Source organism: Jatropha curcas, chromosome 1 (genome assembly GCF_041381405.1).
Source record: "Jatropha curcas cultivar XTBG-Jc1 chromosome 1, XTBG_Jcur_1.0, whole genome shotgun sequence".
NCBI lineage: Eukaryota > Viridiplantae > Streptophyta > Magnoliopsida > Malpighiales > Euphorbiaceae > Jatropha > Jatropha curcas.
In genome coordinates this window covers 31248340-31387053 of record NC_143151.1, presented here as the reverse complement: position 1 = coordinate 31387053, position 138714 = coordinate 31248340, and the positions used below count along the sequence as shown (strand labels likewise).

The window sequence follows — 138714 nt, the reverse complement described above, 5'->3', positions numbered from 1 at the left end:
TAAAATGAAACTGTTCAATTCAATATTAGCAGACAACGCAACCTGGCAGGCAGTGCGTAGGTTTGTACTTAAAATATTATCCACCTCAACATTTGGAGCAGTCTGGGTCAAACTTTGTTTGCTAAACCACAGGTTTATAACGTGCAAAATTGTTTTCTAATTACAATTTGCATAACCCACGGCTGGCTGGCAGGCTCCTCTCTTCGCCTAGTTCCAAGAAGAAAAAACAGAGGTGATTTTACATATATATATATATATATATATATATTTATCAACAAATTCAATTTATTTTATTAATATGTCAAGAAAAACTTAATTTATTCAGGCAATTAATCCAAGCCAATAGGCTTTTCAATATACCCAAACCTAGTCTGAAAAAATTAAGTAAAAAAATCAAGAAAAAAAATAAACAATAATAGATTCAAAAACATAAATTATAGTGTTTCTTCTTGAGATAAAAAAAAAAAAAAAACAACTAGATTAACATCCGAATGGAAAAACACAAAAGCTATAAACTTAAATCCATACCACAAAAGGATTCACAACATCAACACCCTTTTTAACTAAATAATCTGCAAATTGATTGCATTATCTGTTTATACGCATTGACCAAAGAAGATATTAAAGTATCAAGCTTATTAAATTGATTATATATTTGCTTAAATTGTTTAAATTGATCTAAAGTTTTTAAAAAATTAAAAGATCAAATTTAGTTTATGATATTAAGTTATGTTTGGTATGATGTAATCAACCATGTAATGGAATGAGGATTACATTATATGATTGATTATATTGTTTGGTTAGACTTTTTTTTTTTTGCACAATGTAATGTAATTGAGATTACATGTGTAATCTTCATTACTTAATTTGATATAATATTCATTACATCAAAATAAACATATATTACCCATTACATTAAGCAGATATAATACCAATTATATTAAGTTATGCAATAAAAATTTTACCATTTAAGGCTATTTAACATCACCATATCACCACCACAACCACCAACACCTCAACTACTCTATCACCACCACAGCGTCATCACTACCACCACTGCTTAACCACCACTCCACCACCGCCACCACCATTGTGCCACAACTACCACTCCACCACCACCTCAACCACCATCACCACCTCAACTATCACCACCACCACCATTGTGCCATTACCACCACCGCTCCACCACCCTCACCACCATCTCAACCACCACCACCACCACCACATTACCGCTCCACCACCTCAACCACCATTGCTCCTCCACCTTAACCACCACTGCTACTCCACCACCATCACAACCACCATCATCACCACCTCACCATAGCTCCACCATCATCACTGCTCCATCGCCTCTGTCTAAACTACCACTACTACCTTAACCACCAATCACACCACTATCACCACTCCACCACCACCACAACTGCTCCATCACCTCAACTAGCACCACTACTCCATCACATCACCATCACCTTAACTACCACCATCACCACGACCTCAACTACCACCACCATCACCACTGCTCCACCATTTCCACCTCAATCACCACCAGCACTTTACCGCTATCATCACCACCACAACCATCATTTTGCGTTGCTGTCAGCACCACCAAAATCACTCTACCACGGCCGCCACAACCACTACTCCACCGCCACAACCACTACTCCACCACCACAATCACCACTATACCATCACCACCATATAATAAAAATTATATTTTGGTACTTAATATGCAACACAGAATAAAAATTATATTTTATTATTTTAATCTATTATAGAAATGGGAAGAATAGAATGAAAAATCACTAAAAAGATCAAAATATCCATAATTTTATATTGTAATTTAATTTATTTGATGAAAATATATGAAAAAAAAAAGTTAATTTCTAATGAGTTAATTAACTTTTATTTCGTTATCTTACATTAGGGTTAGCATTTGGTTCGGCCAATTCAGTTAATTCGATTAATTAGGTTAATTCGGTTAATTTGGTTCGATGAATAAATATTTGGTTAAAAGTTCAATTAAAGAAAATTAAAATTTCGGTGATCGATTAAAAATTAATTTAACATAATTAATCAAACTAATCAACTCTCAAGACTATATCGTTTTGATTAAGTAGATAATAAAATTAAAAATTATAAATACTTCAGTTTTTATTTTGATTAAGTAGTAATTAATAACTTCGGTTAATTTTTATTTCAGTTACAGTTGATTAATCATAAATTTCAGTTAAATTCAATAAGTTAATTAAGTTTTTATTTTTTTAACTTCGGTTAGGTTAAAAATCAAAATTAATTCGTCCAAAATGGTTTGGATAAGTTCGGTTAAAAAATTTATTCGGTTAAATTTCAGTTAAGTAAAAAAAATTTGATTAATTTATTTCGTTTAACAATTTGACTCAAATTGGATGAATGATCATCCTTAAATTAAAATGTTTTTTGGCTTTACTTCTTTTAATTTTTTAGTTCAAATAAATTTATAAATCTAAATTATCTTTAATAGTTTAATATATTGAATGGTTTTTAGTTCGGATATTTCTTTTGTCTTTTGTATTAATAATGATCTGGTGGTGGTGGGAGTGGTGTTTGAGGTGGTGGTGGAGTGGTGGTTGTGGTGTGATTGGTTGTGATGATGGTGGTGATAGTGGTGGAGTGGTGATGGTGGTGTAATTGGTGGTGGTGAAGAAGTGGCGGCGGCGGTGGTGTGCTTGGTGGTAGTAGTGTTTTAATTATATTACATTATATTATATATTTATAAACAAATATAAAAATGAAATGGTGATTACATTCCATAAATTTTATCAATTATATTACCAAACATAGTAATGAAATCTTAATTACGTTCCACTACATCTTTGATTACACTCCATTACATTACATCCAACCAAACATAGTATTAAAATTAAAATCACTCAAATCAAACCGAACTAATATGTATGATTGGTTTTGGTTTTTTTTATGTGCATTTTAGATAGTCAAATTTTTAGTAAGTTATACATTATATACTAATTTGTAGAGATGGAAATTTTCATGTCCCTTGCAACTAATTCTCGTATGTCTAAAACTAGGGATGAGCATTCATTTAACCAAACTAAATCAACTCGATTTTAGTTTATCCGAATATGTTTTTATGATATCCAAATCAAAACCAAATGGTATAACAACTGATCCAAACTGAATTAAATTGGTTTGGATTCGGTTATTTCAAACCAAATTAGTTATTTTGGCTTTAAAATAAATTTGGTTAGTTATATATGGTAATCAAACCAAAAATCAAACATCAAACAGTTTGATATACCTAAATCGTTCAATAATCAAATTTCCAAAAATAACTATCCAAATATGATCGAATTGAATTAGTTTGATTTGTCTCTTGATTAGAAAACCAAGAAATTCTCATCCCTATTCAAAACTAACCGTCCGTTTGGAACAAATGAATCATGGTTGTAGAATTCATTTATAAATGAATTTCAAATATAATTCATTTACAAATAAATTTGTCATGCATGTTACAATTTAAAATGAGAAATTCATATTTAGATTTTGAGGTTTAAGGAATTCATGAATAAGATTTGGTACAGGTATTAAAAAAAACACCCTACTCAATTATTAGCAGGAGGAGAATTTAGAGTCAACTGCATTGCTTAATACTGTAAATATGACATCAAATAGTAAATTCCACTTTTTTAGTAAAACTTCTGAAAATTAATAGAAATGCCAAAATCAGAAAAAAAAAAAAAATTGGATTCTCTTAACAACAAATCATTTTAATCCATGGATGCGCATAACAAAAAGAGAACAGAACTTAGATCCTAAAAGCAAGATCTCCAGTTCTCCATACAACATAAGAGAACTTGTAACTTGAAGGAAGATTTGGAAAGCTCATACCTTTCTGGTGTCTTTAGACATGGAATGGTCAAATCTGATTGTAATAACAGAAATAAAAAGGCTACTTTAAAATATGATATTAAATTAATTATTGAAACAATTTTCTCTAATTCAAAATTTTAATAGAATTCATTTATTGTAAACGGCTTTAAAACTCTCACTTAATCTATATTTAGATTTTGAGGTTTGCCTAAAAAATGAAAAAAAGAAAAAATTGTTAAAGTGCCCCATTGGTAGTTCTAAAAGGACTCCTATTTAGAGCACAAATGGATGCAAGTTGCCCACCATGAACATGGACCACGAATCATATATATATATACATGTTTTTTTATTTAACGGTTGCTAATGGTAGGTATTTTTGAGGTGGAGTCATGTTAATGCCAATTTGTATTTTGTAGGTCCATTCAATAAAGGAGTTTTGTGATATGAAATGTGTCAACTCAATTTACTTCCAAGATTTCCAATTATCGGCTGTAGTAAGTTTGGTAACAATCAATCCAATCATCTTCCCATTTTGCGAATTAGGTTACAAATTTCAAATTACTAAAAAATTGAATGGTAACATTTTTTTAGGAAAACAATGGGTTATCTGGATGTAGTTAAAATGTAAATAGATGTAAAATAGAAAACGAAAATATTTTGAAATTTTCAAAATTTCTGATTTGATTGGGGTGAAAATATTAAGAAGAGTGTAAAATAAATTTATTATCTATTTTTCTAACCTAATTTTCACTCCATTCTGAAAGAAAAATGATTACTGTCATTTTACACATTTATTTAACTTTTTCCATCTTTCCAAACATAATATAAGTATTTGAGTTGGATTCTTTTATTTGCCAAGATTATCGAACAATAATTTACAAGGGTTAAAAAGATGATAGAAAAATGATTTGACATACGAAGATAAAAAATTAATCCGTAACATTAAAAGTTCAAAATTTGAAATCATTGCTGTTGGGAGTAAAAGAAAATGAGTTCCTGACCATTGCTAGAGGTTTGGTACCGATTGTATGTGTTGCAATGTATGTATGTATCACATGATCACCCTCCACATGAAGACTGGTAGAACTAAAAAAATAATAATAATAATAATGAAGAAGATTTAATTTGAAAACATTAAAACCGCATAAGTTGCTAAGGAACGGTCCAAAACAAATCAAATGAAGGGGATGGGCCGGAGATGCCAAAAAAAGAATCACAACAACATGGACTTTTCAGATGAAATGGGGCCCATAATGGCAGGTGATGATTTCCTATCCACGTGGCAAAAAGGTAACGGCTTATAAATATCTCTCCATCAAATTTCAAAAGCATCTCCAGAATTGAAAGGAAAAAGAAAAGTACACGACAACCAATACATGTAATCGCCATGTAAGCCAACCGGACCAACGGATTCTTGTTTTGACACGTCACGTCTCATCCGGTTAATGGTTCTACAGCTCTACAGTTGTGCACGTACACTCTTCTTCTTCTCTAATATGCCTCACCCACCAATCACCATGGCCCAGCACTAAGAACTCAAATTTTTTTCCCAAAAAAAAAAAAATGAGAAAAAGAAAAAGAAAAACCTTCTACGTTGAAATTATTTAATATTGTCAATTTATTCATATTTATTTTTATAATTTATATCCTTTTTTATTTAAGCAGTTTTAAGTATTTACCGTAACAGCATGCAGAACATGCTAAACATTCCAATCATACTGTATCAACTACGTGAGATTTGTTTTTAAATTATTATGAATTATCTGTATTTTGATCTCAAATAATATTTTATTTCATAGAAGAGAAGAGCCACTAGTTTTTTACCAAGAAAAATTTAGAGAAATAAACAAAGGTTCCTTTTAAAAAAAAAAAAAACATTCCTTGTTTGGACAACAAACGGAGAAGAGAAAAGTTGGAGCTGAGTGTGGCGATTCGATTTGTAACGTTGATAGTCAAACTGTATAAATTTGACCTTGACCACCAAAATTTTTAATACGACTTCTTTTTTTATTTCCAAAAACACACCAAACATAAGATTAAGATTTAATAATTTATTTTAATCGAGTCAAAACTTTTGATAAGCTAAATTAATAATTTAATTTACAGATAATAACATATCAATGAAAAGACTCAACTTCAAATTCCACGAGTGACTGGGCCTTTTTGGTATAATGTAATTCATCAATTTAGGAAAATGAATCAGAAATGGTCTCAGTTATTTGGCCCAAACCAGAAGCCCAAGCCCACTAGTAGTAAATCGGACTTTGAAATTAATTTATGCACATACAAACTCTTATTTCACAATAATAATGACAAAGCAAAGGTTACCATATATCATCAAACACAAAAGTTAATAATTCTTATTCCATTGCATAAAATTATCATTTTGTCCTCATGGACCAAACCCAATTTCCTCATATTAATCGCAAATCGCAATTGTATTTTTGTTATTATAATTTAATCGACATTTTTAATGGGACCATACCTCTCAACTCTCTCATCAATCCATTCTCTCATATCCTTCAACACAAGATTAGCATTCTCATCTGGCTCTCCTTGTATTAATGAATGATACATTCCCTCGTACAATTTCAAGCTCTTATCCTCACTAGAAGCCTTCTCATACAACAATTGGGACGATGTAGGGCACGTGACCCCATCTGCCGTGCCATGGACAGTCAAAAACGGTGCCGTTACTTTAGAGAAATTATCTTGTACGTATTGGCACATCCTGGCAATTTCTCTCATGGTCCCCACTCTCGGCTTGCCTGTGTATCTTCTAGGGTTTGATGCTATGATCTTGAGCTTTTCTGGATCCTTGATCGCTTTCCCTACCATTTTATTGTCCGGCATAGCTGCCCACGTGTCCGCCAATCCAAAGAGCAACCCGTACATGAATAGATGCAATTTACTGGGTTTCATTGGTTCTGGGATTACAAAAAGTGGAGCCGAGAACATAAGGCCCGTCCACGTGTTGGACTCCGATTGGAAGTACATTAGCATTGTTGCGAGCCCACCCATTGACTCACCAAATAAGAAGGCGGGTAAATCCTTGTAGGGTTCGCTGTAGCGCATATGCTTGAAGAATGATAAGGACGTGGCAGCAATTTTCTCCAAGTCACCTGTACATGCGTACATATGTGAGTGATTATTTATTTGGTAAACCAAGATTTTCAAGCTTATAAAAAAGGTTAAATATGCTTTATAATAATGGTATTTTTTTATTATTCATAATATGTTTCAATAATAGACTGAAATAGCAGTTGAATAATCAGAATTAATGAAATCTCCTGAGAATTGGAATTCTGGACCAACCAAAATACAACGAATTTGTATAAAAATGGTACTATATTTTCGACACTAATAAAAATGGCAATTACTAATTAATAAAATATAGGATAAGAAATTAAATCGCTATTAAATTTTATATTAAATCAATTAAATTTTTTTTTATTGATGTCAAATGGTATCCAGCCCATAGGACCGATTAGGCACATCGGGTCTACGCAAATGCTGCTTCATATGAACCGGGCAAATCTTAATTAACTACTTGGACGCTCCAGAAATCGAATTCAGGACCACCCATCCGCTAACCCTTTAGGGGTAAATCACTCTTAAATTTTGATTAATGAATCATAATGAAATGTAATTAAATATAATCTGCGATGAAATATAATTGAATGGAGAGTTACTATATGAAATAATTAACCAACCAAATTGAATAATCACATCACATTGTCGTTAGCTTCCCTAATATTAGGTGCAGTAAAGATTCCAAAATAAAGATAGTATAACGGTACTGAGACATGAATACGAAGAAGGTTAGAAATTTCATGAGATGTACCCATATAACAACGAAGACCGTCCGATCTGCCATGCCCAAGAAGATCAGCGGCGAAGACAGCATAACCCCAGGTCGCGAAATTGATACAGATCTTTTGAAACAGCCAACCTGTATCAGATCCATAGCCGTGAGTCATGTATACCGAGGCTTTGACTTTCTGATCCAACGGTAAAAAACTCTGCGTGAAGAGTTTCCCGTTAGGCGTTTCAAAGTAGTGTTTCGAATTGGTTACTCCTTGTGATGTGTAGTACTCTTCCTCCGGCATGTAACCCCAGAAGTTCGGCGGCGTCTCGGGTGGCGGCGTTTCTACCTGCGTTTCCGACGGCATGGTTTTGGTTTGTTTCGCGTTTTCTGATACTAAAGAAGCGAGGTCTGATTGCGTTTCATTTGGGTGAGGGAAAAAGGATAGGGTGTAAGGAGGGAGTAGACTTTAAAAGGAGTAGTTGACGATACGAAAGTAGCGGTTTAGAGAAAGAAAAGTTGCGGTTTCTAGAGAGAGAAAATGGCGTTTCACCAACCCCGTTTTGGGTTTTTTTGGGGTGTACTGCTTGTTAGTGGGTGAGGTAGGTAGAGTGAGCTTTTGTGCTGGGTCCTGCCACTGAGGTAGGTAGGGTAAGGAAAGGAATCTTACGTATACGAAATTAACAGTTGGATTGGATCAGGCTTTATATATATTTATTTATTAGTATTTTATATAGTTTCTTTCTTCTGACTTTGACTGCATTATTAGCCAATGGATATGAATATATGAAGGTGCATTTGGTATACTGTGGATCTGGGCACATACAAAAGATTTTCATCCGTATGGTTCACATGATTTTTTTATTTTTACCTTTTAGAAATCAACTAAATATTCTTTAATTATATAAATTAATTAAATATATGGCTCACATCTATATGTGTTAATAAAATAATCTAATTAGTAAAATTTTCATTAAGAGAGAATTAAAATGCATTAATGGTCACTTAAATTTCAATATAAACTTGTTTTGCATAAATAAATTGATTTTATGTGACTTATATGTACATTTTTATATTTGATGTAAATAACATTTATATGAATTTTTAAAATTATTTTTATTAAATTTATTATAATATTTGCCTTAAAACTTACCAAATTCGTTAGAAATTTTAAATAATTTGAAATGACTAAATTACAATTTGGTTGGAACTATTGACTTCATACTTAATAGTTAATATATTAACGAAATTACATTATGAATAAAAATATTTATTATCATTTAAAAATATTTTCAAATAATTCATATTTTTCTTGGTTACAATATTGACAATTAGTTAAATAAATAAAATTTTAATTTTAAGACTATAAAAACATTCAATATTATGAAATTTTTTATATTTAAAGAATTTTATTATTAAATATAAAAAAATTACATCAAAATGATAAGTCATAGTTGTCATTAATGACAAATGGTGGATGCCGATGATGCTCATTGACCGATGATAATAGTTGTCAATAACTAGCAGCGGTGGTTACTAACGTGTATTTATAAAATTATAATTAATTGTTAATATTTATAAATTGTTTCTTTTTTTTAAATGGAAAATCATTAATGACTTAACTTTTAATTTTAATCATCAAAAGTTTTTTCTTGATTTTGATTTTCTTAAATATCTAAACCTTGAAAGTTCTAAAAATATTTCTTAATTAAAAGAATGTTATATTCAAAAACAGAAGTCGGAAAAGTTCCTATTATTCGTCGACTAGTGATATTATCATAAGCAAGGAGGAAGCCCAAACTAAATGGAAATGAGGACGAGAAGTTTATCCAATAAGCTGGTCTGACATCGGCCCAATATAACATCATGGGCCTAACAAGGAAGAAATCTATACAATTTCTAACATTATCATCAATTTCTGAACAGCTCTCTCTCTCTCTTTATTTCTTTTGAAAACCCTGCACTAGGCCCTTGCCAAGCCCCTTCAGCAATATACTAATATCATCCTTAAAAAAATTAAATTGAAACTTTTTTTTTTTTGAAAATAATTTAAATTCAAACTTAAAATACCCTTATTAGCTATTCTAATTTTATATTATTAGGATGTCTTATAGTTACAATAGAACATACAACGATTGCATAGATTTTGAAAATTTTATTGAATTTAATTTCAATTCTATCATTTAGTTGGAAAATAAAATTCATAAATTTAAATGATATTGTTTAGGTAAAATTAAGTTGTTTAAATTCCATCATTAGTAATAAAAAAATAAAATTGAGAAATCTCACATTTGATATGTAATGTCTTTCTCTTTTAAAAAAATGGTAGAATTGAAGTCGTAATAAAATTTATTATGGATATCTTTTTTTTTTTTTCATTTAACCAAAGAATTTACTAAATGCATCACATATTTAAATTCTACTCAATCAATGCAAATAATTTAAGACTGAAAATAAGGATTCGAATCTCGATCTATTATCGGTAATATATGCAGGTGTGATTTAAGAAAGTTACAAAAATAAAAAAAGTAAATTAGTATTATGATAATATTATTAAATTATTAATTGATAAGGATGGGTAGGTCCTCATATTTGACACAATGACATTAACATATATATAAATCTTGAGACTTTGAGGAGTTAAAAGACATAGATATCATAATTAATTAGCCTCCTTAAGACACTTATCCTCCATATCCAATGGATAGCAACATTTCTTTTCAAACATAAACTAATGTAAAGTTAGTGTCAAGACTTGTAAAAATCTAAAATCTAACCAAACAAGTGACACAAACCTTTCAACAACCTTTAATTTTTGTTGCTGAGGACAAAATTCTTTGCATCACTTCAAAGTTCAAATCCAACTCAACTACTTGTCAGCTTATAAATATATACAATTTGGTTACTTCAATCTGATTTCATAGGCCAGCTCTTGCATTTTGGATTTTCTACACTCAGATTTTCATACAAGCTAGGAAAATGACATAACTAGGAACATCAAGGTGAAATCTAGCTTGATAAGAGCATTTGCAGTGTGCATAAGCCTTGTAATTCAATTTTTGGAGGGGTAAAAAAGACAAGCTCTTGTGTTCAAGTGATATTTTTTTTTATACATTTTTTTAGTATTAGGGGTAAAGAAGTCATTTCTTGTAATGCGAACAGCTAAAATGATATATATACTTATTGCTAAAATATATTATTGGATTAATGGTATGTTCGGCAAAATTAGTTATTTTAATAGCATTTAGCTTTTAATTATTTAAGTAATTTTACATTACGTGTGTTATAAAATTTTATATTAATCTCTAAAAACTAGTTTGAATGGTTAGCATTTGTCAAATACTTTGGTGTATATCAAAGTGATATATGCTATCACAAATTGATTTGATTTTGAATGAGATATATGCTATCTACCACCATATGCCACATATGTTTTTTTTGGCATCATATGATATATTATTAAACTATGCAGCAACTTCTGTTGGACTCATCATTTTGAATATGGAAAATTTAAAATTTCAATTATAACGGCTAAATTAGATGAAACATGCTTGCAGATTCCAGATTTCTTCAAGTCAAAAAGGACAAAAATGACAAATTAATATAAAAAAAAAAATGATCTGTCTCCAATTTTTAGTTAAGCATGAAACAATAATCATTGTAATCAACAAGTAACATTACAATAATGGTGATTCTTTTTATTTGAATATAAATATAATTTATTTCCTTAAAATATTGCATATTAATATTCATATTCTCATGAATTAGGGAAAAATAAATAGTTTTAATTAATATTTAATGCTGCAAAATTACTCCCTTTTTCTGGAAGAATATTAATATTCTCATTGTTAGTTGAAATGGAAAATTCCAAAGAAGGTGATGACACTTACAGGTAATTTCTTGTAAGGTTATTCTCATGGTAGGGTTGGTGGCTGCAAAGTCTATACTTATTAAAGGGACCACTGAATTCCCATTTTTAATTTAACATATTTTATCAAAGAAATTTCTAAATTTTATATTTTTTTGGAGGGAGAATTTTTTTTTTTAAAAGCATAAAATATTTTTAAAATAATGGGAGAGTTTTGTGATTGTTATTAATTTATTATTATAAAGAGTTTAAACTTAAAATTAAAGGATTATGAATAATAATGGCCTCAACCTCAACTTTCTTGCACATGTCACATGGCAAAAAGCTTCAAATCAATCTCTCTCCAATCAACCATTAGCTAACTTGTAGGGCCACTTAACTTCAATATTATCAAACAAGAATATCCAAAAAAATAAAAAAATAGTTCTTTAATTCCTTAATTTGTGTACAACTCATTCACACAAAAAGTATAATTTCATATCTAATTACTCTTATATCCCCTGTTTAGTTCAAGAAATAACAAAAATTATGGTAAAAAATAAAATTGATATTCCATGTAGAGTGATTGTAATTTTATTTTAAAAATAAAATAACTATTTCCTGTTTATAAAAATAGAAAACACACAATGCAAACATATGGTTAGATTAAAATTACAAATGAGTATTTAGTTAAATTTTCAATTTTCAATAAAATAAATACATAGAAAATATGAGGAGCGAATTGTATTGAGACTTCCTATTTGTTTTGTCAAAAAAAAAAAAAGATAAAGGACAAATTTCTAAATCATTCTTATGATATTAGTTAATACTTTGAGAGAATTTTGGGAGAAATCTTGAGTTTGAATCCGCTCTATTACAAAAGTTATCATAAATTTAGTGAAATTTTATTTAAAGCAGGGCTACTATCTATCATGTAATTGATATATTTTTCAATTTATTAGACCTACATATTAAAAATATATATATTTAACGGCGCTTATTTTATTTCATTTAATAAATAATCAACCAAACAAGTATTCTTTCCTTAATTATTCTTTTCTTTTAAGCTTTAAAAACCATTAAAATAAAAAAGAATCACCTAAAACTAATCCAACTCACAATGAGTGGCAATTTGGTTTAAATATTTAAATTTTAAAACGACGAAATATCTTTGTTATTATTTTTTTAATCATGAAATTCAAAACACATTAATTCGATTGATCAGAATTCACATGCAAAGCAATATCTTTCTAGCGTTTGAGGTTCGAAATTAAAACTTCTAGTCATAAAATAAAGTATCTCTATAATTACATCTCATCCGCGGCCACTAAATATCTTTAGCTATTATGTCATGCAAAATGTTTAATGATCATACAATGCATGACACCGAAGTCAGCTGAAGCATTATCAAGAATCTATAATTTCCACTAGGATGATGCGCCAACAGCAGGTACAGATATGCTTAGACTATCACTATAAGGCAGCTTCACAGTCAACAAGAGAATTATACGTTTTAAGAATCAAATCATCCATTATTAGTTAACCAAAACTTCTTTAAAAAAGTAATTAATATGAAATCTGAAAGGGAAATGAAAAGAACCCTAAGCCACTCTTCCTCTCCAACTTGCTTCAGATGGACCATTTAGTTTAATGAATGGTACATATATTATTTTTCAACTGTTGAAATGGTATACAAGTAATTTTATATAGGTACTTTTTTTTTTTTTTTGTTAAAGATTTTATTTTTTATTTTTCTGACAACTTTAATCATTTATGTGTTCAATTTGATTACTTAAAATTTCTCTGCATTAATTGAAATTTGTGGACTTTGCTGATGGGTCCACACAACATAGACTCAGAGGGGAAAGAAGGAAGGGAGGGAGGGAATGGAAGGACAAGTTGGAAGTTTTGGGGGGAAAGTTTTCTTTGCTTTCCCACTTGCAAGTTGCAAATGGAGCTTGTTAAGAAAGTAATGGATTCTTCTTCCATATTCCAAGCGAAGGAATCTGTCATCTGTATAGCAAATGTCTATCTACTTGGAAAGTGACAAAACGATTGGGCCCCATTTTTGCTGCATCAGCACCTTACCAAATGAGAGAGAGAGAGAATACATCTGCTTTTGCAGTTTGGCCTTTATGTCACATTTTCATTTTCTTTGGTCTTCCTTTTGTCCCTTGCTTTGCTATCATACTAAAGCTTCATTTCTTTTGACTAATTTCTCATTTCAAGTAATTAAATATACTACTCAGACCAATTTGCCCTTGCAAAATCAGGGTTTCTTTTTTTTTTTTTTTGAGTTAATAAGGGGGAGTTAAGCCATTTAGTAATTTCAATGAAAGTGAATGCGTTTTTTCATTTTAAAATAATGAAATTGAAAATTTTCAATTTGAAGTGAATTTCTTTTTATATGTTAAAATGAAATTGAACTTAGTTAAATTCTGACTTATTTTTATTAAATAAAAAAAAAAGATAAATTCATTGTACATTAAACAATTAGTTAAATTCCAGAAATTCAAACCATGTATTAAACTATTAATATAATTGTATAGAGCACTATTGACTACTTCCATTACATTAATTTTTTTCCTTCGAAAAACGCATTTTAAATTGAAATAATCAAATAATTTGATTAATTAAATCCATTGGCATCTTCTGAGCCAAACTTTGTCATCTCCATAATAATAATAATAATAATAATAAACTACATATATACTTAGATTTTTCCTTGGAGACAAAAGTATTATTTGAAAAAAAAAATGTTGAAAATAATAAATTGGACGATAATCAAATTTATACCTAACTCATTGAAATTGGTATCTCCTACCTTGACCGGCAGGCAGGCACACCATGCAATGCATCTCTAGTACAAAAATCCTCCAAAAGTCAAAATGTTAATTTTGATATTTGACTACTCTCTCTTATGTAATTAATTCTTAATTGTTTTATTCTTCTCCTATTACATGTTATCATGTGCGAATTTCTTAATCACTGTTTCTTCTTTGAAACTTGAAACAGGTGATTTTTTTTTTTTTTTTTTTTTTAAAGAAAAGAGAGAAAGTATTTAAAAATTAATTTTCCAATAATACAACACAAAAGGTTCGAAATTTAAATGTTACTCAGCATATAAATAATCATTCATCCTAATTATTCTAAAAATTTAACATGTATTTTTGTTTATTTCCATAACTAAAATGATGTCGGGCTAACTTATATGTATTGAAATTAAATAGTTAACAACATGTAATTAGTATCATATATATATATATATACAAATCCTGCTTTATATAATTTAAATTAGTTGCCATGGAATTTAAATTAAATTATTTTTTAATACCTCAATTATGGATTAATTTCACTGGTGAAACTTCAATTAAGCCCTCCATACTTAATTGTATTTACACTTTAATTTCTAACTTAAAAATTCTCTAAAAATATCTCCAATGCAACGAATGTGTTTTAATAAATAGAAGTTGTGGATGATGATGTAACTGAATGTATATTTGTAGATGTTAAATTTTAAAAATGGTTCTTCAATGTACGAAGAAGAAATCAGTTTCAGCGCAAGAATAAGTTTAAGCGCAAATAATGGAAAATGCATAAAGGAATAAAAAAATAAGAAAAAAATGAATAATAGAAAAAAAAGAATAAAAAGTTGAATCACGTTGTTTAACAGACCCTCTGAAAATAGAGAGCGTGGTAGACAATATCTCTTTTGTTTTTAATATATTAGACTCACAATTTAAATAAATAATTAATAATATTGGAGAATATTTTTATTTTTAACTTTTAATTTTGGAGACATGTCAAATAAATTACCACAACGAAAGGTTACATGGGTAATGTTCTAATTTCAATTGTGCAATACTATGGATGCCTTCACCGTTTCAATTGATTCTGGCGCCAAAGAGACACGTAGGACTACATGTAGACTTTTTAATTCAATTAAATTAACTTAAAAAGAAACGTTTTATTGAATTTTTTGATTAAATACCTTTGTATTGAATAATTGATTATCTTTGGGTAATTAACAACATTTATTTGTTTTTATTCAATTAATTATTTTTTTTTTTTGTAAAAACTTTCATTTTTTATCAATTAATTAACTTTGAATAATTAAAAATTTTCTTTTGTTTTTATTCAATTAATTACCTTTTTTTACAAAATAAAATTTCCTTTATTTTTATCAATTAATTAAATTTGAATAATTAAAAACTTTCCATTATTTTGATTCAATCAATTACATTCTTTATTTAATAATTAAAAAATTTCCACATGGCTTTCCGGCATAGGAAAATTAATCAAAATAGGTAAAAGCATTTTTAGTGTTGCATAATTGAATTTGAAATATTTTTAATTTATAAATTGAAGTGCATTCACAATTAAATATTGGAGCCTAAGTTGATAAACCACAAATGAAATTAACCCTTTCCTTTCAATTACGTCGAAGCAAAAAAATGCTAAAAAGATTATTGTTATTAATCCAGAGAAGTATGCAATAATATTGCCAAAATCCTCAATTTTTTACAACAAACATAATAGTTCTCCTTTAAATTTTAAATTATCATAAATTTTTTGTGAAAAATATATCAAGGTAATTTATGAATTTAGTAAGAAGTAAAATATTAAAAGGGAAATCACAAGTAGTTACCGTTAGTCTTGATTTTCATATTTTAGATGTAATCAAAGATAAATTATCTACAGAAAGATTAAAGATTTGCAAATAAAAAAAAATATTTATATAAAATTTAAATTTTTATCAATGAAAAATATATAGAATAATAAATAATTATCTTATTGATTTTCTACATAAGTACGGTACCCTTATCTTACTTATCATCCCTATTTCCTAGCAAACAACCAACCCAAACCAAAGAGCAAGACTCTAGTCTCTACAAGCCTACTATCCAGAGGTGTCGTGAGCTACTCATATAGCCATCCTATTCCTACACTGCAGCAATAGGAAAATCACTCTTTTTTCTTTTTTGTTGAATAACATAAAAAGCTATTTTAACCTACTGACAAAGCTACCACACGCATCAGAAAATTGCGCATGCGGCATGCCCTATTAACCCTGCCACTCTTAACAAATCAAAAGGCGTTAAGCTTCTGACGACATTAACAAGTATCAGAATCTTAAGATACCACCAATACTATATGACGTATTGGATTTGGACTTAATTCTTGTGTCGTTTTCTATGGCTTTTTGGCTATTGGCATCAATCCATCTTCAATATTCACCCCCTTTTACCTATAAGATGTTTCAAAATTAACCCCTTTTACCAATAAGACATTGTATTAGTGGAAATAGATAAAATGTTGGCTAAATTTTTACATCTGTTGTTAGGAAATTTTACCTAAATATTAATTCCGAAAATAAAACCAAAAAAAAAAAAAATTAACCCCTTTCACTCTTTTTTTAGTTTATATCATAAGTGTTCTAATATATTAGTTTAAATTTAATTTTATTTGCATCGACATTCTCCTGTATATAAGAAAAACCTTCGATAATGATTTTTTCCATCCATAAAAATCCTAACAATGATTTTCTCTGTCCAGAAAAGTCAAAGATTTGACTTCTGTTTAACAGACCAAAATCATAGTAACCTCTTTATCTTTGCTAATTAACGTTAAGATTAATTTAAATAATTTTTTTAAGAAAAATAAATGGTTGTAAGGGTACAGCTCAGAGCTGCACCGTTAATGAATTCAAAGAATAAAAAGAAAAAAGAAAGAGAAAATTCAATCGTTACTGGTTCTGTACTGGTGGGAGGCAACGTGGAAGAAAGACAGGGTATAGACAGAGTGGGACCGGGTAGTGATGTCGACGTGACCCGGGTTCAGAGGAGCAATGGTTTTTAGATTTCTGGTCCCGACCACGATCTTCAAATTCTCCGCTTGCCATTCCGCTATAACGGTCACCTTCTCTTCATTAATTTTGTTCCTGCCGTCGCCCGCCGCCCCCACAACAATGACCTGAAATATTCAAATTCCATATTGCCATCCAATCCTATAAATAATTAAACAGCAATCTTAAGCAAAAAGATTAATGGCGTTTTCTCTAATTTGTACAGGCAATTTCATAACACTCGACTATGGAAATTTTTATCTTATCGGCCAGTATGGCAGTTTTTTGGCCGGTGATGGAAACAGCACCAACACAAAGTGAAAATATTAAAAATTTTGGCTCTATTTGGGTTGCAATGTCACAAACAAAGGAGGATTTTAAAAATATTGTACGGCTTATTAATTATGACTTGAAATTACTATTTACCCAAAAAAATGATTGAAATCTTTTTCAAAAAAAAAAAAAAAAAAATATATATATTGAAATAAAATTCTAAAACAAAAGATGGGAAATTCATTATTATTGTTGTCCATGATAATTGATTCTTGTTTTGTCTAGAATTATTTGATATTTTTTTTAAGAATATCTGTCAATTTTTTTAATCAAGTATTAAGGAGTATTAATTTGAAAAAAATAATTTTATTCAAGACATTAAATTTTATCTACATTATTCTAATTCTAATATATTAATACTGAAAGCTACTTTCAGTAAGAATTAAATGAAAAAAGTTATTGAATACATATTAAGGGTGGTTTGATTTAATTATTCATCACCAACCGATGTTAAAACATAGAATGATGATGTAATATAACTATTAATAATATATATATATATATATATATATATATATATATATATATATATATCATGTGATATATGATATGTGTATATGTATATATATAATTTGTAAAGTTGATATATTATTTTCTATTTTAATGTATTATATAAATAAAGAACGTTAACTAAATTTCAAAATAATATTGCACAAAATATTATTTTTTAAGTAAACATGAATAAAATGATAAAAGTATTAATTTGAAAAAAATATTTATAGTTATTTTTATGAGGTTAACGAAGTTTAAATATGACGTAAATACAAATTAACTACTCGCCGGGATGAAATGATCAATGATTTACAATAGATCAGCTGAATGAGTTGAAACAAAAAGCCTTTTTAATTAAATAAATTAAAGAATTATGAGATTATTTGTATTCTCAAAAGGAAAATGGCCTACAATTTAGAATAAATGAAAGAGGCAAACAAGTCTATCTTCATGGAACAAATAATTTTTTTAATTTAACCTTTATTTTAACTAGACATAATTTAATTATTTTTTAATAACTTAAAAAAGAAAACCAGAAAGCAGCGTACCAATTAATAAGATGAAAGGACTAAACTGAAAAAAAAAGGGTATTTCAGTCCCAGCACCAAAAAGCTGACAGATATGAACCAGACCGGAATCAAGTGCTGTCAGATAAAAAAAATACTGTACTATTTATTTATGAAATTAATCATGGTTTTCCAGCAGTTAATTTTTAATTTTTGAGTTAATATTTTAATTTATTAAAATAACGATACAAACAAGTAACGAAAAGAAAAAAAAAAAAAAAAACCGATACACCGTGAAGGGTATAGAGAGAGAAAGAGATAAGACGAGGAGAGAGAGATTAAAAGAGTAGAAAATAAAATATTCAAAAACAACACACAGATACACAATACATAAACACAATACATAAACACAGCACTAGAAGGTTAATTTTCAAAACAAGGAAGAAACCGAATCAACAAAGACCGAGAGCTCTCTCTTTCTTTTTAGGTGCCATTGAAACCCTATCAACAGAAGAAGACGCTTTTCATTCGGTCAGGAATCAATTAGTCCATTGAATCGAAATTTCTCTTCTGCCCCGCCTTCTCTCGCTCTCTCCATCGCCGGAGAGGTTGATCCCAACTTAGAATGGCAAACGAAACGCCGCCTGATCACAACCTTCAACATCTCCAATCTGCTAGGGTTTCAAGTCCAACATAACGTTAAGAGCGGAAAACGAATTCGTTTTTTTTTTTTTACTAGTCTGGAAATTAATTTCTTTTTGTAAATATTATTTGAATCGGACGGGGTGTTACAAGTAGAACAACGCCACATGGCGCCGGCTAAAGGATGTGTGTTAGTGTTGGATAAAGCCAGGAGGTGTATACGGACGGTGATCTTCATGGTAGCGATGGTTGCATCGCTGCTTGTTTCTTCTATGCCGGTGCTGGTGGCGATTGGAGATGTATTGGTGCCGTGCGTTTTGGTTTCGAGTTTTACTTGTTTGAGTTGCTATGGATTTAAGGAGCATTTGCACAGATACGCCCTTAAGAGTTCCTTGACGGATATTCCTCTCGTTTCCGTAGTCAGATCTCTTATCATCATCTGTACGTTTTTGTCTTCAGAACTTATTTTTCTTTTCTGTCATTGTAATGATTTTTTTCTTGAAATATATAGATTTAACGTTTGTTTTGCAGGAATCAAATTTGAATTTATATTTTATCCTTTCGAAAAATCTTTATTATTCTTTTGCTTGTTCATTTGATTTTTTTTAAATGTTCTAATTTAACTATTGATTTTGAGAATTGAGAGGAGGGGGAGTTTTAATTTGCTGTGTTTTAATAGTTACAGAAATGGAAATTTCTAACTTTTATCAATAATAAACAATGTTTTAACAATATTTTTTGTCCTTTTATGGACATCAAGTGTGATGACTGCATTTATTTTTCCTATTTTGCGCTTTTGATATTATTGGACTTTATTTTTGGTTTCTGAGAAATTGAGCAGATGCGTTTATTTTTTAGGTAATGTATAGTGGGAAAGAAGGTATTCTGGAGTTTAAGTTTTACTCCTCCTTAATACCTGGAAAGGGATTGGAACCTAGTCATCAGATGACATTGTCTTCTTGTAACATATTTCAAAAGCTGATAAATGCTCTTCTGAGTTATACAAAAGTCACAGTAGATTTTTGATTGATTATTTTTTCTAGCATATAGTAATCATAGTTGAGCAGATGAGCCTTTTGTGGATGTTGAGTTAAAGTTGATATGTCTGTTGTGGTAGTATTTATTATTTGCTGTCTAATTTCTGTGCATGTTTGTTTTCCAACGATTGCAGGTGTTTATTTGATGTGTGATGCTCCTGCTCTTTCACATGGCCCTTACCTTGGAACTGTGACACTCTGCTCTGTTGTTTCAGTTCTTCTTCTTTCAGTTAAGGCTTGTGTTTTCACCATGAATTCTCAAATTGAGGCTCAAGCTTCGTCTTCCCTTTCAAGACAAAAACTTCATTTGAAGAAGTCGTGGGGAATGCCTGTCTTGTTTCTGTCATCAGTGGTTTTTGCTCTTGGCCACACTGTGGTTGCTTATAGAACTAGCTGCAGAGCACGGAGAAAGCTTTTGTTTCACCGAGTTGACCCAGAAGCTGTAAGTTATTCTTTTGGTTGATGATAGCCTCTACTAAAATTCAATATATAAATATTTGCTTTTCTTGCAGCTAATTAAACTCAAATTGCAGGTGCTGTCTTGTAAAAATGTTTTCTCTGGTTACCAGAAGGTGCCACGATCTCCCACTCCTACTGCAGGAAGAACACCTAAAAGCGACAGTGAAATGAGGCGAAAGCCTTTTGGCATGGTTCATGATGAAGGGGAACTACCTATCAGATTGCTTGCTGATATTGACAGCTTATTCCTTACATGTCAAGGGCTTACAATCCACTACAAGCTATGCTTGCCTGGTTCACCCCCTCGTTCTTTATCTTCTGCAGCATTTTTTGAGCCTTCTCCTGGCTGTAGCTCACCAAAGATGACAGTTGGAAGGCTAAAACTTGAAAGGCAGCCATTCAACATGTTGAAAACACAGCATAATCTTCATAGAAGTTATAGCAATCAGTTTCATAGCTCTTCTCTGTATGCTCCACTATTGGATGTGTCTCCAACTTCTCCTGTTCTTTCTGAAGAAATTCCTGTTCTGACCCTAGATGCTGCTTGTGAGGAGAATGAAATGAGTACAGTGAACTGTGGATCTTCCGAGCAGGATATGGTGGAAAGTGGCCAGTTTGGTATTGTTTTAGTTCATGGCTTCGGTGGAGGAGTCTTCTCATGGAGGCATATGATGGGGGTTCTTGCCAGGCAAGTTGGTTGCATGGTTGCTGCTTTTGATAGGCCTGGTTGGGGATTAACATCTCGGCCTCGTCGGAAGGATTGGGAAGATAAAGAATTGCCGAATCCATATAAGCTTGAAACTCAGGTTATTTACCTATGCTATTCTGTAGTTCTATGCAAATAGTGCAATAGTGGGTAGGAGATCAAATGAAGATAAAGTTCTGTAAGCATTTTGGATAGACCCAACTGCCCAACTGTACTTTTGTCGATGTCATGCAATATCACACAGTATAGACAATAAACAAATGTATGAAGATACTATGCACTACTGAATTTGATTTCATTGCATTAGAAATATCCCTCTAGTTTGATTTTACTATTGCCATTCATAGTTTTTAAATTATTATTTGAATGTGGATGTAAATTATGGTATAGTTTTCTTCTAGTACTATCTCCTATTAGCTTGGGAGTGAGAAGACTTAGTTGTTGTTTTCTTTTAATAAGCAGTTTTGCATAGTTGCAATGAATTGATTTTGCAGAACTTCAATGGACACCCATCTGCTATTTTCATGACGTTATTTTGTCTTTTTCATTGTGAGAGTTAATTGTTTTATTTAAAGTTCGTTTCTGTTTTTACATTTTTCAGGTTGACCTGCTTCTTGCCTTCTGTTCTGAGATGGGATTTTCCTCAGTACTGCTTGTTGGTCATGATGATGGAGGCTTGCTTGCTCTGATGGCTGCACAAAGACTTCAAACATCAATCAATTCTTTCAATGTACGTAAGATTTCTTTGTTTTCAACAGACATTTTTCATTAATTGAAAATAAGTTGTGGTTTAGATTAAAAACGCAATATTAGAATTTGGGAAAAACTGCGATGCAAGTCCAACAACAGAGAATAGAATGCTTGTTTTTTCCACAACCTGGTCTGCACTGGGTTTTACGAGAGATGTGATAGAGATGAGTTCTGAAGGATCTTGGGGCTTGCATTACACTTACTGGAAAGATGGAGCTAATAAGGATCTTGGCAGCTTTTGTTTTATTTGTTATGACTTTGTTTGGCATTTACACTTGTTCATGCTATCTGTTTCTCTTCGACTTTCATATTCTTTTAATGCTTTGTCATGTTATCAGTTTTTGCTTGGTTGATTTTTTCATTCTGTAAATAAAAGTTTGGACAGGATATTTTTAAAAAAGAGAATGGAAAAAAAATCCTGCTTTAGCACTTATATTTATTTTTAGTTTGTCGATGAGCTTGATATTTTTATTATGTGGTCTTGTTATTATTATTTACTTTCAACTAATTTTACAAATTTAGACTATGACAGGAGAACATTGCAAACTGATTATTAAATAACGATAGACACCAGTTGTAATTTTGGGTATTTGGTTGAGATGTCTGTACTTTTCTCATTTCCCATATGATTGCGCATCATGCAGGTAACAATAAAATCGATAGTATTGCTAAATGTTAGTTTGTCAAGAGAAGTGGTTCCTGCCTTCGCTAGGATACTCCTTCGCACTTCACTCGGGAAGAAACACCTCGTTCGCCCTCTTCTTCGGACAGAAATTGTTCAAGTGGTGAACAGGCGTGCATGGTATGATGCAACCAAGCTTACACCAGAGACTTTAAGCCTGTACAAGGTATGCTTGTGTCTAAGTTAATTGAATACAGTTCTTTGCTTTTAAAATTCAATACGCTGCGACATCTTTGCATTTGTTTGGCTGACCCGGTGTGCTGTCAGGCCCCATTATATGTGGAAGGTTGGGATGAAGCACTCCATGAGATAGGTAAATTGTCGTGTGAGACTGTCCTTTCACCACAAATTTCTGCATCATTGCTGAAGGCAGTAGAAGACATGCCAGTTTTAGTCATCACAGGTGCTGAAGATGCCCTTGTCCCTCTTAAATCATCCCAAGCTATGGCTTCAAAACTTGTAAATTCTGTAAGTTTCTTTCTCCCCTTCTCTGTTTCATGGGTTCCTATGGTACTGAAGTATTTAGACAAGAGCGAATCCACGAAAAAGCTAAGTGCTAAAAAAAGCAACTTTATATTGTTTCTGATTATTGTTTCTTTATCTCACAGAAAGATTAAATCCCTAATCCATTTATTTTATTGGTATTTATGTTTCTTTGCTTTGTTGAATATTTAGAGGCCATTACAGAAATCCAAATAGCATGCAATTGAATCACATAAAATCAAATCTGATACCTAGAGTAGTGCTAATCAGATGAAATCAAAATGAAGAAGTTCGAAACTGGAAATATATCACTTAATTGATTGTTGTTTTTGTTTATTTCCATGCAGAGACTGGTCGCCATTTCTGGATGTGGGCATCTTCCACACGAAGAGTGCCCCAAGGCATTACTTGCAGCTATGTCCCCGTTCATAAGCAGACTATTGTTGCAAACAGATTTGGAGAACCAATAGGATACCCTTTCTTTTTTTAACTTATCGATTAGGCTTGTATCTTGTTTAGGTTTTTTGTTTTTTTTTTTTTTTTTTTTAAATCCCTTCCTCCCTCTCTTTCTTCTTCTTCTCTTTTTTTACCAAGCAATTTACCCTAGAGAGGGATTAATGTTTATGCCTTTTCTTTAGGGGGTATTTTTGGTGTTCTATTTTCAAGCCTTATCCAAGCCCTGATTCCCCAGGGTTTATAGCTTCCTCATTTTGTAATTTTTTAAAAAATATTTTCTCTTATAATTTTTCCTTGTGAAGATCCAAGCAATTGAAAGCATGTGGAAAGTTGCTGCTGTTCCTGTTGAACTGAACTAGTCTTACCTTCTGTGTAAATAGATCTCTTTTTCTTCCCTTTTTTTTTTACTTTTATTCTTTTTCAGGGTTGCGGGATTAGATTTATGCCATGGGTATTATAAATCACAACTAGGTTCAGGAATATAATAATGTATCGGGTTTATTCAATGAGCGTTCGTTGTCGTTTAAAAATAATTTCAAGACAACATTTCCCAAGAAAAAACACGTTCAAGAAAAGGGAGTGTGGCTTACATGCTCGACCTGAGGAAACAGTATTGGACAAGAAATTTTGCAGACATAAATTATGAGCAACTAGTCTAATCGAAAATCGAATCTGTCTGTACTCAGGTAGAACTGCATTTTTTACAGTACAGTGGGCCGTGGGAAATGGTCCCCCAATATTACCTAATTAATTGTTGAATATTTTGTTGTGCATTTCAATTTCAATCACAATACAGACAGTATCACAATTTCTTTTTCTTTTTTTTTTAATATTCCTGGAGGATCTGTTAAACGAAATGGATATTTATTATTTTTGGTGTTTGATTGTATGAGAAATTATGGCTTAGGTGAATAAAAGAAAAAAAAAAAAAAGATGAAAGATGATTCAAAATTAATACATTTCAAGGATATTTTGAAAATTTAAAATCTATTGAACATGAATATTAATATTATGAAAAAAGATTTTAAACGGATTTTGGGTTGGGTTGCTGTATCAAAATTTATAAGCAGATATTATAAAATTTTAAAGGAATTTGAGATGGGAAGTGAGTATCAAAATTTATAAACGGATATATTATATTATATTATTAAGAGATTTGAAATAGACGTGAGTATTGAAATTTATAAGATGTAGGTGAGTATTGAAATTTATAAACGGGTCTGAATGTGGATAGTAGCCAATCAAACTTCCATCTCTAATCGAGTAATTGTAATCAAATTTACTTGTATCTTCACGACTGACGAGTGATTGGTCAAACATTCTGCCACTGCACGTCTTGTACGAGCGGGTGAGACAGCGGTTTTCCTCAGCTCATCCATTCCATTTCCATACAGTGTAGGTTCACAAGAATTCGTCTCCTATCGTCCTCAACGAACCGCCGCGTCCCACGTCCTAGTCGCTTCCGCATTCGGATCGTTCTTTATTTGTTCTCTGCCAGAAGTTTGGGTTTCAGTAAGTGAGAAAATACTCGGCCTCACCCGCCTATGTTCATTTCATATGCACCACCTAATCATCCCTTTTCTATTTTCGTTATTGTTTTATCTTTTCTTTTCTAATAAAAAATATCAATAATAATTTGAATTTCTTTGCGCATATAGACTTAGTTCAAAATTCCCTTAAAAATAAATTTTAATATTTTTATTCATATTTTGTTACAATAATTTTCTTAAGAACTCAAATAAATATATAAATAAAGTTGATTAATTTTTCTTTTATAATAACTTAAACTACATCATTATGACAAAAACTTCACTATTTTTCCTTTTAAAAAACTCTTGTTAATGTTCTCGGAAAATTTTTTTAAAACATTGTTAACTATTTAAAATTTTTTCAACTAAGCCAAAAAAATAAGAATCCCCGTAATAGTCAATTTAATAATAAATGAATTCTAAATATAATTTATTTATACAATTGGCTCCCGGATTTCGTTCCGCAATTAGAAGAAGATCGCTTCGGAGGTCGCTATGGCGTGGCTGAGTGTAGAGCAATCCGCCCGCACAGCCTTTGATCAGTAGATTATTTAGAACTTCCGAAGATGGGAAAGGTCTTCCGAACTAATTTTTTATTTATTCGAAATAAAGGATAAAAATAATATGAAATTAAATTTCAAAAATAATTTTCTCAGCAATTCAAATAAATTCACAAATAAGTTCATCAATATTTATTTTCCTTTTATTGTTTATCATATATAATGTCATTAAATAGGTTGATTGGCCTACAGCTAATCCAGGTGTAGGACTCCCCCCTCCCAAAAAACAAAGCAAGTCTTCTTTTTCTGCAACGACACAGTCGCTATAATAAAGGGTTGCCATCTTTGGTATGAGAAGCACATGAGACTATTTTCCTTAAAAACAAAAAAGACAAAATAGTGTATTACACGCTCCCAAAACCGGCGCGTCAAAGAAAATACAAATAGAAAACCTGAAAGGCGCCCTTTGACACACTGCTCTGTTAAGAGTGCATCACAATAGTACGGTCCTTCAGTTGCCATTTTGAGTGAAGGTGAGCACCCTGCACCATCCACAGCGTATTTTAGCATCATCTTTGCATTTAAACATATACATACGCTTTGCTCTGTTCGATTATCGAGGGGGAAGCGCTGTGGTCGAGATTTTGGTGCTATAGCTTCTTTGCATTTTCTACTTGGTAAGGTAAGTCCCTCTGTTTGGAATCATCTCCATTGTTTGTTTCTCTTTGATTCTTCACTTTGGAACTTGCTTAGGTAAAAACGTGTTTGCTTTCTTCGTGGCGTTTGATTTTCTTCTACATAAACCTATCTCTCTGCTTTCCTTTCTTTTCTTTGCGACATTATGGGTTTATTTCTGTGTTTTAATATATTAGAATTTTCATTTGCATGCAAATGAATGATTTCCATCCATAGCTTTTTGGTTTAATTTCATTCGTAAACATTGAACTTTATTGTTTAATTTCAGTATGGTAACTGTATTTCAATTTGTATCAGCATAATCACTCAATTTTAATTTTGTTTCATTGTTCTTCCAATTTTTGTTGTTAAATTTTGTTGAAGGCTATGGCATTCTTGCTGTCACATTATGAAAATATTTTGTTTATTATTATTGTATTATGTTGCAGTCTTTTTTGGTTTTAGAAGTATGGCTTAGATAGGTTAAGTATGAGATAAGTTACGAAGGGGAAAAAGTATGGGCAAGTATGGGATTGACAGCAAACCATACCTGTGGTACTTCAATCTTTTTGTATTTAAGTGTGAAACTTGATCAATGAATTATGCTCACTGTGCAACTTCTATTTCATAATGTTTTTCATAATCCTTCTCCGTTGAAGTCTAAAATCTGCAGATTCTTTACTGCAGAATTTGTTTTGTAAAAGTTCTGCAGATAATGTTATTTTCTCCTTCACTTCTTTGCCCAAAACTCCATCAAAATTTTTGTGGAGGTTGAGCCAGTTTTTTTATGCGATGACTAAGTATGTCAATACTATAGCTTATAAATTTACATTACAAATATTTTACTAGGTTGTTTATCTTTGAAATATGGTTGAAATTGGATGATTTTTTTCAAACTAATTGAAGTTTAGGGACTATGTTAAAATTAGTAACGCAGAAATTAGACAGTTGCTTTCTAACCAAGCTTCAAATTTCTATCCTTATTATAAGTTTTAACTTAAATAAATGAAATTAAACATTATGTCTACATGTCTTGCTTCCTTATATTCAATTCGTGGGCTAAATATTTAAGAAAATGAATTATTGTATTTAGTGAAAATCTGAATCACCTATAGTTATGCCTTTCATATTGTATTATCGTTCTTTGACTTTCTAATCCTCATTTCATTTTTTTTTTTTTACCCTATAATTCAAAATTGACTTTGATGTGCAACTACATTGCATATACAAACATTTTGTGTGTGTATAATTGTAGCTTATTAAGGATACTTATATTTCTTTCCATCATTGGTTTAATAGGTCTACACCTGATAGCTGACTAAATATTCCTATTGGGAGACAAAGGCATTATGTTGCTTCATAAAGACCCAAATGGAGAAAAGGCTCATATTTTTAAGTGGGGTGTCAAAAGGGGAGTTGGTCGAACGAACAAAGATATCCACTTTTACGAGTCATTTACTTACCATGGTGTGGAATACTTTCTTTATGATTGTGTTCATTTTCAAGACATTGGCACTGTTGAGAGTTATATTGGCAAGCTTGTGAAAATATATGAGACTCCAACACATGAAAAGAAAGTAAAGGTGGTATGGTTCTTTCGTCCTGGTGAAATACGTAATTTTTTAGGAGATTATGAGCCAAGGTGGAATGAGATATTTTTAGCATCTGGCGAGGGTAAAGGTCTTTCCAACATTAACCATTTGGTAAATCATTTGCCAATCACATCTAGTTTGTACCTTCTTTTGTGTTCACTACCTGTACTTTTGCATGTGATGTCTAGTTATTCTATTTTGTGCTTTATCTACGTTATGATGTTACTGAGAAGCTATATGCAGTTGGCATTGTAATTAAGAAATTTTCCTATGGTAGACAAGTTTCTGGATTATATAGTTTTTGGCAATCGTGAATTAGTTTTGAGTTTTGAACAATATGCTAGTATTGTTTTGTTTTTTATAGTCAAGGCTTTTATTTGAGAGGGATTGGATGTTATTTTTGTGAATCATGCATGAGGGGGATGATAAGGTACGAAAGTCCCATAACTAATCTCTAATAAATAGAAAAATATGGAGTCCATGCACCCATGGGAAGATGCATGATCTAATATTTAGGTTTTGGGGGTAGCGTTGATACATATACTCACTTCTAATTGTTAGTGCTTGAGACAATCTTTTTATTTTTGAAAATGAGGCGCTAAAGAACATGACTTCTTGCTATTCATTGAGGTATGGTTTAAAATTTTGATGAGAAAAATCTTTCCTATTTGCATGGGAGAGCAACGCCTCATGTGTGTGAATGATTTTTTCTTATATGGTGTAAGACTTCTTTTATTGGGTATTTCCTGTTTGAGTGAGGAGTTATATTGGATTAGAGGAACTGTCTCTAATAATAAGAGCATTATAAATATGAGTTCTTTGGATTTTCTAATCTGAGTGAGAGGTTGAGGTCCAATAGGAAGGGCCTCTTGGCCATTCTGAAGTGGCTTGGGTTATCAAGAAAGAATCTAAGCTCTCAAAGTTTGATTTTCTACAAAGTAGGTTTGGATTTTTTTTTTTTTTTTTTTTTTTTTTTTTTTTTTTTTTTTTTTTTTTTTTTTTTTTTTTTCATCTTTGGCTTGCAGGAAAAAGTTATAGTTAGTTGGATTTCCTTTTTACCAAAAACCTATATAATTCTAAGTAATTTGCAAATAAAGCATTTGTTTAACATTTGCTCAAAATTGATGATAATTATTTTGCTTCTAGAGTATTAATCTCTATGTAATGGCTCTTCTTCTTTATTTTTATATTTAAATGTATACTGTAATAAGTTATTAGTCATATCTATCTTGAAGGGCCTAAAATTGGTTGTGTTTTTGGATGTTGCTCATTTCAGGAAGCCATTGTCGATAAATGCAATGTTATTTGTGCATCATCTGACAAGAGAAATCCTCAACCAACTGAGCAAGAGTTAAAATTGGCTGAGTACATTTTCTATTGTTCTTTTGATGTCAGAGAATGCAAAATACTGAAGAACTTTGCAGATCATATAGATGGAATCAAAGGTTAGTTATTAAAATTTTTAACAAATTATTATCAGGTAGTTGGAAAAAAATAAAGGATTTTATTTCCATCAATTTTTTGTTTCAAATTTTTCTGATTTGCAATTATGATCTTTTATCAAAATTTTATTACTTTTTGCATGGGTATGATTTAGGTTATTTTGGTGATGTTATAGCACTTTTTTAACTATCAACAATGAGACGTTCAAATAAACATATACTAGCTGGACCCTTTGTTGCAATGCAAGGTACTGTTATCACGAACATTTTATCAAATCAAACTTGCTTATCAGCTGCTTCTAAAATTTTTGAAGTCAAACATGTTTATTTAACTCAATAAACAAGCTTAGGTTAACTTTTACCAAGCTTGTTTTTAGGAGTTTTTTTGTTAAGTCTACTGATTTGCTTACACCCCAAGGTATAATTAATAAAATTTCAACAAATCTTGAATGAAATATGACCTATATGAATGCTATTAAAAATAGTAAGAGACTAAATTAGAACGGGGATTTTGGTAAGTTACTTGACTATGCATGCAACGTTTGAAAAATAATGAACTACTAGCCTTTATCAAATAAATGATGTGTATGTTTTGAGAATGACCCTTGGTACAATAACAAAGTTTGTCTTTTGTGAATGGAAGGTCACAAGTTTGGGTCGTGGAAACAACATTTAGTAAGAAAGTTGAGGGAAGTTTGAAAATGCTTGGTCTACCGCTCCGGAATGCTCGCAAGGCAAGAAGCATCATGCATTGGGAAACTCGTTTCTTCGTGACCTTTTTTCTTTTTACTTAATTTCTTATACTAACAAGAGGGTGAATTTGGTGTAAGGGTAAAGTTACTCCACTTTTGACCTAGAGGTCATGGGTTTGAGCCACGGAAATAGCCTTTTTACAAAAAAGCAGGGGAAGTCCTCCCCAGAGCCCACACACGTGGGATGCTTCGTGAGCTAGGTTGCCCTTCTTATACTAACAAGTTGATTTACACTCCAAGTGCTTACTCATCTCTATCTATTGATTAACTTGTAGTTACACACGCATGGCTATTCTGTATTCTCAAAACTGTGGCACTAGTATTTTAGTAAAGTTTGTGCTTTTCTTTTACCATAAACCAAATAAGAGTTTTTGGGGTTTGAAAGCTTAAGGCATTGCTCATATGTAACATGGTATTTTGTTTTTGCTCATTGTATGAGCTTTTTATTTTTAATTTTTTCTTTCATTACATTTTTTCGGTTTTGGTTAGGTTGTTGAGAAACAGAAAGTATCACCTGAGCCAAGAACCTTACAATTAGATTTGATATATAAGTTTTCATTTTTCAAGTAATGAATAATTAGAATTTCTTCATGTCGTCTTCCTGAAGCCCCTGTTTTTCATCATGGGAGGAGTGTAATTATGGATTGAGGAAAGAGGAAAACAATCTGAAAGAGAAAAAGATAAGTAAGAAAGTAGCAGAAACATTGTAATGTTGTGGTTAGGTAGCCAACTCTATGCTTTTTATGTAGGTAATAGATCTTTTTCATAATATTATTCATGATCAGAGGTAATCATTTCAATTTTTTTACAGCAGACGAGAAAATAAAATCCTTTTCTTATGCTCGATACTCTAGCTTTTCACCACAATCTCAGTGCAAGGCCTGGTTGCTTGTGACCCAGTACTGCAATGTCCTCCAGCTTTATTTGCGTGTGAGGAGGTGTGCTGGAAGTATTTATATGGGGAATGTCCCTTTATTTCTTAAATCACCACACCTTTATATTCAAGTTTTTGACTGAAAACTTTGTACAACTTCAAAGGGGCCCAAACCATTGCACTTAGACTATCTAATTCACTGAACTAATACCTTGAAGAATGATGTAATGTCTGGCATATCTATATATCACTTTCAAACAGTGAAATGGCAGGTTACACATTCTTGAACTTTTATATATACATTTTGTCAGGAGTTACACTGTCTTGCAAGATACAAAAGAAGCATATATTAATGATTTGATGATTTATTATTGGTTATTGATTGTGAGAAAAATTTAAAGATATTTATGTTCTACAGTGGAACATTTTTTCAACAAAACAAAAGATAAGGTCATCTCCCAGCCAACTCTCAAGCTAGTTGTGAAAGGGAATGGTCATGAAGTAAGAAAGGGTAAGAGCAGCAGCAGTTTCTCAGTGGTTAAAGTTCTTTTTGATAATCCTTTCATATGTAGCAGTTGCACTTTTAAACTCAAGTTATTAGGCAAAATTACCTTTATTCAATATCTGTACAGAATCCAAGGAGGTCACAGCTGTTTTAGGTGAGCAAGAAGACATTTCCTATGAGCATGCCATTTTGAGCCGCAAAAGTCCTAATGACAGTGGTGGAACTGGTCCTAGCAAAATCCCATGCAGCCAAGTTGATGATAAAGCTAAAAAAGTTAGATCTTACAGGGATTCCTTTACTTTTGATACATCAAATATCCAGCCTCATAAGAAGAGAAAGTTATCTCAGGGTGAAAGGGAAGGAACTGTTTCTAACAAAGTAGGCCCTCGAGTTGCACTAGATAGGGGTGCCAAAACTGTCGGCAAGGTTACTACAAGACCAGACTCTGTAAGTTTTAACCAGGGTCTCCGCTTTTATGGCAGTCATATTTTTCGGAAAATATTTTTGGGGGTGTTGTAGAGTAATTAATATTGCTTTTCTTAAAAGGATATGTTATATAATTTAAGTATTTCTGAACCTGTTATACTATGGATAGATGAAGATTATCCATAATGATATTTGAATGGAAAAAAAGACAAAAGAAGTTATTTGAACTATATTTCCACTTGAAGATATGTTAATTAACTGCTGAGAATCTTTTTGCCCCTGGATAGTTATAATGGTTCATCTTGACCTTGATAGTAAGTTCTATTCTCTGGTCTTCTTCAAAAGCAAAATAATATGTTAAGACATTTTCCTACTTAAAACTTGCAAATTTTTTACTTAACTCATTTACGATTTTTGTGATTAATCAATTTCGTTTTCTAACCTACATTTGCAGGATAAAAGACATTGGTTCAAGGAAACAGTAAGTATCTTTTATGTCCCCGTTGACTTCCTCTTGACATTTGACCATTCTCTTAAATGGAAAAAAAATGCTTTTTCCCGTTTGAAAAGCCATTCTGTGCTGGTTCTTTAAAGCTTCCAATGATCATAGACTAAAATAAATATAGCAAATGGAAGAAAAAAGGAGAAAGGGAAACTTCAGTATAGAGTATATGCAGTAATAAGACTAACAGAACAGTTGTCGGCAGATGGAAGTTTTTGAACCCACAAAATCAATTTTTTCTAAATTTTATTTTATTATATTATTTTATGAAGGAGATCTTTACGTAGTTCTTAATTAATTTGCATTGTACACAGTAAGAGTTATATTCAGGTCTTCTAAGAAATTACCTCTGTCAATTACTATCCTCTCATCTAATGCATGATTTTTGGTGGTCTGAACTTGCACATACTTTTGTAAGACTTTCATTTTTAGTATTACTTAAAGGACATTTATTTATTTGATTGGAGAAGTCAATACCTGTTGATAAACATTTGTACTATCTCTGAGACCTCATTTATGTGCAAAACCACGTCAGTCTCTTGCTCTGTAGGATTTATGAAAATTTTGCAAGTAAGACACCAATGCCTTGAGATTTTTGATTTATTCAAAAGTAGAACGTGATGTGTTTATTATGCCTGGGAATATTAATAGGATAAATTATAAGGGGAGGTGATAATCCAATGCCAAAACTTTTACTTTATTTGATTGATTGTATGAGAACTGGTGAAGTGGGTATCATTGGTACCTCTGATGTACGATAGTGCTTTATGATCTATCTAGCACCTCCTGACCTCAGTCGACAGACAACAATAGTGAGCCTGTAAAAGTTGACCAACTGGTCATATGGATTTGGTTTTTGCATCAAAATTTCCGGGATGTCATGTTACTGGTGTAACCGAGTAGGAGATTCTATTTCACAGCGAGGACAGCCCAGCTGCTCCTATAGCAATATTAACATTTTATTGAATATGGATTTGTGTGCAGAAGTTTTTAGGACTTGTGACTGGCGGGTTCTCTTTATGCAGAACTAGTCTGCCTAGCATTGTCAATTTGTCAAGTCTATATCATAAAAATGATAAGTTACAGCTCTCGTTCAAGCTTAAAATTTAATATGTGCAAATCTTGCCATATTTTATATATGTTATTATTATTATTACTACTATTGCTATTACTGTTACTACTACTATTGCTATTACTGTTACTTTCCTTATTTAGACCTGGGGAGACAAATTGCGGATGGCTGAAGAAGCAGGTACCTTGGTTTTGCTTGAAAATTTGGATAGATCCATCACATCATCAGAAATAGAGGTATGAATGATGGTTCGCAATGCCAACGACTCTTTCTTCATGGAAAGTTATCTGCAGAATTTGTTGTCTTCATCTTCAGTGTTGCCATTGTTTTTGGTTTAGTACTCTTGGTTTCAACTCATGCAACTACTTGAACATTTGATTTACAATTATCACCCCATGTTGTGAATAGTAATTTTGATGTGCATGTCATTGCACTCGAAATCATATTTACCTTTATGGCTAACGTTTTTTGGACATACTCGACATACCTGAATTTGGTGACAATGTAGATGCTGGGGAATGATATTTTCCCTCCTGTGATGTGGTCCTCATTCATATTTCTCTTCTGCTTCAGGATCTGCTTTTGCATGCACTTAACCAAAGGGTTCAGGCAAAGGTGATCCATCACAGTACTTTCTCTAGCCCACAGAATGGTAAATGCATTCATCTAATCAATTATTTGGTAGTTCATCTTAAATTTATAAGTTGTAAGCTAAATATGCAAAGGTAACAGATTCAGGACTGGTATTGTCATATGCCATAACAGGTAAATGTTTAGTTATATTTGAGTCAAAAGATGCAGCTGACTCCTCAGTATCCAAGCTGCAGAGGAGCTGCCTAATGATGGCTGGAGGGAGGTACTCTTTGTGTTGGTCTCTTTACATTCTATCTCATTTCCCCTCTTTGTTTATGATTCTTGAAGTTCTTCTTGGAAGCAACTTAATAACTCTGGATGATTCACACATTTAGTCAACAGGCCATTGATCCATAAAGTAGAACTTGAATATTCTGTAATAGATTAAAAACATATCTGACTGACAACAATTTTTTATTGGCCTGTCTTTGTTGATGAAGTTCAAGATCCTGTAGCATTTCAATTAGTTGGTCTAGAAATTATCCTCAAGGTTTCATTGTATTCTGTTAAATGCATGAAGCCTGAGTTCTTGAGAATTAATGAAGCAAACTTAAATTGATCCTCATCAATGACAACGAGGATATATGAAGAAAATAACAATCAACACTAGTACATTGAGCATGCATATTTGATTTCTATCCAGCAATACAATTTTTAGATTGGTAGTGTATCAAATTCAATATCATTATGATGTACTTGCGGCTTTCGCTTTATTTGTAGACCTCTTGTTTGTAGCACGTTTTCTCTGAGGGATCCTGCTAAACCTGCCACATTCATGGGCCATATCTGTCTTTCCAGAATCAAGCGAAGGCAATCCGAAGAGATGGTAATGAATATCACCAAGCAGTTTATATTTTCTTTCCTTGTACTGCAGGTAACATTTCATTATTAATAGACTACCTCCTCTTCTTTCTCTCTTTCATAAGAGAAAAGCAGTGTCAACATCACACTTTTCCCAGCCCAATACCGTGGAACATGTTATGGCAATGGACTGGCGCGTGCTACAGGAGAAGTCTGATAATTGGTGGAAGCAATTACACATGGTGCTTTACACTATCCTAACTTTCGATTTCCATTGTGCTTGCACTTGTCATATGTACACATATTGATGTGTGTCTCTGTGCACGTGCATGTGTGAATGAGAGTGAAAGAGAACCTTCTCTTGAATTCCTCAAGAGCATTTTGTTGGATGTGTACGTCATCGAGCTTACTATTTGGATATGCATCTTCCATTCCTATATCATATGCCAAATATCATGCAATGTGTTGAATGATTGTTACCATTTCTTCATTTGATATATGGCTGGTTGAAGTGGTGTCATAGAGCCTTAAATCATGATACATAAAAAAAAATACATGATTGATGAATGCGAGAGTCAACTTTATGTTGGTCTATATTTCATTTAGACATTTTTAAATTCTCCAATTTATACTCTCATTGACTAGTAGAATTTTTAATGTACAGATGGGATATTTATGAATTTCTCTTCAACCTGCAATTTGCATTCATGAAATGATTGGTTGGGAATCAAATTAAGTTGTTGGTCTGAATGTTCTACATTTTACAAAAATTGAGATAGTTGTACGAGAACTACAACTGCCCACCTTGTGCAACTTGATCTTGATGTATCACAAGTGAGCCTCTGTATATATTATCTGTGCAGACGATATGTACCCAGTGAAATTTTCAGCTTGACCTGCATTTGTGCAGAATGTTCGACCAAACTTGCCTTTGATTAACCTCAAAAACTAATTGTTCACTCTCTACTGCTAATTTCTACATGTGTTTATTGCTAATAATGTTGAACTTTACTTTTCTCTTCATTTGCTCTTCTGCAGAGGCAAGCGAAGGAAATAGAAGATGCGCGGAACCAGCTAAGAATGAATTATGATAACTAGCCAAGTTAAATTAGGGAGCATTGGTAAGCACATATATCAGGGGGTTGATAAATGAAAATCTGTGCTTTTGATGATTAGGACTTTGCTATGTTACTCATGCATCTGCTTCAACTTTGATGATGTTCCATTTCATCATAATAAACAACATTCTATTTTGCAGGGAAATTTTTGATGTTTTTGGAATTATGGAGGGCATACAAGGGTTTTTTTTTTTTTGGCTTCACTGATAGGACAAGCGGAAATTCCTAAATGGTAGGGTGTAGTTTAGAAAGGCACATTGATTCTGGTGATTGCTTCTTTCACCTCGATTTCCTGTCAGGTACTTCAACAATCTTGAAAACCTCTCTATGTATAGCATGTTAGAACGGACAAGGTGTTAATTCAACAATGCAATTTTATCCTGGTACTTGAAGACTTGCCAATTTTAGTTGTGGAATGGGGGTTGCGTTCATAAAACCACGATGAGACTGCCCCGAGGGGTTGCGTTCATAAAACCACGATGAGATGAGACTGCCCCGAGGGGTTGCGTTCATAAAACCACGATGAGACTGCCCCGAGACAAAATCTCGGCACCGTATTGTCCCTGAAACCTTGTTAACTTAACGAGCAAAAAGAGAGAGCTTTACCCCCGTTTCAAATTCCCTATTAGTGGATCCTCAACATCCACAAAAATTGGAAAAGAAAAGAAGGGCAATTAAACTCATAAACTAAAATGCTTTTCACACATTAATGTCCCACTTCGCTACTGAGTTGCTTATCACCACTTCACTTCTCATACATTTTTTCCAATACAGAGATAACAACAATGAAAGAAGCATGTATCAGACTACTCTTTGGAGGATTTATTGATGAGTGATTTGTGAATGTGCGGAATAACCCCACCACCAGCTATAGTTCCTTTGATGAGGGTATCAAGTTCTTCATCCCCACGTATAGCAAGCTGCAAATGCCTTGGTGTTATACGTTTCACCTTTAGGTCCTTGCTTGCATTCCCTGCCAACTCCAATACCTCAGCAGTCAGGTACTCCAATATAGCTGCTGTATAAACAGCAGCTGTTGCCCCGACCCTTCCATTTGCTGAAACCCTAGTCTTCAGTAGACGGTGAACCCTTCCCACAGGAAACTGCACCCAAAAAAAGGAAGAAAATCTTATTAGAAGCAGAAATAACATCAAATTAAAAGGAGTTTCAGCAAAGTTGTTTTAAGAGATATCATCAGAGAGAAAGCAATAATATTGATATTTAGTTAGTTCATGAGCAATTAATTTCCATAAAGCAACTCTTCGTGTGAACAGAAGATGTCAAATAATCTTCCTTGAACTTCAACCATGATATTATCCATGATTTTTTTTTTTTTTTTTTTTTTTTTTACTATTGTCCTTTGGGCCCTCCAGCAGCATTCTTTGTTCTTGCATTACAAGAATTTAGTGGAAAAACCAAGAATATTATTTCATTGTAGTATTTTACTGAACTTGTGAAGTCTCAATTGACGTCAGGTCACAACGTTCTGGATCAAAAATTCTTTTCATGCTTTGCCCTATTCACGATAATAGCTGCATTTTGCTCATTCACTCTTTTGCCAAAGACCAGCATAGTTCGCAACTGATTTACATTTTTTTCATAGACCATAAAAGTGCGGTTCATCAAGTTGTACGAAAGACCGGTCCATTTTGCAATAATCACATAAAAAATTTCATGATTTGAAGTTATAAAGTTTAATATAATTTGAAGGTAATACATGACAATGAGGAAGCTATTTTCCAGGAAAGCATATTCAAGGCACACTTGGTTTATCGCACTATACCTATATGCTAGGGCATAGTTCTTTTAATCACTCAAAACATTTCTTGCAATGTCGATGTTCCAAGCTTCCTCCCACTGGTGCAAATACAGTGCTACATACATTGCCAATTCCAAGCTCTATGAAAGCTTACAACCTTAAACTGAGTTCATAAATGAAATTCAAATCATATCACTATGGGCTTCTTGTTTAGTGCCTAGGAACTTTCTTAATCATCAATAGGATCACAAGAATGGGGCTGGGCTTTGTACACGAAAAAAAATTTAAATATTCTTCTAAGTCCCAGTGAATTATATCCATTGATATCATTCTCTTAATTTTAGGTATCCTGGATAAAAAACTCTCACTTACTCTGCAAATGGATGGTTAAGGAAGGACAACAGTTAAACACTTAAGAAAGTCCCTCTCGAACATATTCACATATGAAGGGTGAAAAGAAAAGGTGGTCAAAATCTTTTTAAAAAATTACCTTGATGAACCAGTCACTCTAATTTGTCTTAAATCAACAATCAAATATCAATCTTAAGTAAACAAGTTCTTGGTCCCAGTCAGTCCGTCAATCTAATAAGTCAATCAACACATAGAACAACATCACTATCTAATTCCTTAACTTTCTAAGGACCAAATGAAAATAAGAAAAGCAAACCTTTAGGCTAAGCATCTTAACATAAGCATAAACCAGGCCAAGGTAGACATTTAGCAGAAAACTACTTGTCAAATACAACTTATGCCAAAGATAATCAAGTACAAGGGAAATTATGAAAAGTTCTTCTCAGTATTGTTCAGATCAGACATGTAATATAAATATCTATAGATATATAAGATTCATCCTGGAAAATTCATTGCTGCTAGTTTTCACTTGGTAGAAAAGACGCAAACAAACAAAAAAATAAACACATGTCAAACACAATAAAAAAAAAAAAAAAAAAAAAAAACTAAAAGTTGCGTTTCTTCCCCATTAAAATTGCCTAATTCATACATTTAGCAGGCATACAAACATAAATCTTCACAAATAAACAAAAGAGAGACATATATAAACAGAGAGAGAGAGAGAGAGAGAGAGATGAGGAAGGAGACCTGGAGACCAGCGCGAGAGGAGCGAGAGACGGGCTTCTTCTTGTCCTTATCTTTGTTGTTAAGTGTAGATTTGCCTGTAATCAAGCCTTTGGCTCCTTTGCCCGACATTCTCCCGCCAAAAAGTTAGGGTTTGTTATGGAAAGGAAGCGAAATAGAAGAGAAATATCAGAAACAGCGCAGAGAAGAGAGAGGCAGAGGCAAAACGAAGAACAGCAAGGACCCGCAAGAGACTTTTGAGAAGGTAAACGCGATCTAGAGGGGAGGGAGTGTTTTTATATTATTTTTTTGACGAAATTACCCTCGTAGTTTGTTCGAAATTACGGTTCTTTCTAAATCTAAACCACGTGGACTTTAAATACTCATGGATAATGTATTGAAGTACATGTACGGCGAGGGCCTAACGCGGCCCACTTTCACACATATATATATTTAATAATTTATCAACTATTATACATATTTTTGAAATTAAGGTAAAAATAAAAAAAAAAAAAAGTCAACTCTAGAATATGTAAACTAAAACACACGTGCGAGACATTTTTTTTTTTAAAAAAAAAATCTGAGATGGTTGTGCAACAATAGATGGATGCTAAATTGAGAAGAGGTAAAACTAAACTTGCACGAAGAAAAGTTCTCCCACAAGAACGGCTACTTCTTAATATTAATATGGATTTAGTTATAAACAAAAAGGAACTGATTCAATTAGTTTGATTTACCTTATTTTGAATGCTAGGGTTTGAGGCTAATGCAGAGAAACGAGGGGAATTGAAATTTTCTTTACTACAACTGCGCATATGAAAACATGAAACGGTAAGTTTTGAGTATTGCCTTGAATTTTTCATCATCTCATAATATTGTCCAGCAAAATTGTTGAGTTGACACATATCAATTGTTGCAGTAACTGGATTTGAAGATTGCTGTTGAAATTTAGCTAAAAGGTTCTGGTTATATTGATAATTTTACTTCAAATCAAAATAGTTAATCAACTATTATCTCAATATTTAACTGCTGGTTATCAATGAATAACAGTTAACTACTATCACCAACCCACGAATCAGAGCTCATCAATGGCATTTGGGCTGGCAAAAACCATATCAGTTTGTAGCCAAAACTATTAGAAAACATCATTCTCAATAAGTTCTGCAGTATTCCCTATTAAAAGCGAAGATTTCAGAAACACGGACTCAAGAAGATATCGAGCAGAAAAGTAACTTCTAAATGATTTAAGTCAATTTTATTTCCACAGATGAACAACCCTCGAAAAGTCACACACGTGTGCCTACAAACTGAAACTCGAGCAAAGACCAAAACAAACAAGATGAAATCCCACTAAATAATCTAAATCCCTAGTCAAGCATCTGTTGCCTTGTCCTTCTCAGCAGTTTTCCCTTCTTTGCTTATATGAAAACCTTCGATCTTATGTGCAACATCATCAGTTGATACCTTTACTTTTCCAGTTAGGCCATTTTTCGAGAGTGAATCATCCTCGTCAAGATTAGCGGGACCTGTTTGCCATATTCTAATAGTTCCATCTTCAGATCCTGAAGCATAGGATTCCCCCCCAGGCGAGAATCGCACACAGTGAACAGGACCATGGTGACCCTTATTGCATCCTACAGAAAGAAAAATGAACGCGATATGATGATTAAAACCAACATCCCCCAAAGATCAGCAAAATCTAACTGCAAAAATATCTCTGAACTTCCGTAGAAGATACATCCATGTGCAGCTCATCTGCCTCAGTTTTACCTTGTATATCCCTTGTAAAAAGGGCTAGAAAAAAGAAACGGAAAGAAGGCTGGCCTTTAAGATAATAAATAGGGTTGGTTAAAGGCCAGCGCTTAAATAAAGCTCATTTACCATTCAGCCTAAAATGATCAACTTTTTTTTTATTTAACATATTGCCATAGCCTAGAGAATAATGCCTGTTTGAAGACAAGAACACCAAGAAGTTATTTATTTAGTGAATAACAGGTGTTTTGATGACAAAATTCAAGTCTTGGACCATAAAATGCCTGTATGCACTAGAAGCAGCAGCAACTAAAATGTCTTGCCCTACAGGGTTACAAAGATGCAAACATCTTGCTCAGGAGAAAGTAAGATTGCTGGTTGGCAAGCTTAGAATTTGGAACTTCATTATGTTATCTGAAAGACTAACCAGTTCAAAAATACATACCAATCTGCTCTCCTGTATTGAAATCAAATATATGGATCCACATATCTTCTCCACCAGCCACAAATTTATTTCCAAATTTCGGTTCCAATGAAGCTGATTCAGTGTTGCACGGCATATTGTAGCTCTTCACAAGCCCAAAGCTGACAAAGAACAAATGAGCAGTCAATGGCTAAAACATTAACAGGATAAAAAAAATGAAGAATCAAATAACAACTTACTGATTTGCATCCCAAAATTTGACTGTAGACCCGTCAGCTGTAGTAATGTAGCGACCGTCCTGACTCACTTCAGCACTAGTTACAGGTGACTTTGTCTCTAGTGTTTGAACAATTTTGCCACTTCTTATGTCCCATAACCTACAGAGTCAGCACTGATAAATTACAGGGACAAGATTTGCAACTGATTAACCCAAGTACAGATCAAAAAACCAATTCTCATTCATGTATGATCACAGCAAAAATGAAAGCCATAATGAAAACACCAAGAACATTAGAAACAACTCAAACAGAAATATGTAATCTTGCATACAGCTCCAACCATACCAAACAAATAACAAGCTGCTTCAGATAAGTGGAAGTAGTTTTACATATGACAAGTACTTATTAAGAAAATATGGCTTGCTGACAGCTGATTTGAAGTCTTTCGTATGGATAGTTAAAAATATAACTACTAGAACTCCATTTAAGAAACATGTATTTGTAAGCTCAAATAAGCCCTATTTTGTCTTCTAGGACCAGATGAAAAGCAATACAATCTTTTTTGTTCAAGTAATTTTACAAAAGATGGAAATGCGAAATTGGAATTTAATTGCTTTTAGCATAAAATTTTCACCTTTCAACTGAACTGGAAAAGCATATCTGAACTTTATGACAACATTTATGCTTGGTGATTGTTTAATATCCTAGAATTGACTAGTGACAGAACCTGGTTCGAACAAATCAAGAACATGGAACTACAACCCCATATGGAAAAGTGAAGAAGAATTTATGTGACAGTGGATCAAACAGTTATTTTATCATTGTTCATACCTCACACCACCAATATCAGTACAAGAACTTAATATGGTCTGGTCACTGTGAAGCCATGCAACAGTTCTAATTGAACCAGGCGAACTGCCAACTTCTCTTGGGGGTGCATCAAGATGATTCAAGTCAAATATACGAAGAAGTTTCTCCATTCCACCGGTGAGTAGAAGATGCGTATCCTGAACAAGAAAAGCTTAGAAATTATATGGATGCACTAAACAAAGGGAAAAAGCTCCGAAACATAATCATAATTTCACCTAGATATGAAAGGATATGAGGAGTTTCACAATCACAAATAGATGATCTAATTTTCAGTGAATCATCCACATGATTATATACATAACATAAATAGTGTAAAAGAATCAGGTCACATCAAATTGGAACCAACTAATTGTGTTTCACAAACCAAAAGTAAACATAGTGACCGAAAACACTTTGGAGGAGAAGAGAAACCCCAACGATCTAATAAAGGGAAAAAGTAAAAAAAAAAAAAAAAAAAAAAAAAAAAAGAAAAAAATAATCCAACTTCCTGAAAATTCAAGATGAAGAGGGTACAATGGACACCTTTAAAGACTACAGACCAAATGACACCCATGTATAAGAATACCCACATCAAATTTGGACAGTTTACGAGCCACAAAGAAGGTAAAGGGTAAAATGAAGGCCAAATCCAGAGCCAAAGCTCTAGAGTATTGAAGGCATTCAAATAAGTATGTGAAGGAGATAATTTTTGCAGTAGGAAATGATTCAATCCTACCTCTGAAAATGCACATGCCCGAACAATGTGCTTATGGTCAAAGGAGTGTAATTCATCCCCAGTCAATGCATCCCACAATTTCCTGAGAGTAATAAAGCAGCATAATTTATTAAACAACATCTATAAAATGACTGCTTTTCATGATTGACTGTGATATTTATTGTTGCACTAGTGATCACAAACATGACACAGAGAGAGAGAGAGAGAGAGAGAGAGAGAGAGAGGAAGTCTCAAAATATACGTGATATCAATACACATCATCTTTTTAAAGGCAATTCAGTAGCCATTATTAGTTATGAATTTTACAATATTACAGGCACAAGCTTTATTTCATACGCTGTAAAGTCTGCAGAGGCAGATGCTGCACGTAATGCATTAGTATCCAGGCAACAACTCCACACTGCACCTTTGTGTCCTTCAAAGGTCCCAATCCAATCTCCAGTCTCCCCATTTCTCAGCATTGGACTAGAATCTGAATTTCAAAGAACAATATTGTTTCATTAGCGTGGGACTTAGCAGTCCTCATATGACACATGGCCAGTATGTACCCAAAGATGCTACAAAAAAGCCTTCGTGCTGAGTAAAGCTGCCGAGCCTCAATTTTTGGTTAATGAAGTGACTAATCAACCATTGATAGGAAATCCAAACTAAATCCGTATTCACATCAAGTGATAACAAAATGATTAAAAAATCCTTTTGGTTTATCCTGCACTTAGAAGAGAACCGTAGTAAACAGGAGAGGTATAATAATTTCTTTTTTCCAATTATCTTTTCAAGAAAACCACAACTATATATATCATGTGTCTATAAACCCAATTTCAAGACAATGCCAATGAAGCCAAATTTATGCTTCGGACCTCAAAATAACTACTGAATACTCAAAAGAGAGGAAAACCTACACTTCAATTCACAGTGATGGGGTAACAAGAAATAGATAACAGAAGATCACTGAATGTCAAATTGTCAATCTACAATCCATTTCAAAGTTAAAATACAGACGTACAAACTAAGCCATCACTACACGAAATTAAAATGAAGATCATAATTAAAAAAACGAAGGCTACACTGGAACTATACCCTGATCACATGGATAAATGATTATTCCAATTAAAGACAATTCAAAATTCAAAATTATGTAATTGAATAAAACTATCCGGTTAACAACAGGTAAAAGCAAGAGAATATAGTCTTAGATAGTAGCACAATTACTTTTTAAAGAAAATCCTCTCCCACAAAAATGTGACCAAGTCCAAATTCAAATTGAACAATACAAAACCAATTAAAAAAAAATCACACCTTTGCTGGCACTGATGAGAAAAAACCCATCAGGAGTAATAGGACTGTAGAACAAATCCACAACAGGTCGCGAATGTCCGTGGCACACTAAAGGTACCGCCACCTTCTTCTTGTCCATGTCGCTCTCAATAAACAAAACTAATTCAAAGCCAGAAAAACCCTAATAGATCAAAACCTCAAAGACATCTCTCTCTATTCGCCTATTTTGAAAAACACTGATACAGAATTCAATTTACAATTCAACTTCACAGCAAAGTCTAATATCAAAATTAAACCAAAAAATGTTTTTTTTTTTTTTTTAATTTATGTATTTCGTGTAGAGAATGTTACTTGCTGAAACTATGATTCAACAGCTGAAGCTATGAAAATGTTATCTATGAAAACAAATAATCATTAGTAAATTAAAAGGAGAAAAAAAAAATAAAAAAGATACAGAGCCTGTTAAAGGGGCTAAACGCAGAGATGAAAAAACAGAGGAGACAGATTTTATAGTGTTGAATTTGGGATTATATTTTATTTTTACTTTTCCATGGTAGTGCTTCAACTTTTTAAATATAAAATTCAGCCCATGCGTTTTTTAAGAATTTCAATTTTGGTAGTCTAAAATATATTTGTTGTCCTGAAATAGCCTTGATAATTGATTACGAAAAATAAAAATAATAAATGATAAAGAAAAGAAATTATTGCAAGGACTTGATTATGAAAATATATGCCGAATCTTGTTTGAGAAACACTCGACAGAAATTATATTCAAAATGACATATTGTCGGTCCAAAAAATAATAGTATAAGTTAATTACTTGATGAGGTCATTTAATCTTAGGTTAACAAAAAAATTTAAATAAATAAATAAGCATGCTGAATTTCAGTGGTAATTGATTTACTGATTATAGATGAAATTAAATTAGGTTAAGATTAAAATATTAAAATTTATTTAATAAAATTAAATATTATGAGTGTTAGCAACAGTCAGTTATTTAATAAATATATAATCATATATTAAAGAAAGTAACGTTTTATATATTAATAATAATAATAAGTATTGAAATTATGGGAAAGAAAAAGGTGTAGTCCCATTGAATATTTATTATTATAAAGACAGCTAATACGTGATACATGAGCTGCTTTCCTCAGCAGGCATGGAAGGTTCAAAGAATCCAGGCCTATTTTCTCTGAGATAGCTAATTCAGAAGGCTGAGCTAGAATGATCAGAATTATGGAAATAAGTGTAGATAATACTCACTAATATTATTAAAATATTTAATTAATTTGTACTCACCATTACCTTGTAAAATACAAATTAAACTTGAAAGTTTAATTAGACACTGCCGATGCTTCCATTTGACCTTTGGCCTGAAAATTCTTTGTCGTTTACCTGTTAAGAGTGTCGTATGCTTTAGATGTTTGTCAAAGCCATGCCGTTCTTCAATCGGCAGCCAAGATTTTTATAAATCGGGTTATTAGGGGAGAAGCAGTTTTGGGCTGGAGTTGGGCCTGTTATTAAGATGGGCTACGCTGGCCTCCACCGGCTAAAATTAAAAGCAGAATATAAGTAAATGATTTCTTTTCTTCAGTCTCCTTCCCTCTCGCTCGCTCTCTGTTGCGTGCTGCAACTGCAAACCATTAAAATGCAAAGTATTACAAATTTGTCTTCAGCTGTAGGAATGGAGGCAAAGCAGGCAACCATTATGGCTCGTTAGATGTCAAATTTTCATCAATTTTCGGATTGCTAATGGTTTCTGTGTAAAATTGCGTTTTCAATCTTATAGCTCGCTGATTTAGAAGGGTGATAAAGCAAAACGTCCAATGCCAGTCCAATCCCAGCACTTTTCCTTCTAAACTCAGTGAGTTGGCCTTTCACATGATTTTCCGTTTCTTCAGTAGACGATTGGCGTTAAATGATAGGAGTCATGCTCTGTTAGACTCAAACATTACCCTGTTGGTTATTATTCATTTAGAGCATTGCTCACAATCAGGTATTTCTCATCTAAATCTAATCGACACTCTTTTACAGTGTCATACCTCATCAACTCATTTGGATTACCCTTACAATCTGCTAAACTTGTTTCAGAGCAAGTAAAATTTGAAAATCCTGAAAGACCAGACTCTGTCCTTGATCTTCTCAAAGACTGTGGACTTACCAAATATCAGATCTCCCAAGTTGTTAGGGGACAGCCCAAGTTGATTTTATTGAATCCCGAGAAGACAATATTGCCAAAGATTCAATTTTTACTTTCTATTGGGGTTTGTCTCTCAGACCTTCCGGTGATGATATCTAAGAAACCATTTTTGTTGACTTGCAGCTTGAACAATGTTTTGATCCCATGTTATCATCTTCTCAAAAGTATGTTTCTTTCTGATGAGAAAGTGGTTAATATATTTAAACGCATATCTGCAATTAAATGTGCTATATGAAGGTAAACTTGCCTGTTAATGTATCAGTCTTAAGAGAGCTGGGAATGCCTCAATAGACCATCTCTATGTTGGCAACTAGTTACCCCGACGTCCTATGCCAAAATGTCGACAAGTTCAGCGAAGATGTTAAAAAAGTTACATGTATGGGATTTCATCCTCTGAATCTTACATTTGCCAGTGCTCTTCGAGTTTTTCTTTATCTAAATCGGAAAACATGGAAATGCAAAACTGATGCTTATAATAGGCTGGGTTTGTCGAAAGAAGAAATATTTTCTGCTTTTAGAAAGTTCCTTTGTTTATGACTTTGTCAGAGAAGACAATTATGAAGAAAATGGATTTTATTGTGAACAAAATGGGTTGGCAGCCTGCAATTGTTGCAAAAGATCCAATTATTGTGTGTTTTAGTTTGGAGAAGAGAATTGTTCCAAGGTGTTCAGTTGTAAGAGTTTTGATTCTAAAGGGTTTGATCAAAGGAGAAGTTGGTTCAGTTTCTATTCTTCTAATCTCTGAAAAAAGATTCTTGGACAAGTTTGTAATCAAGTACAAGAACAAGCACCTGAATTGTCAGATGTTTTTCACAGGAAAATTGATCTTTCTGAACTAGGTTTTGGATTTGATGAAGAATTTGGAGATTCAGCAATAAAGCATACAACAGGTCATTGCAAATCGGATGCAACATTAATACATTAAGGCTATGTTTGGTTGGCTGTAATGGACCATATAATGGAATGAGAAGTACATGATGGGTAAGATTACAATGTTTGATGGGCTTTTTCTTATATTCCAATGTAATTAATGTAATGTCCGTTACATCCAAACACTTATGTACAATTCATTTCATTCTTAGATCCTGTTGTCCTCTTCAAAGCTGACCCATTATCATTTCCCTGTTTTGTGCACTCTCTCTATTCCACCTCGCCTTTGCTCACCCATTGTGCTGTTGCTCACCACTGCAACTGCTGTCACCAACGCCTTCTCTGACAGCAGCCACTGATCTGTGCCCTGTGCCCTGTGCCCTGTGCCCTGTGCCCTGTGCCTCTTCATCTTCAGGTTTAACTTTTTTCCCCTCAAGTTCTTCTCAGTTAGGAGTTGTGGATATTGCTTAGATTTTGTTTCTTTTACTTTCGTAATGTTTGTGCTGTATGTTTGAGGCTATATATTAAAATCTGAATGAAAAAGGCAGGGACTTGTATCTGTTGTATCTATAGGAAAAAATTTGTAATAACTTATTATGATTGGCTTGTTGGGTCTTGTGATGGATTACTATATCTGAAATTCATCTACAAGGATTTTTAATAGAATGCCTGATTTAGGTTTTGGAAAGAAGTCAGGGAGCCATATTGTTTTGGATTTGGTTATGATAGTAAAATTGATTATTGCAAGGTGGCAGCTGTTTTCTGGTTTCAAAATAGTGGTGCTAATGTAGCTACTGGTTATGATACAAGAGTTAAAAGTCTGTAGTCGATGATGGAACAAATGTTGGAGGAGTATTATTGAGGATTTTTGATATGGTATTGCTTGTGATGTCTCAGGAACTACGTAAATAGGAGTCTTATTGCACCTTGTTTCTAAACTTTATTGTTTAATCTTTTTTTTCATATATTTTTTTAAAATATCTCTCTGTTGCAGTTATGGCATAAGGAATAGCGGAGTTGAATTCACAATTGTTGTTTGCTAATTGCTAGCAGAGTTGTTTGCTGTCGATACTGTTTACTTTTGTTTCTTCCTCTGCTTAGAATATTCTCACTTTGAAGGAAAATTGACGATCTGTGTTGGATAATACCAAATTACCAATGGAGTGAGTGAAGTTTCATGTGAGTTTTATGAAAGTCATTAGTGTACAACTTTACAACCCCCCACCCCTCTCCCCCAGCATTATTGTATTGGACATAGATCTAAACTTCTGATACACTGGATTTTGATGTCATCTTGTTTGAATGTTGAAATTTAAAGCTTGGGTGTGCTATTTTCAATCTTGCAAGCAAATACTTTCTGAAATGTAAAGAATTTGTTGATAAATCACTGTATTAACTGTTTGCTTTAGTCTAATTCCGAGTTCTCTACCTCAGTTTGCATAAGCATTAAGCAGCCTATTCTTTCAGTTCATTTGGAGAAGGATGTCTTTTGAAATTTCAGTTTTTAAGCATTAAGCTGATTCTGTCCCACACGGAAGCTGAGTTTGCTGTAAGACCTTTATAACTTTCATTAGAGATACTCTCGTTTTGAAAAAAAAAAAAAAAAAACTACTTTCCATTGATTTGGTCCACAAAAAGGACCATAGAATAGGTTTAGGCAAGTCGTTGTCATGTCTGTAGAGTACGGGTGGTGGAGCCTTTGCAGATAGATTAGGCAATGAAACCGGCAAAACGGTGACGGCACAAAAAAACTTATTCCATAGTTTTAAGAACTCAAGCACTTCAAGAATGTTTGATTGCAATCCATCCATAACTTTCAAATACATCATCTAGTTGAGACAGATTAAAATGAAAAAAAAAAAAAAAGAAGTTGCATATTACTCCAACAATCCCAACTAACAGAAAGAGCCATGAACATGCAACAAAAAAACTGCAGGGAGTTCTTATTTCATAAAATAAACTGGGATACATTCCTTCGCCACAAACTTCCGTTCAAAAAAAAAAAAAAAGCCATTAGCAAGATGAAAGTCCATTGATACCAATAAGGTTCACAGTTTAGAGGCGAACAATGGTGGGCTTGTAGTCGATCAGAACAAATTTCTCCAAAGCAGGCAAGAAGATATTGGCAAATGCAACATGAGCAGGATGAGCTATATACTCTGCAACACCTTCTGTACTCTCGAAGGTTGATTCAAATAAATGAGTGAAACCCTGGTCCATGTTCGCAAGGCCCAATTCTGTTCCCCTATTATATCATACATTAAAATGGCAGGATGTGTTAAATATTAAGCAAATCCAGAGATCCATTAATAGAAACAAAGGGAATAATCTCATACGTACCAGTGCAACTCTTTCATAGGTGGGATTAGATTGACGAGATTTGCATACCCTTTAATCAGTTTCTCAGTTTCTTCTTGCGAAATTTCTTGTTTGAACTTGGCTACCAATACGTGCTTCACCACTCCCTTTGCTTCCTCCATTGTCCCTCTCTTTTTCTCTTGGTTTGACTACTGAGTTCTCTAATCTGCTGAACTCTTTGATGTTTGTCCCGCCTCAGCTATTGCTTATATAGACGTCGGGTATGTGAATTATTGACGGGAAAGATTTAGCACACCTGGTTTGTGGCTCCATCTATTTTTTTGAATGAAAATTAATTTTCTTTATTGCCACAAGAGTGTTATGACTATCTTTTCATTTAAAAAAAAAAAAAGGGTTTTATGAAAATTTCTTTACATATTAATTTGGTGTATACGTGGAGCCACACGTAGGGTGTAATAAATTTTATCTTAAAATTATCTAATATGTAAGACAAACATGTGGTTAATACTAATTAAAAAGAACAAAATTATCACATTCACAACACAAGTATAAAATTAATTATAGATAAAATTAATTTTTACTTTCATATGTTTAAATGGAATTAATCAAAATGAAAATAGAAGGAATGCAAAAAGGATAAAGTTAAAATGGGATCTCCAAAATCAAAAACCAATTAGCATAGAAGATCAATGACAGAAAATCAATAGTTTTTTATTGAACTAATGATGGGATGATCGATAAGATCATCAATAATTTCCTTATTGATCATCAATAAATTGGTATTCAATATTACAAAGAGTGCCTTTTATCTCTATTTATTTTTAGATAGAAAAAAAAAATTTTCTTGCAGAATAATTATGGGTTAGAAAGAGGTCACGCCAATATACAATATAGAAAGACCGTATCTTGAAATAAAGGGCTGGGCATTGAAGGTGAAGGGAAGGAATGGACTTCAAACCTTGACAAAATTAACACTCTAACCAATGGAAGCTTTTGATTAATTTCAGAAGTTTTTTTTTTATATCTATGGAAAGATTTTCTGTGACGGAAAATGAAGATACTTTTCCAATCGGACGGAAAATCTTCCGTTTCAGCATCTCTATCCCTGTTGTTTTGTTTGAAGCGCGTGGCTAAAATTGTAATTCAAAAACAACCTCCAAAATTGGGCCACCTTTAAACTGAAATAATAGGCCCAAATATCTCATCAAAAGGCTAATTCGATCCAGCTTCAAGTGGGTAATAATAGAATTTGAGCCAGTCTATACGTGACGATATGTTGTGTTCAACCTATTTTAAAATAGTGGGTTTCAACATGGTATTCTAAGTTCTATGATTGACTTGGATTGGAAGGCAAGCAAACAAGACAACCTATATGTTAATACCGATAACTCATTTTCATAACAACTTCAAATCTGGAATAAACTTCAAGTTCATGTTAAAATTATTTGTGTCAAATAACTTGTTTTCATATTTAACAAATGTATCATTCATCATAGACGCATAAATACGACTTTTTGAAATATAAAATTTCAAAAAATATAATCATATACCTCCTAGTAATCAATAGTTAAAAATAACTGTATAGATTTTTCATAACTCTATTTTCTTGACAAAAAAAACGCATTCCACCGAAACTACATAAAGTCATTTTTGCTTTTCATTACCATCATCCACATAAATTCGGATAAAACCTTTTGGTACTCTAGTTCTTTCCCTACTCTTTAACTTGAGTAATTTTGATGCTAGTGACTCAAGTTTCCTTTGAATCTTGTTCATCCTTTGAACAAGATTACTGTTCTTGAAATGCATATATGAAGCTAAGAAGAACGATCGATATTGAGTAATTATAGAGTAAAGGACTTTGTTTAGTGTGTGTGTATATAAACTGTTTGGATATAGCTAGCTGTTTAATCCATTCTCAGATTGGAAAGAGTTTTCAATTACCGTAGGGATTAGAGATATGAATTGGTTAATCTCAGTTTTTATTTACTTTTTTAATATTCAGCATTTTATTTTTTATTTAATCATATATTAACCTACCACACCTCATATAATAGGGTAAAAAACAAAATCATAATCACATGGTAAAATAATAATTTTTTTTTTTTTTTTGAGAAATGGTAAAATAATAATTATACGTCATGGCATGGTAAAAAATGAAATTTTGTTTTCCATCAAGAGCTTTGTTGGGCCTAACACAACACCTATGGGCTCGCTCCATGTTAACAGTTAACACTTAAGTTCTAATTTACTGGACTTTGAAATAGGTCCACTAGTCCATTTTGTCCACAGGGAACCGAGAATATACATCCTCTAATTTCTTTTTTCTTTTTATATTTTAACAAAATATTCTTAAATTGGAGCTCGGTCAAAACAGACTGTAGACATTAAGATTAAGAGATTTGCAAGCGAAGAAAAATCTTTCTTTGTAATTTGACTTAAGGAGTTGTATTTCCTAATTAATCAAGCTAACTCTTAAGCTTATGAAAACGTTGAAATGACAAAAATTCATTTCCATTGCAATTTTCAACTGTAAAGCGTCAAAAACGAGTTTGCAATGGACAAGACTAACTCTGCAAGCTCAGATTTTTGGAAAGAGGAAAGGGAGATTGTATCACTCTTTCCAATCCATCTATCAAGTTTTGTCCATTTAGGAAATTAGAATACTAGTGGACCAACCATTTTTCCAATCAAAAACTTTTTAAATGCAATAATAGACAAAATGTTCATAATTTACCCTATCTCCAGAAAAACTAGTGGCCCTAATTAATTTTGACATTTCAATTTCATTGATGGTGAAACCCTAATTTTTTTTTTTTTTTTTTTGGGAAAGAGGTAATTATTATTTAGTTATGGGTCTCCCTTCAAACTGAAAAATTGGAATAATTAAGTTTAGCTAGTAAGCAAATCTTTGTCCAGACAAGCAATTATAGAGGTTAAAATGCCTAACCTCTAATGAAAAAATTGCCAATTATGCTATTGCCATTCATGAATCAGACCTTTCTGTTGGTGACGGTTACCTAATTATGGGGACACCCAATTCTTGCTCTTGGATTTCCTTTTTTCTTTTTGAACTTTCATATGTAATTGCACTTTTCCACCGCAACATAAAACCCTAATTTAGTAATCCTTCTAACAAGTGGGAAAGAAGGCTTAGACACACACGTGGTTTTGAAAATTTTGCACCAAAGAAAATGGTTGGAAAAGTGAAAGCCAATTATTTTGCTATGAATTTTCTTAATATTAGACTTTTCTTTCTATCTTCAATCTTCCAACTTTCAAGTGGAAATCTAAATTTGTATAACCAATGATAGATTAGACGCTGCCTTTTCCTAGGTATGATTGCGTCTGGGATTCCCTTTTTATAGACTCAAAATTCAGAGTAATCATACAAGTCCAATGAATATAAATAACTCCTCATCATACTATTTCTTTTTTTGTGAACATTAATGAGAAAATTTATATTTGAATTTTCTCAATTTTAGAATAAAACAATCACTAATCTGATTTTTAAAATAGAAGGTTGTACTATATGCACGTCAAATGAAATCAAATCACTAATTTAATTTTTAAAATGGAAGGTTGTACTGTATGCACGTTAAATGAAATCAAATTTGAGTTTTGTTGTATACAAGAATATATCTCCTCCTAGTCTTTTTTTTCCTTTTTTTTTAAAAAAAAATTGATTGAAAACACAAATTTTTACAAGCTATTTTCCATCACAAAGAAATTATCACTATATGGTCCAACTTTCCCACTAGAGAGTTGCTATGGATGCATTAGTATAATTTATATTTTCTTTTCAAAATCCGAGGTAATTTAATTGCTATTTTGGTATTTTCTTCAAATTTTCATTCCAAGTCGTGTAAACCACGTATACATATATATTGCCATCAATTTTGAAAATACAATGCGTGGATAGAAAAGTTGGAAGCTGAGAGGGACAAAACTATAATTGATTGGCTGCAATTGGTATGTACTTGTAAACCAGAAAATCTTATGAAAATGGGCAGTTTGGCTGTGTTTGTATTATCAACTTCATCCACCGAAAATGAAAGGATTGATGAATGGTGACCAAAATATATTTTGTCTTGTATCATCAACCATCCTTTTCCTTGTGTTCGTCGATTATGTTGACTCATTGATATTGGTATATCGTTTGAATGGTACTATGCAAAGTTTTTTCTATGTCATATATTAAACTCAATTCTATAATTATGCATGCTAAAATTAGTGAGCGAGAGTAATATTCATTCTGTCCATAAATATAATTCATTAAAAGAAAAGGGATTCGGTACTATTTTTTTTTAAGATTGAGCTACGTAATTGCTTATAACATCAGAATCAATTTCTAAATATAAAGATTTGTCTTCTCCCCGATTAAATTGATTGATTTTTTAATTACGTAATTAGTTGTATTTTCTTATTAATAATTATATGCTTGCGTACAAAACAGACAAGAAATACCATTGCCATTATCCTTGGATTCTTGTCTTTTATTCTCTAATGACAGTTAAGTCTGTAATACAAAAATAATATGATTTCTTTAATATATGTTTATGGTTAGAAATAGCTTACGTTTCTTTGGTTTGGAAGGCATATTGTATTGTACTGATTTGATGGATATTTTTATTGAAATATTTTCTAACAATGTCGAATTATGTATTAGCAGATTATAGATTTTGACAATTTTAATGTTTTTGCTTTGTCATGTTATATGAGTTGGAGTAGAGATTTTGACTGTGGGATAGATAATTGGTGTAATAGATAAATGGATTTGGTAGCTTAAATAGAGTCATCAGACAGTTCTAGCCTATAGTTTCTCAAATTTAATTATTATACATTCAGCAATATTATACTTTCTTCTAAATAAGCTCAATCGATACATCGCATTGACTTATGTATAATAATATCATTCTGCGTCAGAAACTAATCCTAAAAATTAAAATCTAAAAAATAATGAGAGTTGGGAATAAGCATAATCGTCGTTTGGATATATAAATTGATACTTAAAATAAACTTTATAAAAAAAATATAATAAGTCTTACGAGCGGATCTTTTATTTAAGGATTAAAGTTCTTTCTACTTAAACCAACTCTCTATAATTAAATATTTTTAATATTACTTATATATGTTATTCAAAATATAAAACACCTTATATATACTTATTTTGCAACGTCAGGGACCTGAAGTGTCACTTGAGCATTTGCTGGAGGCTAAAAACCCTTGTGATTTAGGATCCAAATAACACCAAAAAGGTGGAAGATACCTCCTAATTTTACTCCCAAAAAAAAAAAAAAAAAAAAAAAAAATCTTACCACTCGGGGGTCACTGCTAATTTTGTTTTATACTATGGAATGACTTAGCGACAATGGAATTGACTCACGGAAAGAAAGACCACCCAGAAGCTCCGGCTTCCCAGCTGATACTTTATTTAAGAAGTAGACCAGAAGAGTGCAAGGAACACGCTCGTAAACTGATCAGGTTCTTGAAGTCTACTGTTCAATTGAGCGAGCATTGAACACTTACGGGAAGAACCTATCAAAGGTTAGTTTCTTATTCTATGCCTATTCTGTTTGTATGAGCTATTTCTGATTCTTCTCATCTAATTTGACATTCCTGCTGCAACTTCTTTTTAGACAGAAGTCAGGAAGCATGGGAATTTCAGATATCTAATGAATTTTGGGAACTGCTATAATACAATGTTGTTAACTGAAGATTCATAGTGCTTGCAGAGAATCGACATAAATTTAAGTCTTTTATTTTATTTATTTATTTTTATTGGAGAATTTAACAATCTATACAGTTGCAACATTCATTGGTTGAACTTGGCGCCATATAACTAGAAGATGCTGCTATTCATGGGATAACAGCATTTAGAATTTAATCGTTCAACATAATTTGTATGCTTCCCCTGTGGGCTGTAATGTCTTTTAACGGGCTTTATAACGGATGTACTGCTCTTAATGGGCTTGAAACTGCAGCCAATCGTGCAGAGCGGAGGTCTTATAAAGACGTGTTTGGACTTTCTTTTATGTTTTCTCCGTCTCTATATAATGAAACAGAGCCTCCTTTTCTGCACCAGCAAGGAGAAAGATTTCACATCGCATTCCACATTTCTCTAACCGAAATAGGTTGTATTTTCCTTAGTAAATACTGGAAAATTGCCGATAGGATAGAAAAAAAAAAAAAAAGCCAAGCGCCCTCCGGTAATACTTCTCAGTTACATGCATGATTTTATTTCTTGTTTCAACAGTCTTGAGTCAAGACTTGGTTGTTTTATGTTAATGTAACATTATTATTATTTTTTGTTTCATGAACAAAGTGAATCTTTTTGTTTCATTATTACTGTATAATTTGCTTTCTTGATTTAATTAGAGTACCATTTTCTATATGGCAGAGATGGAGCATATTAGAACTCCATTTAGAGGAATTATAAGCGATGTTAGAGCAAGAACACCTTATTATAAACAAGATTGGATTGGTGGCATTCGTTCAGGACTCGGGTACCTTTGTTTGAATCTTTCAAATAAGCAAACTACAATAACCAAATTCTTGAAAAAAATATATTAATTTTCCTTTCATTTTATTGCAGGATATTAGCACCAACAACTTATATCTTCTTTGCTTCTGCCCTTCCTGTTATTGCTTTTGGCGAGCAACTCAGTAGAGACACAGGCAATTTTTTTTCATTTCTCTCATTCTTTTTCTTCTTCTTTTCCTTTTTCGTTTTCTTTTTGTCTATTTGATAAGTTCTAATGTAACTTATTTGTATTTTTTTTCTCTCCTGTAGATGGAAGCTTAAGCACAGTAGAAACATTGGCCTCTACTGCTCTTTGTGGTATAATACACGCGATACTTGGTGGGCAACCTCTTTTAATTTTAGGAGTTGCAGAACCAACTGTAATTATGTACACCTACTTGTACAATTTTGCCAAAGGAAGAGAGGACTTGGGACAGAAACTTTTCTTGGCTTGGGCTGGATGGTACAGTGGACTGACCTCTCAAACCTTTTAAAAAATTAGTTGCCTTGGTTTTTATTTGATTGTTCAAATTTAATGTAACTTTTGCAGGGTATGCGTTTGGACATCCATTTTGCTGCTTCTTCTTGCAACATTCAATGCTTGCACTGTAATAAATAGATTTACAAGAATTGCAGGTGAACTCTTTGGCATGTTGATTGCTGTTCTATTCATGCAAGAGGCTATTAAAGTAAGTTAACAAAAAAAAAAAAAAAAAAAGGGATTCTAGTTCATCAAATTATTGTTTGGTTAGTTAATGTAAATGGTAAAATTTGATAATAGGGAATGGTCAGTGAGTTCAAAATTCCCAAAGATCAAGATCCAACATTAGAGAAGTATCAATTTCAATGGCTTTATGCTAATGGATTGTTGGGTATAATTTTCACTTTTGGCCTTGTTTATACTGCCTTAAAATCCAGAAAGGCAAGATCATGGTGGTATGGAACAGGTAATTATGAAGCAAAATTTTTTTTCTCTGAAACTAATTAATAGCTTTTTTACATATGAAATCTGAAAAAGTTATCAAAAAATTTCTGTGTAGGGTGGTTGAGAAGTTTCATTGCAGACTATGGAGTTCCTTTAATGGTTGTGGTATGGACATCACTTTCATTTAGCACACCAAGCAAAGTTCCCTCTGGAGTCCCTAGAAGGCTCTTTAGTCCTCTTCCATGGGAGTCTGCATCCTTAAGGCACTGGACTGTAATTGAGGTATTGAAAAATTCAAAATTAACTGCTGCTTTTCTGGTTTTAGATACCTGAGGCTAACTAGAAATTTAATTGCATAATGAATCTTCAGGATATGGGAAATGTTCCTCCAGCATACATCTTTGCAGCCTTTATTCCTGCTCTGATGATAGCAGGACTTTACTTTTTCGACCACAGTGTAGCTTCGCAGCTTGCACAACAAAAGGAGTTCAATCTTAAAAATCCTTCTGCATACCATTATGACATTTTATTGCTAGGATTTCTGGTACATGCCTATATAGTACCTTAAACCGTCTATTTTCCTATGCTTTCTTCCAAAAACCTATATTCAATTATTATCTAAATGGTTTTCCAGACTTTGCTTTGTGGATTGCTTGGACTACCTCCTTCTAATGGAGTTCTACCCCAGTCACCGATGCACACAAAGAGCCTTGCTGTCCTAAAGAGACAGGTAACACCACAACAAATAAAAGATTTAACATAGTTTGATACATGTTAGAAGTAATAATTAATAACATATGAAATGTTATTGAAAGGTTTAGGGTTATGGTGTGTTTTTGCTAATGCTTATTAGGATCCAGTTTTTGTCTTTTAACTACTCAATGGAGTAGTTTCTTATAGTGTAAGGTCCATAAATTATACTTCTTTAATCGGTCTAATAATATGCAGTTGATTCGGAGGAAAATGGTTGAAAGTGCTAAAGAAAGCATCAAACAAAAAGCTAGCAACTCGGAAATATATGGCAAGATGCAAGCTGTATTCATAGAAATGGACAGTAGTCCAGCTGTAAGTCCAAATGTAGAATTGCACAAGTATGTCCCCAGTGTATCAAACAATTTCTAATACTCAAAGTCTGCATTTAACTGCAGATTTCAGTAGCTAAAGAGCTGGAAGACTTGAAGGAGGCAGTGATGAAAGGGGAAGACAAGGAAGAAAATCCTAAAGATGCATTTGATCCTGAGAAGCATATTGATGCTTACTTGCCTGTTAGAGTTAATGAACAAAGAGTGAGCAATCTTTTGCAGTCGCTTCTAGTAGCAGGATCAGTATGCGCTATGCCTGCAATAAAGCTAATACCTACATCAGTTCTTTGGGGATACTTTGCATACATGGCTATTGACAGTTTACCTGGAAATCAGTTCTGGGAAAGAATACTACTTCTTTTCGTCATGCCTGGAAGGCGCTACAAGTAAAGTTTTTTTAGTTAAATATTTTATTGCATATGGTTTCTTGAAGTTAGTATATATGTTTGCTGATAATTTTCTTTTGACAGGGTGTTGGAAAGAGTTCATGCTTCATTTGTTGAATCAGTTCCATTCAAGTACACTGCTATTTTTACACTCATACAGTTGGTGTATTTCCTGGTCTGTTTTGGTGTAACATGGGTTCCAATAGCTGGAGTTCTGTTTCCATTGCCATTCTTTATTCTGATTTGGATAAGGCAGCACATATTTCCTAAACTGTTTAGTCCTCATCATTTACGAGAACTAGATGCAGCTGAATATGAGGAAATTACCAGAGCTCCACGATTATCTTTCAGCCTTTCTTTGAGAGTATGTCCATCTGTTTATTCAATCTTTAGTCTATATACACATTCTTCTGGATTAGTACTAATTTTGTGCATTTTCTTTTTAATTATCAGGAAAATGAAGCAACTGGTTTAGGAAATGAGGAAGGGAAAGTCCAAGTGTGTGATGCGGAAATGTTAGATGAGCTAACTACTAGCAGAGGGGAGTTCAAAGTTAGAACCGTAAGCTTCCATGAAGAAAATCGCAGTCAGGTTAGACAATTTTTCTTTTTTCGCTCTTTCTTCATATATATATATATATATATATATATATATATATATATATAATTCTTTACTGACATTTTCATTTTTACATGTTCATATCTTTACTGCAGATTTATCCTGAGGAAATTACTGAAGAACAGTGAAATAATAACAATTGGCAAGCGAAGACAAGAAGTAGGAGAAAGTAAAACAAAACAAAAGAAAAGATTTTGGAGCTGCTAAGAAAAGATGATTATTGTAATTTGTACAGAATCATTTTAAACTTTTCTTTTCTTTTTCCAGTTTTTAGAATTATTGCTGATATGTGATGGTTTGGAATTCGTCATTAGTAGTTGTAGATGTAATGACAAATGCAATGACAAAGGCAATCAACTGCGAAATGATAAAAAAATGTAAAATTACATTGAAAATTGATTTCTCCTCTTCACTCTCGCTCTCTTTTGCAACTGCATATCCCTATATATCATTTTGTAACTGTTTTCCATTACAAATAATTTTATTACAAATGAAAAGCAACAACAACAGTGAAATCAGTTCAGGGAAAGAAATGCAGTTTCGGTTCGAGTTGGGCCTGGTATTATGCTGACCCATGCTGGACTCAGCCTCTAAAAGCACCAGCTAACTGAAAACGGCAGCGTGTTTGAGTAAATATAATTGATTTCTCCTCTTCGCTCTTGCAACTGCAAAACCCTAAAACGCTTAAGTACCGTGACCTATCTTGAACTGCCGGAATGGAGGCAGAGCAGGCAATATTATGGCTCTTTTGATGTTAAATTCTCAGAAAGTTTCGTATTGCTGAATGGTTTTCTGGGTAAAAATCGTATTTTCGATTTTATAGCTCACTGATTTACAAGGCAGATAAAGCAAAACGTCCAATTCCAGCTGTTTCCCCTCCTAAACTCGGTGAGTTGGCCTTTCATATGATGTTCCGTTTCTCCAATAGAAGATTGGCGTTAAATGATTGGAGTCGTGCGCTGTTAGACTCGAACAGTGCCCAATTGGGTATTATTCATTTTAAAGCACTGGTTACAATCAGGTATTTCTCATCTAAATCTAATACACACTCTTTTACAGTGTCATACCTCATCAACTCATGTGGCTTATCCTCACAATCTGCTAAACGTGTTTCAAAGAACGTAAATTTTGAAAACTCTGAAAGACCAGATTCTGTCATTAGTCTTCTCAAAGACTATGGACTCACCAAATACCAGATATCTCAAGTTATTAGGGGACAGCCCAAATTGATTTTATTCGATCCCGTGAAGACAATATTACCAAAGATTCAATTTTTACGTTCTATTGGGGTTTCTGGCTTAGACCTTCCGGTGATGATATCTAAGAACCCAGTTTTCTTGTCTGGCAGCTTGAACAATCTTTTGATCCCAGTTTATGCTGTTATTAAAAGTTTGTTATTTTCTGATGAGAAAGTGCTTATTATATTGAAACGCATATCAGCATTCAATATGTGCTATGTCAAGGAACACTTGCCTGTCAATTTATCAGTCTTAAGGGAGCTCGGAATGCGTCAATCTACCATCTCTATTTTGATTACCAGTTGCCCCAACACTGTATGCACAAATTCTGAAAAGTTTAGTGAAGCTGTCAACAATGTTATAGGTATGGGATTTGATCCTCTGAATCTTTCATTTGCCGATGCTCTTCGAGTGATAATTCAAATGAAATCCAAAACATGGAAGCGAAAAATTGATGCTTACAGTAGGTCGGGTTTTTCGGAAGAAGAAATATGGTCTGTTATCAAAAAGCGTCCACTGTGTATGGGTTACTCAGAGAAGACAATTATAAAGAAGATAGATTTTCTTGTGAACAAAATGGGTTGGCAGCCTGCAATTGTTGCAAAATATCCAGTTGTTTTATGTTATAGTTTCGATAAGAGGGTTGTTCCAAGGTGTTCAGTTTTAAGAGTTTTGATTCTGAAGGGTTTGATCAGAGCAGAAATCAGTTTAGCTTCTATTCTTGGATATTCTGAAGAAAAATTCTTGGACATGTTTGTGATCAAGTATCAAGAACAAGTACCTGAATTCTCGGATGTTCTTCTGGGGAAAATTGATATTGTCGAACTTGGTTTGAGTTTGATGAAGAATTTGGGGGATTCAGCTGTAAAGCATACAGAAGTTTAATGTAAACCGGACACAATATTGCATTAGCTTGACTGAAATGAGGTTACTTTTTCTAATTAACTTGTAATAGGCGAGTCTATCAATTTATTTGTTAATAAGAAGATTCGTGTGTCTTGTACTAGTAGTATCCTCTCCTTGTTCAAGTTCTCCCTAAGCTTTTGCTGTTATTTATGTCTTAAGTTTCTCGTTCTGTAAATGCTTTTTAGTCACCAAAAATTTTTATCTAAAAATGAACAGCAAAGGCCATGTTATTTGAAATTAAACATTGTCAATCCACAGACATGTTATGATCATTAGTTTTGGTTCTTCGAGTTGGGCCTGGTATACCCATGCTGGACTCAGCCTCTAAAAACTGTTTAGTCCTCATCATTTACGAGAACTAGATGCAGCTGAATATGAGGAAATTACCAGAGCTCCACGACTATCTTTCAGCCTTTCTTTGAGAGTATGTCCATCTGTTTATTCAATCTTCAGGATATGGGAAATGTTCCTCCAGCATACATCTTTGCAGCCTTTATTCCTGCTCTGATGATAGCAGGACTTTACTTTTTCGACCACAGTGTAGCTTCGCAGCTTGCACAACAAAAGGAGTTCAATCTTAAAAATCCTTCTGCATACCATTATGACATTTTATTGCTAGGATTTCTGGTACGTGCCTATATAATACCTTAAACCGTCTATTTTCCTATGCTTTCTTCCAAAACCCTATATTCAATTATTATCTAAATGGTTTTCCAGACTTTGCTTTGTGGATTGCTTGGACTACCTCCTTCTAATGGAGTTCTACCCCAGTCACCGATGCACACAAAGAGCCTTGCTGTCCTAAAGAGACAGGTGACACCACAACAAATAAAAGATTTAACATAGTTTGATACATGTTAGAAGTAATAATTAATAACATATGAAATGTTAGTGAAAGGTTTTTGGTTATGGTGTGTTTTTTCTAATGCTTATTAGTATCCAGTTTTTTTCTTTTAACTACTCAAAGGAGTACTTTCTTATAGTGTAAGGTCCATAAACTGTACTTCTTTAATCGGTCTAATAATGTGCAGTTGATTCGGAGGAAAATGGTTGAAAGTGCTAAAGAAAGCATCAAACAGAAAGCTAGCAACTCGGAAATATATGGCAAGATGCAAGCTTTATTCATAGAAATGGACAGTAGTCCAGCTGTAAGTCCAAATGTAGAATTGCACAAGTATGTCCCCAATGTATCAAACAATTGCTAATACTCAAAGTCTGCGTTTAACTGCAGATTGCAGTAGCTAAAGAGCTGGAAGACTTGAAGGAGGCAGTGATGAAAGGGGAAGACAAGGAAGAAAATCCCAAAGATGCATTTGATCCTGAGAAGCATATTGATGCTTACTTGCCTGTTAGAGTTAATGAACAAAGAGTGAGCAATCTTTTGCAGTCGCTTCTGGTAGCAGGATCAGTATGCGCTATGCCTGCAATAAAGCTAATACCTACATCAGTTCTCTGGGGATACTTTGCGTACATGGCTATTGACAGTTTACCTGGAAATCAGTTCTGGGAAAGAATACTACTTCTTTTCGTCATGCCTGGAAGGCGCTACAAGTAAAGTTTTTTAGTTAAATATTTCATTGCATATGGTTTCTTGAAGTTAGGATATATGTTTGCTGATAATTTTCTTTTGACAGGGTGTTGGAAAGAGTTCATGCTTCATTTCTTGAATCAGTTCCATTCAAGTACACTGCTATTTTTACACTCATACAGTTGGTGTATTTCCTGGTCTGTTTTGGTGTTACATGGGTTCCAATAGCTGGAGTTCTGTTTCCATTGCGCTTCTTTATTCTGATTTGGATAAGCAGCACATATTTCCTAAACTATTTAGTCATCATTTACGAGAACTAGGTGCAGCTGAATATGAGGAAATTACCAGAGCTCCACGATTATCTTTCAGCCTTTCTTTGAGAGTATGTCCATCTGTTTATTCAATCTTTGTTTATTCAATCTTTAGTCTATATATACATTTTTTTGGATTAGTACTAATTTGTGCATTTTCCTTTTAATTATCAGGAAAATGAAGCAACTGGTTTAGGAAATGAGGAAGGGAAAATCCAAGTGTTTGATGCGGAAATGTTAGATGAGCTAACTACTAGCAGAGGGGAGTTCAAAGTTAGAACTGTAAGCTTCCATGAAGAAAATCGCAGTCAGGTGAGACAATTTTTCTTTTTTCGCTCTTTCTTCGTATATATATGTATATGTATATATAATTCTTTACTGATATTTTCATTTTTACATGTTCATTTCTTTACTGCAGATTTATCCTGAGGGAATTACTGAAGAAGAGTAAAACAAAACAGAAAAGATTTTGTAGCTGCTAAGAAAAGATGATATTGTAATTTGTACAGAACCATTTTGAACTTTTCTTTTCTTTTCCAATTTTTAGAATTATTGCTGATATGTGACGGTTTGGTATTCCTCATTAGTAGTTGTAGATGTAATGACAAAGGCAAGCAACTACGAAATGATAAAAAATGTAAAATTACATTGAAAATTGATTTCTCCTCTTTCCTCTCGCTCTCTTTTGCAACTGCATATCCCTATAAATCATTTTGTAACTGTTTTCCATTGCCAATAATTTTATTAAAAATGAACAGCAATAACAACAGTGAAATCAGTTCAGAGAAAGAAACGCGGTTTCGGTTCGAGTTGGGCCTGGTATTATGCCGACCCATGCTGGACTCAGCCTCTAAAAGCACCAGCTAAGTAAAAACGGCAGCGTGTTTGAGTAAATAAAATTGATTTCTCCTCTTCCCTCTTGAAACTGCAAAACCCTAAAACACTAAGTACCGTGACCTATCTTGAACTGCCGGAATGGAGGCAGAGCAGGCAATATTATGGCTCTTTTGATGTCAAATTCTCAGAAAGTTTCGTATTGCTGAATGGTTTTCTGGGTAAAAATCGTATTTTCGATTTTATAGCTCACTGATTTACAAGGCAGATAAAGCAAAACGTCCAAGTCCAGCTGTTTCCCCTCCTAAACTCGGTGAGTTGGCCTTTCATACGATGTTCCGTTTCTTCAGTGGAAGATTGGCGTTAAATGATTGGAGTCATGTTCTGTTAGACTCAAACAGTACCCAATTGGGTATTATTCATTTTAAAGAGCTGCTTACGGTCAGGTATTTCTCATCTAAATCTAATCAACACTCTTTTACAGTGTCCTATCTCATCAACTCATGTGGCTTATCCTCACAATCTGCTAAACTTGTTTCAAAGTACGTAAATTTTGAAAACACTGAAAGACCAGATTCTGTCATTAGTCTTCTCAAAGACTATGGACTCACCAAATACCAGATATCTCAAGTTATTAGGGGACAGCCCAAGTTGATTTTATTCGATCCCGTGAAGACAATATTACCAAAGATTCAATTTTTACGTTCGATTGGGGTTTCTGGCTCAGACCTTCCGGTGATGATATCTAAGAACCCAGTTTTCTTGTCTGGCAGCTTGAACAATCTTTTGATCCCATTTTATGATTTTATTAAAAGTTTGGTATTTTCTGATGAGAAAGTGCTTATTATATTGAAACGCATATCAGCATTCAACATGTGCTATGTCAAGGAACACTTGCCTGTTAATTTATCAGTCTTAAGAGAGCTCGGAATGCGCCAATCTACCATCTCTATTTTGATTACCACTTCCCCCAACGCTGTATGCACAAATTCTGAAAGGTTTAGTGAAGCTATTAAAAATGTTGTAGGTATGGGATTTGATCCTCTGAATATTTCATTTGCCGATGCTCTTCGAATGATAATTCAAATGAATTCCAAAACATGGAAACAAAAAATTGATGCTTACAGTAGGTCGGGTTTTTCGGAAGAAGAAATATGGTCTGTTATCAAAAAGCGTCCACTGTGTATGAGTTTATCAGAGAAGACAATTATAAAGAAGATAGATTTTCTTGTGAACAAAATGGGTTGGCAGCCTGCAATTGTTGCAAAACATCCAATTGTTTTAAGTTATAGTTTCGAGAAGAGGGTTGTTCCAAGGTGTTCAGTTATAAGAGTTTTGATTCTAAAGGGTTTGATCAGAGCAGAAATCAGTTTAACTTCTATTCTTGGATATTCTGAAGAAAAATTCTTGGACATGTTTGTGATCAAGCATCGAGAACAGGTACCTGAATTCTCGGATGTTCTCCTGGGGAAAATTGATATTGTTGAACTTGGTTTGAGTTTGATGAAGAATTTGGGGGATTCAGCTGTAAAGCATACAGCAGTTTAATGTAAACCGGACACAACATTGCATTAGCTTGACTGAAATGAGGTTACTTTTTCTAATTAACTTGTAATAGGTGAGTCTATCAATTTATTTGTTAATAAGAAGATTCGTGTGTCTTGTACTAGTAGTATTCTGTAAATGCTTTTTGTTCACCAAAAATTTTTATCTAAAAATGAACAGCAAAGACCATGTAATTTGAAATTAAACATTGTCAATCCATAGACATGTATGGTAATTAGTTTTGCGTTGCTTTTCTTAATCAAAGGGAGGATTTTGTACAGAACCACTGCTTTTCTTTGGGAACTTTTTCCAATTAATTAGGTTGGAATATTGAACTCGCAATAATCTCATAATTTTTGAGAGGAAAATCACAAGTTAGGAGGGAAGCATTGTCGGTTCGAGTTGGGCCCGGTGTATACCCATGCACTCAGCCTCTACAAACTGTTTAGTCCTCATCATTTAAGAGAACTAGATGTAGCTGAATATGAGGAAATTACCAGAGCTCCACGACTATCTTTCAGCCTTTCTTTGAGAGTATGTCCATCTGTTTATTCAATCTTTAGTCTATACATACATTTTTTTGGATTAGTACTAATTTTGTGCATTTTCTTTTTAATTATCAGGAAAATGAAGCAACTGGTTTAGGAAATTAGGAAGGGAAAGTCCAAGTGTGTTACGCAGAAATGTTAGATGAGCTAACTACTAGCAGAGGGGAGTTCAAAGTTAGAACCGTAAGTTTCCATGAAGAAAATCGCAGTCAGGTAAGATAATTTTTCTTTTTTCGCTCTCCCTTTATATATATATATATATATATATATATATAATTCTTTACTGACAATTTCATTTTTACATGTTCCAATCTTTCTGCAGATTTATCCTGAGGGAATTACTGAAGAAGAGTGAAATCAATATCAACATGAAGTCGGAGAAAGTGAAACAAAAGAAAAGAAAAGATTTTGGAGCTGATAAGAAAAGATGATTATTGCAATTTGTATAGAATTATTTTCAACTTTTCTTTTCTTTTTCCAATTTATGGAATTATTGCTGATATGTGATGGTTGGTATTCGTCATTAGTAGTTGAAGATATGTAATGACAAATGCAAACAACTACGAAATGATAAAAAATGTAAAGTTACATTGAAATTTCATGAAAAAGAACTGCCACAAGGTGAAGATTTTGACAAAAAATTTAACAGCAAGTTGCGGTGAGAATGGAGAACCTAACTCGTAGAAACTGGATACAAATCATATGTCAATAATCTTTTGCCTTGTATTATTGCTTCCTTCTAGGTGGACCTTGTCAAAGTTGGTTTTGGTGGTCCCACTTAAATGGGACCCACATGTGCAAAAGAAAAAAAGAAAAAAAAAAAAAAAGGAAAACGTGTTATTTGGAAAAGAAGAAAAGTTGTCAATTTTCTTTTGACAAAGTATACAACTGCCTATAAAAAGAGGCAGACGAAGTTCATTTAAATACACAAGACAAATAGAGAGTGATAGCAATTGAGAGAGAGAGCAACTGTAAGAGAGAAAAATAGAGAGATTATGCAAGAAGAAAAATTAAGTTTAATTTTTCGGGTATTCTTGGATAGCGGGTTGTGAGTGTATGTAAATACTTTATTTATTTTTCTCTATAAAAGATATGTGGCAGTCCGGAGAAGTAGGCAAGATTGGCCGAACTCCATTATCAAATTGTGTGTTATTATTTTCTTTTGCTCCCTCATAAATCTAAGTTATTGGGGATTTTGCGTAATTTTTTTCAACAACTGGTATCAGAGCCGAAGGTTTCGGCAGGTCCAGCTGGTCAGATAGCGGTACCAGATCCGTGGATATATTTTGAAAACAAATATACCACGACGATAAGAAAATTACGATGAGTTCATCGGTGCTATACGCTCGGAAAGAAGTTGTAGATCGACTTAGTGGTGAATAGTAAAACAATCGACTTAGTGGTGAATAGTAAAACAATCGCTTAGTAGTGAATAGTAAAACAGTAACTCAAAGTTGGTTGTAAACAGTACTATTGGCGTCGGCGTATACTGATACTATTCAAATATATTAGTACTATTTACGTATACTGATACTATTTATGTATACTGATACTATTCACGGATACTATTCACGTATACTAACAATCAAGGTGAAGACAGACTCGAGTGGGAGCAATAGCTGCAGATGAAGGAGAAAGTAAAACAAAACAAAAGAAAAGATGATTATTGTAATTTGTACAGAATCATTTTGAACTTATCTTTTCTTTTCTTTTTTCAGTTTTTAGAATTATTGCTGATATGTGATGGTTTGGAATTCGTCATTAGTAGTTGTAGATGTAATGACAAATGCAATGACAAAGGCAATCAACTGCGAAATGATAAAAAATGTAAAATTACATTGAAAATTGATTTCTCCTCTTCACTCTCGCTCTCTTTTGCAACTGCATATCCCTATATATCATTTTGTAACTGTTTTCCATTACAAATAATTTTATTACAAATGAAAAGCAACAACAACGGTGAAATCAGTTCAGGGAAAGAAATGCAGTTTCGGTTCGAGTTGGGCCTGGTATTATGCTGACCCATGCTGGACTCAGCCTCTAAAAGCACCAGCTAACTGAAAACGGCAGCGTGTTTGAGTAAATATAATTGATTTCTCCTCTTCGCTCTTGCAACTGCAAAACCCTAAAACGCTTAAGTACCGTGACCTATCTTGAACTGCCGGAATGGAGGCAGAGCAGGCAATATTATGGCTCTTTTGATGTTAAATTCTCAGAAAGTTTCGTATTGCTGAATGGTTTTCTGGGTAAAAATCGTATTTTCGATTTTATAGCTCACTGATTTACAAGGCAGATAAAGCAAAACGTCCAATTCCAGCTGTTTCCCCTCCTAAACTCGGTGAGTTGGCCTTTCATATGATGTTCCGTTTCTCCAATAGAAGATTGGCGTTAAATGATTGGGGTCATGCGCTGTTAGACTCGAACAGTGCCCAATTGGGTATTATTCATTTTAAAGCACTGGTTACAATCAGGTATTTTTCATCTAAATCTAATACACACTCTTTTACAGTGTCATACCTCATCAACTCATGTGGCTTATCCTCACAATCTGCTAAACGTGTTTCAAAGTACGTAAATTTTGAAAACTCCGAAAGACCAGATGCTGTCATTAATCTTCTCAAAGACTATGGACTCACCAAATACCAGATATCTCAAGTTATTAGGGGACAGCCCAAGTTGATTTTATTCGATCCCGTGAAGACAATATTACCAAAGATTCAATTTTTACGTTCTATTGGGGTTTCTGACCTTCCGGTGATGATATCTAAGAACCCAGTTTTCTTGTCTGGCAGCTTGAACAATCTTTTGATCCCAGTTTATGGTCTTATTAAAAGTTTGTTATTTTCTGATGAGAAAGTGCTTATTATATTGAAACGCATATCAGCATTCAACATGTGCTATGTCAAGGAACACTTGCCTGTTAATTTATCAGTCTTAAGAGAGCTCGGAATGCGTCAATCTACCATCTCTATTTTGATTACCAATTGCCCCAACGCTGTATGCGCAAATTCTGAAAGGTTTAGTGAAGCTATTAAAAATGTTGTAGGTATGGGATTTGATCCTCGGAATATTTCATTTGCCAATGCTCTTCGAATGATAATGCAAATGAAATCCAAAACATGGAAACAAAAAATTGATGCTTTCAGTAGGTTGGGTTTTTCGGAAGAAGAAATATGGTCTGTCATCAAAAAGCGTCCACTGTGTATGGGTTACTCAGAGAAGACAATTATAAAGAAGATAGATTTTCTTGTGAACAAAATGGGTTGGCAGCCTGCAATTATTGCAAAATATCCAGTTGTTTTATGTTATAGTTTCGAGAAGAGGGTTGTTCCAAGGTGTTCAGTTTTAAGAGTTTTGATTCTAAAGGGTTTGATCAGAGCAGAAATCAGTTTAGCTTCTATTCTTGGATATTCTGAAGAAAAATTCTTGGACATGTTTGTGATCAAGTATCCAGAACAAGTACCTGAATTCTCGGATGTTCTCCTGGGGACAATTGATATTGTTGAACTTGGTTTGCGTTTGATGAAGAATTTGGGGGATTCAGCTGTAAAGCATACAGCAGTTTAATGTAAACCGGGCACAACATTGCATTAGCTTGACTGAAATGAGGTTGCTTTTTCTAATTTAACTTGTAATAGGCGAGTCTATCAATTTATTTGTTAATAAGAAGATTCGTGTGTCTTGTACTAGTAGTATCCTCTCCTTGTTCAAGTTCTCCCTAAGCTTTTGCTGTTGTTTATGTCTTAGGTTTCTCGTTCTGTAAATGCTTTTTGGTCACCAAAAATTTTTATCTAAAAATGAAGAGCAAAGGCCATGTAATTTGAAATTAAACATTGTCAATCCATAGACATGTTATGATCATCAGTTTTGGTTCTTCGAGTTGGTCCTGTTATACCCATGCTGGACTCAGCCTCTAAAAACTGTTTGGTCCTCATCATTTACGAGAACTAGATGCAGCTGAATATGAGGAAATTACCAGAGCTCCACGACTATCTTTCAGCCTTTCTTTGAGAGTATGTCCATCTGTTTATTCAATCTTTAGTCTATATATACATTTTTTTTTATTAGTACTAATTTTGTGCATTTTCTTTTTAATTATCAGGAAAATGAAGCAACTGGTTTAGGAAATGAGGAAGGGAAAGTCCAAGTTTGTGATGCGGAAATGTTAGATGAGCTAACTACTAGCAGAGGGGAGTTCAAAGAACTGTAAGCTTCCATGAAGAAAATCGCAGTCAGGTGAGATAATCTTTCTTTTTTCGCTCTCTCTTTATATATATATATATATATAATTCTTTACTGGCAATTTCATTTTTACATGTTCATATCTTTACTGCAGATTTATCCTGAGGGAATTGCTGAAGAAGAGTGAAACCAATATCAACATGAAGTCGGAGAAAGTGAAACAAAAGAAAAGAAAAGATTTTGGAGCTGATAAGAAAAGATGATTATTGCAATTTGTATAGAATTATTTTAAACTTTTCTTTTCTTTTTCCAATTTATGGAATTATTGCTGATATGTGATGGTTTGGTATTCGTCATTAGTAGTTGTAGATATGTAATGACAAATGCAAACAATTACGAAATGATAAAAAATGTAGAGTTGCATTGAAATTTTCTTGAAAAAGGACTGCCACATGGTGAATATTTTGGCAAAAAATTTAACAGCAAGTTGCGGTGAGAATGGAGAACCTAACTCGTATGAACTGGATACAACTCAAAATTCTTTTGCCTTGTGTTATTGCTTCCTTCTAGGTAGGAGCTATTTTGAATTAGCTTTATCGCAATTGGGTTACTTTTTCTGATTAACTTGTCATAGCAGAGTCCATTAATTTATCTGTTAATAAGAAGATTCATCTTTGCCTTGTAGTAGTAGTATCCTCTCCTTTTTCAATTTCCCCATGTTATATATATATTGAGTTTTTTTGCCTTTTGACCGACGGAAATGAGTCAAAATAAAAATTGAAGATAACATTGAATTATTTTTTTCATATTTTATTTTTATGATAATTTTAAATGACAATCTATATATTTGGTCATAAATTAGATTATCATGAGGTACTTGATTTCTTGCGAAGAAAATTAGACTTAAATTATATATAAATTTCTCTGTTGGACTCAAAGAACCAATTTGATAAGAACTATCGATTATTTAAAATCCCTCCAACCAACTGTTTTATTATTCCTCTTTAGGAACCTTTTTCGATTAATTAGGTTGGAATATGAACGCCTAATCTCGTAAGTTTTTGAGGGTAAAACCACAACACCGAGAAGAAATGCTGTTTAGGTTCGAGTTGGACCTGGTATTATGCTGACCCATGGCTCTTTTGATGTCAAATTCTCATAAATTTTCGTATTGATGAATGGTTTTCTGGGTAAAATCGAAACGATTTTATAGCTCACTGACTTACAAGGCAGATAAAGCAAAACATCCAATTCCACCTCTTTCCCTGCTGAAATCGATGAGTTGGCCTTTCATACGATGTCCCGTTTCTTCAGTGGAAGATTGGCGTTAAATGATTGGAGTCATGTTCTGTTAGACTCAAACAGTACCCAATTGGGTATTATTCATTTTAAAGAACTGCTTACGGTCAGGTATTTCTCATCTAAATCTAATCAACACTCTTTTACAGTGTCATACCTCATCAACTCATGTGGCTTATCCTCACAATCTGCTAAACTTGTTTCAAAGTACGTAAATTTTGAAAACTCTGAAAGACCAGATTCTGTCATTAGTCTTCTCAAAGACTATGGACTCACCGAAAACCAGATATCCCAAGTTGTTAGGGACAGCCCAAGTTGATTTTATTCGATCCCCAGAAGATACTGTTGCCAAAGATTCAATTTTTACGTTCTATTGGGTTTTCTAGCTCAGACCTTCCGGTGATGATATCTAAGAACCCAGTTTTCTTGACTGGCAGCATGAACAATCTTTTGATCCCATTTATGCTTTTATTAAAAGTTTGTTATTTTCTGATGAGAAAGTGCTTATTATATTGAAACGCATATCAGCATTTAGCATGTGCTATGTCAAGGAACACTTGCCTGTTAATTTATCAGTCTTAAGGGAGCTCGGAATTCGTCAATCTACCTTCTCTATTTTGATTACCAGTTGCCCCAAAACTGTATGCTCAAATTCTGAAAAGTTTAGTGAAGCTGTCAAAAATGTTATAGGTATGGGATTTGATCCTCTGAATCTTTCATTTGCCGATGCTCTTCGAGTGATAATTCAAATGAAATCCAAAACATGGAAACGAAAAATTGATGCTTACAGTGGGTCGGGTTTGTCGGAAGAAGAGATCTGGTCTGTTATCAAAAAGCGCCCACTGTGTATTGGTTATTCAGAGAAGACAATTATAAAGAAGATAGATTTTCTTGTGAACAAAATGGGTTGGCAGCCTGCAAGTGTTGCAAAACATCCAGCTGTTTTATGTTATAGTTTCGACAAGACGGTTGTTCCAAGGTGCTCAGTTTTAAGAGTTTTGATTCTAAAGGGTTTGATCAGAGCAGAAATCAGTTTAGCTTCTATTCTTGGATATTCTGAAGAAAAATTCTTGGACATGTTTGCGATCAAGTATCAAGAACAAGTACCTGAAATCTTGGATGTTCTTTCGCGGAGAGGGGGGGGGGGGGGGTGTGGCGCCCAATTGATATTGTTGAATTTGTTTTGAGTTTGATGAAGAATTTGGGGGATTCGGCTATAAAGCATACAGCAGTTTAATATAGACCGGACACAACAGCCGTACATTAAAATTCTTTTGCCTTGTATTGTTGCTTCCTTTGAGCTGGCAACAACTTTGAATTAGGTTGACTGAAATGGGGTTACTCTTTCTAATTAACTTGTAACAGCCGATTCTATCAATTTATCTATTTATAAGAAGATTCGTCTGTGTCTTGTGCTAGTAATATCCTCCGCTTATTCAAGTTCTCCCTATCTTAAGCTTTTGCTGTTATATATGTGTTAGGTTTCTTGTTCTGTAAATGTTTTTTGGTCACCAAAAATTTTTATTTAAAAATGAACAGCAAAGACCATATAATTGTGAGATTTTTGTTTAGAAATGAAAATTGTAAGGACACGGCTCGCTTGCTCTTTGATATGATTGACAAAGCCTTTTTCCCAAGTTTCAATTTATACGTTCTGGTTCTACAGGGTTTCCAACAAAGACATTCCAGAACTAAATAATCAATAGGAAACCAAATATTCTGCAAAGGGGTTTGGAGAAATATATGATCCCATTTTAATATGTTATGATATCCTTAAACTATGCTATAATAATTATTTTTGGGTTCCTTTTCTTAATGAAAGGGAGGATTTTGTAGAGAATTACTGCTTTTCTTTAGGAACTTTTTTTCAATTAATTAGGTTGGAATAATCTCATAATTTTTGAGGGGAAAATCACAAGCTAGGAGGGAAGCATTTTCGGTTCGAGTTGGCTTGGTATTATGCTGAACCATGCTGGACTCAGCCTCTAAAAGCACCAGTCAAATTAGCTAAGTCGAAACGGTAGCGTTGGAAGTAAATAAAATTGATTTCTCCTCTTCCGTCTTGCTCCCTCTTGCAACTGCAAAACCCTAAAACCCAAAGAGACTGAATTTATCTTCAACTGTCGGAGTGGAGGCAGAGCAGGCAACCATTGGCTCTTTTGCTGTCGACTTCTCATAAATTTTCGTACTGTTGAATGGTTTTCTGGGTAAAATCGTATTCTCGATTTATAGCTCACTGATTTACAAGGGAGATAAAGCAAAACATCCAATTCCACCTCTTTCCTTTCTCAACTCGGTGAGTTGGCCTTTCATACGATGTTCCGTTTCTTCAGTGGAAGATTGGCGTTAAATGATTGGAGTCATGTTCTGTTAGACTCAAACAGTACCCAGTTGGGTATTATTCATTTTAAAGAGCTGCTTACAGTCAGGTATTTCTCATCTAATTCTAATCAACGCTCGTTTACAGTGTCCTATCTCATCAACTCATGTGGCTTATCATCACAATATGCTAAACTTATTTCAAAGTACGTTAAGTTTGAAAACCCTGAAAGACCAGATTCTGTCATTAGTCTTCTCAAAGACAATGGACTGACCAAATACCAGATCTCCCAAATTGTTAGGGGACAGCCCAGGTTGATTTTATTCGATCCCGAGAAGACAATATTGCCAAAGATTCAATTTTTACGTTCTGTTGGGATTTCTGACTCAGACCTTCCGGTGATGATATCTAGGAACCCAATTTTCTTGTCAGGCAGCTTGAACAATCTTTTGATCCCATTTTATGATTTTCTTAAAAGTTTATTATTTTCTGATGAGAAAGTTCTTATTATATTGAAACGCATATCACCATTAAACATGTGCTATGTCAAGGAACACTTGCCCATTAATGTATCAGTCTTAAGAGAGCTGGGAATGCGTCTATCTACCATCTCTATTTTGATTACCTGTAACCCCAACATTATATGCCTAAAATCTGATAAGTTTATTGGAGCTGTTAAAAAGGTTATAGGTATGGGATTTGATCCTCTGAATCTTCAATTTGCTAATGCACTTCGAGTGATTATTCAACTGAACTCCAAAACATGGAAACGTAAAATTGATGCTTATAGTAGATCGGGTTTGTCGGAAGAAGAAATATTGTCTGCTTTCAGAAACTTTCCTCTGTTTATGACTTTATCAGAGAAGACATTTATGAAGAAGATGGATTTTCTTGTGAACAAAATGGGTTGGCAGCCTGCAATTGTTATAAAATTTCCAATTGTTTTATGTTATAGTTTGGAAAAGAGGATTGTTCCAAGGTGTTCAGTTGTAAGAGTTTTGATTCTGAAGGGTTTGATCAAACCAGACATCAGTTTAAAATATATTCTTCAATCTTCTGAAAAAAATTTCTTGGACATGTTTGTGATCAAATATCAAGAACAAGTACCTGAATTGTCAGATGTTCTCCTGGGGAAAATTGATATTGTTGAACTTGGTTTGAGTTTGATGAAGAATTTGGGGGATTCATTTGTAAAGCATACTGCAGTTTAATGTAAACTGGACACAACATTGCATTAGCTTGACTGAAATGAGGTTACTTTATCTAATTAACTTGTAATAGGTGAGTCTATCAATTTATTTGTTAATAAGAAGATTCATGTGTCTCGTACTAGTAGTATCCTCTCCTTGTTCATGTTCTCCCTATCTTAAGCTTTTGCTGTTATATATGTTTTAAGTTTCTTGTTCTGTAAATGTTTTTGGTCACCAAAAATTATATTATATATATACTGAAATGAAAACCAAAATCACTGTTCTGGAACAGGGATTTGACAATTTAACCATTTGCTTTTTATGTTATTTCTATTTTGTCCTATCCTCTATTTTCACGATCTTCCGTCGACCGACTTCTACACCCACTCAATTTCTTCAAATACTGCCACTTCACTTCCATTTTCCGGATCTTCCAGGTGATTTTCATTTTTATTTGCCTTTACCCTCCCTGCATCAAATATCTGCACTCTCTATTTTCCCCTCTCTCTCTCTCTCAAAACTTCTCTCTTTGCAAATCACAGTTTCAGTTCTCGGAAGGAGGAAAGGGGAGAATTTTGATTCTAAGCTACTATTCCAGTTTATAGAATCTTTCATTGTTTATATTTAATGTTCTTTTTGCTGTGTGGACTTGAAATGCTTGATATGCATTGATTCTGAGTTTAAGTTGGATATTGGTTAAAATTTTCATTGTTAGGATTTCGATTTGATCTTCTCTTCCTAATTGATTGAAACTCTCAGCAGGTTTCTTACCAATCAGTTATTGGTTATTTTGTAGTGAAGAATAGAGAGAAGGATGAATGACATTTTGAGCAATGTCTGCTAAGGTATGCTATATCTTGCTTATTGTGAATCGAATTGAATTTGTTTCGGCTAGATTCATGTTATTTGATTGAATGTGCGCTATTGTTTGCTGTTATTACGCTTATAGAGATTCCGTATAGGCTTAGTTTGTGAGAAATGAATGAAAAAGAATGTCACAAGAAAACCTCCGGTTCCATTTTTGTATTTTTTTTCTGGGCTGATAAATTGTTAGCCATTACTAATGGTCAAGAAGCTAAATTTATTGGAGAAAATAAATTCTGTAACTAGGCTTTTAGGGAATCTTAAAGGAGAATTTATATGGAAAAGCGATTCTATTTCTGCCAAGTAATTTTTTAGTTTCTCTTTTCCTCTCTTTCATATACCAATTCAAAGTGTAGGGTATGGTTTACTCCATTAGTCCAGGAACTGCTCTTCACGCATTTTTAAGCAATTTAAACAAATTATATTTTGAGAAGCAGAAGGTACAGTAGGAAGAGGCTGAGCAGAAAGGTTGTGTGCAGAAGGAAGGTGTAAAGTGAAGGCAATAGTTATTATCAGTTGCCAGATTTTATTATTAGAAATTTGTGTTGCTAGGAGGAGGATGATTTTGTATTTTAAGAAAAAAGAGATGCTTAAAAGCATAAATCAACTGATTTTTAACCTTTTTTTGTTTGAAATTTGTTTGAAATAGGTGTAGGTCACGAAAGCTTCCATTTGCTGATACATGTAATGTTTTATTGGTTTTATCTTTGAAATTCCATGTTAAAATTTAAACAAAGAGAACATATCTTATCCTCCTCCTCCCCCTCCCCTCCCCCCCCAAAAAAAAAAAAACCCAAAAATATGCATTTTTTTATATTTATTTAATTCTTTCCGATCTTCAATTGCTGCCGAAATGCCTAATAGATCTGTGGACATGGTGCTGGCCCTTTATCTAACTCTCTCGTGTAATTGCATGTATAGTAAGGAAAGGAAAGGAAAATAATTGCTTCTGGTTCAGGAAGGAAAGGGAAAGTCTGAATTTTGGTTGATCAAGTCATCTTTTTCTAGCAGAGTAAGCAAAGTAGTAGCATTATTTCTACAAATGGGAGCTAAAAAAATCTGAAACTGTGTATAGTTTAAGGAAATTACTTTACAGAGATAATATTAAGGTAATAAAGCTTAATAATTAGGAATAATGATTACAAAGGTGGAGATTTCTCCTCTTTCACCATTTTTCAGCTCAATTACTCTCTTTTTATATGAGGTTCTTTTCTTTTTCATTTTTTTGTACTCATTGGTATCATTTATTTGTTTTCATCTCCATTTTCCTTTCTTTCCCTGTAAAAATCTCTTATTTATTTATTGCATAGTCTGTCTTTTTGGTGTGGGCTTCAAATTTTAGATCTCTTAATGTTTTCCTCATTCTACGCTAAGAATGTGTCCATCTGTATGCTGTCAAATATTTAAAAAGCTGTTATCTCATTGTAATTCATATATATTTATATTTTTTAATGTGTTGAAGATCTTTTCAAGAAGCTTGAAATTATTATCTTTTGATTCAGTGTTTTTTCTCAAGGATACTCTGAGACCATGGGATGCGCTTGAATGAAGCATAATGTATATTACTTGATCTTAGAAAATGTATTTTACTTTTTGATTAACTTTTAAAACAGTTGTTTATTGTTTTTCATATTAAGTGGATCAATTTTAGATTTTATGAATTGCTTCTCAATTATTCGACAACTTTTATACTGTTGGTCAGTGGTTTTAGGATTCAGCGTTTCCAACAGATATAGGAATAATTTAAAACTTTTTACTGCTTTAATTTAGAAAATAGTTTAATCTTAAATGATCAATATATACTTCCATGTAATCTATTCTTGGATATGTGTACTGCATGAAACTTATTTGTTATGATAAAAAGAAATTGCAATGTAATGCCGCTGCGAGGCGCGGGCATGTTTGCCTGTTTTTATCTAAAAATGAACAGCAAAGGCCATGTAATTTGAAATTAAACATTGTCAATCCATAGACATGCTATGATCGTTAGTTTTGCGTTGCTTTTCTTAAATCAAAAGGAGGATCTTGTACGGCACCACTGCTTTTCTTTAGAACTTTTTTCAATTAGGTTGAAATATTGAACTCGTAATAATCTCATAATTTTTGAGAGGAAAATCACAAGGTAGGAGGGAAGCATTTTCGGTTCGAGTTGGGCCTGGTATTATGCTGAACCATGCTGGACTCAGCCTCTAAGAACACCAGTCAAATTAGCTAAGTCGAAACGGTAGCGTTGGAAGTAAATAAAATTGATTTCTCCTCTTCCGTCTTGCTCCCTCTTGCAAGCACATGAAAATGTGATGAGAGAGAGGGACCTGGGCGGCAGCAGATTTCTTTGAATCCAAGAACTGGTTATAAATACCATATAGTCTCCGCTTCTCAGATTCAGAAATGGATGGTCTTGCTTTGGAAGCAATGGACTTCAACAAGGCATCAGTTATGACTGGCATTTTCCCATGTTTGCTGCTGTCTGCACTCAGATGTTCATGAACTGCCGCAAGTTGTGCATCTGATAGAAGAGCTTGTAGGTCAGCTCCACTAAATCCTTCTGTCATACATGCGATGGCATCTAAGTCAACATCACTGTCCATCGGTAGCTGCATTAATTGGCAGAAAGCAGACATAAGAAACGCAAAAAGAAACAGCAATACTTTACATGGATTCCACCTAAAATTAAATCTGGGCAGAACCACTCACCTTTCGGGAAAGAACCGTAAGGATGTCTAACCTCTCCTGCTGAGATGGAAAATCGCAGAAAAGAAGACGATCTAACCTACCAGGTCTGAGCAATGCAGCATCAAGTAGATCTGGTCTACTGCTCGACAAATGTGAGAATGAGTGAGCATGCAAATGAGTGGAGAGAGAGAGAGAGAGAGAGAGAGATTTACATAAAGGGTAAATCAGAAACTATAGCTGTAAACATTCAACATAATTGAAGAAGAAAATCCCTACAATGTACCTTTTCCACTACATATCATTTAGTACTTACTGCTAATGCCCATATTGCAAGTCATATATTCACAGAAAATAATGGAGAATTGGTTTTTATTGAGATATGGTATGAGACTAGAATCTGTACAATCCATCCTATTTAAATTAAAGCTTATGTGCAGAACATCATTTGATAAGTTACTAAGGATGTACAACAAATATTTAACACAAGAAGCAAAATGAAATTTTATGCATCATGCTGTGGTACTCATGCACTAAAATACTGTTAACTATTTATCGAGTATCTGATTTAAGTAATTGAAAAGGCTACAGAGGCATAATGCAAAAGTATCTTTCTACACATATTAGTATTGACTATCCAGTAATTAGTGCTATGAGAATAACCTAAAATAACATAACTTAACTCCACAAAGAAACTAACCTTGTTGCAGCAAATACGAATACACCAGTTAATACTTCAACACCGTCTAATTCAGTGAGAAACTGAGAGAGGAGAGTAATGTTACGATGAGAACCTTAATTCAGAAAACGAACACAAAAAAGAAAAAAAAAAAAAAAAATGAAAGAAAATATGGAACTGACTTGATTAACAACACGATCAGTAACACCAGTATTGTCATGCCCTCTTTTTGGGGCAATGGAATCAAATTCATCAAAAAAGAGAAGGCATGGTGCTGCAGCAGTGGCTTTCGAGAAAATATCACGAACCTGTAACCAAAGCAAGAGCATCATTAACAGCCATTTTTGCATTAAATTTTATGCCAGAGAATCATTGAACATATTTCCATTTTCTCGAAAACAACCACTAGCTTACAATACTGTGCTCTCAATTGTCACCAATGGAGCTACAAATCAGTTGCAGAACAACAGTGTCAAAGGTTATCATAATTGATACTAAAAAGTTGTTCAGACTCCCTCTCCCCCCTCTTATTTCTTGTTTACTTTCAACAAAGATAAAATAATATTATTCATGCATCAAAAGTAAAATAAAATTATTTATGCATAGAAGTTCCATGGGAATATCTATTGGTCTTCATCTTTTGATGTTGAATCCCAAAGAATTCTATTTCAACCAAAAACAAATGATAGACACATTGAAAACGCAGAAGCAAAATATAAACTGGTAAAAAGGCATCTTGATATTAAAAAATTAAGAACCAGGTTTGCATGAAAGTAAATTGTGTAGAATGAAATTTAGTGGATTGTGTATTTTGTGGATGTGATAATTGAGGAAGGGGAGATACTAATTTAGAATACTCGTTATACAATTGACGGACATACCTTAAAACATTATTAGTAAGAGAAAAATAATCTACATCAATATTAAAAGATCCATAATAAATACGAAAAAATTCTTCTAATGCAACTAACTTAAATCTAGGACAAAGAAAAAATGCAACTAAATTTAAATCCGGAATTTCAGTATAATATTTTAACCATTTAGTTTTCATCATTAATATACATTCTTTTAAATCATCATCATTTTCATTTTCAATTATGGCACTACTTATGGCCAAACAATGAAATGGAAATAAATGGGAAGTAGGATAATAAACACCACTAAAAATTCTTGTACAATTTTCAAAACTTGCAAAATATCTAATATTTTTTTACAAATAGTCCAATTGGATGGATAAAGTTGAAAATGTGATGCATGCAATTGCATAAAGGCAGAAAGAATATCTTTATATTCATAAGACTCATTTAACATTTTATAAGTTGAATTCCACCTTGTAGGAATATCTCTTGAAAATTTTTTATATTTTTTTCCCATAGAGTGACAAAAATTTTTAAATTCTTTTCTAACATATCCATGTGTCCATAAATGATTTAAAGCATTTTTTATTGGACGTAAAAATACATTTAATGTTGTTAATGCATCTTGAACACATAAATTTAAAATATGACATGCACATCTAGTGTGAAAAAATTGTCCACCAAATTTAGGTTGGCAAAGAATTTTTAATTCATTTATTGATGCTGTATTTGCACTAGCATTATCAAAACCAATTGTAAAAATTTTTTTAGTCAAACCATATTCTTCTAAAATAATATTTAACATGGTAAAAATATTATGGGCGGTGTGAGAGTCATCAAAAACTCTAAGTGCAATAATTCTTTTTTGAATTTTCCATTCATTATCAATCCAATGGGAAGTAACACCCATATAAGAATGAGTTTGCCAAGCATCACACCAAATATCACAACAAATAGTAATTTTACCATTAAAATTTGCAAATACATTTTTTAAAATTTCTTTTTCTTTCAAATAAATAGATAAAATAGTCCTTTTAAGTGTATTCCTAGGTATTTTTTTTGCTAAAGGATTTAATGCTTTTTTACAATAGTTATTAAATCCAATTTTTTTACCAAATGAAAAAGATAATCGTTCCATACAAACCATTTTAGCCATTTCAATTTTATTAGTTTCATCACTATATTTAAATAGAGGAGTGTTAGGATCACCATACCTTGATGACGATAATTGAGTTTGAGTTACATCCATTCCTACCTCACTTGGATGATGTGATTTTAAATGCCTATTGAGAGTGCCATAGCCTCCTCCAAGCTTGAATGCATATTCTTTTTTGCAATAATTACATCGAACCGCATTGATTTCTCTGTTATCTTGAACAATTTTTGCAAAGTGCTTCTTGAAAATATCTGATTTCGGTGGTTTACCTATTGAAATATTAGGAGATGTTGCTTCTTCTTGTGGTGAATGACGACGAGTATAACTCTCCTCAACTAGAGTTTGATATTGAATTTCATCATTAAATTGTGGTGAAAAACTAATCAATGGATCGTTTGAATCAATTTCTTCCACGCTTTGAGCAACTCGCTTTCCCTTGGAGTTGAAGCTTTGTGAATTGTGTGCCATATTTTTGAATGGAATTATGGAAAAAAAAATGAATAAATGGAATATGAAATTAATGGAATGAGTTGGAAATTATTATTTCCAAATACTAAGAAAATTATTAAAAAAAAATCAAATGAAGTAAATTTATGAATGGAAAAATTGAGATTAGAAGGAATTTAGAATTGGATGTATGAAAATAAAAATAAATAATAGATAATTCCAATATTAAGAAAGATAAAGCAATAGAAAAAATAATGAACTATGTAAATTTGAGACTTGAGAGAATTTTGATTGAGAATAAGAGTAGAGTTAGGATGTAATTGGTTGTGAAAAAAAAATCATCAACTCATCATATTTATACATATTTTTCATTTATTAGTTTCTCAAATTGTCCCTTATAACAGAAAAATAACAACTATATTTTTGGATAATTTAGTAAATTATAATAAATAAATAAATAAATGATTAAAAATAAATAAAATTTATTTGAAAAAAAAAATAAGTCACCTCAAATCTAAAAAACTAGCCGTTTGTACCTTCTCTTTTACTCATAATTTTTTTTTAGTAAATTATAATAAATAAATAATAAATGATTAAAAATAAATAAAATTTATTTGAAAAAAAAAAAGTCACCTCAAATCTAAAAAACTAGCCGTTTGTACCTTCTTTTTTACTCATAGTTTTTTTTTTTTTTTTTTTTTTTTTACAAATCAACTGTTCATGTACCATTTTTTGTACAAATTAAGTCAAATCATGTGTATTTTTTTTCACCACTTTTTATAAATTATGTACCATTGTACTTCTTTTCATCATAAATCAAATCAAGTCAACTACAATCAAATCAAGTGATATAAATTTTTTTATAAAAAATTTAAAAAAATTTTAAGCTATAAAAAATTTTTTAATTGTCATCCGGTTCGAACCGGACCAGAACCGCCGGTTCCGGGCCGGTTCAGGTTCATTTTTTAAACATTCACGTGAACCTTAACCGGCCCTTGAACCGCCGGTTCTGGTTCAAAATTTTGAACCACCGGTTCCGGTCCAGTTTCGGTTCGTCTACAGTACGGTTCGGTTCCGGTTAGAACCGAACCGGTGGCCATGCCTACTTGCAACTGCAATACCCTAAAACCCAAAGAGACTGAATTTATCTTCAACTGTCGGTGCGGAGGCAGAGCAGGCAACCATTGGCTCTTTTGCTGTCGACTTCTCATAAATTTTCGTATTGTTGAATGGTTTTCTGGGTAAAATCGTATTCTGGATTTATAGTTCACTGATTTACAAGGGAGATAAAGCAAAACATCCAATTCCACCTCTTTCCTTTCTCAACTCGGTGAGTTGGCCTTTCATACGATGTTCCGTTTCTTCAGTGGAAGATTGGCGTTAAATGATTGGAGTCATGTTCTGTTAGACTCAAACATTACCCTATTGGGTATTATTCATTTTAAAGAGCTGCTTACAGTCAGGTACTTCTCATCTAAATCTAATCAACACTCTTTTACAGTGTCCTATCTCGTCAACTCATGTGGCTTATCGTCAGAATCTGCTAAACTTGTTTCAAAGTACGTAAAGTTTGAAAACCCTGAAAGACCAGATTCTGTCCTTAGTCTTCTCAAAGACCATGGACTCACCAAATACCAGATTTCCCAAATTGTTAGGAGAGTGCCCAAGTTGATTTTATACGATCCCGAGAAGACAATATTGCCAAAGATTCAATTTTTACGGTCTGTAGGGGTTTCTGGCCCAGACCTTCCGGTGATGATATCTAGGAATCCAATTTTCTTGTCTAGCAGCTTGAACAATCTTTTGGTCCCATTTTATGATTTTCTTAAAAGTTTGTTATTTTCTGATGAGAAAGTGCTTATTATATTGAAACGCATGTCCGCATTCAATATGTGCTATGTCAAGGAACACTTGCCTGTCAATTTATCAGTCTTAAGGGAGCTCGGAATGCGTCAATCTACCATCTCTATTTTGATTACCAGTTGCCCCAACACTGTATGCACAAATTCTGAAAAGTTTAGTAAAGCTGTCAAAAATGTTATAGGTATGGGATTTGATCCTCTGAATCATTCATTTGCCGATGCTCTTCGAGTGATAATTCAAATGAAATCCAAAACATGGAAGCGAAAAATTGATGCTTACAGTAGGTTGGGTTTTTCGGAAGAAGAAATATGGTCTGTTATCAAAAAGCGTCCACTGTGTATGGGTTACTCAGAGAAGACAATTATGAAGAAGATAGATTTTCTTGTGAACAAAATGGGTTGGCAGCCTGCAATTGTTGCAAAATATCCAGTTGTTTTATGTTATAGTTTCGAGAAGAGGGTTGTTCCAAGGTGTTCAGTTTTAAGAGTTTTGATTCTGAAGGGTTTGATCAGAGCAGAAATCAGTTTAGCTTCTATTCTTGGATATTCTGAAGAAAAATTCTTGGACATGTTTGTGATCAAGTATCGAGAACAAGTACCTGAATTCTCGGATGTTCTCCTGGGGAAAATTGATATTGTTGAACTTGGTTTGAGTTTGATGAAGAATTTGGGGGATTCAGCTGTAAAGCATACAGCAGTTTAATGTAAACCGGACACAACATTGCATTAGCTTGACTGAAATGAGGTTACTTTTTCTAATTAACTTGTAATAGGTGAGTCTATCAATTTATTTGTTAATAAGAAGATTCGTGTGTCTTGTACTAGTAGTATCCTCTCCTTGTTCAAGTTCTCCCTAAGCTTTTGCTGTTATTTATGTCTTAGGTTTCTCGTTCTGTAAATGCTTTTTGATCACCATAAATTTTTATCTAAAAATGAACAGCAAAGGCCAGGTTATTTGAAATTAAACATTGTCAATCCATAGACATGTTATGATCATTAGTTTTGGTTCTTCGAGTTGGGCCTGGTATACCCATGCTGCACTCAGCCTCTAAAAACTGTTTAGTCCTCATCATTTACGAGAACTAGATGCAGCTGAATACGAGGAAATTACCAGAGCTCCACGACTATCTTTCAGCCTTTCTTTGAGAGTATGTCCATCTGTTTATTCAATCTTTAGTCTATACATACATTTTTTTGGATTAGTACTAATTTTGTGCATTTTCTTTTTAATTATCAGGAAAATGAAGCAACTGGTTTAGGAAATGAGGAAGGGGAAGTCCAAGTTTGTGATGCGGAAATGTTAGATGAGCTAACTACTAGCAGAGGGGAGTTCAAAGTTAGAACTGTACGCTTCCATGAAGAAAATTGCAGTCAGGTGAGATAATTTTTCTTTTTTCGCTCTCTCTTTATATATATATATATATATATATATATATATATATATATATATATAATTCTTTACTGGCAATTTCAATTTTACATGTTCATATCTTTACTGCAGATTTATCCTGAGGGAATTGCTGAAGAAGAGTGAAACCAATATCAACATGAAGTCGGAGAAAGTGAAACAAAAGAAAAGAAAAGATTTTGGAGCTGGTAAGGAAAGATGATTATTGCAATTTGTATAGAATTATTTTCAACTTTTCTTTTCTTTTTCCAATTTATGGAATTATTGCTGATATGTGATGGTTTGGTATTCGTCATTAGTAGTTGTAGATGTAATGACAAATGCAAACAACTACGAAATGATAAAAAATGTAAAGTTGCATTGAAAATTTCTTGAAAAAGGACTGCCTCAAGGTGAAGATTTTGGCAAAAAATTTAACAGCAAGTTGCGGTGAGAATGGAGAACCTAACTCGTATGAACTGGATACAACTCAAAATTCTTTTGCCTTGTATTATTGCTTCCTTCTAGGTAGGAGCTATTTTGAATTAGCTTGACCGCAATTGGGTTACTTTCTCTGATTTAACTTGTCATAGCAGAGTCCATTAATTTATCTGTTAACAAGAAGATTCATCTTTGCCTTGTAGTAGTAGTATCCTCTCCTTTTTCAATTTCCCCGCGTTATATATATCTTGAGTTTTTTGCTTTTTTGATCGACTGAAAATAAGTCAAAATAAAAATTGAAGATAATATTAAACTATTTTTTTCATCTTTTATTTTTATGATAATTTTAAATGACAATTTATAAGTTTGGTCATATATTAGATTATCATGTGGTGCTTAGTTTTTTGCGAAAAAAATTAGACTTAAATTATATATAAATTTCTCTTTTGGACTAAAAGAACCAAATGGGTACGTACGATTCCTTTGATAACTAACTATCGATTATTTAAAATCCTTCCAACCAACTGTTTTATTATTCCTCGTTAGGAACCTTTTTCGATTAATTAGGTTGGAATATGAACTCCTAATCCCTTAAGTTTTTGAGGGTAAAACCACAACACCAACAAGAAATGCAGTTTACGTTCGAGTTGGGCCTGGTAATATGCTGACCCATGGCTCTTTTGATGTCAAATTCTCATAAATTTTCGTATTGATGAATTGTTTTCTGGGTAAAATCGTAGTTTCGAGTTTATAGCTCACTGATTTACGAGGCAGATAAAGCAAAACATCCAATTCCACCTCTTTCCCTTCTGAACTCGATGAGTTGGCCTTTCATACGATGTCCCGTTTCTTCATTGGAGGATTGGCGTTAAATGATTGGAGTCATGTTCTGTTAGACTCAAACAGTACCCAATTGGGTATTATTCATTTTAAAGAACTGCTTACGATCAGGTATTTCTCATCTAAATCTAATCAACACTCTTTTACAGTGTCATACCTCATCAACTCATGTGGCTTATCCTCACAATCTGCTAAACTTGTTTCAAAGTTCGTAAATTTTGAAAACTCTGAAAGACCAGATTCTGTCATTAGTCTTCTCAAAGACTATGGACTCACCAAAAACCATATATCCCGAGTTGTTAGGGGACAGCCCAAGTTGATTTTATTCGATCCCGATAAGATACTGTTGCCAAAAATTCACTTTTCACGTTCTATTGGGGTTTCTGGCTCAGACATTCCGGTGATAATATCTAAAAACCCAGTTTTCTTGTCTGCCAGCTTGAACATTCTTCTGATCCCATTTTATGCTTTTATTAAAAGTTTGTTATTTTCTGATGAGAAAGTGCTTATTATATTGAAACGCGTATCAGCATTTAGCATGTGCTATGTCAAGGAACTCTTGCCTGTCAATTTATCAGTCTTAAGGGAGCTCGGAATGCGTTAATCTACCATCTCTATTTTGATTACCAGTTGCCCCAAGACTGTATGCACAAATTCTGAAAAGTTTAGTGAAGCTGTCAAAAATGTTATAGGTATGGGACTTGATCCTCTGAATCTTTCATTTGCCGATGCTTTTCGAGTGATAATTCAAATGAAATCCAAAACATGGAAGCGAAAAATTGATGCTTACAGTGGGTCGGGTTTGTCGGAAGAAGAGATCTGGTCTGTTATCAAAAAGCGCCCACTGTGTATGGGTTGCTCAGAGAAGATAGATTTTCTTGTGAACAAAATGGGTTGGCAGCCTGCAATTGTTGCAAAACATCCAGCTGTTTTATATTATAGTTTCGAGAAGAGGGTTGTTCCAAGGTGTTCAGTTTTAAGAGTTTTGATTCTAAAGGGTTTGATCAGAGCAGAAATCAGTTTAGCTTCTATTCTTGGACATGTTTGCGATCAAGTATCAAGAACAAGTACCTGAAATCTTGGGCGCGTGGTAGCAGCTTGAACAATATTTTGGTCCCATTTTATGATTTTCTTAAAAAGTTCATTGTTTTCTGATGAGAAAGTGCGTATTATATTGAAACGCATATCACCATTCAACATGTGCTATGTCAAGGAACACTTGCCTGTTAATGTATCAGTCTTAAGAGAGCTGGGAATGCGTCTATCTGCCATCTCTATTTTGATTGTCAGTAACCCCAACATTTATATGCCTAAAATCTGGTAAGTTTAGTGGAGCTGTTAAAAAAGTTATAGGGATGGGATTTGATCCTCTGAATATTTCATTTGCTGGTGCTCTTCGAGTGATTATTCAACTGAAATCCAAAACATTGAAACGTAAAGTTGATGCTTACAGTAGATTGGGTTTGTCGGAAGAAGAAATATTTTCTGCTTTCAGAAACTTTCCTTTGTTTATGACTTTGTCAGAGAAGACATTTACGAACAAGATGGATTTTCTTGTGAACAAAATGGGTTGGCAGCCTGCAGTTGTTATAAAATTTCCAATTGTTTTATGTTATAGTTTGGAGAAGAGGATTGTTCCAAGGTGTTCAATTGTAAGAGTTTTGATTCTGAAGGGTTTGATCAAACTAGACATCAGTTTAAAATATATTCTTCAATCTTCTGAAAAAAATTTCTTGGACATGTTTGTGAGCAAGTATCAAGAACAAGTGGCTGAATTCTCGGATGTTCTCCTGGAGAAAATTGAAATTGCTGAACTTGGTTTGAGTTTGATGAAGAATCTGGGGGATTCAGCTATAAAGCATAATGCAATCTAAGAGCATCTTCAATGCAACCATGGACTGTGGCTGATGTGTCTTAATAAATAGAGTTATGGATAATAATATGGTTGAATGTGTATTTGTAGATGTTAGATTTTAAAAATAGCTCTCCAATACATGAGAAAAATTCAGTTTCAGCGAAAAAAGAAGTTTGATCATAAATAAAAGAGAAGGCATAAAGGATAATAAAAAAATAAGAAATTGATTTGCGTTATCTAACAGATCCTCTAAAAATAGACAATGTCTTTTTTTTTTTTTTTTTTTTTTGAGACATTAGATTTACAGACTAAATAAACATTTACATTGTTGAAAATTTTTGTTTATAACTTTCAATTTTTTTGATGTGGCAAATAAATTAAAGTTATCTAAGGTTGTTTTGGAGATATTCTAATGTTGTTTCCTTTGTCCTAGAACAACATTGCATTAACTTGACTGGAATGATGTTACTTTTTGTATTAACTTGTAATAGGTGAGCCTGTCAATTTATTTGTTAATAAGAAGATTCGTCTGTGTCTTGTCTAAGTTCTCCCTATCTTAAGCTTTTGCTGTTATATATGTCTTAGGTTTCTTGTTCTGTAAATGTTTTTTGGTCCCAAAAAAATTATTATTATTATTATTATATATAAAGGGCTTGGGAAATCACTGTTGCCGCAACATGAACCGCAAGTCCCTAACATAAACCTTCAAAGCCCATTTTCGATTGGGCCTATTTTTACATTTTTCTTTTGAGTTTTGAGCTCTCTTCGGTGAGTTCATATTTCATTATCCATAGTCCGTCGAATTACCATTCCGTTCCTCATTCATTTGAGCTCTGAAACCGGAGAAGTAGGGATAAAATAGGTAATACAACTATATCCAGCTGTTAGTATACCCTACCTTACCTTCTCAATTCCGCCAAGTCCTCATGTCCATTCCCCAACTAACTTACCTTAAAAAAGTGCCCCAAAAAGCGCAAAAAAGTGGAAAATAAATTCAAAAGCCCAAAATTGACCCCTTCAACTCTGCCCCGCACCATTCCACGTGCACAACCTTATCCACTTCTCTCCTGTTTTTTATTCTCTGGATTCCCTTCTACGTCTATCATCCAAAATTCGCTTTCTAATTCGTCCTTTGATGCCAGTAATGCCCTTGGACCGGAAGAAAGGATTCGTTTATACTTGCGAGTACAATAACGTGATGCTACAGTTCAGAGCGAATGCATGTATAATCTTTTTAGACGATATTGGCCCTTAACTCATCTTAACTTTTATCCAAAAAGAATACACACGAGATGCGCAAAGTCTCCTGCAAACCTCTGGTTACGATTTTCTCTCTCTAGAAGACTCTCATTCTGTGCTGTTTCCCTCTCTAGCTCTATGGCCTCTATTGTTGCACTCAACTGTTCCCTCGCCGCTCCTATCCGTGCATCGTGCGGTTCCGGAAGAAAACCGGAGTCGAATCGCCGGAAAACTGCTTCTTCAACCTGGTGGGCTCCACTCTTCGGTTGGTCCTCCGATCCTGATTACGTTGACACCAAAAGTAGCGATGCTGCCAGCATTGATAGATCCGATACGTCGGAATCCGATTCGGATTCGGGTCGACCAAGATCCAAGTTCACTTTGGGTTGTTTCACAGAAGACAAAGCGAGACAGCTTAGAAAGAAGACTATGGAGGGTAGTTCGTTTCATGATATAATGTACCATTCAGCAATCGCATCTCGCCTTGCTTCCGATGCATCGGCTCATTCTTCTGATAAGTAAACCGGAGCTGCGTTGTCCTGTAAGTCACCGTCTTTTAGGTGTTGGAAATTTGTCGAAAATCCGAATGTTATCTTTGTTTTCAAGAAACTTTTGTTTTTTTTTTTTTTTTTCCGGTTTAGTTTTAGCTTTTGTTGTGTGGGGTTGAGAACACGTACTTATGATGTGTACTCCTAACGTTGGACCGTCAATGAACGTTTTCCTTTCTCGGCATCATGGAGTGTGTGTTGGATGCCGTTTGTTGAAAGGGACACACGCATTTGATTAGGTTGGGATGGCAATCTCAGTTGCTTTTGATAATGATAATGGCCATGCCTAAATGGGTCCCATTTTTCAATCCTTCGTTTATCTTCAAATTTAAATTGCAAAATTTATAGCTATAGTTTCTTATTTTTACATGCGTTCTTAAAAGGAGTGGGAGTTACTGGATTTCAATTATTGATTAGTTCTCTTCTGCAAAATGCACAACTCAATTATGGGAAAACTTAAATCAATCAAAACAATAAAAATAGGAAAATATTATATCCCATGCCCATTTATGTAAAATCAGTCTTATGAACATATAAAAAACAGCAGACTTTTTTTTTTTATTTAAATTTTATCGAAGTCCAAACTTGGAAGCCCACTGAAATACTTAACCAGGACCTGCTTCTACTTGAAGCCGTTTATAATTTTTGTTGGGCCCAATGGATCAAAAATTCATTTTAATTTTGGGCTCTAGCCCATCCTTGTTTGAGATTAATTTTTCTATATGCATTTCGAGGCGAGCTATTCCATCCTGAATTGGTCACTCCTTCCTTTATGTTACAAAAGAGAGAAGCAAACAACTATTACACCAGCTAAAAATACCTAAAAATGAAAAATAATAATAATAATAATAATAATTGTCGGTCATGCCTAAAATAATTGATATTTGTTTTCTTCTTCACCGGTAGAAGTAAAGCAAGAAAATCATTTATAGTAGTTCATGATTTTGTTTTAGATACAATGGAACTAATAATTAATTCAACTGCATAAATAAATAAATAAACAAATAAGTAGTTCTGAATATTGCATTATTTGTTTGGTGTTTTGGGTGACATGTGCATACCAATACACAATAGTACAAATATTTGTGGTATGGAGCACCGAGGGCTTGATCCATTATTGGATATAATTAGATCGTGTTTGACTTGAGTTCGAGATTTTTTACCCTCTACATTTTATAGAAGAGGCAGGAAGAACCACCATATCATATTTGATTAACTTTGATTATATAGTTTCGCAAAACTGAGAAGAGTGACTAGTTCGGAATTCCACATGCTATTGTCTTGTATTTACCATTACAATATTACGTCCATAAGAGCATTTTAGAACTGTCGTCCGAAGATAAAACTCTGAATTCTCCATTTCAGATCCATGTTCCGGTGAGGTTATAGCTCATGGGAATCAAATTATTTAATCTTTAAATATATGTATACAAATATTGTCAGCTTTCTTATTCGATGCCTCTTCATGCATTCCCAAACTGCACATGCAATCAAACATTAATATATTTGCATAATTGCCGACCATAACCTAAACTAAAAATGTTATATTACTAATTTGTCTACTAAGTATAGATCAAGGAACTAAAACCACACTCAATCAACAATATGCTCTGCTCTCTCTTGCACATGGGTTTGCATACAAGATAAGATCTGAACTGAACGATCTCTTTTTCCAATCCAGTTGATATTTTGTCCTGATCACGTTTAATTCTGATATGTTTCTGTTGATTCCCAAGAAACACAGGCAATACATCAATTAAATATTGAGACTAGCTATCAAGTTTGTCATTCAAGGATATTCTTGTCAATTTGTGTTCGTAGATTTTAGAGACATCTATCACCTTCTCAGAAGTATGAAAACTAAAAATATTATTCAACCCATGTGCATGAAAGTGATTTTATATGTTTAAGACATAGTGACATTATTTTTCTTTTATTAATTAAGCAACTTAATTTGAATTTAAACACTCTTTTTATATTTAAAATATGGTTTGCATTATATATTAATCAAAAACAAGTATTTATAAATATAGTTTTTACAAATGAAAAATAAATTCATCCGATAAAAAAATTTGTATTATCATAAATTAATGTATAAGTTGAATTAAAAATATAATTAATTAGTAGAAAAAAATGGTGTGTTATTTTTTAGAATAAAAAAAATATTACAATACAATTTTTTTATACTTATCATCTTTGAGTATGATTAATTAAAAGCAAATAAATTCAAGCTACTAATATAAAATTTACAAAGGAAAATAAGTACTTATTTTATGGTAACTTGTAAAATTTTCAAAATTTAATTCCATTTGCCAAGTAAGCTAATGATCTTGTGAAATTTGAGATAGAGAAGAGAAATTTAGAAACCCTAATGAAGGGACAGATATATCTTGGAAAGGTTAGGCAATGAAACAGGTTACCCAATAATTGCATGTGGCTTTCAATTCCTTGTCTTGAAGTTTCACCTCCACCAGATGCTAACCAAATCTTGAAATGCATACATAAATAATTCAAATCCATGCAAATTTGTGAGCTGCATTTTTATATTAAGAAGCCTATTTTTCAAGAAAGCCTAGGTTACTGCTAAACTTTCCTCAATACAAGAAATCCGGTCCTTAACTTGTGGAAATGCTAGGTTCTAAAATATTTTTATTCATTATATATATATACAAATACATGAAGATCCTGCCACCTGGACTAGGCCTGAATTAATAAGGAATAACTCATATTTATTTATTTATTTATTTTATTTATTGTTATGTTTTAACTTTGTCTTTGGAAATGAACATGACACTTGCATATAACTTTTTATAAGCAAGAAACTAGGATGACTAACTAGGATAGTTCCAGTGGCATTCCCGTAAATGAAATTAAAAACCAGTGTCTTTCTCGTGGGGCGAAGCACATAAAATCCGATGCTCTCACCTCGATTGGTCTCATCCCATGCACAATAACACTTCTCCCTCTCCATCTTTCTCTCGCAACCCATAGCCATAGCCACAGCCACAAAATGTACAGAAACAAGGTGCTGTTGCTGTTAGTGCTACTTTGCGCCACTTGTCATGTCGCCTTGTCGGTCACCGACGGTAAGCCTCTCTCTTCAATTCAAGTGCAAGCCTTTCTTTTCCTCTTTACATTTCTTTATATTATTGGTCATGTTAAGCATCACTATTATTAATCTATATTTATGCTTAATTAATTAAAATTTTTATCACAATTTTGCAAATGCAACAATTTCTATTAGCAAGCGATTGAAATGCTACATTAGTTTGTATATTTTATATACTTCTTTTTTTTATCAGCAAAGAAATTAATTTTATTAATTAACTTATGATCTCCAGGAAAAATATATTTTATTTAAGTAATTATATAATAAAATCTTTATATCTCTCTCATAACCTTTGTCTCGTCTTCAATTATAGATCATAAACAAGTATTTGTAACAAGAGTTTTTACAATTACATATTTACAGAGACATCAACAATATCTAAACCCTTAAAAAATTTTTTTAGTCTTGAATTTGGCACGAATGCAGCACAAGTTGTGCACAATATGAAAAGTTGGTATTGAAGAATCTGGAATTGAATGGTTCTCATTAAATGCAAATTTCTATTTCAATCTTTGGAATACTGAATCACTGACCTAACCATTAAAATCCTATAAACTATAGAGTGGCTTTGTTACCTCAACCTGAACATATTAAATGCAGCATTTATTTTCATTGGGTTTGATCAGAACTCTCAAGTGGCCCACTAGGCATAAACTTGAAGTGAACTCAGAGGGAGCAGCAATAAGAATTATTACTTACAGATACTTATTTATTTATTTTTTCTAATTCACAATGGTCCAAAGTTATAGACATCTCAGTTTTATCATTTCAATAAAATTAATTTTGGGCAGGATTGTGTCCTCTCAACCACTTGCTTTGTGGGGTGAGGGAAGTGTAGGAGGACAATATATGTGTATATCGTCTCTCTCTCACTTTTAATCACATGGGTCAAGAACAGGCCATGTGATGACACCAAAGCATTTATGACTGATGACTTTGCTTTGAAGACGATGGCAGCCCCGATTTGCTGCCCATAGATCTCTTTTTAGGTTTTTATTTTTTAATTTTAATGTACAAATATTGTACTAAATTTATGAGTTACTGATAGATTTAAGCATTAATTTATGTGAATTTCAGGATTATTGCCAAATGGGGATTTTGAGCATGGACCAAAGCCATGGCAAATGAAAGGAACAGTAGTAACAGCCAAGAATGCGATCCCTAACTGGGAAATTTCAGGCTACGTTGAGTACATAAAATCAGGACAAAAACAAGGTGACATGTTGCTAGTTGTGCCTGGTGGAGCTTTTGCAGTTAGATTAGGTAATGAAGCTTCCATTAAGCAGAAGATTAGTGTCACAAAAGATAGCTATTACTCAATAACTTTCAATGTGGCTCGCACTTGTGCCCAAGAGGAGAAACTAAACGTCTCCGTTTCACCAAATCTGGAACCAAAAGATTGGGGAATTTTACCAATGCAAACAGTGTATAGTAGCAATGGATGGGATTCTTATTCCTGGGCTTTCCAAGCTGATGCTTCTGAAGTTGAGATCTCTATCCATAACCCCGGTGTTGAGGAGGACCCTGCCTGTGGCCCTCTTATTGATTCAGTAGCAGTCAAGTTCCTGTCTAACCCTAAACGTACTAGAGGTAACCTCTCTCTCTTTCTCACCAATCAACCCTAATTTGATTCTTCTTTTCCCCTTCTAGCTTGTTTAGTATAAATATTTCCACAAATTTTGCATATATCTAACGTATTTTGCAATTATTTACAGATAACTTACTAAAGAACGGAGATTTTGAAGAGGGACCTTATGTGTTCCCCAACACAGACTGGGGGGTCCTAATTCCACCCCACATTGAAGATGATCACAGTCCCTTGCCTGGTTGGATAATTGAATCTCTTAAGGCAGTGAAGTACATAAACAGTGAACACTTCAAAGTCCCACAAGGCAAAAGAGCTATTGAACTTGTTGCAGGAAAAGAAAGTGCCCTATCTCAAATTGTTAAGACCATTCCCAAAAAGAGCTATGTCCTGACTTTTAATGTAGGTGATGCTAACAATTCATGTGAAGGGTCACTTGTAGTGGAGGTATATGCCGGTAACGATAAAATTGAAATTCCTTACGTATCCAAAGGCAAAGGAGGGTTCAAGCCAGCTAGATTCCAGTTTCAAGCTGTTTCGACACATACTAGGCTTATGTTCTTGAGCTCATTTTATACCATGAAAAGTGATAACTCTGGTTCCCTGTGTGGTCCTGTAATAGATGATGTGAAATTGCTTAGTGTTCGTAGGCCTAGGCATCTTCTGTGATGAAGATTAGTTATTTAATTGCATTGCTTATGCAATTATACCAATGTTCTTGATCTTTTTGAGTTTATGTTTATGCAATTAATGATCAATATGTTATACATACCATAGGATTCTTGTAATGGGAAGGAAGGAGATTGCTTGATAGTTGATACTCGTGTTTAAAAATGATTAATGTCCTTTAATTTTATGTATCCATGCTTTTTCTACAAAAAAATTTAACCTACAGACTCTATTTTCTCAAACTTTTTTTTCACTTTTAAACTAGAAAGATAATCTTTCAAATGTCTGTAGAAGGAAAATTATAACTAGTGACATTTAAACTCTAAGGTACGCTAATTCTTATACTAATCAGCAAGATTTTGTTTATGTAGTATAAGGAAAAATGGGTTTTGGTTTTCATCAGAGCTATAAGATTGTAAGTTTGAATATTAGATGAAGGCTTAATTCTTGGATTAAAATCCACACCTTTCAAATGCATCAAGAACTTGGGACAAAAGGTAAAAGAGAAAAAAAATTGCATATTATTTTCCTACAATCCAATTCACAGAAAGAACCATGAACATGTAAGAGAACTGCAGGGAGTTCTTTGACAAGCAGTTTCATAAGATAGACAGTGATGCAATACTTCACAAACTTCCATCTGAAAATAAAAGTAGCTAAATGAAAGTTGATTGATATTGATTAGGCTCACGGTTCAGAGGCGAACAATGGTGGGCTTGTAGTCAATCACAATAACTTTCTCCGAAGCAGGCAAGAACAAATTGGCAAATTCAACATGAGCAGGATGAGCTACATACTCCGCAACACCTTCTGTACTCTCAAAGGTTGATTCAAATACATGAGTGAAACCTTGGTGCAGGTTCTCAATACTCACATCTGTACCCCTATTACATTGTATATTAAAATGGCAGGATATGTTAGATATTTGAAGTTACAGCTAAAAAGTGTTCCATTCAACAAATTCAGCATCATGTTACAAAGCTCCATGTTGCCAGAAACGTGTCTATGCGCAAATCCATGTAATTATTTGTAGGCCCAGCCACAACCTGTAGGAACATGGCTGGTTCTTCAGCTTGTTCTCCGACTGGTTTTCAAGGCCAAAACTATTTTTTTCACATAGGTCCCAGACTGATTCAGAACCAGAACCAAACCTCAATTCCAACTGATGGTTTAAACCTGCTTCCAATTTCTGCAGAACTGGAACTGGTGACACGGTTACTGGATCGACCATTTTGGTTCAACAAAATTCTGGTTTGGAATGATTCCAATTCTGGCTATGGTTCCGGTTCTGATTGCAGTTCTAAACCAAAACTTGGCCAAAAGTAATTATTTGAAAACAACTTCTAGCATCTTTCACAGAAACAATGCTACTTAAGGGCTAACCAAAAAACTATTTTAGTTCAAATTACATGTCAAAGAATTAAATATCTATAGATTCATCCTTTTACTAGCTTCCAAAGTCACATATCTGAATTCCACCAAGAATTTTATTTTATTTTATTTTTTAACTAATAGTCTACTTACTACAAACTTTTCCTCCCAAATTATTCCCAAAAGAATCATTAACACTTACAAACAAATTTGGAATTCATTTGAAATAGATGATCCAATCTTATTGGAACAAATTTCCCCTTTCAAAAAAATTATCAAGATCAAATTTTGTGCTTATAAATTTGATGGAAATACAAGATTAAAGTCCAGCAATTTTCTCTCTGTCCCTTTCCTTCTAATTTATATAATTTAAAAAGAAAAGCAAGAAATGCAGAAAAACAAGGTTACTAGCCTTAATTTATTGAAGTGTTGTTGAACTGAGAACCAAAAAGATCAGGGAAAACAATACTAAAACAAACTAAACGGGATAAGCCCATAATCAAATCTAATAAAATCAAATTAATCTCATACAATTGCTAATGCAGAAACAACAGCAAATCAAAATTGATTTGATTTAATCAATAGAAACGGAAAAAAGAGAAGGATGTGTGTTACCAGTGGAAAGCTTTCATGGGTTCGATTAGATTGACGAGATTTGCATATCCTTTAATCAGTTTCTCAATTTCATCTTGGGAAATCCCTTCTTTGAACTTAGCTACCAATACATGCTTTACCACTCCTTTCGCTTCCTCCATTTTCGCCTTTTTGTTTTTTCCCCTCAGCTACTCTGGAAAACTTGATCCGCCCCAGTTACTGCTTATAACGACGTCGGTTAGGGTCTTCAATTCTACATTTCTTTGGTCTTCCCGATAATTCAACAACCACCCAAACTATATGTCGTTTAAAGATTATTTTTTATTATGGCCTCCTAATGTCAAAGTCAACGACGAGAGAAATGTCATTCAAAATGGATAAACAACGTACCCTAGTTCTCAACAAGAAAAGGAAATTATTGAAACCGAACGTTGCAATTTACAGCTGCTTTTACTTTTAGTTCATAAGTATTTTTCACTGTTCTTGCTGATCCCCGCTGATCTCTCTATATTAATTCAGCTCGACTGAAATGTGGTTACTTTTCTGATTAACTTGTAATACTTGTGTTCGTCAATTTCTCTGTTCATAAGAGATCTCATCTTTGTCTTGTTCGAGCAGTATCCTTTCCTTGTTGAAGAAGTTCCTTTAAATTAAGCTTCTTCTGTTATACATGTCTTGGTTTTTTGGTTCTGTAACTCTTTTTTTGGTCAGAGAATTTTATTAACAAATAACAGCAAAAGCAATATAATTTAACATTTTAAATTTTAAATTAAATATTGGTAATCCATATAAATTTTTTGATATTCCAATTTCAATGGCCATATGAGCATATAATATCGTAAGCCAGTGCATATACACACTCTCTCTCAGAATTATAGTACTTAAAATTTTAAATTTTGTCGTCTGAAGAAATTAGATAAAATATAACAGCAAAAACTTTTTTCTATAGGCGTTTTCCCTGTTGTTTGCTAATAAGTTTCTCCATCACAAATGACAATTAAAAGTACGATTGGAGTGGAAGTAAGAAGCAGCCATAACAAACTGGATTTCTTTACGGCTAGAGAAGTGGAAGAGCAGCAGCAAGCAACCACCGTAACTTGTTTTATGGCTTTATCGTCAAATCAAACAAATAAGCACTTTTGCAAACAAGTCTTTATATTGTTTTCTCAAATAATTAGCAAACAAGTTATCTGCATAAGCTTTTAGACATATCTGAACAAACACAGTAAAAATGAACTTATTTTTTACCTAAACAAAAGAATACAAATATTCTGGAGATTCTACTCCATTCAGCATATCTGTAAATATCATCTTCTCATAGATGAAAAATAAGTACCTAGATCTAACGTGAAAACTACTGCGGCTTATTTTGCTTCACAACATATGATTAAATAGAAGATGCCAGAATGCACTAATTGACAACATCAAGAACCAACCTTCGAGATTTGAGGACTGACCATTTCAAACGTCGGTAGTAAGCTGCTTGGAGAAGTGCAAGTGACAGCACGAAAATCCACTTGAAACCCATCTGCACATTGTATAAATCCCAAATCAATATGCAAATAGATATTTGAAATTGGCTTATAAAATTCCATCTCAACCCTAATAAATGTTTTTCAAGCCGGGGAACTCATGGATTGTATATTGCTGTTTTGTAAGTCTTGCATCTACACACCACGTTGATTTATGATGATTAAAATTTGAAGTTGAATCAAATGAAACAGTGCTCATTGCCTTGTAAGAAAAGCTTTCTATTAGATGACAGAAAGAAAAACAAAGTTCAATGATCCCGAACCACAATTTCTTGCTTGTATAGTTTGAAATTATACAGATGCCTCTTATATACATTGGCCAGAAATACAATCACAAACCATTTACAATCAGCACAAATTAACAGGCCAAGCGTACAATTTAATCAATGAATGCTTACCAGTTTTCTCTCTTCCATTTCTGGCTCAGCAGCCCAGGACAGAAATGATACAACATCTTTCCCCATCTGCCTCCACATTGAGAGATGAACATTAATGACATGGGAAGTGGAATGAGCAATGATAATACAAAGGTAAGGTTTAAAAGAATACCTGTGCCTCTGTTGCTGGGGTACCATCTTCATATTCAACAGCACCATCGTTCAGCATTTTGGGCATAGCAATTGCTCCCCCAGGGAAGTAAGGATTATAGTGCAGCCCTTCTCGAATCTAACAAAGTAATACCATGACAAGATGGAATAAAGCATTAGATATTTTCCGAGAATATTAAACAAACTATGCAGGTTTGTTGCATCCAAGAGAAAAAAAGGAAAAAAAAAAAGGTGCAGCTCCTTCCTTCATAAGAAGATTCTGAATATATGAGAGAAGGTACTCCCAATTTTTGTTCCTTTGCAAGTTTCAACATGACATCTGATGCTACTTCATGAACCTTCTAGACACTGTTTAAAAACATTGGTATGCATGATTGAATTCTATAAAATCTTTACTAATTTTTTTCATAAACATTATTCTTTATCTATAAGTTAAGATATGTTCTATGCATTTCTTTATTAATTGAGTTATGTCTTCTCTCAGCACAACAGAAAATTAACAAAGTGCATGAAACAGAACATCTACATATGGTATTTTATTTTCTTAGGTAATCAAAAAAGACAAATCTTAGAAATTTTATATACAGATATTGTAGGAATTGCACAGAATGCCAACTAACTGAACTGGAAATAGTATTTGAGGGATTTACTCAATTAGAATACAGCCCATTATATGACAAGCTAAACACAGTCTTTGCAAACATGTGCAAACTGAAACAAGCATATACATGCATGCATGCACACATATTCTATTGCTTGGGAATTATAATCACTCCAAAAAGCAGAAATTACCGCAACACCAGCAGGAGGATCACGGTAACCAGTTAGAAGAGCAAATACATAGTTCTGACCATTATGACGAGCCTGAAAAGACAAGGAGTCAGCCACTGAGAAATACGGGATGATATTACTCCGCTCCACAACACACAAAACTGCAGGTACCTTGGTGATTAGACTTAGATCTGGAGGATATGCCCCTCCATTAGCAAACCTGGCTGCCTGTTCATTTGCATATGGCTGAGGAAAACGGTCACTTAATTTTCCAGGGCGTGTGAACATTTCTCCCTCATCATTTGGCCCATCAACCACCTCAATTTCAGCTGCCATGGCCTTTACCTCTTCTTCAGTGTATGCAACACCCACGAGATCACGGTATGATATCAGAGACATTGAATGGCATGATGCACAAACTTGCAGGTAGACCTGGTGACCACGACGGATTCTGTTCAAGTACAAGTGATATAAAATTATAAATTAAATAGGCAGTAATAGCGATTAGCAATACACTTCATCACAGCCAGAAGAAATCAGGCTTTCAATTAAAAAGATGGTTATTTCTTGAAGTTGTTAGGAAGCTACAAATGGAAAGAGCCTCTTCAAACACATGGTCGCAGCCAAATTCAGTATAATAGTATTTAGCCAATCGGATGATTTTAATTCGAACTCATATAACAACCCCAATTATAGAAAAAAAACAAGAAATAGGTGGACACCATCAGTCAACTTACGATGCATGATCATATGAACTGAGAATGCCCTTGTGAGGCCACGGATAGCTAGGACATTCCAGGCCATGTTCTGCCTCATCGGAACAAGCCGCTATAGTTGTGCAGCTTAAAATCCCAGAAATGCCTGCCCCGATGAGTGCAAGCATCCTTGAAGAGTTTATGCCAGTAGATCTCATTGTTTCTTGATCCTGCTCTGCAAGAAGGCAGGGCAATGCTGGAAGCGTCTGCAAAAAACTTCAAAGCTAGTGATAACATGACAACTTATATGCTTATAATTATCAAGCTGTGGGGAAAAAGAAAAGAAAAAGATATGAGAATATGAGCCCAACATCCAATAAACTTCTATAGGATTTTAAAGATATGCACAAAAACAGCTTTAGTTTTATAATATATGTATCAAACTATGATAGTTTTTACATGCAGTCAGAGGCCATGACTCAGAATGGAAGAAGTGAAAGCATAGCTTCTTTGTCCCTGCAATGCTTAACCATGATATTGTCAGTTTGTTACCCAGCCACAGGAGATGTGGTTCCTTTTGACCTTAGTGGAAAAGTGATACACCCACTCTTAAATTGGCAAGTATTAACAATTTAACCACCAATACGCCCCCATTGATGACGAGCCCACACTACTTCAGCCACTTACAATTCCCTAAGAACTTGATATATAATCAATGGAACTCATCAAATCTGTTTTATGTCAAAAAAAAAAAAAAAAAAAAAAAAAAAGAAAAGGAAGAAGAAGAAGCATTGGCCAGCACTTGGCAGGAAAGGAAAAAAAATTAGTGCTTTACACTGCTTGTCCATCTGAACATTTGTTGTCCAAAAAATCAAGATTCACTAGATAACGGGCATACGCCGTAGAGCTCCAACTTATAGAAGTTTTTTGCTGCCCTAATGGCTGCCAAATGTGAAAAATAATCTACCACACCAATCAATCTCCAAGATACGAGAACTCATGGTTCATATATGTATTTCATAATCACATCTCCAATTTCAGCATCTTCCATTAAACACAATATTATGCCAAGTTTTCTTCTTGCTGCAGTTGTCAATATTGTTATTGCCTGCTTCAGGAGATTATTCCCTTAGCAAAAGCTCAGAGTCCTCTTAATGCAGATTTTTCTCCTCCTCAAATTGCTCAATATCCTCATATATTTCTTAACCTTTGTTATGCATCAGAATGAACTTCCATATACAATGGTACTTTAAACCTCTAGATCGCAATCCCACTCATCACAAGCAAACTCTTCCTAAATCTCTCTTCAATTGAGCACAAAGTAACATATTTTAAAATTACTGGGAACTCAAAATGCTTTAGCAAAGCCTACAAAAATGATAAATATTGAAAGCGAGACCGAGAAACTGTTTTAGCAATAACTACAAATTGGTAGTTCATGATCTCCATCAAGACTATAAAAGGAAACTCATCTCGACCCTAAGTACAAGTACGATAACATCAAATTGCCTTTCGATGAAAACTTGAAATTGTAATAGTCTCTGCTTATATGAAACCATCTAATCAAAATAAACTATAACCATAAAAGATAAAATGGAAAACGACATTCAGACACTAATCATTATATATGGCTTAAAGACAAAAGAAAAAACTTCTAACAGCTGTTCTCAATTTAAGGTTCACAGATAATATGCCCAAGGTCACTAATGTCAGGTTTTTTACTTTCCCAAACATTTATATGAGCTTATAGACATTGGCATGCATAGAAGAAAATAAAAAATGAAAGTACTAGAAACTAATTAGGATATTTCCATTTTCCAGCAAATATAGAACATAACTGAAAATCTCTCATTTAATCACTTATCCAATAATAAAAATAACTGAACGAAAAATGATAATTTAAAGAACTAAATTGAAATCACCTTAGCATCTTGCTTTGGACGAGTGAATCTGGAGATGAAGCCATTGAACCTTGCATATCCTGATAGTTAAGTTAACACAAAAGTAGTGCTATATCAATCAGAGAATTATATTTTTTAAAGCTAAATTTCAAAATTAATTAATATGTCGATTACCTTCGATTCCGAGCCTGATCTTCTTGCCTAGGCCTGTAAATATCAAGAAATATCAAGTTTAAAACCAGAATTTGAAATTATATAAAATATATGTACAGAAGGAGATATAGGGAGAAAGTACTCATGGCTTTGTGTGAGTTGATTGGATAAGCTAGCAATTGGCTGCAAGAAATGCATAAGCAAAATGCAGAGACTGAGTGAGGAAGAGAGAGAAAGAGACTGTGTTTGGAGTGTAGAGAGAGAATGAGAGAGAAGGCGGAGAGTGGAGACGCGTGTTTGTGCAGATCGCCATTGAAAATGAACGGTGTAGAATTAGTGGAGATGCTCTAGAGTCTGCTGCTGTCTTCAGGGCACTGTTCAGAATGTAAGCAACGACTTGTCGTGTATGAACTCTAGGTCTTTGAGGAGCTATGCACTGTAATATATAGTTTGTCAAATAACTAACCAAGATAATAAAATAAAATAAAATAAAATAAATAGACAGACATATTATACACATCAATTATAAAGTTAGAGAATCAAAACTCACTAAAATCACAATAACAATACACTAAAAATTAATTATATTAATTACATAAAATATTATAAATATTCTCTACACGCCACCTTCTTAAAACGCTCAAATTTTTAGAGTTTAAATTTTATATTTTAATTTCGAATGGATTACGAGTTTTAAAACATTCATCTAAAAAGCTTATTTACTACATTTATTTTATATGATCTGTGAAACTATTTCGGATCTTATTATAATTCATTAGCCCCTCTAATCTTAAATTTTTAACATTATTTATACATTATAATTCAAGTTAAAAGATTTTGCTCCCTTGTGTTATAGGATTTCTTTTGCATGTAAGAAATTTATTTCATAAATCTTTATATTTCTTATTGAAAATTTTTATTATAGTACCGTAGAAAAGCAAGAACCATCACATATTCTTGGAAATCAACGACAATCAAATTAGAATTGCTTGCGCTTAAAAAAACCAAAAAAAAAGATCAATGATTCACTACAGAAGAAAACTCGATGTAATGGGAATTATTTAAATCGTCATATGATGATTTGCATCATGAAAACTCCATGGCGCGCTTCAACAATTGATCAAACATATCATATCAATAGTGCAAGAAGCAAGAATTATTGCCCGTCAATCTTTGAGTTGATGTCACCGTCCTGTGACTTGATCATCTCTTGCAATGCCGGAAATTTCAGATTCTTCAACGGAACTTTGTATCTTCTGCACTCATTGCAGATGTGCATTGCTATGCGACCTCTTCGAACCTGTGATGCTTTTGGCTTCTTTGACAACGTCGTCGAGAGCACCTTATACGAAGAAGAATAAAGAGAAGAATAATAATTTTGCCAATCAGCGGAAAAACATATGCTGAAAGATGAGTGTAGAGATTTAATTAATTATGATATATGAAAATAAGAATTTTTTAAAAGCTTTTTTTATTATTTTTTTTAAGGATTGAAAATACTCTTATTTTAATAAAATATTATTTTTTATTAATTTACTTAGTCCTAAATTGCATTTAGGCAAATTAATCTTTCATTTACATATCTGTTTACCCGAGGAATTAGTTAGCCTGTTATTTAACACAAAATCGCAGCAAACTGTATTCAATTCACTACCTTTTAATTCAAGCCAAAACGGTATAAAACGACAAGGTGAGCATCTAATTGCAATTCACTGGTTGACTATGGAGGCTGTGAGCTGACCGGGTCGACAACGACATTACGTTTGTTTAAAGTACAACGACATCTGATGATTTTGTCGTTATGGAAAACGAGCATTGGAGGATTCCAAGGATGAGCTTTACTCTATCCGTAGGAACGGCCTGTCGTTCTCCAAGTCAATACAAAACTCAACGATGGTAGAAAAACCTCGGAAGGCGCAAACAGTCTGTTGGGGCTTTATCTTCATCTCCCGTCACTTTGCATAAACCCAGATACATAGGGAATTGCGTCTTCAACTTGCCATACAACTACTCCCATGCTATCGAAATCCTTTGCAAATTTTCTCGTCTCTTTGTTGCCTATCCTATCTTTTTTCTCTCTCTCTGTTTTCTTTCCTTCTGCCCTCCGATGGAGTTTCAAGTTAGGCATGTGGGTGGCATTGAGAATTGCTTTATATCACTCCCTTTGCAACTAATCCAGACCCTAGAATCAACTCGACCCGGTAGTCTCTTCTCTCAAGTTCTCACTCTTGAGCTTCGCTGTCCAAACAATGATCAACAATGGGTTGTGGCTTGGTCCGGTGCTACCTCTTCTTCTTCAGCTATTGAGGTACTTCCTTTCTGGCTTTCCATTTCTTCTACTTGATTTTCTAGCTCTAAGTCATAAAGTTTGCGTCTTTGAAGGTTGCTAGACAATTTGCTGATTGCATTTCCTTGCCGGACCATATCCGTGTTCAAGTTAAAGCTGTTTCTAATGTGGCAAGTGCTACATTAGTAACTATAGAGCCCAGTACTGAGGATGATTGGGAAGTTTTGGAGCTTAACTCGGAGCAAGCGGAGGCAGCCTTATTAAAGCAGGTAGTTAGACTTATTGGTATCTAGCATGTCTTATTATTTTCATTTAACATTATCTTCCTATTACTTGATGTAAATGATTGGAAGAATTACAGAATTAGTCTCTTGAGGAGTAGAGTGTTGTTAAAAGTCATCAAGACAAGATAATTTCGGCTGCAATTATGTAACCTATAGTGGTGCCTTTAGTTTTATGAAATGAAATTTATAAGTAGACGGCAGTAATCATCATGTGTAATTGGAAAAATTTTTATCCTCTGAAACATTGCCTATGTTTTATTTATAGTAGAATCGTCATTAGAGTTCACCTATGATCATTTGATTTTTTTTTTTTTTGATATATATATATATATATATATATATATATATATATATATATATATATATATATATTTAATTGAGGGGAATATGGGATTTGTTAATTTGCATACTGGTCCTTTTGGTTTAATTAGAGAGAACTGAAACTTAAATTTTTTTATCTTATTCTTACATGATCAATTCCACCAAGTACTATGCTCAAGTTTAAGGCTTTATGGCAAGACAATAGAAACAAAATTTGACTTCATATACTTGCATCTGGAAGTAGAAAACTGGCGGAGTTCTTTGCACCTGTAGTGATTCCCCTTTACCAGTTTGTGTTAGCATCTTCCATTAATAGTTTTGACGGGTTATGATGACATTATTGATTTCCATGACTGAGCCTTAAAAAATTTGAAAAAAAAAAAAAAAATTTATAATTGGGCATTTGTCTTTTTGAAATATAGGTCAGGATTGTCCATGAAGCAATGAGATTTCCTTTATGGCTACATGGCCATACTGTAATCACATTCCTTGTAGTTTCAACATTTCCCAAGAAATCGGTGGGTAAGATGACTTCTGCAACTGCTACTCTTATGCTATTTCTAGATATGATGCCAAGTTCCATTGGAGTTATACATCATGATGATGTTGGTGTGACAATTAATTACCCTTTTTCTTCATCCATAACCTTCTCAATCAATACTGTTGTTGGTTGTGCATTTCCACTCAATTCATTTTAGCCCCTTGTTATCAATGTCATTGTCGTATTTTGAAAATTAGTTCTGGAGTGGAAGCTGCTATATTTTATCACTTTATGAAGTCAGCTTGCTTGTTAATGCAGTCGTGGATTTACATGTAACCTTATTGACCCTTTTGCAGGAGCCTATAAGTTAATGCGTAAACTGTGGCTTATGGGCTTGAAAGATCAATTTTAGGCATTTTTTTTCCCTATTGCTCTTTATTTTTTCAAACAACAGAACTGATGCATGCTTTAATTTGTATAGCATGTGTTTTTTCTAGATAAAAAAACATCACAGGTTCTGGCCTAGGTAATTTTAGATTTATAGTTTCATGTGTTTTTATTCATATTTAAATGTGAAATTAGTTCTAATATTGGGGTCTAAGGGGAATCATACATATCAATAGGCTAAAATATGCCTTTCTGGCATGATGTCAATGTCATACGCATTTCTGGATAGTAGGTCTGTTCTAAGTTTTTAATTGCTTTTCTCTCTCAAGCTAGTATTCTGCATCATGATTGCATATATGTTTCCTGGGTTAAGATGACAGTTTTAGATCACAGACACTAATTTTGAGGTGCAATTGCAGCACCAAGTCCCGACTTTTGCAAAAATAGATCATGGAAGAGCATTTTCTTTTTTACTTTGTCTTGCGCTTTCTGCATACTGTCTTCATTTCTAGGGCATGTGGCTTAAAAATCAGCACAAAGTTGGGTGGTGTTCACACTATTAGCATTACTCTTAGGTTCATGCTAATTATATTTTTCATCTGTACCCTATAAGGCAGGCTACTGAAATTTTGCTACCCATGTGTTAGTTCTGGGAAGTGGCTGGGTTATTTTTTCTTGGATTGTGCTTGTTATCAGATCACTTTTAGTGGAAACCATGTCTTATATGTATGCTAATGCAAGTTTAACATATTACTTTCATTTTTTTGTTACAAGTGGATTTTTATTTATGTTCTTAGTTTGCGTAGTATAGCTTGTTGCACATGCATGGTTGATTGCATTAATTTGGATTTCTCATTGTTGGAGTTACGGCTAACCCATGCTACTGTTCTCAGTTCAACTTGTTCCAGGAACTGAAGTTGCGGTTGCTCCAAAGAGACGTAAAACGGATTTAAACAAACAAGATGCCTCAATTCAGTCATCTAGTAAAGAGTCCAATGTCCCAAAGGCCCTATTGCGTCTTCAGGATTTAGATGCAAGATTGCTGCACAAAAGTGAGGTCAAAGGGGTTGAGCTTGGTGTTGTGCTCACTTCTGTTGGTTATGTGCATCCTGAAACTGCCAAAAAGTTTTCACTGGACGCTCTTCATATGTTTACTGTTGTACCAAGATTATCATCAAAAGAGTCTATAAGGACACCTGAAAGTGATGTTTCAAGAATGAAAAGCTCTTCTTCTACCCTTAAGGACGCTAACACTGACCTTTCTACCAACAAGAACGAACATCGCCAAGCAATTGTTCGCATTTTATATTCAGATTCAGTGGCTAAAGGACATATAATGATAGCTCGGTCTCTTCGTCTGTATTTGAGAGCAAGCTTGCACTCATGTATGTTAATCCCTTGAAGCATTCAATGTGAAAAACCTCTTAGCTATTTCTTTGCATTGATTTTTTAAAAAATGCTTTGAAGTAAGGAAGCATATTTGCATCTCTTTACTTAATTTTTCATGGTTCAGCAATCTTAATTATATTATTTGATTTTTAATGTTCAGCTTAATTTAGACTGTTCTCTTCCCTACAGGGGTTTATTTAAAGATGTGCAGTTCAGATTTGAAAGATATCACCTCACTATCAGTTTCTCCTTGCTATTTTAAGATGCTTGGACAGGATAAATATATTCAGAAGAATAACCTAGTGCTTAACAGCTATAGAAATCAAAAGTCAAGAAGCTTGCTTTCAGAAACCACCGCAGGCATGTATATTGGTATTGCAGATTGGTCGATCCATGACCAAATTGTGACTGATCTTTCACACGACTTTCCTTGTAAAGAGGATGAAGATATCACTTATCAGTCTGATAATAAAACAGGATTAAAAAGACTTCTTGAAGCTTGGTTTCTTGCTCAACTTGATGCTGTTGCTTCAACTGCTGGGTTGGAAGCTAATTCAATAATATTAGGAAACGAAACTATTCTTCATTTTGAAGTGAAAGGACACAACCCTCAGACTGCTAGGAAAAAAATGGTGCAAGAAATGACTTACTCAAATGGATCACTTGATAAAAAAAAAAACACTGGTGAAGTGCCCCTTGAATTGCTCTTTGTGCTTACTATTTCTGAGGAGTCTTTGCAAGAGAGTAAAGTTAACATGTACAAGATAGTTTTTAATGAAAGCAAAAAAGGCTATTTAGGAAGTGCGGAATTGTTTGGAAAACTGAAATTGGGTGACCCATTATCCTTGTATACTGTGAATGAGAGAAACTCTATCAAAGGCTTTAGTGCAAATCTATCTTCTTTGAGCTGGATGGGGACTATTGCTACTGATGTAATTAACAGTAGGTATTTCTCTTTGAAATTCCTTAAACCTCATTGCTTGTAGTTGTCAATTAAATCTTCAAAATGCGAAACTTCCATAGTCAATAAGCATAATTTATTCTAATCTATATTGCTTTATTTCATCTGCCTGCACTCATTAACAACTGTTGCTGCACATGACAATTGGGACGTTTTAAATCTTGATTTGAGATTTGAAATGCTTTAGTTTACTTCCAATATTCTGGCTGAAATATCTCATGCTAAATCACATAAGTTTTGTTAGGCACTAAATGCATTTGGTAGCACATGGTTGTCAATTATGTATATCACATGCACAACTGGTTAAACAACATTTCCTCATTTCCCAGGCAAAGTCGTCAGTTTCCCTGATATGCAATTTTTATCTGGTTTCAGGAATGATGGTATTGCTGTCTCCTGCTTCAGGGATGCTATTCAGTACTTACAATCTTCCTCTCCCTGGGCATGTTCTGATACATGGACCTCATGTGAGTTCATCTCTTTGGTGGTTATAAATTTTTGTGGCATGATTTTTGACAGAGAAAATATGTTCATTATTAACAGTAATGTACATGTCATGGATATGCAATGGATACTTACCATGGTTTCCCTATCTTCATCCTATTTGAATCTATTGTGCTCTGTTGGTTTTGCTTCAAATATTCTAATTATACTCCCAAAACTAAGAATTCTAGCTTATGCAAAAAAGAAACAACATTGTGGGCTACTTTCTAGTTTATGAATTCACTTGATCAGCTTAAGTGCACAATTAACCGTTTAGTCATTCAAGGTCTAGAAAACAAACTGAAGGGCGATATGGAAAATCTACAAGTCAATTGCGTATGTGGTACAATAGGATGCATCGACCGAGTTATTAACTATACAACAACAACAACAACAACAAAGTCTTAGTCCCAAATTAATTGGGTTTGGCTATATGAATCATTTGTTTCAAGTATCCGCTCTAATCAAGTTAAGATCCATGTAAAGCAAAGTATAAGTCGAAATAATTTGAAATACTTTTTGTTAAAAAAAAAAAATTGAAAAGGGGGGATTTAAAATCATTTGATATATTAATAAATAGGATATTAACTATATAAATCAAACAAATTTGTAAGATATCACTGGACCTGGAACCTGGTTTATTTTTATTTTTTATTTTTGTGGAGGAAGGAATATTAGGGCTTAAGAGTTGTCTCTCTAGACTCTAAGATAGGTGGCTTAATACATTAAAAGTTATGGTTTAGCGATTTGTTGATATGAACCTGTCGTAGTTTTTGATGTTTTGTCTTATAATGATTTTTCTCTTGTATATGGGTTAACATCCCCTTGATTCCCTGTAATGTTATCTTTTTGCTTTCAGAATTAAAAACAAATGTCTTATTAATGTGTTGATTAATAATTTAAGTTGTTGTATGTTTCTGTATTAGGGTTCTGGTAAGACTGTTTTAGCAAGAGCAGTTGCAAAATCTCTTCAAGAATGTGAAGACCTCTTAGCACACATGTAAGCCATTCTTTCAACACATTTATGCAATTTCCTTTTCCTCTTCTTCTTCTTCTTTGGACCTTTTCTTGGTAAATCAAGTGCTAATTTTTGTTGCTTCTTGTTAACACATTAATTTGCTTGCAGAGTGTTTGTAGGCTGCTCTGGACTTGCTTTGGAAAAGGCATCGACAATTCGTCAAGCACTTTCTTCTTACATATCTGAGGCTTTGGACCATGCACCCTCCCTTATAATCTTTGATGATCTTGATAGTATCATTTCATCCTCTTCCGACTCAGAAGGACATCAACCTTTAGCCTCTGTTGTTGCTCTTACAAATTTTCTCACAGACATCATGGATGAATATGGGGTAATAGCTTCATCTCAGTTGTTGGTTCCTTGAGGCTTTGATTGGTAGCACTCAGACTTGCATGTTTTATCAAATTTTATTGAAATTGGTATTGCTGGTTGTTTATTTGGTACTTTTAATAATGCCACCACGACATCGCATTAAGTAGAGAGAAACCCTTTCTTCGTGAAAATTCAATGTAGTGCTATCTTTTTGCTTTTGGCTCATAAGCTATTATTAAATGAATAAGCTAAAAAAGTTGTCATTCAAGCAAAAGTGATAGATTTCTAGTATTGATGATTTGCTATGTGTTTCGATCTGATTACTGAGGCTATGTGATGTCAGTTGCCAGGGTTTTTGCAGTTTCAGTATTGTTTCTACTCTGATACGCATGCATTATAAAAAAAATTAAAGAAATAGGGTCGGAGTTATTTCTTTCTCTTTTTCCATTGGAGAAGTCCTAAATTATGCGAGCATCTTTAAGACCTACTATTTTATGGGATATGGTCTGCGTAATGGCCCATAATTTATGAATTTATAGTGCAAGTACATGTTATAAGGCACAAAATAGTTCTTTGGTTATTTTCCCGGCTTCTTGAGTTGCCTCTGTTGTAATCCTGATGCTAACATGGCATGGTTATGTTGGTTCCAATTTTTGTTTCCATGATTCCCTATTCACCTAATTAGTATCTTATGAACAGCAAAAAAGGAAGAGCTCATGTGGAATTGGTCCAATTGCTTTTATAGCTTCTGTGCAGACTCTGGAGAGTATTCCCCAGTCATTGAGCACTTCAGGTTTGTCTCTCTTATTTCATTTTTTTGGCTTACAGGAGTTCTTATCTAAGAAATCAGTTGCTAATTTTTCCTTTTCTCCTTTGTTGGTAATTTTTTTTCTTTGGCATTCTGTTTACTGCTTTTAGGACGGTTTGACTTTCATGTGCAACTTCCTGCTCCTGCTGCCTCAGAACGTCAGGCTATACTGAGGCATGAAATTCAGAGACGTTCGCTTCAATGTTCCAGTGATGTTTTGCAAGATGTAGCTTCCAAATGTGATGGTTATGATGCATATGATCTGGTACATATCTTCACTTCTGATTACAGCTTTTATATTTGTTTCTCTGCCAGGGGCATATGAGAACTATTCATGTCTTAGGATTAAGGGTACAATTATAGTCTGATTTTAGATATAGTTATTGCTTGTGTATCATTGATAGATTGCACTATAAATAGTGATGTATAAAGTTGTAAACTGTGATTCTTTGGAATTAATCAATAATAACAGAATTCTACTATATTTTCCCGGTTCCTTTCTTTCTCTCCTCTATTTTGTATTTTCTCAATCTTTCTTTCACTTTCTTATCAAACAAACACAACAGGTTGGGATTAATGGCTAATAATCCTAAAAATATGTCTACTTAACAAAAGAATTGATTCCTCAAATTCTGTCAATGGAAGTGCTGGAAATCAGTAAATTTGTGCATCTGAGGTTTTGAAGAATCATCAATCTTTTATGCTGTCCTAAATTTGGCTGATGGATCTGAATGTGGGATTTCGCTTTGACAAAGTTAATAGATGTGATAACTTTATGTAATAGATTTGGCCTATTGGAGTCTAACAACTTGCAGTCTCATAAATCTCATCTATTTGTTTTATGCTCACTTCTTCCTGTTACTGTTATTAATAAGAATTAAGAATATGCTACTCACTTAATTTACTAGCCTATTTTATTCAATTTGTTTCATTCACATAAATCATAATTAACATACAAGCTTATTTATTCAAGCTTTCAACATGATCATAACTTGAGACAGTGTTCTCAATCTTTTATTGAAGTCCTTTGAGTTGTATGTTAACTACATGTATCTAGTTTATAATTGATGTTAAGTTTCATGGATGTTTTATGCCTAAAAGTGCATCTTAATCTAGGATAAGTGCAATCTTTTGAGTGCAAGATTTGCAATTCAAACTTGTTTTGCTGACTTACATATTCTAGCTTTGAATATGATTTCTTTTTGGTCAGGAAATATTGGTTGATAGAACTGTTCATGCTGCCATTGGCCGTTTTTTGCCTTCTCAATATACTTTTGAAGAACATGAGGTGCCCACTTTGGTCAGGGATGATTTTTCTCAGGCAATGCATGAGTTTCTTCCTGTTGCCATGCGTGACATTACTAAATCTTCTCCTGAAAGTGGTCGCTCTGGATGGGAAGATGTTGGTGGTCTCAAGGACATCAGAAATGCTATTAAAGAGGTATGCTTAATGAGTTTACTTCTTACCTTAACAGCTAATTTGAAAATATTTCACTATTTAGGCCTCTTTTGTTTCATTGAAAATAACTTGCATATAGAGGAAAATATTTTTTGAGAGAATGATTTGTTTTGGTTGCAATATTGGAAATTTTTCAGCATTTAAAATACATCGTAAAGTATAAAGTGTTTTAGAAGATAAAAGACTGACAATGTTTAGACCTAAAAGGATATATAGTTGCTAGTGAAAAGAAAAAAGGTGACTATAAAAATGGTAATTGTGGCCATCATTGATGACTGGCAGTGGTGTGATGGCAATGTTTTCTGAGAAGGCTATATCATCATGTGTTGCATGGATAATAGACTTCAGAACATTACTAAAACCATAGTCTCTCTCTCTCTCTCTCTCTCTTTTTTTCTTTAACTGGTGCTTAGACAGATTTTTTATCATCTAATAAGTTGATATTTTAACCCTTTCTTTTTATTCCCCGTGCTTGTTCTATATTGTATTGGAAGTTTTGATTTTTGTTTGCCATTGTTCTTTGCTTGATTAAAATGGCAGATGATTGAATTGCCTTCAAAGTTCCCAAATATTTTTGCCCAAGCTCCTTTAAGACTGCGGTCAAATGTTCTCTTATATGGTCCTCCTGGTTGTGGAAAGACTCACATTGTTGGTGCTGCTGCTGCTGCTTGTTCCCTGCGATTCATATCAGTGAAAGGGCCTGAGCTGTTGAACAAATATATTGGTGCTTCTGAGCAAGCTGTAAGATAGCAATTAGTTGATTTATATTTTCTTTCTTGATATCTCAATGACACTTGGTAATTGACATACCTATCACAGCCTTGTAAGCCCTTTTTTTTTTTTTTTTTTTTTTTTTTTTTTTTTTTTTTATCTTGATTGATCTATGCTCTTTTTTAATGCATAATACCTATGCTTGACTTTCTCACTTGATTCTGAATATTATCAATTTATATCTAGAGACATTTTTGAAAAAGAAGGCACAAGTTAGAATAGTTGTTAAAAGGGATGCAACTTGGCTTGGATCAGGGTGGTTGTGGGATTAGAGAAGCAACTTGATGTTTGTTGGTTTAAAAGTTGGAACAGTGGTAAAAATATCTATCTTTGTATCTGTGTCAATCCAAATAAAAACTGATTATATGGTACTCTTAACATAAGAAAAGTTTTCAATTAAATTAGTTTGTTGAGGTGCTCAGTATGTGCTATGCACAAATCATAAGAAGGATGATGTGCTAGTAAATCTAAATCCCCATAGAGAAACCATCTCTATGTCCTAATTGTGATCCAAGCTCTTCGTGGAGAGTTCCTATTTGCAATCATTATGCTTCTTTTAGGGTATCTAAATTCTAAGAGTTCAATAAACCTGGTGCCTAATTTTTTAATATCAATATGTCTTTTTACCAGTTTATATTTTTCTTCTGCATTTTCAATGTGTCTATCATTTGTTTTTGGTTGAAATAGAATTCTTTGGGATTCAACATCAAAAGATGAAGACCAATAGATATTCCCATAGAACTTCTATGCATAAATAATTTTATTTTACTTTTGATGCATGAATAATATTATTTTATCTTTGTTGAAAGTAAACAAGAAATAAGAGGGGAGAGGGAGTCTGAACAACTTTTTAGTATCAATTATGATATCATTTGTTTTTGGTTGAAATAGAATTCTTTGGGATTGAACATGAAAAGATGAAGACCAATAGATATTCCCATGGAACTTCTATGCATAAATACTTGTATTTTACTTTTGATGCATGAATAATATTAGTTTATCTTTGTTGAAAGTAAACAAGAAATAAGGGGGGAGAGGGAGTCTGAACAACTTTTTCGTATCAGTTATGATAACCTTTGACACTGTTGTTCTGCAACTGATTTATAGCTCCATTGGTGACAATTGAGAGCACAGTATTGTAAGCTAGTGGTTGTTTTCGAGAAAATGGAAATATGTTCAGTGATTCTTTGGCATAAAATTTAATGCAAAAAATGGCTGTTAATGATGCTCTTGCTTTGGTTTATAGGTTCGTGATATTTTCTCGAAAGCCACTGCTGCAGCACCATGCCTTCTCTTTTTTGATGAATTTGATTCCATTGCCCCAAAAAGAGGGCATGACAATACTGGTGTTACTGATCGTGTTGTTAATCAAGTCAGTTTCATATTTTCTTTCATTTTTCTTTGTTTTCTTTTTCTTTTTCTTTTTTGTGTTTGTTTTCTGAATTAAGGTTCTCATTGTAACATTCCTCTCCTCTCTCAGTTTCTCACTGAATTAGATGGTGTTGAAGTATTAACTGGTGTTTTCGTATTCGCTGCAACAAGGTTAGTTTCTTTCTGGAGTTAAAGTTATGTTATTTTAGGTTATTCTCATGGCACTAACTACTGGATAGTCAATAATAATATGTGTAGAAAGATACTTTTGCATTATGCCTCTGTAGCCTTTTCAATTACTTAAATCAGATGCTCGATAAATAGTTAACAGTATTTTAGTGCACTAGTACCACACCATGATGCATAAAATTTCGTTTTGCTTGTTGTGTTAAATATTTGTTGTACATCCTTAGTAACTTATCAAATGATGTTCTTCACATTATCTTTAGTTTAAATAGGATGGATTGCACAGATTCTACTCTTATACCATATCTCAATAAAAACCAATTCTCCATTATTTTCTGTGAATATATGACTTGCAAAATGGGCATTAACAGTAAGTACTAAATGATATGTGGTGGAAAAGGTACATTGTAGGGATTTTCTTCTTCAATTATGTTGAATGTTTACAGCTATAGTTTCTGATTTGCCCTTTATGTAAATCTCTCTCTCTCTCTCTCTCTCTCTCTCTCTCTCTCTCTCCACTCATTTGCATGCTCACTTATTCTCACATTTGTCGAGCAGTAGACCAGATCTACTTGATGCTGCATTGCTCAGACCTGGTAGGTTAGATCGTCTTCTTTTCTGCGATTTTCCATCTCAGCAGGAGAGGTTAGACATCCTTACGGTTCTTTCCCGAAAGGTGAGTGGTTCTGCCCAGATTTAATTTTAGGTGGAATCCATGTAAAGTATTGCTTTTTTTTTGCGTTTCTTATGTCTGCTTTCTGCAAATTAATGCAGCTACCGATGGAAAATGATGTTGACTTAGATGCCATCGCACATATGACAGAAGGATTTAGTGGAGCTGACCTGCAAGCTCTTCTATCAGATGCACAACTTGCGGCAGTTCATGAACATCTGAGTGCAGACAGCAGCAAACATGGGAAAATGCCAGTCATAACTGATGCCTTGTTGAAGTCCATTGCTTCCAAAGCAAGACCATCCATTTCTGAATCTGAGAAGCGGAGACTATATGGTATTTATAACCAGTTCTTGGATTCAAAGAAATCTGCTGCCGCCCAGGTTCCCCTCTCTCATCACATTTTCATCTGCTCATATTTTTCTCTCTTAAGATCGAGGAGTAGTGCTAACAAAGTATTTGTTTTGCAGTCAAAGGATGCAAAGGGCAAAAGGGCTACTCTAGCATGATGGATAGCCAGATACAGCTAGCTAGTCACGTTCAATGAGGCAGTTGGTGTTGCACTACTTTCCAGTATTGACAAACAGTTGGTATGGGAAAAAAAAAAGCCACGATACTTCCGAATCAATTTTAACAGAAGATCTTACATTACATTCCATTCCATTTTCTCCATTGTAGAAAATTAGATATAGATTTATTCATTTTCCAACTCTTTGTATTTCAATTGATGTATAATTTTCTATTAAGATGGATATAACTACTGCTGTATAGATACTCTGAATCATTTGTATTAATCTGAGATCTGAGATCAACTTTAAACCAACGAAGTTTGATATCAGATAAAAGTCATATGATCAAAAGAAATGTTTGAACATCCCTTTGAAAGAGGTTGAGGTTTATGATCGAAACAAAGAAATTTAGTTCTGTCTTTTTATTAATCAACTGATGAATTTAATTCTTTATTCATATATATATATATATATATATATATATATATATATATAAGTCTAATGTATTTGATAACATAATTGAGTGACTGAAGCTGTGAAATAGTGACTAACATGGTACAGGTCTTTGTACAGTAGAATGGAATATTGTAAAGACTTTCCTGAGTGTATTTGATGAAGTGGGCGCTGCAAAATATCAATACTTCTTGAACCCCCGAGGGAGCTCAAGCTGTAAATGCAACAATCTGATGCTATTTGTTATTTTTTCCCCCTTTAACTATCGTTTGTTTACTGAGAAACAGAGGGTAAATAGAAAAAAAAGAGAAGAAAAGTGAGAAGAAAGGAGAAAGATGGACATACTTGGGAGAAAAAAATTTGAGAAATGAAATGACAATTCAATCCGCATTACATCAGCTGCATATTTGTATCACATCTCAATAACTGCCATGTAAGCAGTAAACTCACAAATCAAAATCAAATACAATTACAATAGTGTCCAATCCATTCAAGCTCAATTACAACATTACAATCGAGTCCTGACAATTTATCACGAAAAAAAAAAAGTGAAAAAAGAAAAGGTTTCATTCAAAGCAGAAACAACTCAAAAAAAAAAAAAAAAAAAAAAAAAAACTCAAAACGGTCCGATCCTTTATTGCACAAGTTTACTCCTTCCTTTGCCTTGGAACCTTGATCACATCGAAATCATTCCACAATTTTGATGGCCTGCCTCTGTAAATTGCTAAGCAAGAAATTGCATTGGCAGCGTCAGACTCAATGACAATATTCAAAATTTTCCAGTATTAACAACATTAAGGAAATTGTATGACAAATTTGCTTCAGTAAATCAAAATTATAACTCAGTGATTATAAATTTAGGCTAAATTACAAGCATTAAATTTCCATGACTTGTGGTTACCTGTAGAAAGGTAGTTTCCATTAGATTTGTTCTTGTGCGTCAGTCACCACCTTGATTCCTTTGCACTGCTTCTGGTATATTCTCCAGCTTTGGGCATTCACTTACTCGTACTCTTTCTAGAAGTGGAAAAGACAGAGGATTCCTATATATGCATTTCAGTTTTGGTAATTCAAACAATTCAAGAACTTGGAGTTTTGAAAATAGGTTCACATTTTCACTCCCAACTTGAACTTCACTTAATTTTTCAGCACTAACAATTTCTTCTATACGCTCATTCACTGAGACTACCAAAATTTCCAAATTCGGGACCAGAACGAGCCATGTCAGCTCTCGCAATCTGCAGTTATTCCATACAGTCACTTCTCGGAGGCTATTGAAGCATTTTGGGGTTGGGATCATCGAGTTGCTGAGACCTCTAGTTGCATGATGATGTATTCTGCTCTCATCCAGCAGATCATCGACAACAATCTCTTCTAAGACAGGATTATGAAATATGTCTATGGTCTCTAGATGCCTCGCATTTGCAAATGAGGAAATATTAAGAGATTTTGGACCTTTAAACCATACAAGCTGTAGAGACCGAGCACAGTTGAATAATCTGTGGATGCTGAGAAACAACTGAAGCATAGAGACACTTATTATTGTGAGGCTCAGTTCATTCAAATTTTCAAGACACTGGAGCTCCTCTATTAGCGTATTGCCTTCACCCAATAAGTTATTTACCGAGTTTTCATAAATATAACCGGTTTGCAACATTCTCAAAATTTGCAGTGACGATGACAGACTAGATATGACTCCCCTTGGAATAAAATTTAGATGCCCATTACGCTCCAAGTTCAAATATTTCAGCTTTTGCAATAACTTCAACTCAACTGGTAACCGCGTTATATGCGTACAACGCAGATTAAGATATTGCAGTGAGGTTAATTTTGAAATTCCCTTAGGCAATTTCTGTATATGTGTCTCTGATAGATCAAGAACCGTGAGCGAATTCATATACTGGAAGAAATCACCACTGATCTCCTTCAAAAACCTATTATGACCAAGGAATAAAGTCGAAAGATCCCCGCATCTAGGAACTTCTCGAATACTTTGTAAGGAGTTTGCCATCAACGACATTCTTTTTGATCCTTCCCATTGTTTGGCGTCTGGAAATTCTGTTAATTGGGCACCCACTTGCACGAAAAATTTCTCCTTGCCTTTTTCATATTTACATGCTATCCACAAAGCCATGTCACGAATCACATCGTGCATTTTTACATATTTTCCATTTTCTTCCAATAGGCATGCTCGAACAAGGGAACCAATTATAGTATATCCTTCATTTCGAGCACAAAAATTCTCAGAAATCCAATAATGTACCAAATCATCCTTGAGAATTTTGAAGTCCTCCGGGAATAAGGAACAGTATAAGAAGCAAGATTTAACTTTATCACCGTGTAGACTATCATAACTAAACTTCAAAATTGCAAATACTTCAACCTCCATATCTTGAAACACCTCATCTTCCATTCCGTGTAAACTTGAGGCATAACTTCTTAAGACATCGAGAGCATGTTCCCATTCGTGGAGTGCATCTTTGCCAGCCATGGCATGGCCAATTGTGATGAGTGCCAGTGGCAATCCACCACACTCCTTAACAACATTTTTAGCTAGAGGAAGGATATTCGGAGGAATATCCCCAACTTTCTCCTGGAATAAGGTCCAAGATTCTGTTGGATTCAGAGGCTTCACTTTCATCATTTTTTCGGCTTCCATTTGCCTGCATATTTTGTAGGAACGCGTTGTGAATACTATCCTTGACCCGTGTTGTCTTTTTGGCAGAGGAACCCCTATGTCTTTTAGATCAACCTTCTGCCATACGTCATCCAAAAATAATACAAACTTCTTTCTGCTCAATATATAAAATATATCTTCTGCTTTCTCACTGGGGTTTTTTTTTGCCCACGTCTCATCAAAAAAGCCAATCTTTTTCCAAATATCTTCTTGAATCTTGTCAGGTTTCAAATCTTTTGACACCACCACCCAAATCACAAGATCAAAATTATGGGTTGTACTAGCAAACCTGTTGTTGATTTGGTTTAAGAGAGTAGTTTTGCCAACACCCCCCATACCATATATGCCAACAGTGCCCAGTTGTTCATCTTGTGTGAGCCATCTCCAAATATCATCTAACATCGTTTCCGTGCCAAATGGTTGTTTATCATTCCTTTCAACTACTGGGTCTGGAAGTACCTTCTCAACCACCTCTTTGAATTCTCCTTTGGCTCTTAGAGCAACTGCTTCTTCTAACACTTTGGCCACCTTTCGCACAAATTCGTAGCTAGAAAGGTCTTTACGACGCAATTTCTCAATTTCTGGTGGACCATTTCTTATCATCTCCTCCGCTTCAGTCACTATTGCTTCCAGCATCGAGAGCCACAGTTGAACTTGTGGCATCCGCTTCTTTTGTGGCCCTTCCTCCGAGGTGATCCTCATCATCACTCCCTCCTTTAAAGCTTTTAATTCTTTCATTATACACTTCAAAGTTCGAAGATCAACTTGAAGCTGACTTATGTAATCTGGTTCTGCAGGTATCCTTCTAACCAATTCTTTGAAAACTCCTTTGGCCTTTACAACAGCTACATCTTCTAATTTTTTGGCGACCCTTCCGACAAACCTGTAGTTGGAAATATCTCCATGACTCAATTTTTGAATTTCTGGTTGACCATCTCGTATGAGCTCATCTGCTTCAGTTATGGTCGATTCTGCCATTGAAAGCCACAAGCGAACTTGTGGCAGCAACATCTTTTCTGGCCCTTCCTCCAAGGCTACAATCTGCATGACATCCTCCTTGAAAGCGTATAATTCCTCTCTTGCAGTCCTCAATGCTTCAAGATTAGCTTGAAGTTGATTTGCTGGTTCTGCCATAACCACTTCTTTAAAATCTCCTTCATTCATCAAAGCAGTCACTGTTTTCAGACATTTTGCAACACTTCTCCCAAATGTGTAGCTGGATTTGCAGTTCTTGGAGCAACAGCCTGCTATACATAACTTCTGTCTTTCTTGTATAGCTTTGCTTAGCAGCTGATTAATTTTAACTATGGCAGCATCCACCCTCGAGAGCCATCCTCCAACTCGATCCATCTGCGCCATTTCTGGTCTTTCCTGATTGACGCTCAACCGCATCACATCAGTCCTCAGGTCTCTTAATTGATCTCTTGTAGTCTCCAATGCCTCAAGATTATCTTCAAGCTTGTGTATATACCGCCAATGTCCAGCAATGCAATCCCAGCAGCGGCCAGCCAAAGCATCACCGCATTGAATCTGAAAGACATTGCCCATAGCCTGCTTGTGAAAAATTGGACAGGAAAGAAATCTATCCAAAGAAAGATGAAGGGATTAATGAAGGAACAAGAACTTAGGCTGAAGGCATAGTTCAAAATGATGTATATACAAATACAATTGTTTACCTGTGGAAGTTTAAAAGGCTGTTGGTGTTTTCTAGCTATGGAGAAGATGAAATGAAGAGAGAATATTTGGGTTTCTTTACTTCTTATAAAACTGCAGTACGTACACAAATATATAGATGAGACCACAGCTGCTTGGGGACCTCAGAAACAAGATTTAAAATCAAACTTTGTCCCAAAGCCAGAGCAAAACATGATTACACATCAGCATGTTCTATAGAAGCTATAATATAAAATATGGTGAACCGGAGTGCATAGCAACTGTAGCAATTCAACATCAGCTAATACTAATTTTTTAATTTAAAATTGACTTCATTTGGCAATGAATGGTCACAACGTTCCTTAGTAAGTGTTTAAAAGGGCAAAAGATTTTTGTCGTCGCATCTCATAATTAATGGTTCCAACAGTAATTTTGTTCAGCTCAATAAATATTCGAATTTGGCTACATCATCCCTTGGCCCTTCCTTCAAAATGGTAATACTTAAATTTTCTATCTAGTTGTTTCATAGTCAATTAGCTTGAAATAAAGCTGTCATCAAATGCATAAATTGTTTTAGTCTAGTGCAACCATGAGTTGTCTACTACTAAGGGAGAATCAGATATAAATGAATTATTTCATTTGAAACTAATAATTAAGCTTTTTTTTTAAAAAAAAAAATGAAAATAAAGATACTAATTATTACTATTAATAAATAAAATAATGAAAACTTAATCTATAAGTTGCATTTTAAATCCAGATCAGCATATCAAGTGAAAAAACTTGGATGAAGAACATCATCAAGCAAATCAGAGTATTATTTATTTTACTATTAAAGTTTGATGTTATTTCTTCTAGAATTACTCTTTATTTTTTACTTATTACTTGGTTGGATGGTAAATATTTTCTTTTAGATATATCAAAGTATCAGACCATTATTCATCTTATATTTAATATTATTATTTATAAATAATAAATAATGTAGTATATAAAAATAAAACTAGATTTTTTTTTTTATTTTACTTCTCAAAATGCTTTTCATTTAAGATATACAGAATATTTCTTTCACACATGGGTCATATAATGACTAAGTGGACACTTTGCAATATAGAAAAGAAATGACACTTGCAATTAATTAAAACAATTCTCAATTCTTGGATTCTATTTCGAATGGGTAATCTTTTTTTTTTTTTTTTATTCCTATTGTTTTTAGATATATAAGTCTTTTTTTACTATTATTTTTGGAGGTGGTATTACAACAACCTACTTGTGGATTATAAAATTAAGGGGAAGTCGATATCATGTTTATATAATAAATAACCTAGCTTTGGGATTTTTTTTTCCCTTAATATTCAAATTTCACGAATATAATCTAGTACAAAAGAAAGATTATAGTAAAATTGTTTCACAAGAAAAATTTCAAGTCTGCGGTTATTCCATTGTCCTCAAATGAAAAATTATCTAAATATATGATGATGGAAAATATGTTGAAGCATCTCTTTGTAAAGTCTAATTAGTAGCTTGCTTTGTTTGATTGCTATAAGGCCTATTATATGTTAATGTCTTTCAGCGAGTTTACTTTCAAGATTCAGGAATTCTCCTAATGAATTTCATCTGGAAGTGGTCAAGAATGTCTTAATATACATCAAAAGTAAAACTGATCTTAGTGTTTGGTATTTTAAAATCTCAATTATAAAGCTTGAAGAGCACTTTAGGTTACTTGTTCTTTTTTGGCTCATATCCTTTTTGCTAGAATTCAAAGAAACAAGAAATGCTCGCTTAGTCTAAAGTGAAGCCAGAGTATGTTGCAGTGTTGCTGCTATAAATCAAGCTCTATGACCTGAAAAAAATTTACAAGACCTGATGATGGAGCAAATAGAGCCTATTATCCTAAATTGTGATAACAAATCTGTCATAACCATAGCTCACAACCTAATCTACATGGAAGAACAAAGGGCATCAAGGTAAAATATCATTCCGTTAGAGAAGCTGAAAGAAATCAAGCTTGTACATTGCAATTCTAAAATTCAGTTAGTAGATGTTGGGATGTGATGTGATATATGCTGTTTGAATCTCCTCCGTCTGCAGGTCTTTTTCCATGGGTCCTTCATGATTTTGCGGGTGTCGCTTACGCTCGTTTTTGTGTTGGTCATTTTTTAGTTTCCTATTGTTATAAAAAAAAAAAAAAAAATTGAGAGTGAAAGGTATGAGGTCCAATTTTTTAGTGATTTTTGTCGTTTTTGTGTTATTTTTTTCCTTTGTAAACAACTCAAATCTAATGTTTTTAGTTTGTTTGTACGAAAATATATAAAAAGGATCAAAAAGCCACTTGCTATTAAAAACAATTTTAGAAGTAAAGTTCTATTTCTCTTTTGCGTTGGGTGTTAGGTGGAGTGGAAGATAATGACAAAATAGAATTATTTCCTTTTACAATAAAATAAAAGCATTTTCGTCCTAATTTTCCAAAAAATAAGAGAAGAAAAAAAAAAAAAAGACACGATCATTAGGGGAGAGAGAGTTAAAGTGGAGCCTGAGTCGAATTAAGTTGGAATATAAATTTTTTAATTTTTGAGAGAGCCAAGCTAAATGAATAATTTTTGAATTTTTAATATTAATATATAATAAACTTTTCTTTAGTTAAGGAAAATTTTGATTTCTGAATTTTATTTGTATTCCAACAAAGTTAATATTCCATTAAGATGCATATACTTCTGCTGTGTATATACTCTTGAATCATTTGTATTAATGGAGATCTGAGATCAACTTCGCACCAATGAAGTTTGATATCAAATAAAAGTCATATGATCAAAACAAATGCTTGAGCATGGCTTTGACAGAAGTTGAGGTTTATGATCATGTAGTAAAAAAACTGATATGAAGCTATATGGAAAATGTTTTATAAACTGGAATATATTGGACTTGGAAGCACATCATTCTTATTTACGGCTGAATATTTATAGAGAAAAAGAGACATCACTACTTAGCAACTACTGCTAATAATCCGAAAAAAAAATGAACTAATCTCCTATAATTAAGCAACAAGTAAATCATGCTTAAAGACTTATTCAAAAAGCAAAAAAAACTGTAAAGACTTGGTCAAATACTAAAGGCAATTACTAACAATCTCCTCCTTGCCTTAGTATTTGCATACACCTAACTTGTTCATTAACTCTTCAAATCTTGCTTTAGGAAGTCCTTTGGTTAAAATATCTGTAGACTGTTCCTCTGTTCTGCAAAATACTAGCTTGATTTCACCATCTTTCTGCTTTTCCCTCAAGTGATAGAGCCTGATGTTAAAGTGCTTAGTTTTTCCATGAAAAACAGGGTCCTTTGAGATTGCAATAGCAGCTTGGTTGTCAACAAAAATCTCTGTTGGATCATTTTGCTTTATCTGCAAGTCTTCAAGTATTTTTCGGATCCAAATTGCTTGATTCACTATAGCATTTGCTGCAATAAACTCTGCTTCTGCTGTGCTTTGAGCAACAACCTCTTGCTTTTTTGAACTCCATGAGAAAACACCTGAGTCAAAGCTGAAACAAAAACCAGTTGTGCTTCTCATATCATCAGTAGAACCTGCCCAATCACTGTCAGAAAAACCTTGGAGCTGAAAATTTTTAAGGCCAGAATATTTGATGCCATAATCGGTTGTGCCCTTCAAATATCTTAGAATACGCTTAGCAGCTACAAAATGAACTTTACTAGCACAATTCATAAACCTTGACAGCAAACTTACAGCAAAGGTTATGTCCGGTCTTGTGGCTGTGAGATACATCAAGCAACCGATTAAACTCCTGTACAGCCCTTCATCTACCTTTTCAGCTCCATCTTCTTTACTGAACTTCTCCTTCAGATTCATTGGTGTGCTAATTTCTTTGCAATCTTCCATGTGAAACTTCTTAAGAATTTCCTTTGCAAACTTCTGCTAGCATATGAAGACTTCATGAGCACTTTGTTTCACCTCTAGGCCCAAAAAATAAGACAACAAACCAAGATCTGTCATCTCAAAAACTTTGAACATATCAGCTTTAAATTCATTCACCGTTTTTTCATTGCTTCCTGTAACAAGCAAATCATCAACATAAATAGACACTACAGTTATGTTAGCATCTGATTTCTTCACATATAAAGTGGCTTCACTTGGACTTTTCACAAATCCAAGACTTTGAAGATAATCATCAACTTTGCTGTACCACGCCCTGGGAGCCTGTTTAAGGCCATACAAAGCCTTCTTCAGTTTGTAAACCTTCTCCTCCTTACCCTTCACTAGAAATCCCTCAGGCTGTTCAACATAGATTTCTTCTTGAAGGAAACCATTTAAAAAAGCTGACTTAACATCCAGCTGATAAAGCTTCTAACCTTTTTGCGCAGACAAGGCCAACAACATCCTTATAGTATCCAAACGTGCGACAGGAGCAAAAGTTTCTGAAAAATCTACTCCGAAGACTTGGTTGTACCCTTTCACGACTAATCTAGCTTTATGTTTGTTTACAGAACCATCAGCATTGAGTTTGGTCCTCTAAACCCATTTCACTCCAATGATCTTTCTATTTTGAGGTCTGTCCACCAACTCCCAAGTGTCATTCTTCTCGATCATTTTTAGCTCTTCTTTCATGGAATCTATCCATTTGTCATCCTTCATTGCTTCATTAAATTCTGCAGGCTCAAAAACAACAACATTACTTCTTGCATAGACATCAGACAATGATCTTGTGCCACGAACTGGAACATCATCAATATTGTCATCAGGTTCTTGAGAGAATTCTGGAAATTCTCTTTCTATTTGCTCCTCCCAAATCCATTGCTTGTCCTCCATAAATTTGACATCTCGACTTACAATAATTTTCCTATTTTGAGGTTGGAAAATTCTGTAAGCTTTAGAGGTGCTGTTGTATCCAACAAAAACACCAGGTTCTGCCTTTTTATCAAGTTTATCTCTCTTCACCTGAGGCACATAAGAAAAACATAGGCAACCAAAAATTTTGAGATTTTGTAAATCTGGCTTATAACCAAACCAGGCCTCAAATGGTGTTTTGCCTTCAATAGATCTAGTTGGGAGCCTATTCAACAAGAAGACTGCAGTACTTGATGCTTCTGCCCAAAGGTTTTTTGGCAACTCCTTTTCATAAAGCATACACCTTGCCATCTCCATGATGCTTCGGTTCTTTCTCTCACTTACGCTGTTCTGCTGGGGAGTGTAAGGAGTTGTGAGTTGGTGCTCAATACCTGCTTCTTCACAAAATTTGTCAAAAGATGCATTTTTGTACTCTTTTCCATTGTCAGATCTTATTGTACGTATCCTGCAATCACTTTGATTCTCCACCCAACTTTTAAATTTCCAAAATATACTAGCAACCTCAGCCTTGGATTTGAAGAAGTAAATCCAACAAAATCTAGTGTAATCATCAATAAATGTAATATAGTACTGATTACCATTTAAAGATGATGTTTTTTGAGGTCCTCCGACATCTGAATGCACCGGCTGCAGCTTGTGTGAGGCTCTCCATGCTGTTCGAGGAAATGGTTTCCTGACTTGCTTTCCATATTGACAAGCTACACAATCAGCTAGCTCTTCGTCGAGTGGTGGGACACCCTTTACAAAGTCATTTTTCTTCATATACAGTAATCCAGCATGATGAAAGTGTCCCAACCTTTTGTGCCATAGCTCTGCATTGCTGAAGTGACATGCAAGTGCTGCTTGGCCATTCTCCAGCAAATTCAAAGCAAAACTCTTGGACTTCATCATCACCTTAAAAACATTTCTGCCCATTACATCCTTAATAAAGCACCATTTATCCTCAAAAAAGACTTTGTAACCATTTTCAAGAAGCTGCCCAACACTCAACAAATTTTGATCAATATCAGGCACATACAAAACATCAGAAATATGTTTCAAACCTGTCAAGCTTTCAATTTCCACCGTGCCTTTTCCTTTGACTGGAATAAGCTGGCCATTTCCAATCCTTACTTTAGAGATAGAAGTCTTATTTATCTCTATAAAGAGAGTTTGATCATTGGTCATGTGATTGGTGCAGCCGCTGTCTATCAACCAAGAATCACCTGAGTTGTTTTTAGCTGCAAAACATGTCGCCACAAAGAGTTGTTCTTCATCATTTTCTTCTATATGTGCTTTTGCTACTTCAGACTGTTGGGATTTGCACACTCTCTCCATGTGTCCCATGATGCCACACTTTCTGCACTTAATGTCAGGCCTCCACCAACACTTCTTAGACTGATGGTTCGACTTTTTGCAGTGTGTACAAGGTGATCCAGCACCTTTGTTGAAATTGCTGGACTTGTTGCTTTTATATTTCTCCATGAATTTCTTGTCTTTGCCTCCTGAACTTTCAGATTTGGCCTTCAAAGCATCCTCCACAATTCCTTCTTTTCTCATTATTCTTCTTTGCTCCTGAGCCTGCAAAGCATTAACCAACTCTGCCAAGGATATGCTTGACAGATCCTTAGACTCCTCTAATGAAGAGATTTTTGACTCATATTTCTCAGGAAGAGTGACAAGAATTTTTTGGATGATTCTGTCATCAGAAAAATCCTTACCTACCAGCCTTACTTTGTTAACAATGCCTAGTAACTTGTCTGAATAATCCTTAATTGTTTCCGACTCCTTCATCTTTACCATCTCAAATTCTCTAATCAAGTTGAGAATTTGCATGTTCTTGGTCTTTCATTGCCCTGGTACTCCTTTTTGAGATAATCCCATATGGCTTTGGCTGAATTCAGGTTCATGATCCTGGTAAAAATGGTACTTGAGACGGCAGAGTAAAGACAAGATATGGCTTTTGACTTCCTTGTCTTTCTCTCCTTGTGATTTTTTATCTGTGCCACCATTGGATTTGCAGGCAACGGTTGAACGTCGTAATCTTCTTCTACAGCCTCCCAAAGATCCATAGCATCAAGATAGACCGTCATTCTAACAGCCCATGCTTGATAGTTTTGGCCATCAAAAACGGGTGGAGCAGCATGATGGCTAAAAACTGATTGTGTATCACTCTCCATTTTCACAGGTCGCTCAAGATAATGGCTCTGATACCAGTTTGTAGTAAAAAAACTGATATGAAGCTATATGGAAAATGTTTTATAAACTGGAATATATTGGACTTGGAAGCACATCATTCTTATTTACTGCTGAATATTTATAGAGAAAAAGAGACATCACTACTTAGCAACTACCGCCAATAATCCGGAAAAAAAACTGAACTAATCTCCTATAATTAAGCAACAAGTAAATCATGCTTAAAGATTTATTCAAAAAGCAAAAAAACTGTAAAGACTTGGTCAAATACTAAAGGCAATTACTAACAGATCAAAAGAAACAAATTTACTGCTGTCTTTTTCTTTATTAATGAACTAATGAATTTAATTCATTATTCATATATATATGAGTCTAATTTATTTGATAACATAATAGAGTGACTGAAGCTGTGAAATTGTGCCTAACATGGTACAGGTCTTTTTGGTACAGTAGAATGGAATATAAGGATCTTCCATGGAAGCACTAAATTGACAAATCAAATTCAAATGTAATTACAATCAAGTCCAACCAATTGTATCTCAATTGCAGAATTACAATCAAAGCGGAAACAACTCAAACAGAAAAAAAAAAAAAAGAAAAAAATCAAAATCCTCTGAATCTTTATTGCACAGGTTTCCATTAGATTAGTTCTTATGCGTCAGTCACAACCTTGCAGTGCTTCTGGTATATTCTCCAGCTTTGGGCATCCACGTACTTGTATTTCGTTCAAAAGTGGAAAAGACAGAGCATTCCTATATATGCATTTCAGTTCTGGTAAATTAGACAATTCAAGAACTTGGAGTTTTGAAAATAGGTTCATATTTTCACTTCCAACTTGAACCTCACTTAACTTTTCAGCGCTTACAATTTCTTCCATATGCTCATTGGATCTCACTATCAAAATTTCCAAATTTGGGATCAGAACAACCCATGTCAGCTCTCGCAGTCTGAAGTTTTGCAATACAATCACTTCCCGGAGGCTATTGAAGCATACTGGAGCTGAGACCATTGAGTTGCTGATAGTATGATGATGTGTAGAACTCTCACCAAGCATAACATCCACGACCAACTCTTCTAAATTAGGATTACCAAATATGTTCAGGATCTCTAGGTGCCTCAATTTTGCTAATGAAGAAACACTAAGAGATCGATGAACTTGGAACCATGCAAGCTGTAGAGATCGAGTACATTTGAGTAATGTCTGGGTGCTGGAAAACAACTGAAGCGCAGAAACACTTCTTATTGTGAGGCTTAATTCATTCAAATTTTCCAGAGACTGTAGCTTCTTTATTAGCAAATTGCCTTCACCCAATACGTTATCTGCCAAGTTTTTGTTGTACAAATAACTACCAGCTTGGTACATTTTCAAAGTTTGCAATGATGATGACAAACTAGATATGACTTCCATTGGAATACTTTCTAGGAAGCCATTACGCTCCAAGTTCAAATATTTCAGCTTTTGCAATAACTTCAACTCAACTGGTAACCGTGTTATCTTTGTTCTACGCAGATTAAGATATTGCAATGAGGCTAATTTTGAAATTCCCTCAGGCAAATTCTTTATACGTGTCTCTGATAGATCAAGAACTGTGAGCGACTTCATATTCTGGAAGAAATCACCACTAATCTCCTGCAAAAACCTATTATGACCAAGGAATAAAGTCGAAAGATCCCCGCATCTAGGAACTTCTCGGATAATTTTAAAGGAGTTTGCCATCAACGACATTCTTTTTGATCCTTCCCATTCTTTGACCGCTGGAAATTTTGTTAATTGGGCACCCACTTGCACGAAAAATTTCTCCTTGTCTTTCTCATATTTACATGCTATCCACAAAGCCATGTCACGAATCACATCATGCATTTTTACATATTTTCCATTTTCTTCCAATAGGCATACTCGAACAAGTGAACCAATTATAGTATATCCTTCATTTCGAGCACAAAAATTCTCAGAAATCCAATAATGTACCAAATCATCCTTGAGAATTTTGAAGTCCTCCGGGAATAAGGAACAGTATAAGAAGCAAGATTTAACTTTATCACTGTGTAGGCTATCATAACTAAACTTCAAATTGCAAATACGTCAACCTCCATATCTTGAAACACCTCATCTTCCATTCCTTGTAAACTTGAGGCATAACTTCTTAAGACCTCGAGAGCATGTTCCCATTCTTGGAGTGCATCTTTGCCGGCCATGGCATGGCCAATTGTGATGAGTGCCAGTGGCAATCCACCACACTCCTCAACAACATCTTCAGCTAGAGGAAGGATATTCGGAGGAATATTCCCAACTTTCTCCTGGAATAAGGTCCAAGATTCTCTTTGATTCAGAGGCTTCACTTTCATCATTTTTTCGGCTTCCATTTGCCTGCATATTTTGTAGGAACGCGTTGTGAATACTATCCTTGACCCATGTTGTCTTTTTGGCAGAGGAACACCTATGTCTTTGAGATCAACCTTCTGCCATACGTCATCCAAAAATAACACAAACTTCTTTCTGCTCAATATATAAAATATATCTTCTGCTTTCTCACTGGGGTTTTTTTTTGCCCACATCTCATCAAAAAAGCCAATCTTTTTCCAAATATCTTCTTGAATCTTGTCAGGTTTCAAATCTTTTGACACCACCACCCAAATCACAACATCAAAATTATGGGTTGTACTAGCAAACCTGTTGTTGATTTGGTTTAAGAGAGTAGTTTTGCCAACACCCCCCATACCATATATGCCAACAGTGCCCAGTTGTTCATCTTGTGTGAGCCATCTCCAAATATCATCTAACATCGTTTCCGTGCCAAATGTTGGTTTATCATTCCTTTCAACTACTGGGTCTGGAAGTACTCTCTCAACCACCTCTTTGAATTCTCCTTTGGCTCTTAGAGAAACTGCTTCTCCTAACACTTTGGCCACCTTTCGCACAAATTCGTAGCTGGAAAGGTCTTTGCGACGCAATTTCTCAATTTCTTGTGGACCATTTCTTATCATCTCCTCCGCTCCAGTCACTATTGCTTCCAGCATCGAGAGCCACAGTTGAACTTGTGGCATCCGCTTCTTTTGTGGCCCTTCCTCCAAGGTGATCCTCATCATCACTCCCTTCTTTAAAGCCTTTAATTCTTCCACTATAGACTCCAAAGCTCGAAGATCAACTTGAAGCTGACTTATGTAATCTGTTTCTGCAGGTATCCTTCTAACCAATTCTTTGAAAACTCCTTTGGCTTTTACAACAGCTACATCTTCTAATTTTTTGGCAACCCTTCCGACAAACATGTAGTTAGAAATATCTCCACAATTCAACTTCCGAATTTCTTTTGGGCCATCTCCTATGAGCTCATCTGCTTCAGTTATGGTCGATTCTGCCATTGAAAGCCACAAGCGAACTTGTTGCAGCATCATCTTTTCCGGCCCTTCCTCCAACGCTACATTCTGCACGACGTCCTCCTTTAATGCGTATAATTCTTGTTTTGCAGTCTTCAATGCTTCAAGATTAGCTTGAAGTTGATTTGCTGGTTCTGCCATAACCACTTCTTTGAAATCTCCTTCATTCATCAAAGTAGTCACTTTTTTTAGACTTCTTGCAACACTTCTCCCAAATGTGTAGCTGGATTTGCAGTTCTTGGAGCAACAACCTGCTAAACACAACTTCTGTCTCGCTTGTGTAGCTTTGCTTAGCAACTGGTTAATTTCAATTATGGCATTATCCACCCTTGAAAGCCATCCTCCGACTCGATCTATCTGCACCATTTCTGGTCTTTCTTGATTGATGCTCATCCGCATGACATCATTCCTTAGCTCTCTTAATTGATTTCTTGCAGTCTCCAATGCCTGAAGATTATCCTCAAGCTGGCATATATACAGCCATTGTCCAGCAATGAAATCCCAGCAACGGCCAGTTAAATCACCACATTGGATCTTAAGAACGTTACCCATAGCTTGCTTGTAAAAAATTAGACGGGAAAGAAATCTATCCAAAGAAAGATGTAGTGATTAATGAAGGAACAAGAACTTAGGCTGAAGGCATAGTTCAAAAATGATCAAGATATAATTGTTTTCTTGTGGAATTTTAAAAGGCTACTTGAAGCTAATACTAACTGTTTAACCATTGCCTCAACTTGCATTCTCAAAGTTGACTTCTTGTGGGTATTGACTCGGTCATTGAGTGGGGAACCGTTGCTCTATGAAATGTTAATGTTTAATGTAATAAGCAAGTAGTTGTTTTTTAATTAACGTTTCTAATAGCTTTGTTCAGTTTAATGAATATTGGAAGTTGGTTGGCTACTTAATCCATGATGGAGACTTTGCAATTAAAACAATTTTTAAGAGTAGAGTGCTCTTTCTTGTTATTAAGTTGAACAGCAATTATTGTTCAATTATTGGATTCTGTTTCACATGAGTAGCTTTAGATATACAAGTCTTTTTTTGATTATTATTTTTAGATATGTAAATCATTTAACTAGTGTTTATATATTAGCATTAGAACCTAATTGTGGATTTTAAATTTAAGGGTTAAAAGATTGAAATTGTGTGAAGATGTCATGTTCATATATACTTAGTAAAATAGTATTTGGGATTTTAGAATTTGAGAGAGGGAAATGAATTTTTTTTTTTTTTTGAATTAATATATATGTGATAAAATTTTCTTTAGTTAAGGAAAAATGTATATAATATGAAGGGAGAGGGAACGATTGAAGTTGTAATTTCCTAATAAAATAAAATAAGAAGACTTTTGTTCTAATTAAAAAAAAAACAGAAAAATAAATATTATCGATTAGAATACAAGTTGTCTGGAGACTGGACATAAAATACAAAATACAACACGACATGAACATGAAGTAAGATAATTTAAAAAAAAAAAAAAAAAAGGACAGCACGCTATAACACTTTGTAATAAAAAAATCTAAATTTATATTTATTCATTTTTGCTCTCTCATTTGTCTGTGGTAAGACAAGGCAGTATGTATGGTTTGCACCACCGTCAAGTAAATGGTAAGAATTGACAACCCAAAAGTTACCATTGTCCATGGCGCCCCAAAATATACTCGAATCAGCTCCTTCGTCCAAACCTCGAATGGGTTCATGTCATCCAAGTAGTTCTGAATATCCCACCGGGCATTATTATAAATGTGAGGATTTGGAACTATGTTTTTAGCCATTTCACTAAAAATGTTAAAAACCTCTTCATGCTTCGACAGTAAATTAACCAGTATTGCTTTAGAAATCAATTTTCCGACGTCTTCTACATCTGCAATCAGAGAATTAACCAAGCATACGAAAGACATTACCTCAAGTTCATTTTCTAAACCTGGACACATTTCATAGGCTACTAGGTTTGATAATTTAACCACTGTTGTCTCTTACATTACATTCCATTCCATTTTCTCCATTGTAGAAAATTTGATATAGATTTATTCATTTTCCAACTCTTTGTATTTCAATTGGTGTATAATTTTCTATTAAGATGGATATAACTACTGCTGTATATATACTCTGAATCATTTGTATTAATCTGAGATCTGAGATCAACTTTGAACCAACCAAATTTGATATCAGATAAAAGTCATATGATCAAAAGAAATGTTTGAACATCGCTTTGACAGAGGTTGAGGTTTATGATCGAAAGAAAGAAATTTAATTCTGTCTTTTTTATTAATCAACTGATGAATTTAATTCTTTATTAATCAACTGATGAATTTTTATCCCATCCAGGTGGAAATGGATTGTCTGGATCTAGTTACTCACGTTAATCGGGCACAATGGATTAGAGCAGGTCCTTCGGTTTTACTGCGTGTTGCTGACTTGTTGCATCTTCGCTCTTCTTCCATTCATCACATATATCGTGAAGGAAATCAAGCCGCATATTTTTTTGCCACTCGTCAAAGGCTCCACCATACTTCTCTTTCTTTTACCTCTTTTAATTCTTTGCCTCATTTTATTAAAGGTATTGTATTATTGGAGGCTACGGGACTACATATTTGAGATATAAATAAAAGCATCATTTTCTTCCAAAAAAAAAACATATATATATATATATATATATATATATATATATATATATATATATATATATATATATATATATATATATATATATATAAGTCTAATGTATTTGATAACATAATTGAGTGACTGAAGCTGTGAAATAGTGATTAATATTGTACAGGTCTTTTGTACAGTAGAATGGAATATTGTAAAGACCTTCCTGAGTGTATTTGATGAAGTGGGCGCTGCAAAATATCAATACTTCTTGAACCCCCGAGGGAGCTCAAGCTGTAAATGCAACAATCTGATGCTATTTGTTACTTTTTCCCCTTTAACTATCGTTTGTTTACTGAGACACAGGGGGTAAATAGAAAAAAAGAGAAGAAAAGTGAGAAGAAAGGAGAAAGATGGACATACTTGGGAGAAAAAAATTTGAGAAATGAAATGACAATTCAATCCGCATTACATCAGCTGCATATTTATATCACATCTCAATAACTGCCATGTAAGCAATAAACTCACAAATCAAAATCAGATACAATTACAATCAAGTCCAATCAATTCAAGCTCAATTACAACATTACAATCGACTCCTAACAATTTATCACAAAAAAAAAAAAGTGAAAAAAGAAAAGGTTTCATTCAAAGCAGAAACAACTCAAACAAAAAAAAAAAAAAATCGGAACGGTCCGATCCTTTTTTGCACAAGTTTACTCCTTCCTTTGCCTTGGAACCTTGATCACATCGAAATCATTCCACGATTTTGATGGCCTACCTCTGTAAATTGCTAGGCAAGAAATTGCATTGGCAGCGTCAGACTCAATGACAATATTCAAAATTTTCCAGTATCAACAACATTAAGGAAATTGTATGACAAATTTGCTTCAGTAAATCAAAATTATAACTCAGTAATTATAAATTTAGGCTAAATTACAAGCATGAAATTTCCATGACATGTCTATTTATAATGTAGAATTCAGGTTTTACTTCTGTTGTCTGTTATCCTCAACATGCATCAATTAGCTTCATACGTAATTTTCATGCGAAAAATAACAAATCTCCTTATAAAGAAAAATCTGGTTACCTGTAGAAAGGCAGTTTCCATTAGATTTGTTCTTGTGCGTCAGTCACCACCTTGAATCCTTTGCACTGCTGATATATTCTCCAGCTTTGGGCATTTATCTACTCGTAGTCTTTCTAGACGTGGAAAGGACAGTGCATTCCTATATATGCATTTCAGTTCTGGTAATTCAAACAATTCAAGAACTTGGAGTTTTGAAAATATGTTCACATTTTCACTCCCAACTTGAACTTCACTTAATTTTTCAGCACTAACAATTTCTTCTATATGATCATTCCATTTGACTAGCAAAATTTCCAAATTCGGGACTAGAACGAGCCATGTCAGCTCTCGCAATCTGAAGTTTTTCGATACAGTCACTTCTCGGAGGCTATTGAAGCATTCTTGGGTTGGGATCTGATGGTTTAGAAGAGCAGAAAATTAAGGAAGAGAAGGAAATTCTGCAGAAAAAGAAAAAGCTGCAGATTTTGTGAGTGTGAAGAAACAATTAATTTCTTATTAATTCCATTACAGTATAATGTAAACATTTATAGTAGAGCTAGTCTAAAGTTTGTTCACCAACCTTCCATAAGTCAAGGAAGGTTGTTCACCAAACCTACCTAAAAGCAAGGTAGTTCACCTACCTCTTGATTTCAACAAAATACAACAAAATCTAAATGACTTTAACAAAATACCTCCAAAAATTGTCAACAACACTTGCATCAATAGCTGTAGCTGTAACTTTAACACTCCTCCTTGATGCAAGAGTTGAGACAAACACCAAGTCTATTCCTAAGAAATTCAAATCTTGGTTTTGCAATGCCTTGGTGAAAGTATCTGTTGTTTGGTCTTCAGAATTGCAATGAATAATCTGAATTTCATTTTCCTTTTCAGCTTCACGAATTGCATGATACTTGATTTTGATATGCTTGGTTTTTCCATGGAAGATTGGATTTTTAACCATAGCAACAGCTGATTTGTTGTCACAAAGTATTTTAGTTGGATTTTCTTGCTGAAAATTCAGATCAACTAATACATTTCTCAACCATATAGCTTGGTTTACAGCAGCAGATGCTGCAACATACTCTGCTTCTGCAGTTGATTGAGTAACTGAAGCTTGCTTTCTTGTTCCCCCAGCAAATGACAGCAGAACCAAGTGAAAAACAAAAACCAGTAGTGCTCTTCATATCGTCCAATGAACCAGCCCAATCACTGTCTGAGAACCCCAACAACTTCACACCATTTAATCTTCTATAAAACAAACCAAATTCAGCAGTTCCTCGCACATATCTCAGAACTCGTTTGGCTGCTGTAAGATGGTTTTCAGTTGGAGAATTCATGAATCTCGACAGTAAATTTGTTGCAAACATGATATCTGGTCTTGTTACAGATAAATACAGCAAAGAACCAACCATGCTCCTATAAGTTGAAGCATCTATAGAGTGAGAACCATCATCCTTTTGCAATTTTATTCCATGGGCTGTAGGTGTACTCACTGGTTTGCATTTGCTAAGTTCAAACCTTTTAAGCAGCTCCCAAGCAAATTTCTTTTGTGAAATAAAAATCCTTTGCTCATCTTGAGCAATTTCAATCCCAAGGAAATAGCACATTAAGCCAAGATCATTCATCTCAAAAACCTGCTGCATCTTCAATCTGAATTCTTGAATTAATTGTAAATTGTTACCTGTGACAAGTAGATCGTCAACATACACAGAAACGATAAGCACATCACTTCCCTGTTGAGTTATGTAAAGTGTTGCCTCATTCAAGCTTCGTTTAAAACCCAAATTCAGCAAGTAATGATCAATCTTGGCATACCAGGCCCTTGGGGCCTGTTTTAAACCATAGAGTGCTTTCTTCAACAAACACACTCTATTGCTTCCATCATTAAAACCTTCAGGCTGCTCAATATACACTTCTTCCTTCAAAGAACCATTTAAGAAAGCTGATTTCACATCCAATTGAAAGACTTGCCAACCTTCACTTGCTGCTAGTGCCAAAATCAATTTGATAGTGTCAAATCTTGCAACTGGTGCAAAGGTTTCTGTAAAATCAACCCCTTGCTGTTGAGCGTAGCCTTTAACAACATATCTTGCTTTGTGCTTATTGATGGAGCCATCAGAATTTAATTTCAATTTGAATACCCATTTAGTTCCAATTACATGCTTATTCAATGGTCTAGGAACTAAAATCCATGTTTCGTTCTTCATAATCATCTTCAACTCCTCCTCCATGGCAGCTCTCCACTCAGGCAATTTTAAGGCTTCATCCACCTGAGTTGGTTCAAGTGAGACAACATTACATCTGCTGTAAATTTCCTCTAGGGATCTAGTTCCTCTAATTGCATAATCATCTTCATTTGATTCTTCTTCATTGTCAACTGGTAGTTCTTGCTCTTGCTGAAAATCAAGAATTGATTTAGAATTTTCTGGTTCCATTTTACTCCAATCCCATTCACCTTTCTCATCGAATTTGACACTCCTGCTGACATACACCTGTTTAGTAACAGGATTCAAAATTCTGTAGGCTTTGGATTCACTGTTGTAGCCTACTAAAATTCCTTTTTCAGCTCGTTGATCCAATTTCCCTCTTTTTGCATTTGGAATAAATGAATAACATATGCTTCCAAAGATTTTGAGATGACCAACCGATAGTGTAACTCCAAACCAACTTTCGAAAGGAGTTTTTCCATCAATAACTTTGGTTGGAAGCCGATTTTGAAGATATACAGCAGTGTTTACAGCTTCAGCCCAAAGAACTTTGGGTAGATTTTTCTCAAACAAGAGACATCTCGCCATATTCATCACAGATCGATTCTTTCTTTCACTTACACCATTTTGTTGAGGTGTGTAAGCTACTGTTAATTGATGGTGAATGCCAGTTTCTTGCAAATATTGCTTGAATTGATTGGATGTAAATTCAGCCCTATTATCAGATCTTAAAATCTTGATTGGGGAGCTAGCTTGATTCTCTACCATTGATTTAAACTTCAAGAACATTTTGAAAACTTCAGATTTGAATTGGAGGAAATATACCCAGCAGAATCTGGTGTAGTCATCAATAAACAATAGAAAATACTTGCTGTCATTGTAAGATGAGACACTCATAGGGCCACACACATCAGTGTGTATTAATTCAAGTTTCATAGAAGCTCTC

The 138714-nt window shown here is 33.8% G+C and overlaps 20 protein-coding genes, 1 non-coding gene and 4 pseudogenes across 47 annotated transcripts; 15 read left to right on the top strand and 10 right to left on the bottom strand.

Annotated features, from left to right (window-relative positions):
- Positions 1–6199: 6199 nt before the first annotated feature.
- On the bottom strand, positions 6200–8216 carry LYSOPL2 (lysophospholipase 2). Its single transcript, XM_012217880.4, has 2 exons — positions 7712–8216; positions 6200–6989 (listed from the first exon to the last, which is right to left on the bottom strand). Exons 1-2 carry the CDS (start codon positions 8037–8039, stop codon positions 6325–6327), a joined length of 993 nt encoding a protein of 330 aa, XP_012073270.1. The 5' UTR covers positions 8040–8216; the 3' UTR covers positions 6200–6324.
- Positions 8217–19026: 10810 nt separating this feature from the next.
- On the top strand, positions 19027–24260 carry LOC105634921 (uncharacterized). Its single transcript, XM_012217879.4, has 7 exons — positions 19027–19778; positions 20509–20816; positions 20908–21639; positions 22141–22269; positions 22934–23137; positions 23239–23439; positions 23802–24260. Exons 1-7 carry the CDS (start codon positions 19505–19507, stop codon positions 23922–23924), a joined length of 1971 nt encoding a protein of 656 aa, XP_012073269.1. The 5' UTR covers positions 19027–19504; the 3' UTR covers positions 23925–24260.
- Positions 24261–26426: 2166 nt separating this feature from the next.
- On the top strand, positions 26427–36717 carry LOC105634920 (nucleic acid binding protein). Of its 10 annotated transcripts, none has more exons than XM_089719152.1 (13): positions 26432–26616; positions 27914–28317; positions 29483–29651; positions 31693–31785; positions 31907–32226; positions 32660–32686; positions 33923–34015; positions 34353–34431; positions 34512–34635; positions 35133–35238; positions 35339–35455; positions 36252–36334; positions 36472–36717. In XM_089719152.1, exons 2-12 carry the CDS (start codon positions 27964–27966, stop codon positions 36309–36311), a joined length of 1542 nt encoding a protein of 513 aa, XP_089575278.1. In that variant the 5' UTR covers positions 26432–26616; positions 27914–27963; the 3' UTR covers positions 36312–36334; positions 36472–36717. The 10 variants fall into 10 exon arrangements, with proteins under 10 accessions (XP_089575309.1, XP_089575313.1, XP_089575278.1 ...); XM_089719172.1 differs by having other exon boundaries at positions 26432–26621; positions 34518–34635; positions 35148–35238; XM_020679605.3 differs by having other exon boundaries at positions 26432–26621; positions 35148–35238.
- A 266-nt stretch (positions 36718–36983) lies between these two features.
- HTA9 (histone H2A protein 9) lies at positions 36984–39441 on the bottom strand. Its single transcript, XM_012217875.4, has 2 exons — positions 39189–39441; positions 36984–37434 (listed from the first exon to the last, which is right to left on the bottom strand). The coding sequence occupies exons 1-2, from the start codon at positions 39294–39296 to the stop codon at positions 37138–37140; spliced, it is 405 nt and encodes a 134-aa protein (XP_012073265.1). The 5' UTR covers positions 39297–39441; the 3' UTR covers positions 36984–37137.
- Positions 39442–40393: 952 nt separating this feature from the next.
- LOC105634918 (uncharacterized) lies at positions 40394–44905 on the bottom strand. Its single transcript, XM_012217874.4, has 7 exons — positions 44440–44905; positions 43480–43615; positions 43144–43225; positions 42390–42565; positions 41580–41717; positions 41362–41501; positions 40394–40798 (listed from the first exon to the last, which is right to left on the bottom strand). Exons 1-7 carry the CDS (start codon positions 44555–44557, stop codon positions 40536–40538), a joined length of 1053 nt encoding a protein of 350 aa, XP_012073264.1. The 5' UTR covers positions 44558–44905; the 3' UTR covers positions 40394–40535.
- A 1101-nt stretch (positions 44906–46006) lies between these two features.
- Positions 46007–48872, top strand: LOC110009528 (transcription termination factor MTERF15, mitochondrial-like; annotated as a pseudogene).
- A 379-nt stretch (positions 48873–49251) lies between these two features.
- On the bottom strand, positions 49252–50028 carry LOC105634917 (stress-response A/B barrel domain-containing protein HS1). Its single transcript, XM_012217873.4, has 2 exons — positions 49829–50028; positions 49252–49733 (listed from the first exon to the last, which is right to left on the bottom strand). Exons 1-2 carry the CDS (start codon positions 49966–49968, stop codon positions 49544–49546), a joined length of 330 nt encoding a protein of 109 aa, XP_012073263.1. The 5' UTR covers positions 49969–50028; the 3' UTR covers positions 49252–49543.
- Positions 50029–55081: 5053 nt separating this feature from the next.
- LOC105634914 (boron transporter 4) lies at positions 55082–59757 on the top strand. 3 transcript variants are annotated; one of them, XM_089715690.1, is made up of 15 exons: positions 55083–55354; positions 55447–56016; positions 56208–56313; positions 56403–56485; positions 56601–56793; positions 56881–57019; positions 57112–57277; positions 57371–57537; positions 57626–57799; positions 57890–57985; positions 58204–58320; positions 58404–58723; positions 58808–59087; positions 59177–59314; positions 59437–59757. In XM_089715690.1, the coding sequence occupies exons 2-15, from the start codon at positions 55713–55715 to the stop codon at positions 59467–59469; spliced, it is 2316 nt and encodes a 771-aa protein (XP_089571816.1). In that variant the 5' UTR covers positions 55083–55354; positions 55447–55712; the 3' UTR covers positions 59470–59757. The 3 variants fall into 3 exon arrangements, with proteins under 3 accessions (XP_089571821.1, XP_089571816.1, XP_089571819.1); XM_089715695.1 differs by lacking the exon at positions 55447–56016 and having other exon boundaries at positions 55082–55354; XM_089715693.1 differs by lacking the exons at positions 55083–55354; positions 55447–56016 and having other exon boundaries at positions 56201–56313.
- A 134-nt stretch (positions 59758–59891) lies between these two features.
- LOC149499388 (transcription termination factor MTERF8, chloroplastic-like) lies at positions 59892–61585 on the top strand. The gene has a single exon (XM_089715700.1). The coding sequence runs from the start codon at positions 60247–60249 to the stop codon at positions 61462–61464; it is 1218 nt and encodes a 405-aa protein (XP_089571826.1). The 5' UTR covers positions 59892–60246; the 3' UTR covers positions 61465–61585.
- A 196-nt stretch (positions 61586–61781) lies between these two features.
- Positions 61782–64001, top strand: LOC149499387 (boron transporter 4-like; annotated as a pseudogene). The gene is made up of 7 exons (XR_016318557.1): positions 61782–62112; positions 62203–62298; positions 62517–62633; positions 62717–63036; positions 63120–63395; positions 63499–63636; positions 63743–64001. The product of XR_016318557.1 is annotated as a boron transporter 4-like (transcript).
- Positions 64002–64170: 169 nt separating this feature from the next.
- LOC149499386 (transcription termination factor MTERF15, mitochondrial-like) lies at positions 64171–65909 on the top strand. The gene has a single exon (XM_089715703.1). It carries the CDS (start codon positions 64492–64494, stop codon positions 65704–65706), a length of 1215 nt encoding a protein of 404 aa, XP_089571829.1. The 5' UTR covers positions 64171–64491; the 3' UTR covers positions 65707–65909.
- Positions 65910–68129: 2220 nt separating this feature from the next.
- LOC149499385 (transcription termination factor MTERF15, mitochondrial-like) lies at positions 68130–70115 on the top strand. Its single transcript, XM_089715707.1, has one exon. It carries the CDS (start codon positions 68607–68609, stop codon positions 69816–69818), a length of 1212 nt encoding a protein of 403 aa, XP_089571833.1. The 5' UTR covers positions 68130–68606; the 3' UTR covers positions 69819–70115.
- A 2153-nt stretch (positions 70116–72268) lies between these two features.
- On the top strand, positions 72269–72969 carry LOC149499384 (transcription termination factor MTERF15, mitochondrial-like). Its single transcript, XM_089722665.1, has 2 exons — positions 72269–72835; positions 72931–72969. Exons 1-2 carry the CDS (start codon positions 72269–72271, stop codon positions 72967–72969), a joined length of 606 nt encoding a protein of 201 aa, XP_089578791.1.
- Positions 72970–73431: 462 nt separating this feature from the next.
- Positions 73432–77767, top strand: LOC105634911 (transcription termination factor MTERF15, mitochondrial). 12 transcript variants are annotated; one of them, XM_089717493.1, is made up of 3 exons: positions 73432–75333; positions 76039–76087; positions 77623–77767. In XM_089717493.1, exon 1 carries the CDS (start codon positions 74049–74051, stop codon positions 75261–75263), a length of 1215 nt encoding a protein of 404 aa, XP_089573619.1. In that variant the 5' UTR covers positions 73432–74048; the 3' UTR covers positions 75264–75333; positions 76039–76087; positions 77623–77767. The 12 variants fall into 12 exon arrangements, with proteins under 12 accessions (XP_089573619.1, XP_089573605.1, XP_089573607.1 ...); XM_089717479.1 differs by having other exon boundaries at positions 77609–77767; XM_089717481.1 differs by having other exon boundaries at positions 76005–76087.
- Positions 77768–78145: 378 nt separating this feature from the next.
- Positions 78146–82180, bottom strand: LOC105635071 (peroxisomal ATPase PEX1). The gene is made up of 4 exons (XM_089717495.1): positions 79638–82180; positions 79477–79538; positions 78801–78918; positions 78146–78700 (listed from the first exon to the last, which is right to left on the bottom strand). Exons 1-4 carry the CDS (start codon positions 79803–79805, stop codon positions 78314–78316), a joined length of 735 nt encoding a protein of 244 aa, XP_089573621.1. The 5' UTR covers positions 79806–82180; the 3' UTR covers positions 78146–78313.
- An 865-nt stretch (positions 82181–83045) lies between these two features.
- LOC149499383 (transcription termination factor MTERF8, chloroplastic-like) lies at positions 83046–84604 on the top strand. The gene has a single exon (XM_089717455.1). The coding sequence runs from the start codon at positions 83266–83268 to the stop codon at positions 84478–84480; it is 1215 nt and encodes a 404-aa protein (XP_089573581.1). The 5' UTR covers positions 83046–83265; the 3' UTR covers positions 84481–84604.
- Positions 84605–84742: 138 nt separating this feature from the next.
- Positions 84743–88533, top strand: LOC105635070 (uncharacterized). The gene is made up of 4 exons (XR_016321243.1): positions 84743–84925; positions 85015–85152; positions 85279–87517; positions 87729–88533. It is a non-coding gene; the product is annotated as an uncharacterized LOC105635070 (transcript).
- Positions 88534–89389: 856 nt separating this feature from the next.
- On the top strand, positions 89390–90395 carry LOC105634909 (uncharacterized). Its single transcript, XM_012217863.4, has one exon. The coding sequence runs from the start codon at positions 89522–89524 to the stop codon at positions 90059–90061; it is 540 nt and encodes a 179-aa protein (XP_012073253.1). The 5' UTR covers positions 89390–89521; the 3' UTR covers positions 90062–90395.
- Positions 90396–92969: 2574 nt separating this feature from the next.
- LOC105634908 (BIIDXI-like protein At5g11420) lies at positions 92970–95594 on the top strand. 2 transcript variants are annotated; one of them, XM_012217862.4, is made up of 3 exons: positions 92970–93173; positions 94274–94786; positions 94912–95594. In XM_012217862.4, exons 1-3 carry the CDS (start codon positions 93098–93100, stop codon positions 95448–95450), a joined length of 1128 nt encoding a protein of 375 aa, XP_012073252.1. In that variant the 5' UTR covers positions 92970–93097; the 3' UTR covers positions 95451–95594. The 2 variants fall into 2 exon arrangements, with proteins under 2 accessions (XP_012073252.1, XP_089573560.1); XM_089717434.1 differs by lacking the exon at positions 92970–93173 and adding an exon at positions 94028–94185.
- A 354-nt stretch (positions 95595–95948) lies between these two features.
- On the bottom strand, positions 95949–97677 carry LOC105634907 (stress-response A/B barrel domain-containing protein HS1). The gene is made up of 2 exons (XM_012217861.3): positions 97437–97677; positions 95949–96334 (listed from the first exon to the last, which is right to left on the bottom strand). The coding sequence occupies exons 1-2, from the start codon at positions 97574–97576 to the stop codon at positions 96145–96147; spliced, it is 330 nt and encodes a 109-aa protein (XP_012073251.1). The 5' UTR covers positions 97577–97677; the 3' UTR covers positions 95949–96144.
- Positions 97678–98641: 964 nt separating this feature from the next.
- On the bottom strand, positions 98642–103328 carry LOC105634906 (cytochrome c1-2, heme protein, mitochondrial). The gene is made up of 9 exons (XM_012217860.4): positions 103158–103328; positions 103037–103069; positions 102884–102942; positions 101004–101227; positions 100438–100717; positions 100288–100359; positions 99497–99613; positions 99346–99411; positions 98642–98943 (listed from the first exon to the last, which is right to left on the bottom strand). Exons 1-9 carry the CDS (start codon positions 103159–103161, stop codon positions 98827–98829), a joined length of 972 nt encoding a protein of 323 aa, XP_012073250.1. The 5' UTR covers positions 103162–103328; the 3' UTR covers positions 98642–98826.
- A 1599-nt stretch (positions 103329–104927) lies between these two features.
- PEX1 (peroxisome 1) lies at positions 104928–117029 on the top strand. Of its 2 annotated transcripts, XM_089717428.1 has the most exons (17): positions 104928–105323; positions 105398–105571; positions 106330–106429; positions 107669–108160; positions 108354–109106; positions 109501–109592; positions 110535–110608; positions 110735–110957; positions 111638–111731; positions 111857–112011; positions 112957–113187; positions 113746–113946; positions 115223–115348; positions 115457–115518; positions 116092–116209; positions 116308–116589; positions 116677–117029. In XM_089717428.1, exons 1-17 carry the CDS (start codon positions 105123–105125, stop codon positions 116713–116715), a joined length of 3417 nt encoding a protein of 1138 aa, XP_089573554.1. In that variant the 5' UTR covers positions 104928–105122; the 3' UTR covers positions 116716–117029. The 2 variants fall into 2 exon arrangements, with proteins under 2 accessions (XP_089573554.1, XP_089573557.1); XM_089717431.1 differs by lacking the exon at positions 104928–105323 and having other exon boundaries at positions 105432–105571; positions 106330–106425.
- A 484-nt stretch (positions 117030–117513) lies between these two features.
- LOC105634904 (putative disease resistance protein At4g10780) lies at positions 117514–121755 on the bottom strand. Of its 2 annotated transcripts, none has more exons than XM_089717422.1 (2): positions 118070–121755; positions 117514–117892 (listed from the first exon to the last, which is right to left on the bottom strand). In XM_089717422.1, exon 1 carries the CDS (start codon positions 121391–121393, stop codon positions 118109–118111), a length of 3285 nt encoding a protein of 1094 aa, XP_089573548.1. In that variant the 5' UTR covers positions 121394–121755; the 3' UTR covers positions 117514–117892; positions 118070–118108. The 2 variants fall into 2 exon arrangements, with proteins under 2 accessions (XP_089573548.1, XP_089573551.1); XM_089717425.1 differs by having other exon boundaries at positions 117514–117882.
- A 7532-nt stretch (positions 121756–129287) lies between these two features.
- Positions 129288–132520, bottom strand: LOC149499382 (putative disease resistance protein At4g10780 pseudogene; annotated as a pseudogene).
- A 3101-nt stretch (positions 132521–135621) lies between these two features.
- LOC149499381 (putative disease resistance protein At1g61300) overlaps positions 135622–138714 on the bottom strand; it is an 8055-nt pseudogene continuing 4962 nt past the window's right edge.

Excerpts from the sequence above, each read along its gene's own strand:
- LYSOPL2 (XM_012217880.4), bottom strand. The coding sequence starts at position 8,039 with ATGCCGTCGGAAACGCAGGTAGAAACGCCGCCACCCGAGACGCCGCCG. Across the intron at positions 6,990-7,711 it reads CGGTCTTCGTTGTTATATGG|GTGACTTGGAGAAAATTGCT; the intron begins GTACATCTCATG and ends ACGCATGTACAG.
- LOC105634921 (XM_012217879.4), top strand. The coding sequence starts at position 19,505 with ATGGCGCCGGCTAAAGGATGTGTGTTAGTGTTGGATAAAGCCAGGAGG. Across the intron at positions 22,270-22,933 it reads CATCAATCAATTCTTTCAAT|GTAACAATAAAATCGATAGT; the intron begins GTACGTAAGATT and ends CGCATCATGCAG. Across the intron at positions 23,440-23,801 it reads CTTCAAAACTTGTAAATTCT|AGACTGGTCGCCATTTCTGG; the intron begins GTAAGTTTCTTT and ends ATTTCCATGCAG.
- LOC105634920 (XM_089719152.1), top strand. The coding sequence starts at position 27,964 with ATGTTGCTTCATAAAGACCCAAATGGAGAAAAGGCTCATATTTTTAAG. Across the intron at positions 32,227-32,659 it reads TTACTACAAGACCAGACTCT|GATAAAAGACATTGGTTCAA; the intron begins GTAAGTTTTAAC and ends CTACATTTGCAG. Across the intron at positions 34,636-35,132 it reads CTAATGATGGCTGGAGGGAG|ACCTCTTGTTTGTAGCACGT; the intron begins GTACTCTTTGTG and ends CTTTATTTGTAG.
- HTA9 (XM_012217875.4), bottom strand. The coding sequence starts at position 39,296 with ATGTCGGGCAAAGGAGCCAAAGGCTTGATTACAGGCAAATCTACACTT. Across the intron at positions 37,435-39,188 it reads CCTCTCGCGCTGGTCTCCAG|TTTCCTGTGGGAAGGGTTCA; the intron begins GTCTCCTTCCTC and ends TTTTGGGTGCAG.
- LOC105634918 (XM_012217874.4), bottom strand. The coding sequence starts at position 44,557 with ATGGACAAGAAGAAGGTGGCGGTACCTTTAGTGTGCCACGGACATTCG. Across the intron at positions 43,616-44,439 it reads TCTCATCAGTGCCAGCAAAG|ATTCTAGTCCAATGCTGAGA; the intron begins GTGTGATTTTTT and ends TTTGAAATTCAG. Across the intron at positions 42,566-43,143 it reads GGGCATGTGCATTTTCAGAG|GATACGCATCTTCTACTCAC; the intron begins GTAGGATTGAAT and ends TTTCTTGTTCAG.
- LOC105634917 (XM_012217873.4), bottom strand. The coding sequence starts at position 49,968 with ATGGAGGAAGCAAAGGGAGTGGTGAAGCACGTATTGGTAGCCAAGTTC. Across the intron at positions 49,734-49,828 it reads CCTATGAAAGAGTTGCACTG|GGGAACAGAATTGGGCCTTG; the intron begins GTACGTATGAGA and ends ATGATATAATAG.
- LOC105634914 (XM_089715690.1), top strand. The coding sequence starts at position 55,713 with ATGCTTCCCCTGTGGGCTGTAATGTCTTTTAACGGGCTTTATAACGGA. Across the intron at positions 56,486-56,600 it reads GCAACTCAGTAGAGACACAG|ATGGAAGCTTAAGCACAGTA; the intron begins GCAATTTTTTTT and ends TCTCTCCTGTAG. Across the intron at positions 58,724-58,807 it reads ATGCCTGGAAGGCGCTACAA|GGTGTTGGAAAGAGTTCATG; the intron begins GTAAAGTTTTTT and ends TTCTTTTGACAG.
- LOC149499388 (XM_089715700.1), top strand. The coding sequence starts at position 60,247 with ATGATGTTCCGTTTCTCCAATAGAAGATTGGCGTTAAATGATTGGAGT.
- LOC149499386 (XM_089715703.1), top strand. The coding sequence starts at position 64,492 with ATGTTCCGTTTCTTCAGTGGAAGATTGGCGTTAAATGATTGGAGTCAT.
- LOC149499385 (XM_089715707.1), top strand. The coding sequence starts at position 68,607 with ATGATGTTCCGTTTCTCCAATAGAAGATTGGCGTTAAATGATTGGGGT.
- LOC149499384 (XM_089722665.1), top strand. The coding sequence starts at position 72,269 with ATGTGCTATGTCAAGGAACACTTGCCTGTTAATTTATCAGTCTTAAGG. Across the intron at positions 72,836-72,930 it reads CGATCAAGTATCAAGAACAA|AATTTGGGGGATTCGGCTAT; the intron begins GTACCTGAAATC and ends AGTTTGATGAAG.
- LOC105634911 (XM_089717493.1), top strand. The coding sequence starts at position 74,049 with ATGTTCCGTTTCTTCAGTGGAAGATTGGCGTTAAATGATTGGAGTCAT.
- LOC105635071 (XM_089717495.1), bottom strand. The coding sequence starts at position 79,805 with ATGCAAAAATGGCTGTTAATGATGCTCTTGCTTTGGTTACAGGTTCGT. Across the intron at positions 79,539-79,637 it reads CTGATCGTGTTGTTAATCAA|TTTCTCACTGAATTAGACGG; the intron begins GTCAGTTCCATA and ends CTCCTCTCTCAG. Across the intron at positions 78,701-78,800 it reads TTACGGTTCTTTCCCGAAAG|CTACCGATGGACAGTGATGT; the intron begins GTGAGTGGTTCT and ends CAATTAATGCAG.
- LOC149499383 (XM_089717455.1), top strand. The coding sequence starts at position 83,266 with ATGTTCCGTTTCTTCAGTGGAAGATTGGCGTTAAATGATTGGAGTCAT.
- LOC105634909 (XM_012217863.4), top strand. The coding sequence starts at position 89,522 with ATGTATAATCTTTTTAGACGATATTGGCCCTTAACTCATCTTAACTTT.
- LOC105634908 (XM_012217862.4), top strand. The coding sequence starts at position 93,098 with ATGTACAGAAACAAGGTGCTGTTGCTGTTAGTGCTACTTTGCGCCACT. Across the intron at positions 93,174-94,273 it reads CGCCTTGTCGGTCACCGACG|GATTATTGCCAAATGGGGAT; the intron begins GTAAGCCTCTCT and ends TGTGAATTTCAG. Across the intron at positions 94,787-94,911 it reads TAACCCTAAACGTACTAGAG|ATAACTTACTAAAGAACGGA; the intron begins GTAACCTCTCTC and ends AATTATTTACAG.
- LOC105634907 (XM_012217861.3), bottom strand. The coding sequence starts at position 97,576 with ATGGAGGAAGCGAAAGGAGTGGTAAAGCATGTATTGGTAGCTAAGTTC. Across the intron at positions 96,335-97,436 it reads CCCATGAAAGCTTTCCACTG|GGGTACAGATGTGAGTATTG; the intron begins GTAACACACATC and ends ACAATGTAATAG.
- LOC105634906 (XM_012217860.4), bottom strand. Across the intron at positions 102,943-103,036 it reads GATCAGGCTCGGAATCGAAG|GATATGCAAGGTTCAATGGC; the intron begins GTAATCGACATA and ends CTTAACTATCAG. Across the intron at positions 98,944-99,345 it reads AAATGGAAGAGAGAAAACTG|ATGGGTTTCAAGTGGATTTT; the intron begins GTAAGCATTCAT and ends TACAATGTGCAG.
- PEX1 (XM_089717428.1), top strand. The coding sequence starts at position 105,123 with ATGGAGTTTCAAGTTAGGCATGTGGGTGGCATTGAGAATTGCTTTATA. Across the intron at positions 113,188-113,745 it reads TCAGAAATGCTATTAAAGAG|ATGATTGAATTGCCTTCAAA; the intron begins GTATGCTTAATG and ends TTAAAATGGCAG. Across the intron at positions 116,210-116,307 it reads TTACGGTTCTTTCCCGAAAG|CTACCGATGGAAAATGATGT; the intron begins GTGAGTGGTTCT and ends AAATTAATGCAG.
- LOC105634904 (XM_089717422.1), bottom strand. The coding sequence starts at position 121,393 with ATGGGCAATGTCTTTCAGATTCAATGCGGTGATGCTTTGGCTGGCCGC.